This window comes from Dendrobates tinctorius, unplaced genomic scaffold (genome assembly GCF_039654945.1).
Source record: "Dendrobates tinctorius isolate UK_male_01 unplaced genomic scaffold, ASM3965494v1 ptg000120l, whole genome shotgun sequence".
Classification (NCBI taxonomy): domain Eukaryota; kingdom Metazoa; phylum Chordata; class Amphibia; order Anura; family Dendrobatidae; genus Dendrobates; species Dendrobates tinctorius.
This window is the reverse complement of record NW_027361788.1, coordinates 15,951,095-16,095,273: the sequence shown is the minus strand read 5'-3', so window position 1 is coordinate 16,095,273 and position 144,179 is coordinate 15,951,095. Positions and strand designations below refer to the sequence as shown.

General features: G+C 42.7%; 1 protein-coding gene across 2 annotated transcripts; it reads right to left on the bottom strand.

The window, feature by feature from the left end:
- Positions 1-29,364: 29,364 nt before the first annotated feature.
- Positions 29,365-137,260, bottom strand: AVPR2 (arginine vasopressin receptor 2). 2 transcript variants are annotated; one of them, XM_073590778.1, is made up of 3 exons: positions 137,037-137,260; positions 37,168-38,050; positions 29,365-35,127 (listed from the first exon to the last, which is right to left on the bottom strand). In XM_073590778.1, the coding sequence occupies exons 2-3, from the start codon at positions 38,048-38,050 to the stop codon at positions 34,922-34,924; spliced, it is 1,089 nt and encodes a 362-aa protein (XP_073446879.1). In that variant the 5' UTR covers positions 137,037-137,260; the 3' UTR covers positions 29,365-34,921. The 2 variants fall into 2 exon arrangements, with proteins under 2 accessions (XP_073446879.1, XP_073446878.1); XM_073590777.1 differs by lacking the exon at positions 137,037-137,260 and adding an exon at positions 49,207-49,323.
- Positions 137,261-144,179: the final 6,919 nt, after the last annotated feature.

Sequence of the window (144,179 nt, the reverse complement as noted above, 5' to 3'; positions counted from 1 at the left end):
GGAAAATAAGCAACAAAAGAATATGAAAAATGTTGCAAAAAATAAATGTATTTTATGTAGAGTTCTTCCTTCCAACACATTAAGACACACAGCAGATTTTTCTCCTGCAAATCCTGAATGTGTGCACATATCCTCAGTCCCTGTCCTGTACCCCCCTTCATTATAAGTCCTCGATAGCAACATAATGAATTTGGGGGTGGGAGAAGACGCTATTGGGTACTAAGCATCCTCCACCACCTCCCAATTCATTACAAGTCCCTGACAGCGTCTTTTCCCACCTTTCAGTTCATTATAAAGGGTCCTATACACCTTATCCCCTCCTCTCCCACTCAACAATAAATTTTAAGTCCCTGATAGCATCACAATGAATTGTGAGATGGAGGAGAACACTATCAGGGGTTTAGCACCTTCCTCCACCACCTAATTCATTTTACATCCATATCTAACGTCCTCCTCCCCTTCCCCTAAGTCCATTATAAGTCTCCCTTCCTCCCATCCCAATGCCACACATCCCTCTTTGCCTTCGCCTCCACCTCCATCTTTGCCTTCTCCTCCACCTCCATCATTGTCTTGTCCGCCTCCATCATTGCCCTCTCCACTACCTCCAACATTGCCCTCTCCACCACCTTAATCATTGTTCTCCCCACTTCCATCATTTCTTTCTCCACCTCCATCATTGTCAGCTCCACCATCCCATCATTGCCCTCTCCATCATCTCCATAATTGCCCTCCACCACCAGCTCTATCATTGCCCCCTCCACCACCTCCATTATTGCCCTCTCTACCACCACCTCCATCAATACCCTCTCCCCCACCACCTCTATCATTGCCCTCTCCAATACCACCTCCTTCATTGCCCTCTCCAATACCACCTCCATCATTGCCCTCTCCACCACCACCTCCATCATGGCTCTCTCCCACCACCTCCATAATGGCTCTCTCCACAACCACCTCCATCATTGCCCTCTCCCACCACCTCCATCATTGCTTACTTGCCCACCACCTCCATTTTTGCCCTCTCCACCACCACCTCCATCATTGCCCTCTACCACCACCTCTATCATTGCTTACTCCCCCACCACCTCCATCATTGCCCTCTCCACCACCACCTCCATCATTGTCCTCTCCTACAACCTCCATCATTGCCCTCTCCACCACCACCTCCATCATTGCCCTCTCCACCACCACCTCCATCATTGCCCTCTCCACCACCACCTCCATCATTGCCCTGTCCAACACCACCGCCATCATTCTCCTGTCCCACCACCTCCATCATGGCCCTCTCCACCACCACCTCCATCATTGCCCTCTACCACCACCTCTATCATTGCTTACTCCCCCACCACCTCCATCATTGCCCTCTCCACCACCACCTCCATCATTGTCCTCTCCTACAACCTCCATCATTGCTCTCTCCACCACCACCTCCATCATTGCCCTGTCTACCACCACCATCATTGCCCTCTCCACTACCACCTCCATCTTTGTCCTCTCCACTCACTCAATGTATTATAAAAAAATTAACAAACTAACACACCACTCCCCTCTCTGGACGTTCCCCCACAGCAGCAGCAGCAGCATCATGACAGCTTTCTGTCTGACAGTGCTGGGCAGGAAGCAGAGGGAGGATCCCTGCAGCTCCGCTCTGCTGCCATTCTCTCCTGTAGGCAGCAGAGCTGCAGAGATTGCTCCCTGCACTGAACATGAGGGCAATCTGGCCAGGGCCCCCCAGAGCTGGAAAAAGACCAGATTGCCCTCATTATTAGCCACCCTGCAGGGGGCCCCCTCCACCCTTGGGGCCCCAGTGCAGTTGCACAGGTGGTATGTCCACCCCTGGTGGAGGCAGTGTGATGGTGTGGGCATGCATGGCTTCCAATGGTGCTGGGTCACTGGTGTTTATTGATGATCTGATGAAGACAAAGTCAGCCGGATGAAGTGTACAAGGCAATACTTTCTGCTCAGATTCAACCAAATGCAACAAGGTTGATGTGACGGCGTGTCACAGTACAGATGGACAATGACCCAAAACATACTGTGAAAGCAATCCAGGAGTTTAAGGCAAAGAAGTGGAATATTCTGCAATGGCTGTCATCATCAAATCTTGGCCCCAATGAGCAGTATTTCACAGACTGAACAAAAAGCAGAAAGACCCACAAACAAGCAACAACTTAAGTCACTGCAGTAAAGGCAGCAAAGCATCATAGAGCAGGAAACCCAGAATTGGGTGATGTCCATGGCTTCCAGACTTCAGGCTGTCATTGTCTGCAAAGGAGTCTCTGCAAAGTATTAAAAATGAAAATTTTATTTATGGTAAAGGTAGTTTATCCAATTACTTTTGAGCCCCTGATATAAGGAGGCTTTGTAGAAAAATGGTTGCAATTCCTAAACGTTTTACAGGATAATTTTGTTCCACCCCTTCAATTAAACCTGAAAGTCTACTCTTCAGTTGCATCTCAGTTTAAATAAAAAATAGCGGCATACAGAGCCAAAATCACAGAGATTCGGTCACTGTCCAAAAATTTCTTGACCTAGATATATATATGTACATATATACACAGCCATGGCTGAAAGTGTTGGCACCATTGAAAGTCTTCCAGATAATGAAGTATTCCTCCCAGAAAATTTTTGCAATAACTACACATGTTTATTTCCTTTGTGTGTTTTGGAACAACGCAAAAAAAACCCAGAGAATTAATTACAAATTGAACTTAATTTCACACAAAACCCCCAAAATGGTATTGACAAAATTGTTGGCATGCTTCTAACATTGTGGGTAAACAACTTTAATTCAAGCATGTGATGCTCGTTCAAACTCACGTGTGGCAAGTAACAGGTGTGGACAATATGAAAATCACACCTGAAGCCAAATAAAAAGGAGAGAAGTTGCATTGTGTATCACACTAAGCATGGCGAACAGAAAGAAGAGAACTGTCTGAGGACTTAAGAACCAAAATTGTTGAAAAATATAAACAATCTCAAGGTTACAGGTCCATCTCCAGACATCTTGATGTTCATTTGTCCACAATGTACAACATGATCAAGACATTTACAACCCACGGCACTATAGCTAATCTCCCTGAATGTGGACAGCAGAGAAAAATTGATGAAAGGTTGCAATGCAGGATAGTCAGGATGCTGGACAAGCAGCCCAATCAAGTTCCAAAGAAATTCAAGCTGTCCTGCAGGCTCAGGGTGCATTACTGTCAGCGCGAACTATCAGTCTGTATTTGAATGAAATGAAACGCTATGGCAGGAGACCCAGGAGGAACCCAATGCAGACACAGAGCCATAATAAAGTAGCATCCAGTTTGCCAAAATGTATGTGAGTAAACCAAATTCTTTCTGCGAAAGCGTCTTGTGGACAGATGAAACCAAGATAGAGCTTTATGGTAAAATACATCATTATACTGTTTACTGAAAATGAAATGAGGTCTACAAAGAAAAGGACACCGTAGGTACAGTCAAATACGGTGGAGGTTCGAAGATGTTTTGGGGTTGGTTTGCTGCCTCTGGTACTGGGTGCCTTGACTGTGTGCAAAGCATCTTGAAATCTATGCTGAGTTTGTGTCCTAGATCATGGGTCTTCCACCAAGGCAATGACCCCAAACATACTTCAAGAAACTCTCAGAAATGGATGGAAACAAAGCGCTGGAGAGTTCTGAAGTGGCCAGCAATGAGTCTGGATCTTAATGCCTTTGAATACCTGTGGAGAGATCTTAAAATTGCTGTTGGGAGAAGGTGCCTTCAAATATGAGAGACCTGGAGCAGTTTGCAAAAGAAGAATGGTTCAAAAGTTCAGGTGAGAGGTGTAAAAAGATAGTTAATGATTATAGGAAGCGATTTATTCCAAAGGATGTGCAACCAAATATTAAGTTGAGGATGCCAACAATTTTGTCCAGCCCATTTTGGGGTTTTGTGTGAAATTATGTCCAATTCACCATTTTTTCTGTTTTTTGTGTTGTTGTAATACACACAAATCAAATAAACATGTGTTTAAGAAAACATGTGCAACTGCAATCATTTTCTGGGAGAAACACTTCATTTTCTGGAACAATTTTTACTATATATATAAAATATTTTTATAACATTTTTTATTCATGCTATGAGGTGAGCTGGGACCACAGTCTCAAACATTTCCATTAGTAACACACTACGCAGTCATAGAGTAAAATCCTACAGGGCATGCAAGGTCCACCTGCTCACACCAGCACATGCAGAGGCCCGTTTGAAGTTCGCCAATGACCATCTGCATGATCCAGAGAAGGCATGGGAGAAGTTCATGTGGTCAGATGAGACAAAATAGAACTTTTTGGTATCAACTCCACTTATCGTTTTAGGAGGAAGGAGAAGGATGAGTACAACCCCAAGAACACCGTCCCAACCGCGAAGCATGGTGGGGGAAGCATCATACTTTGGGGGTGGTTTTCTGGAAAGGGGACAGGATGACTGCAACGTAATGAAGGAAGGATGGATGGGGTCATTTATTGTGAGATTTTGGCCAACAGCCTTTTCCGTCAATAAGAGAATTGAAGATGGGTCGTGGCTGGGTCTTCCAGCATGACAATGACCCAAACAGTGTTGAAGTACCTAAAAGAGAAAAATGTGGCACTATGTAAGCATAGTGAGACATAATCAATTGAGCGGGTGAGTATCTATAGGAATTTGCTCACGTGATATGGTTGTGCAAACTCAGGCCAAACTCCCACTTGGACCCAAAGCACACAGCTAGGGCAAAGAAGGAAATGGACAGCCTTTTTCTACAAAACCTCAGAATTGTAACCTTTTATTTAATACCTAAGATCCACAAAAATCCTGAAAATCCTCCCGGAAGACCCATCGTCTTAGATAATCAAAATCTGTGTGAATCTATTTGCAAGTTTGTAGATTACATTCTGAGACCCCTGGTGGAAGTTTTACCATCTTATGTCAAAGATACATCAAATTTTTTTACGGAAGATAGATAATGTTCTGGTGGATGAGGACACTCTCATGGTAATATGTGATGTGGAATCGTTGTACACATCCATATGTCATGTAGATGGGATGCGTTATACTAAATTCTTTTTGAGCATGTCCAACCATAGTAAGGAAATGGTGCACTTCATTTTGGAACTTCTTTCTTTTGCTCTCCAACATAATTTTTTTTTCTTCAGAGACTCCTTCTTCCTACAGCTCCAGGGAACACCAATGGGGCAGCCTGTGCACCCTCCTGTGCCAATCTGTTCCTGGGGCTGTGGGAGAGGGAGTTCTTTCTTACAAACTATAATCCAGCAAGCAACCACATACCAATGTGGTGTCGTTATATTGATGATATATTTTTCTTTGTCAAGGTGATAGTGTCTCTCATTCAACATCTCAACAATAACACCTATAACATAGGACTGTTGTACAAATCTGGTAGACTTAATATGCAGTTTTTTGATGTACTGCTCAATATTGATCATTTTGGTTTTATTCAAACAGATGTTTTTTCGGAAACTCACATCTGAAAATACGCTATTACATGCGGAATCTTCCAACCAAATTGATCAACAGCATACCTACTGGTTAGTTCCTACGTATGCGCAGGATCTGCTCATCTACTAATAACTTTGAGAAACAATCATTGGACCTAAGAGACAAGTTTTTGAGCCGCGGATATGACGAAAAAGCTGTATAGTGTGGGGGTACAGGAGAGCCAAATTTTCAAATAGAACTGATCTTCTCTACAAACAAAAGCAAACTAAACCTAATGACGAAGTAAGATTTATTTCTAATTTCAATACAAGAAATAAAGAAATGTGGACATTTCTCAAGAAACATTGGAATATTTTGAGTATGGACCCTATTTTGGCAGCTCATGTCACTACCAATCCTTCAATCACGTATAGAAGGTCCAAAAACTTAAAGGACATCTGGCAGATGGCATTACGAGATACCAAATACACTTTTTGATTCTAGAGGTCCTACATGGGGATGTAAACCATGCGGAAAAAATTATAAAAAGTATAAAATTACCCACAGCATTCCATGTACTACAGTGGGTGTTTTATACAGTGCAAGATGTCCTTGCTATAAAATACATGTAGGCTTAACCTCCAGAGAGATGAAAAGAAGAACAAGAGAACATATTATTGACATCAAAGCGGCAAAGGAAGTACAAAACATCAGTAAACTTAAAATGTTACCTCACCACGTCAAGCTTTTTCATGATTGTGATGCTTCCAAACTTCAGGTAAGTGGCATTGACAGAATACAAACTAATATCAGGGGAGGAGACTGGTAAAAAACTCCTAGCCCAAAAAGAGTTTAGGTGGATCACAGTTTTGGGTACTATGGTACTAAAAGGACTAAATGAATCCATCAGTTTTGTGTCATTTTTATAACTTTACTAGATTTGAGGTACCCTTTCTTTTATCTAAATATTTTTGTTAATTATTCATTCCTTTATTTAATGGTGTTCAATTTGGTATGTTGTCTTTGCATGTTTTCTCATTTTCTCCTTGCGTTTTTTTAGTTATTTTGCCTTAAGGGATTTTGAGTGGCTTCCCTTTGTATTTATAAAACATCTCTGAAGAGCCCTGTTCTACATGGTCTATCCACCGATTGTCGTGTATTATTCTTTTTGAGCTGTGCAATATTACATTTAATTTAGTCCATGAGCCAAGAGCCAATTTTGACGATATCGGTACCACCCGGAGTGACTCTCTTTGGTGTTTTTAGGTAGATGCATGTCTGTAGTTTATGTTTTGATATGATAGCCCTTGCACATCAGTAGCTTAACCCCTTCAGGCCTATTTGTACCCAAATGCCTAGGCCATTTTTTGTAAATCTGACCTGTCACTTCATGCGGTAATAACTTTGGGACGCTATCACCTACCCACGCCATTCTGAGATTGTTTTCTCGTGACATATTGTACTTCATGGTAGTGCTAATTGTGAGTCAATAGATTTTACCTTTCTGCATAAAAAATTACAAAATACACGAAAATTTGGGAAAAATTCGCTATTTTTGAACTTTGAAATTCTCTACTTTTTACAAAAATGCTGATACCCCCCATAACAGTTATTAGTTTACATTCTCCACATGTCTACTTCACATTGGCATCATTTTGGAAATGAAATTTTATATTTTTCGGATGTGATAAGGCTCATAGTTTTATACACAATTTTTAAAGTTTACGACTAAATTTCCAAAACCCATTTTTCCAAGGACCAAGTCAGTTCGGACGTCACTTTATGGGTCTTGTATGACAGAACCCACCCATACATTACCCCATTTTGCAAACTACACCCCTCAAGGTGTCCAAAACGGATTTTCAAAACTTTGTTAACCCCTTAGGTGTTGCACAGGAATTCAAGCAAAATGACAGTGAAATATCAAAATTTCAATTTTTTGGCAGATATTCCATTGTAATCCAATTTTACCTGCAACCCAGCAAGGGTTAACAGCAAACCCAAACCCAAAATTGGTTACCCCAATTCCGCAGTTTATAGAAACACCCCACATGTACACGTAAACTAAATTATGGGCGCGCAAGAGGGCTCAGCACAGAAGGAGAGCTAGGCGGTTTTTGGGATAATAGATTACACTGGAAGAAATCCAGTGGGCCATGTCGTATTTGAGAGACCCTGCGGTACCCCCAGAGTGGAAACCCCCAAAAGGTTACCGCATTTTGGAAACTACACCCCCTAAGGAATGTTTTAGGGGGTATAGTAACCACTTTGACCCAACAAGCGCTCCATTGGAGTTTCATGCACTTGGTTGAGGAAATTGAAAAGTACGTTTTTTTACCGGAAAAAGTCGCTTTAGTCCCACATTTTTCATTTTGAAAAGGGGGACCAGGAAAAAGTACACCCCACTTTTTATTCCCCATTGTCTCCCGAACACGGCAATACCACAAGTGTTGTCTAAAACCACAGTATTGGCGCATATGGGAGGGGGAGGGGGGGGTGTAGTGTAGTGTTTTTGTTTTTTTTAACTTTCTTTTACACTTTTTGCCTGCCTGCCCAGACTTGCTGGGACTTGTGGTACCACAAGTTCCAGCGAGTGCAGGCAGGTCCGGCCAGCCTGCACAGTGCAGCGATCGTCCCTGCATGAGACCCTGTGCTGACAGGATCTCATACAGGTAGAGGCGACACTGTGTCGGCCCTGCTACATCGCTGCTATGGCTAGAACGATGTTCTAGCCAATCGCAGCACAGGGGGAGGAGATCAGACACTGACATCCTCCCCCTGGCCTGTGGAGTGACTGGTAAATGCACCAATCGCTCCACAGGCACGAACCCCTGCAGCGAATCACGCCATGTTTTACAAGGCATGCTGCGATTCGCTGGGCTATATAATCACAGTGATTCTAGCTGCAGGGGGTCGGCGCGATGGCCACACACGGCGAGGGGACAAGCCCTGCTGCCGGTAAGTGCGGCCATCTACCCCCGATCCCCGCGCGATTAGCGGCGGGAACGCTAAAGGGGTTGTGCCGTACTGCTCTTGTCCTTTGGTCCAGGACGAGAGAGCAGTACTCGTACGGCGCTCGGTGCCAAGGGTTTTAATGTTTTTCTTTGTGTTTGCAGGTGTTTACTGACATATCTAATGGCATGATGGAAGTACCAGCGAGGAAGAAATCACGGATCGACTGTATCATACACTGCTCTAATGATGACAGTGATGATCTGGCGTCCCTACAGGATTTGGACTCCTGGAAAACATTGCTTAGGGCTGCAGAAATCAGACAGCATGAATCCGTCCTGGAAGCAGCTAAGGGCCTTGAAGAACGAGAAATACCACACATACAATATCACCGTAAATGTCGTAGTCTCTTTACATTGAAGAAGTCACTGGATTCTATACTTGCCAAGGGTGTCAATGTCGAAATAGCAAGCGAAATCCCCAGGAGGAGGCTACCGAGGGGTACCCCCAGTGATAGCAGGGTGTATGCCAAAGTATGTATGTTCTGCGAGAAGTCAAGCAAGTATCTCAAAGGAGAAAAAACAAGGGAGCCAATCGTCCAGTGTGTTGAGCTACGAGCAGATGAGACGATCCGCAGAGCAGCGATAAGGAAAGGCACACAGAATCCTTGGTTTACTTAGCAGAGACCTTGTTGCTTCAGAGGGGCACTACCACAAGTCGTGCTACAAACTATTCACAAAAGATGATTCCCAAGTGGCCTGTAGGTCTGGTGCAGCAGAAAATCAGGAAGAAAGCAAGGAAATACGCTACAGAGAGGCAGAGAGAGAAGCCCTTGAGGAACTCTTCTTGTATATAAGGACTGAATTGTTCCCAAACCCAGAAGTACTGCCTATGATAAACCTCACATCTAGGCTTCAGAGATGCATGATGTCCCGTGGTATCATCAAACTGAAACCATCGACAAAGAAACATGTTCGCCGAAAACTTGAAACAGAGTTTGGTGAATCACTCCGCTTTCTCTCCGATGAGAAAGGTAAGCTTCTAGTCTATCCATATAGCCTATCAATGGATGACCTTGCCCGGCAAGCACACAGCATGACAAAAGATCTGCAAGAAGCAAGAGCCACTAAGGAGATGTCGTAACCAAAGCAGCAATGCAGCTGAGGAATGAGATCAAGAAGCAAGATGTGAGTCAGCCATGGCCTCCCGATACAGATCAGAATGTTGTTCCTGCATTAGTCACTCAATTCCTGCAAACCCTGCTTACAGGAGATTGTGAGTGCCAAACTCCCTCTGAAAGAGCTCAACGTCTTGCCACATCCTTCGGCAGTGACTTGGTTTTTGCTGTTACCAATGGAAAGACAAAGCCACTCAAGCACGTACTGCTGTCCTTTGCAATTAAGTCTTTGACCGGCAATACAGAACTGGTTCGAACTCTGAATCGTCTTGGCCACTGTGTGTCATATTCAACGGCTGAGGAGATCGATACAGCCCTTTGTATCCAGAAGTTGGAATGTTCAACGGATGACATCCCAGTGCCAGCAAATATCTACCCTGGTGTGTTCACAACCTTGGCCTGGGATAACATTGACAGACTTGAGGAGACACTAAGTGGAGCAGGTACATCTCATAGAGTCAATGGCATCGCTGTTCAGTCCAATGTTGCATGCTCTGTGACAAAAGTCCTGCCAGATGTAACCAAGTCGAAGAAAAGAAGCATAATTCCGACAGAATTAATGCTACCAATATACAATGTTGGGCGGCGGCGAGGGCCACCCAGGATTGAGACTGCGAATGTTAACACTACCGAGGAGGTCCAGGATTCAAAAACCAAGAACCATATCTGGCTTCTGGCTAGAATGTCAGACCATGAGGATCAGACCATTAGCAGTTGGACTGGGTTCAACATCCAAATCCGCAGCGACATTGTAGTGGCCCAGGACACTGTAAGCTACCTGCCCACTATCAATGCTCCTGCAACAGCCATGTCCACTGTGAATGAAGTCTTGGAGCAAACACAAGCCATCATGCAGACCCTGAAGCTTAACAGAATTGTGTGCGTGTTTGATCAAGCACTCTATGCCAAAGCTGCCGAGGTTATCTGGAAACAGGAGAAGTTCAAGAACATTATAATTAGAATGGGTGTCTTCCACACAATCTGTAATCTCCTCTCCATCATAGGTAAGAGATTTCAGGATGCAGGCCTTAGAGATCTGTTTGTTGAATCCGGTGTCATCGCTGAAGGATCAGTGTCTGGAGTGATGGACGGCCGGAGGTACAACAGAGCAGTGAGACTACACAAGCTGGTCTATGAAGCACTTATGAGGCTTGCATGGAAAAACTTCCTTCCATGGCTAGAAGAAAACCATGCAAGGGACCTTCACAATCTGGATGAAACACTGAAGAACTTCATAAACTTTCGCATCAGTGTGTCGCAGGGATCCTTCGAAAAGTTCTTGGATAATGAATCTTGCACACTTACCCTGAAGCTCTTTCAAGTTTATATTGAGACCTTCAGAAATGAACAACTCTCAGCATTCTGGATGTCATACTTGGACATGGTCGAGACCATGCTGGCCCTGGTTCGAGCTTCAAGAGAAGGCAACTGGATGCTTCACCTAGGTGCAATCCGACAGATGATACCGTGGTGTTTTGCCTATGACAAGGTCAACTATGCCCGATACCTAACCTATTACTATGCTACGATGTCTCGGCTGCCCATAGACCACCCAGAGGTCCATGAATACTTCATGAAAGGTGGCTTTTCGGTCCAGATCGGTAGCAAGAATCCTTTTGGATGGATTCCTGTGGACCAGACCATCGAAGAAGCAATCAACAAAGACACCCAGACACCAGGGGGCACAAAAGGCTTCAGCCTCAAAGTTGGAGCTGTCGCCAGATTCTACCTGACATCGGAATACCGCAGCATGTACTTGAGGCAGCTGAGGGCCCTAGTAGGCCAACAATATACTGACTTCAGTCATTCAGACCTACAGGTGTCCAGGATTAGAAGAGATGAAGCCGATGTCCGATCTTTTGTTGAACTGCTGGAGACTGGTTGGTTGAACCCCTTAAACAAAGAGCATAATGGTGAACTTATCAGTTTATCACCAGCGACTGCAGCACCACCAGATGTAGCCAAAGACCTTCTAGGGGCATACAGTATAGGAGAGGATGCATATCACACATTCAAGGATGAGCGTTTGGGTACCGATACGCCAACTACACTGTTTCATGACAAGATGACGAAGAACAATCTTAAAACGTTCTCTAACATCAGAATGAAGACACACAGACAAGGCCTTGGCAAGGAGGTAATTTTGAAGGCTGACAGGAACCTATTTGGCCAGATGATACTTGTAGCTGAGAACAGAAAGCTACAAATGAGTGATGTCTTGACTCATCCCCTGGGGCTATTGCCATGGGCACTTGCCAACGGTGATGGGTCTATCCGCAAGACCAACAAGGCTGCCCTAGCAAGGGAGTTGGAGAGGAATGCTCCTCCTGCAGAGGTGATCCTTGAGCCCTCTGCAACCATCATTGATGGGATGAGCCTGGTTCAGAAACTGAAGGGAAACGATGCAACATTTGCCCAGCTAGCAGGCACAGCAATGAGTCGCGCTATCCATGAGGGTGCTAAGAGCAAGCGCATTGATATTGTCTTTGACGTCTACAAGAAGACATCCATCAAAGATACAGAAAGATTCAACAGATATGAAGGCACAGGGATCCATTTCAAGAACATTCAACATGGGCACAACATCCAGCAGTGGAGAAAGCTACTAAGTAATTCCTCCAACAAGGCAAGTCTCATAAAGTTTCTGGTAGAAGAATGGAAGGCGAAACACCACAGGGAGAAGCTTGAGGAGAAGGAGATGTATGTCACATGTGAGCAGCTCTGCTTTAAGATCACCAAAGAACAGTGGGAAGAGGCTGCTGACCTTAAGTCAAGTCAAGAAGAAGCAGACACATGCCTCCTTCTCCATGCTCTTCATGCAGCAGAATCTGGTTACAAATCTGTCATCATCACTTCAGAGGATACTGATGTCATGGTCCTGTGTCTGGGCATGTGCCACAAAATCCCATCCCACCTGTTCCAGAAATGCGGTACACAGAACCAGACAAGCTTCCTGGATATCACCACTCTGAGCAGAACATTGGGAGGCAGCGTGTGGGATTCATTGATTGGTATGCATGCATTTACAGGCTGTGACACAGTCAGTGTATTCGCTGGCCGTGGGAAGATGACGACACTCAAGCAGTTGAAGATGAACAAGACATACCAGGATGCCTTTCAGGAAGTTGGTCGTTCATGGGAAGTGTCTCCCGAACTCTTTGAGAAGTTACAGGAAATCACTTGCCACATGTACCTGCCAACTACCCAAACAACTGAGGTAAACAGGCTCCGGTATCAGCTGTTCTGTGCCAGACGTGGAGTGGTAGAGTCAAGTCAACTCCCTCCTTGCCAAGACTGCCTTTTCATGCATGCACTGCGTGCAAACTACCAGGCTGCGATCTGGAGGAGAAATCTGCAGAGCCAGCCATTTGTTGCAAACCCAACAGACTGTGGTTGGATGATAGATAATGACGGAAAGCTTGTTGTCAAGTGGATGCAAGGGGCACCAGCACCAGAAGCTATTATCCAGCTACTGTCCTGCAAGTGTGTGCGGTCATGCGAACTTCCTCAGTGTACTTGCCTCAGCAATGGCCTGAAGTGCATGGACATGTGCAGGTTACAGACATGCCAGAACAAGGGTATTGAAGAAGAGCCAGTAGAACAACAGTCAGATTCAGAGTCTGATGTTGAAGATATTATGGAGTAACGTTGTATAATTATACATACACACACTATATATATATATATATATATATATATATATATACACACACACGCACACCTACACACACACACACACACATTAGTATGGACAAGCCCATGACATGTTCAGTGTGTATTTACATAACTTGGATTAAATTTTGTTACAAATACTACATGCATTGTATTGACATTTTGGCATTTCCCCTAAATCGACCTTTAATCATTATTTTTGGAAATATAGGTAGGATCTATTCAAAACGTGAAAAATACCATTAACCCCTTCGCGCCGGCCGCCGTAGCGGTACAGCGAATCGTACCCGGATCATATGCCGGGCAATCGCCGCGGGTCGGGAGCCGGTTCCCGGTGCAAAGTGGTTACTGTACCTCCTAAAACATTCCTTAGGGGGTGTAGTTTCAAAAATGGGGTCACATTTTTGGGGTTTCCACTGTGCGGGACCTCAGGGTGTCTCCAAATGTGACATGGCCCCATAGATTTCTTACAGTGAATTTTGCCGCAGCTTCGCTTATGAAGCCTGCCGTGCGCCAATACTGTGGTTTTAGACACCACTTGTAGTATTGCCGTGTTCGGGAGACAATGGGGAATAAAAAGTGGGGTGTACTTTTTCCTGGTCCCCCTTTTCAAAATGAAAAATGTGAGCCTAAAGCGACATTTTTCAGTAAAAAACGTACTTTTCAATTTCCTCAACCAAGTGCATGAAACTCCAATGGAGCGCTTGTTGGGTCAAAGTGGTTACTATACCCCCTAAAACATTCCTTAGGGGGTGTAGTTTCCAAAATGCGGTAACCTTTTGGGGGTTTCCACTCTGGGGGTACCGCAGGGTCTCTCCAATACGACATGGCCCACTGGATTTCTATTATCTATTTGGAATCTATTATCCCAAAAACCGCCTAGCTCTCCTTCTGTGCTGAGCCCTCTTGCGCGCCCATAATTTAGTTTACGTGTACATGTGGGGTGTTTCTATAAACTGCGGAATTGGGGTAACCAATTTTGGATTTGGGTTTGCTGTTAACCCTTGCTGGGTTGCAGGTAAAATTGGATTACAATGGAATATCTGCCAAAAAATTGAAATTTTGATATTTCACTGTCATTTTGCTTGAATTCCTGTGCAACACTTAAGGGGTTAACAAAGTTTTGAAAATCCGTTTTGGACACCTTGAGGGGTGTAGTTTGCAAAATGGGGTAATGTATGGGTGGGTTCTGTTATACAAGACCCATAAAGTGACGTCCGAACTGACTTGGTCCTTGTAAAAATGGGTTTCGGAAATTTAGTCGTAAACTTTAAAAATTGCGTATAAAACTATGAGCCTTATCACATCCAAAAAATATAAAATTTAATTTCCAAAATGATGCCAATGTGAAGTAGACATGTGGAGAATGTAAACTAATAACTGTTATGGGGGGTATCAGCATTTTTGTAAAAAGTAGAGAATTTCAAAGTTCAAAAATAGCGAATTTTTCCCAAATTTTCGTGTATTTTGTAATTTTTTATGCAGAAAGGTAAAATCTATTGACTCACAATTAGCACTACCATGAAGTACAATATGTCACGAGAAAACAATCTCAGAATGGCGTGGGTAGGTGATAGCGTCCCAAAGTTATTACCGCATGAAGTGACAGGTCAGATTTACAAAAAATGGCCTAGGCATTTGGGTACAAATAGGCCTGAAGGGGTTAAGCTACTGATGTGCAAGGGCTATCATATCAAAACATAAACTACAGACATGCATCTACCTAAAAACACCAAAGAGAATTAGTCACTCCGGGTAGTACCGATATCTGGCCCGGCTCATGGACTAATTACAATTGTACTAATTTATTTGTATATTATTCCACATTTTTCACTTTTTCTATGGTACACGTTGATGCACATTGCACTTTATTTAAAACGGCAAACTTTACATAAAGGACTCTATTGTTCCCCATTTTCCCATGTGTCACTTTTTGTTATTATATGTTTCCCCTTCCTTCACTTTGTGTTCCATTCTGATATTCACATTGCCTCTTGGTAGATTCGCTACCTCTTTCATTGTTTTCTGAGGATTTATATGATCCTCATACCACAACATACATCTCTACCTTATAGCAACTACACTTTAGCGCACTTGCGCACCAGGATCGAACACACATGTACCAGACTTCTGGTTTCTACAATACGCTTCCACCATCCACTACATTTTAGCACTGATGCGTTCCACCCTGGAGCGCACGCTCTCCAGCTTCCGTTATAGGGGATGTGCTCCACCAGATATGCTTTGCCCGCTACCGGTAGTAGGGGGTGTTAGTAACCATGCATGGTTACACGGACACCTGATCAGCACAGGACAACTGCACACTATGTATCTCATTGGCTCTTTTTATTTTTCCTCATCTCAATGTCCCTTGTAAAAGCTGCGATGAACCGCTCGTTGGGCACGGTGGTCTGAGCAGGTAAGTAGCCGTCATCACATCTGGTCTTTTTTTTTTTTTCTTCATTTTTTTCACTCTTTACATCATGCATTGGTCACTTTTTATACTTTACCTGTTTGCTAATTTGCAGTGCCAGTGTGGTGTATGTGTTTTTCTTTGCCACTAGGCTTTACACCTTTTGTAGCTTTTACACATTTTACCTACTGCTGGGGCATAGGTGCAATTGTTATCAAGCAATGTTCAGTTTATTTAGCACAGCTATGTATTTACGTGTTCCCTATTATGAAATGTAGTGCATTTGTGAATTCTGTCCCTGTACCCATCCTCTTTGTGCAATATTTTTGTGCACTTTTTTGTGCATTATTGATTTTCTAATCATCAGGCTGCTAGTATAATTTTGCACTATATTTATGCATTTTACCTTGCCCTGCCCACCGTCTATTTTTTTCTGTTGAGAGATCTATTTTGTTATTGTCTAATTCTAATTATGTTAATAAATATTTAAATTCATTTCAGTTGTGTCTCCACTTTGTATGTATACTAATCTTTTATAAGTCACACAACAAATTATCATTGGTAGTTCTATTTATTAATCTCTGGAGCTCAGCCACAATGATCTTGGGGTTCTTCTTTACTTCTCTCTCCAAGGCTCTTCTCCCACGATTGCTCAGTTTGGCTGGATGGACAGGTCTAGGAAGACTTCTAGTGGTCCCAAACTTCTTCCATTTAAGGATTATGGAGGCCACTGTCCTCTTAGGAACCTTCAGTACTGCTGAAATTCTTTTTTTTAACCTTGGCCAGATCTGTGCCTTAGTCAAAAAAGAAGAAACCACCTAACACGGAATGAAAAATGGCAAAATGCAGGGAAAAACAAAACCGAGAATAAGAAGTTAAATATTAAAAAGTGTCTTTATTAAAATGAATGGCAAATTGGCATAAAAGTACAAGAGTGTCCGCACAAAGATCGCAGGAATGAATAAAAGTAGCAAAAAAAGAAATACACAATAAAAAAAATAGTAAAAAATAAAAATTAAAAAACAAAAGACTGCCAGAACATCAGAAAAGCATTGCTGATTATAAAAATACAAGTACATTGCACAAAATGAATAATATTACGTATCAGCAACTGCCAGTGTGTAATTAAATAAGGCAATAACAATAATACAATGTTATAGCTAATGCCACACTAAAGTAATCACAAATTGGATCTAAACAAACCAGGTAATAACATACATATAGGAAATCAGATCCATGATCTAATGCACAAAATATATGAATGGATGAATTAATAATCATAAAATAACACTGAGTGCTTGAAAAATATATACTGGATCAAGTGAAAACAATAATGGCGCACAATATCCAAAACTGATGATGTAATGGCGGTCAAATACAGTGTGGAGCACAACCCGACGCGCAAAGGACATCAAGAAGGTGTGCAGAGTGTACATTAATGAGGAAAAATTGAACTTTTTCAAATGTACCAAATGACTGCAATGAAACAAAGAGTGAAAAATTTGAAGGGGTGTGAATACTTTCCGCACCCACCGTAAAAATGACAATAAATGTTGAAGATATTCTGGAGGTTCTTATCATGTACATATACATAGTAACTTATTCTGAAAAGTCATCTGATACAACAGGTACGTTTTAAGGTGCCAGCCTGTTGATCTAGTCTGCACACTGAGTATCCTTTTATCCCGGTGAGACTATTAGTGAGTGCAAATATTACACCTTATTACTCATAATAGGGCTCCACTTTGCAGTCAGATAATTATTTTCTTCACCCCTGTCCTTTTCTGGCACAGTGACAGATGTCTTGTGTTTGCTCAAAGTTGCTGAGAGATGCGAAGGGTCAAAGCAGGTTAATTAGTCACGGTTAACCCTTCTAGGAAGCCAATGTACATATACTGCTCTAATGTCTGTACCCAGCGAGCAAACATGAATTTACAATGACAACTTCATTTTAAAATGAGTCTTAATGGAATTTTTTTTTTTGTCTCATCATAATTGATGGTTTGTCACCCTGTCCTTTTTTAAGACGCCATTCATGCAGTAAGAAATCTTATGGACCCAGCTCCATCAAGCAAAAGTCCAGAAACTGTGCATGTATAAGCATTAGTAAACTGATCTTACATCAGAGCTGGGAATGAGTAAAGAAAAATTTGTAGAAGGGGTGGCAAACCTTATTATCACAACAACAATACAATGACAATACAATACTGTATGATTCCCAAGTCGTGGGACATGAAACTCCCTGTCTGAAATCTTTAGATTTCACAATGACCCAATCTTGACACGATGTCCTTCAATCTTTCTGCCGCTGTTCTTGGAACCTGAAAAGCGAAAAAGAAACATGCAACAATCAAATTATAAACAACTGTAAAGTCAAAATATATGTTTTCTGGCCTGTAGTCCTCAACAATATAATAAGTTCAAGTTCCAGTTAGAAACCCACCTTCGGATTGGGGAAGTCACAACTTGCAAACAATTCCTCCACCCCAGTAATCCAAATGGTGAATGTTTGAAGTTCTAACATAGCTGGGAGCATGGAGGTGTACTCCCTGCCCTGCCATAACCTATGTCCAGCAGTAGTGTCCTACTTCATGTGATGCCTCTCTCATGAAGCACTTGGTGATGTACAGCAAATGATCAACAGCTTGCATGACCTCAGCTTCAAACTTGGTACCACTGATGTGAACCTGTAGTGATAGCTGGAGTGATCTCCACGTCGGACTCTGGTTCCACAAACTCATAGGCACTGCTGGCATCAATAGAGCCAGGATCCTGCTATAGGAAATTTGGAGGCAAGAGCTATATGTCATTGCTAAAGCTAGATGTCGTTGTGAGACCTGTTCCTTGAATAGACGGGCCCAGGCCACTGGAAATGTGTAACTTCCGTGATTTCCAATACCAGTACAACAGCACAAAGTCCAATTCATGGTACAAAGTGTGCAGATTTTGGGGTTAATTTGGCGTATCCCTGGACAAAACCACAATGTACCTTGTTGCCTTCTGAGATCTTCAGATAGACTACTGCAGCTATGACTTCTGACTTCTGGTTTCTCCGTAGGAAAAGCTTGGATCACTATTATCCCCTGTAATATATTTGATAAACTCATAGAAGTTGGAAAACGCAGGAAAAGAGACTTGATTTTCTATTTTCTATCTTGACCCAAGTGTGGTCCCCCTTTTAAGTATATTGTACAACAACTTAGAGACTATTAGTTTTACCCCACGAGCAGTGTCAAAGTAGCTGGGGCCAGGTAGATGAGTGCCTGAATTGGCCAGCTGGAACTCTAACAGCAAGTCACTGAGTTCTTGGAATTTTAGTAACATAGTAACATAGCAAGGCCGAAAAAAGACATTTGTCCATCCAGTTCAGCCTATATTCCATCAGTATAAATCCCAAGATCTACGTCCTTCTAAAGAGTCTAATAACTGTAAGATACAATATTGTTACGCTCCAGAAAGACATCAAGGCCTCTCTTGAACCCCTCGACTGAGTTCACCATTATCACCTCCTCAGGCAAGGAATTCCAGATTCGCACTGTCCAAACAGTAAAAAATCCTCTTCTATGGTGGTGGAAAAACCTTCTCTCCTCCAGATGCAGAGAATGTCCCCTTCCTTGGTATAAACAGATCCTCGGAGAGATATTTGTATTGTCCCCTTATATACTTATACATGGTTATTAGATCATCCCTCAGACGTCTTTTATCTAGACTAAATAATCCTAATTTTGCTAATCTCTCTGGGTATTGTAGTTCCCCATCCCCTTTAATAATTTTGTTGCACTCCTTTGTACTCACTCTAGTACCATTATATCCTTCCTGAGCAACGGTGCTCAAAACTGTGCATAGTACTCCATGTGCGATCTAACCAGGGATTTGTACAGAGGCAGTATAATGCTCTCATCAGGTGTATTCAGACCTCTTTTTGAACTGTCCTTTCTGGATATTTTTTGGAAAATTCTGTAGTCACTAAAACAGTATGTTCTCCATGGCTTCAGGATTGCCAATGCTTCATTCTCATCTCTACCAGGCAGCCATGAGACCAGCCATTGGTTTATTGATGTGGACTGTTGGCAGTGGATTATTCAGGATAATCTCCAAGAGTGTGACAACAGAGCTTTTTTATTCAGAAACAATATGCTTAATAGATCAGGAATAAATCAGTTCTGTGTCTCTATCTGTGCAACATCTGCAGCAGGCTGCTTCTTCTCTCATACATAGACACAGGAAAACAGGAAATACAGTCACATGCTCTCCCTATGTGAGCCTCTGGGAGATTTTTCTTTTACTTTATAAACAGCATACAAATCTAGCAACTACCACTCATAGACAGGAATGGAGTTGTTGCACCAAAGATAATCCAATACTCCCACTCAACAACTACTTATCCTGTTAAGGCCCTTTTACATTTAGCGATGCACCAGCGATCCGACCAGCGATCCGACCCGGTCAGGATCGCTGGTGCATCGCTAAATGATCGCTAGTGAGCTTTCACACAGAAAGATCTCACAGCGATGCAGCAGCGACGCAGCGCACGATACTCACATTTCACACACTGCAATCCTGGCGTCCTCCGCCCGCCTCCACACGTCGCTCGTCGTCACAGCAGGAAGCCCCAGCAGGAAGCTGACGACGAGAAATGGAGCCGGACATTCTTGCGCGATCAGTGATAACCAGCGAGGGAGCCGGTCGAAGGTAAGTATCACACATAGCGATATTGCTAGCGATATCGCTAGAACGTCACAAAATCGGTGACGTTATAGTGATATCGCTAGCGATATCGCTATGTGTAAAACCCCCTTTAGTCCCATTGCAGTTCTGAAGTCCACAAACTTGGCTTTTGATAATGGCTTTGTCATACCATCTGCTATCATCTTGTCAAACTTGCAATAAACAAATTCGAGTACACCACGTTCCACTAAGACATGTAAGTGGTGATGTTTTACATCAATGTGCTTAGTCCCTGCACTAATCTTCTCACTGCTGGCAAGTTTAATGCATCCTTGGTTGTCCTCATAGATAACTAGTAGTTGAGCTAATGGCTTGCCAAAATCTTCCAAAAGTTGTTTCAACCAAATTACTTCTTGACTTGCATAAGCAGCAGACATATATTCTGCTTCTGTAGAAGATGATGCGACTGACACTTGTTTTCTGTTGGACCAAGAAATTAAATTTTCTCCTAACTTGAAAAAGCAACCACTTGTTGATTTCCAATCACTTGAATCTCCAGCCCAATCTGCATCTACATAACCTCTAAGAGTGAGATCTCCTGATGCAGATATCGTAAGATTTAGGCTTTGATTTTCTTTAAGATATTGAAGAATTCTCTTAATTGCATATTCAAGTCTCTTTGGTGTGGCTTGCTTACATGTCGGCAGAGAATTCCGACTGTGGCTGTGATATCCGGACAAGTTGTGGTTGCTATATTCAGAAGCGCCCCCACTGCATGTCTGTAACTGTCATTGCTGGGTGGCATCATAATCTTCACTATACTTTTGCGAGTACCCTTTTGCGACCAATCTTGCCTTAAACCGATGAACGTTACCTTCTGAGTCATATTTGTTTTTGAAGACCCACTTACATCCGATATCTGGAGTTGGTGAAGGCACTCCATCTCTTCATTAGCGGCATTTATCCACTTCTGCGTCTCATGGACAGTTAGTTTTTGCATCTCTTGTCATGACTGTGGCTCTGGTTCAGAAAGTGTTCTGACTATATAAGAAAGGCATCTAGCTGGGATACCTTTGTTTGTCCTTTCTGATCTCGTGATGGAGGTTGACTTGGTTCATCTGTGTCTTCCTTGGTGGCTTCAGAACTTATCACTTATCCAGACTTCAGTGTTTTCCTTTTCGGCATCTGGGTTTGGTGATTGAGATTCTTGTTCTTGCTTCTTAGGTTGAATAACTGGAGTAACTTCATGGAATTTTGATTGATCCAGAGTTTTCATCAATCACTACATCTGTGCTGATTGTTACTGTGTTAGTCTCTTGGCGCACGATTCATTTTGAGTTTCACTATAGCCCACCAGGACTCCTTGCTTTGCGTGTGATTCCCACTTGGAACGTTTTTCTTTGGGAACATATATAAAAGTTTTGCTTCCAAATATCCTGAGGTGCTTCAGGTTAGGCTTCTTGCAGTTCCATAGCTCATATGGAGTTTATTTGTGGCTTTACCTGGCAGTCTACATTGAAGATAGCAAGGTGTCATGATGGCTTCTCCCCAATACGTTGTAGGTAGATTCGCATCAAACAACATACTTCTTCCACTTTCACAGAGAGTACGGTTCTTTCTTTATGCAATGTCGTTTTGTTCTGGGTTGTATGGAATGGTAGTCTGGAACACGATTCCATCCTTTTTCAAAATGGTTTGCACCTTACCACTTGTATATTCGGTTCCATTATCTGCACGCAGAGCTTTTGGCATTCTTCCAAATCTGTTAAACTCTACAGCAAGATATTCTTCAAGTTTCTGTGGAACTTCATCCTTACTGTGAAGCAGGTAGGTGACTGTATATCTGGAGTAGTCATCAATAAACATGAGAAAATATCTCTTCTTACTAGGAGTTTGGACCACGTACATCTGTATGTATCAGATCCAGAGGCTGTGCAGGTCTAGTGGTGCTTATTTTAGGAAAGGATTTTCTGGACATTTTCCCTTTAAGACCTCTAGTGCACTTCATCATTTGACTACACTGGTTGATTTCAATACCATTTGCAAGTTAAGCTAGCTTCCTTACTGTTTCTGGGTCCCTGTGCCCAAGACTTCTGTGCCATACATGGATACAGTTCTTATGTAGATTTTGTCTAGCACTGTACACTCTTTCTTTGAATTTTAGCTGATAAAGTTCATCTTGGATTTTTCCTTCTGCAAGAATGTGACCCTTCTTTGAGATTATGCACCTTTTACACTAGGGATGGTCCAAACAATAAAAACAATAAAAGCAATTGTTACCATCCACCTTTCGTGTCTCCCCTTTTTCCTTATAGATTGTAAGCTTGCGAGCAGGGCCCTCATTCCTATTGGTATCTGTTTTGATCTGTGTTTATTGTTGTGCTGTAATGTCTATTGTCTGTAGAAGTCCCCTCTATAATGTAAAGTGCTGCAGAATATGTTGGCGCTATAGAAATAAAATTAATATTATTATTATCTTTAAAAGTGACTACATTCCCTTTTGCGTGAGCTTCTTTACTGACAGAAGATTGCTTTCAAGGCTGGGAACAAAGAGAACATCCTTTTTTGGGATCTTTCTGCTTTGTGCTGAGGAAACTGGACAGTGAAGGTAGCAATCTCCTACTCCTCCTGAAGTCATATAGTGACCAATAGCTAAGATGACCTTTTCTGACTTGCTTTCATTAAGGTCCGTGAAGAAATCTTTGTTATTTGTCATATGACTGCTTGAACCAGAATCTATACACCATATATGCTTTGCAGATGGGCCTGTACTGGCATTAAATGCAGCTTCAACGCATGCAGAATCTTCCTTTACAGCTGTTTTAACCCTTTGATGACTATTCTTAGTAACTTAGACTGATACAACTTTCTCATAGGATAAAGCTTATTGCTGGGATTTGCTTTGTGCTTTCTGATCCTTCTCTAGCCAATTATCTGGTAATGGATGAGGCACTTGTTCCTGAGTATATTTACCTTCTCTTATGAGCAGCATCTTCATCTTGAATTTCTAGGACTGGTAGTTCTGGTTAGTGAGGCTTGGCACTGAGAACTAGAAAGGATTGCTGCTGGTGGACATCTTCTCTTTGGCTCTGTGCTACTTTTGCTTTGGGCTTCTGTTGCTGTGTTACTCTGGGGTTCTGTGTCACTCTGGGCCCATAACCTGTTGGCAGCAGATTATTCAGGATACTCTCTGTTATGAATGAGTCACCGGAGGAGGAGAAAACACAAATACAAGCTAAGTCCAGAAAACCGGAGAGGTTGGTAGCTATCGGATTACAGACCCCTGATCCTATACACCACAACTAACAATAGCTGTGGGGGGTTCCTACGGTGCCCTGGACCCCTCGTCACAGCCGGAGAACTACATAAGCCTAAAGAAGGAAAGGGGAAATCTAAACTGCCCCAGAGCAGACCCCAAAGCAATAGACAGCCCCCAACATGTATTGTCGGTGAAAAACAGATGAAAACACAAACACAGACAGAAAAACAGGCTGAGAAAACGATGGGGCCCAACTAACTAGATAGGACAGGACAGAAAAGATGCTGGCTGCAATCCGCAAAAAACCCTACCAAAAATGTCCCAACCGTCTGATAGGGAAAAAGGCCCTGAAGTCGCTAGACTTCAAAATCACTATATCAGCACTCAAGTATATTCTGAAAACAGAGCAAAGAGATCAACTTATCAGAGACAAAAATGGAATTCAGCCAGTCCCAACCAGGATTGGCTGAATACAAACACTAAGGAAACCAGACAAAATCTCATGGAATAATAGCAGGGCAAAATCTTAGCTTTTAGTAGACAGGAACTAAGCTGGATGCAAGAGCTCAGAGCAGAAAGGATCACCAGCAGCCCTACAGGGCATCGGCTGCCTTATATCCACTCAGAAATTCCAGATGTCCAATCACACTCCGCCTGTTCAGATGACAGGTTCTTCCCAATCAATTTCACTACCTCTCTTCACCAGCAGAGGGAGTTCATCAGACATCAAAGGTGAAGGGGAGAATGAACTCACAACAGTACCTCCCCCTTGAGGAGGGGTCACCGAACCCTCATCCACGCCACCAGGGCGATCAGGATGGGCCCGATGAAAAGCACGAACCAATCTTTCAGCATGAATATAGGATGCAGGGACCCAAGAATTATCCTCCTGGCCATAACCCTTCCATTTAACCAAATACTGGAGACTCCGTCTAGCCAGACGAGAATCCAGTATCTTCTCAACCTCATATTCCACATTACCTTCAACCAATACAGGGTCAGGAGGTGCCACCACAGGAACTACTGGCTCAACAAACCTCTTTAACAGAGACTTATGAAACACGTTATGGATCTTGAATGTAACAGGAAGAGCCAATCGAAAAGAGACCGGATTAAGAATCTCCAAAATCTTGTAAGGTCCAATAAATCTAGGTTTAAACTTTGGAGAAGCCACCTTCATAGAGATATTCTTTGATGACAACCAAACCATATCACCCACCTTAAACCGGGGACCAATGGTCCTATGCCGGTTGGAAAACCGCTGGGCCTTTTCCTGGGAGAGAGACAACTTATCCACCACTTGGTCCCAAATCTGGTGCATTCTCTCCACCACAGTGTCAACACCTGGGCAGGCAGAAGACTCCACCTGCCCTGAAGAGAATCGAGGATGAAACCCAAAGTTACAAAAAAAGTGACATCAAAGTGGCACAACTAGCTCTATTATTTAAAGCAAATTCGGCCAAGGGCAAAAATGAAACTCAATCATCCTGATCAGCAGAAATAAAACATCTCAAATACGACTCCAAAGTCTGGTTTGTTCTCTCCATCTGCCCATTGGTCTGAGGGTGAAACGCAGAGGAGAAGGACAACTGAATTCCCAGCTTGGAACAGAAAGTCCTCCAAAATCTAGAAACAAACTGAACTCCTCTGTCAGATACAATGTTCTCAGGAATCCCGTGCAAGCGAACCACCTGTTGCAAAAACAAGGGCACCAACTCTGAGGAAGATGGCAACTTAGGGAGTGGGACAAGATGGACCATCTTAGAGAATCTATCACAAATCACCCAAATAACAGTCATTCTCTGAGAGACAGGCATATCAGAGATAAAATGCATTGAAATATGGCTCCATGGCCTCCTGGGCACCGGCAAAGGTATCAACAACCCACTAGAGCTAGAACAAGATTTAGACCGGGAGCAAGTCCCACAGGACTGCACAAAATTCCTGACATCACAAGACAAGGCGGGCCACCAAAAAGACCGACTCACCAAATCTCTAGTACCAAAAATACCTGGACGACCAGCCAATGCGGAGCAATGAACCTCAGACATCACTCTCTTCCTCCACTGGTCAGGAACATACAATTTTCCAATGGGACAACGCTCAGGTTTGTCCTCCTGAAACTCTTCCAGAGCACGTCTCAAATCGGGCGAGATGGCAGAAAGAACTACCCCCTCACCTAAGATGGTAGCAGGCTTGGTCACAATAGGAGAATCAGCAAAGAAACTCCTAGAGAGGGCATCTGCCTTGACATTCTTAGTGCCCGGAAGAAAAGAGACCACAAAATCAAAATGTGTGAAAAACAAGCCCCACCTAGCCTGTCTAGGATTCAAGCGTTTGGCCGACTCCAGGTAAATCAAATTCTTGTGGTCATTAAAGACCATGACTTGGTGTTTAGCTCCCTCCAACCAATGTCTCCACTCCTCAAATGCCCATTTCATGGCTAACAGTTCCCGATTCCCCACATCATAGTTACGTTCAGATGGGGAGAACTTTCGGGAAAGGAAAGCACAGGGATTAATTTTAGATGTTACAGGATCTTTTTGGGACAAAACAGCTCCTGCACCAATCTCAGAAGCGTCCACCTCTACCTGAAACGGGAGTGAGACATAAGGTTGCCGCAAAACCGGAGCAGAAGTGAACCTTCGCTTCAGCTCCTGAAAAGAAGAAACAACCTCCGGAGACCAATTCAGCACATCAGCCCCCTTCTTAGTCAAATCAGTCAATGGTTTGGCAATACCAGAAAAATTAGCTATAAATTTACGATAAAAATTAGCAAAACCCAAAACTTCTGGAGGGCCTTCAAAGAAGTGGGCTGAACCCAATCATAAATGGCCTGTACCTTGGCCGGGTCCATTTCAATAGTTGACGGAGACAAAATAAATCCCAAAAATGAAATCCTCTGTACACCAAAAAGGCATTTCGATCCCTGCACATACAGGGAATTCTCCCTCAAAATCCGGAACACAGTCCGAACATGTTCCACATGAGAGTCCCAATCCTTGGAAAAGATCAAAATATCATCCAGATAGATGATCAAAAATGTATCCACAAAGTCTCGGAAAATATCATTCATGAAGCACTGGAAGACAGAAGGGGCATTAGTGAGCCCAAAAGGCATCACCAGGTACTCAAAATGTCCCTCCGGAGTATTAAACGCCGTCTTCCATTCATCCCCCTGCTTAATGCGAATAAGCTTATACGCCCCCCTGAGGTCAAGCTTGGTAAACCAGCAAGCACCTTTAACTCTGGAGAATAGATCAGAAATCAGGGGTAACGGATACTGATATTTAACAGTAATTTTGTTGAGGGAACGATAGTCAATACAAGGCCTTAATGAACCATCTTTCTTGGCCACAAAAAAAAACCCAGCACCTAAGGGTGAAGAGGATGGTCTAATATTACCCTTCTCCAATGACTCCTTAATATAGGATCGCATAGCCTCGTGCTCGGGTACAGATAAATTGAAAAGTTGACCCTTGGAAAATTTACACCCAGGGCTCAGCTCAATTGCACAGTCATAACTAAAATGAGGAGGCAAAGACGCAGACTCATTCTCACTAAATACATCATAAAAATCAGCCAAATAGTCAGGAACATCATGTGACTGGGGAGAGGTGGAGAAAATAGGAGCGTCACTAAGGGTACACCGACAACCCCAACTCACCACAGACACAGATTTCCAATCCAAAACTGGATTTTGGATTTGCAACCAGGGAAACCCCAGAACAATGGTATCATGCAAATTATGCAACACTAAAAATCTGCAATTTTCTTGATGGTCTGGGGCTACCCGCATTACCACCTGGGTCCAAAACTGAGGTTTATTCTTCGCCAAAGGAGTAGCATCAATACCCCTCAAAGGGATAGGCGTCCGCAGAGGTGTCATTGGAAGCCCACAACGTTTAGCAAAATCCAAGTCCATCAGGTTCAGAGCTGCTCCCGAATCCACAAAAGCCTTAGCGGAAAATGTGGACAGGGAGCAGATCAGAGTAATTGCCAGAAGAAACTTAGGTTGAACACCACCCACAGCAAATGTGTGTGCAAAATGTTTCTCTCGTTTAGGGCAGACAGAAATAATATGAGAGGCATCTCCACAGAAAAAACACAGCTTATTACACCTTCTGAACTCCTGACGTTGCGCCCTAGACAAAACTATCACATTGCATAGGTTCAGACATTTGTTCAACAGATGGCAACACCTCTCGTGCAGTTTTGCGTTCATGCAAACACCGATCAACCTGAATGGCTAATGACATAGAATCGTCAAGACCAGAGGGAACAGGAAATCCCAACATAGTATCTTTTACGGTTTCTGACAAACCCTTCCGAAAGAGAGCTGCCAAGGCACCATCATTCCAGGTAGTAAGGACCGCCCACTTTTGGAATTTTTGACAGTACAACTCTGCAGAATCCTGACCCTGGCTAAATGCCAACAGGGCCTTTTCAGCCTGATCAATAGCATTAGGTTCATCATACAACAACCCCAAGGCCTGAAAAATGCGTTCACATCAGTCAGAATAGGATCATCAGGTTTCAAAGAAAACGCCCAATCCTGGGGATCGCCGCGCAGCAAAGAGATGACAATTTTTACCTGCTGCGCGGAGCTCCCCGATGAGTTAGGCTTCAAGGCAAAAAATAATTTACAATTATTCTTAAAATTCAGAAATTTAGACCGATCCCCAAAAAACACATCAGGAGTAGGGATCTTTGGTTCAGCAGCATGTGAATGAGCAAGATAGGTGGAAATTCCCCGCACTTCAGCAGTAAGCTGCTCTACACGATCAGACAATTGCTTAATCTCCATTGAGAAAAGATTCCCCCTACGGCCTCAGAGAAATAGAGGAAAAAATATACACCAAAAAAAAAAAAATTCTGACACTTTTTTTTTTTTCTTTTACAATTCTTTCCTGCTATTGAGCACCCTAGAATCTGCGGTATGGCTGGTGATTCTGTTATGAATGAGTCACCGGAGGAGGAGAAAACAAAAATACAAGCTAAGTCCAGAAAACCGGAGAGGTTGGTAGCTATCGGTTTGCAGACCCCTGATCCTATACACCACAACTAACAGTAGCCGTGGGGGTTCCTACGGTGCCCTAGACCCCTCGTGACAGCAGCAGAACTACATAAGCCTAAAGAAGGAAAGGGGAAATCTAAACTGCCCCAGAGCAGACCCCAAAGCAATAGACAGCCCCCAACATGTATTGTCGGTGAAAAACAGATGAAAACACAAACACAGACAGAAAGACAGGCTGAGCAAACAATGGGTCCCAACTAACTAGATATGACAGGACAGAAAAGATGCTGGCTGCAATCCACAAAAAACCCTACCAAAAATGTCCCAACCGTCTGATAGGGAAAAAGGCCCTGAAGTCGCTAGACTTCAAAATCACTATATCAGCACTCAGGTATATTCTGAAAACAGAGTAAAGAGATCAACTGATCAGAGACAAAAATGGAATTCAGCCAGTCCCAAGCAGGACTGGCTGAATACAAAACACTTGGAAACCAGACAAAATCTCATGGAATAATAGCAGAGCAAAAACTTAGCTTTTAGTAGACAGGAACTAAGCTGGATGCAAGAGCTCAGAGCAGAAAGGATCACCAGCAGCCCTGCAGGGCGTCGGCTGCCTTATATCCACTCAGAAATTCCAGATGTCCAATCACACTCCGCCTGTTCAGATGACAGGTTCTTCCCATCCCAATTTCACTACCTCTCTTCACCAGCAGAGGGAGTTCATCAGACATCAAAGGTGAAGGGGAGAATGAACTCAAACAACTCTCAGAGCGTGTGACAACAGAGCTTCTTTATTCAGGAACAAACACGAACAATAAATGATCAGCTTAATAGATCAGGAATAAATCATTTGTGTGTCTCTATCTGTGCAGCATCTGCAGCAGGCTGCTTCTTCTCTCATACACAGACACAGGAAAACAGGAAATACAGTCACATGCTCTCCCTGTGTGAGCCTCTGGGAGTTTTTTTTTTGTACTTTATAAATAGCATACAAATCTAGCAACTAAACACTCATAGACAGGAATGGAGGTGTTGCGCCAAACATATTTCAACATGGACAGATCTGAGTCTCTTGACCCACTTTTTGGATTGTGGCCCAAACCATCTGATCAGCAAATCTAGCTCTTCAGCAGTATTAATGCCAATGTCACTAATTACGGTTCTAAAGGCACATTTCCAGCCCCTGTATTTCTCAGGTTGATCATCAAATCTTGTGAACTTACAACATGGTTTGCCATAATTTGTAAGTTCATGGCGAACCATGTACCTTGAAAAGTTGGACATGCTGGTTTTCTCTAATTTTGAGAAGACACTTGCTGGCTTAGTACTGTTATTTAGATTGGTCAGTAGCGTCTTGACCTATCAACGCAGGAATTGGTTTGAAGAACATAGTTTCTGCCACATGTAGAACTATGTGTTTGTCAGGAAGTATGGTGACTTTCCAGCATATTGGCTTGCATGTAGGCATCTATGTTTGGAGTTTGCTAAGGCACAGGGTCATGGTATGTTCTGGTGCATGTAGATGGTTCAAGATAGTGATTTGGCAGCATATTGCACCAACCTTGAATGAAAGATGCTGTAGAAGGTTCTGCATCATAGTGATTTGGAGGAATATCTGCACTGTCAGGAACAATTGTTGCAATCATGGATTCACTATTTTGGCTTAATATGTAGTCTCTTGTGTGCATAATACGGTCTTCTGTATCCATTTAGCTTAAACTGATGATGTCTCTTTGACTCCCATTGATAGCTTGCTCCAGGACCTTTAACCATGCCATGGCTGTGGCATGCTCACCCTTTTTTGCGCTGCTTCTGCTGCACTCACTTCATTTTTACGCCTGCTGCAATTGCTTCCCGTATGTCCATTTCAGTCTGTCTGGCTGCGTGCCGCTTCTGCTACTGTACTTGCTTACAGTGTGTCCATTTCTTCCTTCTTGTGCGCCATTACTGCTTCTGCCTTCCATTGCATAAAGACGACTTGCATCTTACTAGCCTCAGATTATACTTGTGCCCTTATAAGCTGCTCACTGAGTTTTCAACATTTCAAAGAGCATAACTTAAATGATCATTTTAATTGCTTGGTGGACCCAGAAATGTGAGATGACACCTTTTTGTTTTTGTGCGATTCTTGCCTCTTAGAGTTAATATCATGTTCTATGCGGTCTCTCTCAGAATTAAGTTGGTCGAAACCTTGCAGTTCTTCTACAGAATCCTGTTTCTTAGGATTCTTCAGAGTTCTAACATATTCCTGGCCTTTTCTTGTATAAACCTCAAATATTGCAGACAGTTGTGCTAAAGCTCCCTCTACTGGTAGCCAGTGAGCAGCAGGCTGAGAGATGGTGGTGATGTGACTCAGCATTTTTTTCAGTAAATCTGATACATTACAAGAAAGTTAATGTTTCACACTTTCAGGCTGTGTGCCCACGTTGCGTTTTTTAAGCGTTTCCAGTGGCAAGGCCGCCGTGGAAGCGCTTATAAAATGCTAGATAAAACGCATCCCATGCAATCCTATGGAATTCCACAGTTGCTGTGCCCATGCTGCGGATCTTTCCGCTGCTGAATCGCATTGCGAAAAATACACAGCATGTCCATTAATTTGATGGAATCGCGGCAATTCCGCCGCCATAGGATTGCATTGAAACGCTCACTTTACGCATGCGGCCATGCCCACCATGCGTAAAGTGACCGTTTCATGTGCGGATGGTACCCAGGGTATGGAGGAGAGGAGACTGTCCATGCCCTGGGTACCGTATTCCTGTTAAAAATAGAATTTAAATAAAAAATAGGGATATACTCACCCTCTGTCGGCCCCCGGAGTTCTCCGGGTCCTCAGCGGTGCACACGGCGGCTTTGTTCCCAGGTGTGCTACGCGCCAAAATGACCTTTGTGACATCGTGGTTGCATGGGAATGGAACTTGCCGGGATCGCCGCTGAGGAGATCAGGGACCGACAGAAGGTGAGTATATCCAAATTTTTTTTTTTAAATTATTTTTAACATTCTATCTTTTACTAGGCAGCATCAATAGTAAAAAGTTGATCACACTTGTCAAGCACTATGCTTTACAAGTGTGAACAACCTGTCAATCACTTTTCCAAGCGATGCTTCAAATCGCTTGAATTCCGCAAGCTAAAAACGCTTGCATAACGCTTGTGTTTTGCGGCAAAACGAATGTGAATTCCGCATGCGTTTTACCCGCGGCAGGGAGTTGCGGAAATGCTGCGGACAATTCCGCAGCATTTCTGCAACGTAGGCACACAGTCTCAAGGTTTTTTCTAAGCTTCCGTGTGAGCTTGGTAGAGCGTTTAGCTTTCTCACTGGACTGTGGATTAAGATTAAGATCTTTACTTTCTTCATCTGACTATGGCTCTTGCAAAAGCCTATCAGTCTTCCTCTCAGACATGGCAGTTCACAGGTAGAATGGATCTGTATAATGAAGTGGGCTGCTATATTGTAGCAGGATCTATGCTGAGGGAGACTGAGCTCAAATTGTGCTTTACGCACATTGATAATTTCTTATGTGCTGTGACCAGACGTTCTTATGTCTACAGTATTTTTGTATCTCTATAGAAGTTGTAATCTGGCTTTAAAGATGTATCTGGCAGAATTGTCTTTTTACTACTCTGACTCCATAACTAGGCTAGAGTGTGGGGCTCTAGAATCACTGTTTCTATACACGTCTGTATTGACCAGTACTCACACAAAGTGATTTAATCAAATAGCTTGACTTAACTTCAGAGGCACAAATGAAGATTCCAGAAGAAGCCTTATATTCAAACTGAATTCTTGTTATTATGCTCAAATGAGGTAGGTAAAAAGACAATTGTGAACCAGAGCTGTGTACATATTAACTAGCAACATGGCTGACATACATCATCTCAGGAAGAAGGGAGAGGTTACTTACATCAGAGCTAACTTCAGAGCTGGGCTAAAGGTAGAAAGGTAGGACAAACTTCTAAAAGGGGCAAACCTTATTGCATAGCAGAGTAACAGCAACAATATAATGATAATACAATGATTCCTAAGTAATGGGACCTGACAGACTCTGGAATACTAAGCCTAGGTATGCTCATTTTGTTGTCTAGGTATGATGGCATAAACCTATAGTGCCATATAATAAGTATTTATAATCCCTGCTTCCCTATATTTTTGCAATACCAAGGTTTTGTAAGTTCTTCCATTTTTTTTTCTCCAGTCCATGACCCCCTTATCTATCAGTAGGATCAACCCTCCTAAGCCATCTACATGGGCATATAAAGTTGAAAAAAGTGATACCTTGATATCGTTACACAATATTTTATTCCAGAGAAATTCACTTTTGCCTTGATATGTAAATGAGCTGTTAAAATCTATGTGGTGGATATAGATCTCTAAGCATCTTTCTCCAGAGCTTATTTTAAATTAAAGGAGGTATAACCAGTTTGACATGTAATGGCTGACAGTCTGCTCTCCTGACCTGTGTGTGATTACAACTAACACAGTAGAGCAGAACTGAATTTTGGATAATTATAAACACATTTGCAGCAGCAGTTGTCCTCTCTTAGTGCTGTCAGCTCTGCTCCAGAGCTATGCCTGATTATAACCAACACAGTACAGCAGAGTCGAACCTTGTCTCAATACAAACACATTTACAGTTGTCATCTCACTGAGCTTTTAGCTCTTCTGAACTGCTCTTCTCCACACGCTGTGTGCCTGTGAGATGGAAGCTGACCACACTATTAAAGGACAACTGCAGCTCCAAATGTGTTTGTAATAAGACCAATTCACATTTACTATACTGTGTTAGATCTGATCTCACTGCAGAGCTGTGTTTCACATGTCTCACACTGGTAACGCCACCTTTCATTTAGAAGCAGATTGTCAGGGAGATCTATGTCCAGCCCACGGATCTAAACAACTCATTTACATATTAAGAGAAACATGGATTTCTCTGGAATCAGCCATCGGATCGCAGATATCAAGGTATCATTTTATTAAACTTTCTATGACCTACATGCCCATTTAAACAACTTAGGAGGGTTGATCCCACTAACAGATTCCCTTTAATGTCAATATGTGACTTTCCTTAACTGTCTTCTTCTTTCCAGATATCCAGAGATGAGTGGTGCGAGATGACCAGTAACCAGGCTGGTCACCTTACATTATTCATTTCAAGATATCGATCCAAGATAAAATGCATAGATTGCAGTCATAAACCATCCTGTAAGACTTCCTCTACTAGATCCTTCAATATCTATTCACACAGAAGTCTAGTAGAACCAAATCACCACCGCATTAATGAGCCCATGATCTCAATGAACCAGACCAGAGGAACATCTGTGATGTCTTCATTTCTAGACTACTAAGTAAGAATTTGTTTGTGTAAGGTTTAGAGCGTCTGCGAAGAAGATATTGCATATTTATTTAATCAATCGGAGACTATGTAATGCCTTATTAGTTATTTCCCGTACAAGGGTGCTGCTGGTATCCTCCATCGATTACTGCTGACTATTGGGAAGTCCAGTTTCAAGAGGCATTGTGATAATTTTATTTTTTAAAGAAGGCTTAAAAAAAAGTGTAGAACCCTTGACATTCAAAGATTTTCAGCTTTTGGTACAGGTCTTTCTGGCAACCAACAGTGATTAAAGACCTTTAAATTAATTTATTCTGTACATGTTAACCACTGACTGTACACTGCACATACTTAGCAGATTTAATTGTGTAGACCATTCGTGATAAAAATATGAAAATCTCTCACCAAATCCACTTAATGTTCACAGCATCACAGAGAGCTGTAATCCAGCTCTAAATACACAGACACCAACAATATTGTCATCTCTTTTCAGTGCAGAATTATAACAAAAGTTTGTGTGTTTTCTTTTCTTTTGTTGACGGAAGAAGTTCATAGTGATTTTGGTAGGACCCTTCTAGAGACCCAAAAAGTCCCCAAAAATGTCTTTATTGTTCTTAAAAAAAAGTTCCATTCCCTTGGACAGAAGGGTGCGATATCGGGGCCATTATCATATTTACGACAGATAGCTCTGTACAATATATATTTTTTTAACACATGATGTGCATGTACTAACAATATATAGATTTTGTTGTAGATTGAGTATGTTAGGAACCTAACCCATGTTCATAAACAACGGTTCTGATTAGATGCCGGCATATAAGGTGCAGTGCTTAAGATTGTTTCACAGAAAAATGAAGTTCTGATGATGCCTTCAACAAGACTAAACTCTTGTGTAGACGTAATGCCGCTATCATTCTTTCTTGTTGGCACAAAATCCATGTCTGTCCTATCAGCCTATGACTGTTCATGTTTGGTACACACCATGGCCAAGCTCTATTTAGTACAGAGACTCCTTAGGTATGGTGGTGGAGCCAGTAAAACAGGAGTCTTCAGGCAGAGAGTTCTTCCGTTGCCTCTTCTTGCAGCCACAACACAAGATGGCTTGTACATCCTTCGAGACACTGCTACTGAAGATGGTGTAGATCCAAGGGTTTGTGCAGCTGTTGAGACTTGCTAGTATCATCAGGATTTGTATGGCAAAATCTAAGGAATGGGAAGACAAAAACAAAATAACTTTATAACTTATAAATTAAAAGAAAATTTATGGGTATCTTTATTGGTTAAAAAACAGTGCCAGCTGACTGAGGGGCCAAATTACAACTGAATATTGAAGTCTATGCATAGGGAAGGGAATAGGAATAAAGTGAGTGAACAAGCAGAGGGAGACACAGACAGATAGTGCTGCAGTTATCCATTGAGTTTTTATCTCATCGCAGTGCTGGATACACAGCTACACATCCTTGTGCTGCTGATTTGGTACATGTGCTACATAGAGACAAGAAAGCAGGAATCTACACACAGACATATGGGATTCCTACTTTCTTGTTTCTATGTAAGAAATATACAAAATCATCACCAGCAAGGATGACACTGTACAGCAGGACTGAGCAGTGTAGCTGTGAATCCTGCATAATCCAGTGTATGGTAGACATTATAGCAACAGGTCTCCTCCACCCACTAGCTCAGAGTTGATTCAAAATTAGAGATAGGAAAATGGTGAAAAACACAGGTTAGAAGTCATCTAATGGCCAGTAATAGTGCTATTTCTCATACATCTAGATTAAAAATCCAGAAGTCTAAATTTTCAGACTAGGACTGGTAATCATGACAGAAGCTCCTAAAAGATTGAAGGGAACATGTCCTTCATACATTAATTATCAGACTCTGAGAACTCGGTTCTAAAGTTTCCAGGAATTTATTTCCATATTAATAGTATATTGTAGATTATACCAAATATGTTTATCAAAGTGGGTCTTAACCCCCCGGTCAGTCTCCTTGCTGGAAGGATGCCCTGTCCTAGAATGTCTTATCACATTCCTGCTTTCTGTCTTGTCACATCTCATAAACTGGACGGCATCCTCTGGTGACGCCCTGCCAGGAAAAACCTTCCCACAATCCCACACAATAATAGATATAATCAGCCCCATGAGCATGCATCCCAGAGCCAGTGTTTCTGAGGAGCACAAAGACCTCAGAGAATCTGGAACTCCGCAATGTAGTCCCTTTCAGGAGCAATTCAATGCAGACAGTGGTGCTTATCATTCCAGGGTCGGAGTCTTATAGAAGGAGATTTATACCTCTGGTCTATTCACACCAAAAGCCAAATCCAACAGAAGCACCTGCAGAGTGTTTGGAGAAGGCCGTGTTTGTTTATTGGGGATTTTAAAGTTCACACCACAGTAAAAACATTTGTGGGTGTGGAATTATTTTTCTCTCTATGAGAATAGTTACGAAAAACTGAGATTTATAAAGGGCACACTTTCATTGCAGGATGGAAATTTATAGTTGAAAGTGCTTGTCACCTTTAAATTGTTATCTCAGAGAAGATATAGGTGATATATCGTACTTGTTTACTAGCCCAACTACAAGGGTTGGAGCATTATACAACGTGTGGGGACATGTTACTGTGTGTGGAGGCATGTTACTGTGAGTGGGGGCATGTTACTGTGTGTGGAGGCATGTTACTGTGTGTGGGGGCATGTTACGGTGTGTGGGGGCATGTTACGGTGTGTGGGGGCATGTTACTGTGTGTGGGGGGCATGTTACTGTGTGTGGGGGCATGTTACTGCGAGTGGGGGCATGTTACTGTGAGTGGGGGCATGTTACTGTGTGTGGGGACATGTTACGGTGTGTGGGAGTATGTTACTGTGAGTGGTGGCTTTGTGGGACCATCATAATGTGTATGAGGCACTGAGGGGGTATCATACTGTATAGTATAGATTGATTTGGGGGTCGTATTTTACCGCTGGTCAGTCCATGTTAACTTTTTTTACTACGTTTTTAGAGCAGAAACCCTCCAAAATTTTCCTCAAAAACGCAAAACTACTTAAAAATTTGGAGTTTTCGCTTCAAAAACTCAAAAAAACTAAGTGTGAACACTTCTTTAGTAAATTAACATATATTGGCTTGCATATTAAGTCCTAATAACTGTTTTATGATACTGCTCTTTGAACCCATCATTACATACAGCTTTATGGCAGTGGATCATATATTGTAGCCAAAATAGTCTAAAAAGCAACTTACGACTCGTTCCTGACTTTTCATTCCAGACATTCCACAACTGTGCGATAAAAAACGGTGTCCAACAAACCACATAGATCAGCACGATAGCAAGAGTCATCCGCACAGTCTTGGACATGGCTTTGGTCACCCCTGTGTCTGAAACTGGTGACACTCCATTTGTTCCATTCACTAGTTTTTCTTTTCTTCTTGACCCAGGTGATCTTTCTGTACCTAAATATAAACTATTGTGGATCTCTCTGAAGATCATCACTTGGCACGTTGTAATAAAAAATGCGGGAAGGATGAGGACCGCCATGGTTATCCAAGTCACATAAGCTTTAAGGCCCCATGGCTGCACAAAATTTGCCCAACAGTCATGCACACCTGGATGGACCTCTGTTCTTGAGAATATAAAAATCTGTGGAAGACTGAGGATGCCAGATGCCACCCACGCCAAGCAGACAGGGATGTTCCACCGGGCAGATCCCTTTTTAAAAGTCATCATGGGCCGGCAAATTGCTTGATGCCTATCGAAAGTCATGGCCACGATCATATATGAAGATGCAAACATTCCAACAACCTGGAAGTACCTGACAGACCTGCAAAGGAAATCTGGACCTTGAAAACGGTCAGTGATGTCCCAAATGAGTTGAGGTAAAACTTGGAAAAAAGCCACCACTAAGTCCGCCAAGCATAAGTGAATCATGAAGGTGTGCATAAGAGCATTGTGCTTCCGTCTTCTCAAAAGAGTGAACAGGACCAAACAGTTTCCAAAGGTGGCAAGACCAAAAACAATGGTGAGAAGAGTAATGTTCCATTTTGCCACATATGGGTTTTTTTTGTCCACATCGCCACTGGTAAAATTGGCACTAATACTTGAAAAAGGGCTGTGTGTCACAGACATCTACCAAGAAAAAGACAAGAAATATGGTCAATTTACAGCAATTTATGAATGGCAACATTCATACTTCAAAAACATGTAAAGGATAAGACTGTTTGTAAAAGGGTAAGGACTTATATACAAAAAAAAGAAAAAAGTAACACACTTCAGTTTCCTCTAGTCTCTACCGCATAAACTAGAAATGGTCTCTGGCTGTGGTGGGTTATCGCTGTGGCCAGTGATTGTGTCATGATACGTATTGCAACCAAACGGGGGGGTCAGTCGGCAGACGGCACAACACACAAAGGGAAGGTAAAGGGGTGAGGAAGGCCCTACCGATAGGGAAATGAGGAATGGTCACCTCCTGGTCAAACTTGTGTCTGGCCCTGCACTCCCCTAATGCCCTAAGTGAGTCCTTCCCCCCACCGCTGACCGAGCCCCCCCGATGGGTTGCAATACGTATTGTGATATTATCACCAACAACAGATTGCCAGCGAGGGAAACTGATATTAACCCCCGCTGGTCCTGAAAGGAAAAAATGCTTCATTTAAATCATAGTGGAACCAGAGCTGCCACGAATCCAAAAATGGATCGTGATAGATTGCCTTGGTGAGCATTTCTGGCATGTCGAAATACACGGACCAGCACAGACCTGGTAAACACAGGAACGTAGCTGCGGAAGATCAATAAGGGCTAAAGTAAGTATTATTTTTTTTTTATAGCAGTCTGAGCCCTTTTACAAATATTTTTAACCCTCTGGACAACTTCTTTAATATGTCTTGAAATATTTTCTCCTATGACAAGTAAAAACGCGGGATATTGTCAGCATTTTTGCATTACACAAGGACAAATTCCCAGGAGCCGATGAGATAATAATGTTCCAATTAGTAACAGTAATGGAGACAAGAACAGACCACCTTGGTGGACTGTGGTAATAATAATTACTACTTCAGTATTTTGGGTCTTTGGGATCCACTTGACTGTGAAGATCTTCAGGTTCAAACTCGTAGATTGAAGTGTCCTCATTGTTGAAGTAAGGTACTACTCAGATCTACTCAGAACATGCTAGGCATCACTGGTTTCCTACCTTGGGTTTATACTGATATATATTGATGCCTGAGGATAAAAAATAGGGGAAAAGTTCTGGCTATAACACTTTTTTGATGGAGAAACAGAGTTCTTGACCAAAAGGTACCAAGCCATCCTCCAATTTTTACATGGGCAAGTAATAACAATAACGTTTGTCCCAATATCTGACCGATGTTAGCAAATATCAAAATAGAGCTCCTTGTGCAATTCCTGTTTCCACCACCATATTTTTTTTAGTTCTAGGAGGATATGGATCATTTTTATTCTCATTATTTGTAGAGAAAGACCTCATGAACTTTGGGTCAGTCCTCTACTACGTTGTTTGGTACCACTACATTGTTTCTAGGCTTGGTCAGGGGAACACTGGGCTTGTTTCTTCAATGTGCCGCTCATTATTTGTACAGAAAGGCCACATGATCTTTCAGCCTGTTCTCATCACCCTTGTTTGGTACTACTTCTCAATTTTGAGCCCAGGTTGGGAGAGCAAAGAAGTTCAGAATGACTTAATAAATTATGGGTTAGCAATTTCTGTCCGGGCCTATTTCATGAGTTTTATTTTGTAAAAAATTCTGTGGAAGCATGGTTGAAAAGCAATGTCTGACTTTCATTTGTTCATTTTCATAGCTTTTTTAGTTATTATTACTTTTGTCAGATTCAAGTTATTTCTGTGACCATTGTTGGTTTTTCTGTCATTTAACGAGGGGTACCAACAATTTTGACCACGTGTCTATACTTGGCTCATACTCCATCTATACCTCCATCATAGCCAGGGTTGGACTGGCCCACCAGAGAACTGGAGAATCCTCCGGTGGGCCCTCACTTCTCCTTCAGGAGATTACATAGTGCAAACCTTACTGCTGCAATTGGGCTCTTGAGTGGGGAGAAAGGTGGGCCTTCAGAATCAAATCCTCTGGTGGGCCCAATGTTCTTTAGTCTGACACTGATCATAGCAACTCACTGGTATCCACTTTGAAGGATTCAGCATATTTGGACATGTATTTTTAAGTCAATGTTTTTTTTCCTGTTTTGAGATTGTTACGAAACAAAATATTTCAGTGACGCTCTATGATCCACCTACGAGGGTGAGGTTGCATCTACAGCTGTGTAATTATCCTGGAATCAGGCATCTCCCCTGGGTTCTTCATGAATCCTCTGCAGGTGCCTATTACATACAGTATATCTATTTATAAGCTGCATTTGCATTTTTACCTTCCCTATAAACACTGACAGGAGCAGTACATGCCATCATCTCAACCAAGTGTCTGCTGCATTCCCGGAGTGAATTTCTATTTCTGTATAATAATTATTACCGTACCTAATCTGACCAGATAAAGGCTCACATTTGGGATGGATCTGTATACTGATTATATACTATTGACTAGATTTCATATACTTCCCTCACTGTGACCTGAATCTATCCACTGACGCCAAACCTCTCTACATTGTATGATATATAGAATCATCCTATCCCAGGAGGCCACAGATGATGCATTTCTCACATATGATAAATCATGCAGTGCGTTACTTAGTTCTGGATCCATAGCAATATATCATTGCGGATTTATGCACATGCAGGGTCCATGGGTTACTAATTTAAGGCAACATTTTGGATGTTTCAGGTTTTTCATATAAAGGGGTTATTGATTTGATCTTCATTTCAACAAGTGGGATTGAGTAGATGATTTTATGACACTTATGATGTGATAAGTATTACAAGTTCTCTTTCTGCACTTACAGTCATGGCCAAAAGTTTTGAGAATGACACAAATATTAATTTTTACAAAGTCTACTGCTTCATTGCTTCATTTTTTCTAATGGCAATTTGCATATACTCCAGAATGTTATAAAGAGTGATCAGCTTAACAGCAATTACTTGCAAAGTCAATATTTGCCTAGAAAATGAACTTTATCCCCCAAAACACATTTCAACATCATTGCAGCCCTGCCTTAAAAGGACCAGCTAACATCGTTTCAGTGATTGCTCCATTAACACAGGTGTGGGTGTTGATGAGGACAGGGCTGGAGATCAATCTGTCATGATTAAGTAAGAATGACACCACTGGACACTTTAAAAGGAGGCTGGTGCTTGGCATCATTGTTTCTCTTCTGTTAACCATGGTTATCTCTAAAGAAACATGTGCAGTCATCATTGCACTGCACAAAAATGGCCTAACAGGGAAGAGTATCGCAGCTAGAAAGATTGCACCTCAGTCAACAATCTATCGCATCATCAAGAACTTCAAGGAGAGTGGTTCCCTTGTTGCCAAAAAGGCTCCAGGGCGCCCAAGAAAGACCAGCAAGCGCCAGGACCGTCTCTTAAAAGTGTTTCAGCTGCGGGATCGGGCTACCAGCAGTGCAGAGCTTGCTCAGGAATGGCAGCAGGCAGGTGTGAGTGCATCTGCACACGCTGTGAGGCGGAGACTCTTGGAGCAAGGCCTGGTCTCAAGGAGGGCAGCAAAGAAGCCACTTCTCTCCAGGAAAAACATCATGGACAGACTGATATTCTGCAAGTGGTACAGGGAGTGGACTGCTGAGGACTGGGGTAAAGTCATATTCTCTGATGAATCCCCTTTTCGATTGTTTGGGACATCTGGAAAACGGCTTATTCGGAGAAGACCAGGTGAGCGCTACCACCAGTCTTGTCTCATGCCAACTGTCAAGCATCCTGAAACCATTCATGTGTTGGGTTGCTTCTCAGCCAAGGGAATGGGCTCTCTCTCAGTCTTGGCTAAAAACACAGCCATGAATAAAGAATAGTACCAGAATGTCCTCCAAGAGCAACTTCTCCCAACCGTCCAAGAGCAGTTTGGCGATCAACAATGCCTTTTTCAACATGATGGAGCACCTTGCCATAAAGCAAAGGTGATAACTAAATGGCTCAGGGAACAAAACATAGAGATTTTGGGACCATGGCCTGGAAACTCCCCAGATCTTAATCCCATTAAGAACTTGTGGTCAATCATCAAGAGACGGGTGGACAAACAAAAACCTTCAAATTCAGACAAAATAAAAGCATTGATTTTGCAAGAATGGATTGCTATCAGTCAGGATTTGATCCAGAAGTTGATTGAGAGCATGCCAGGGAGAATTGCTGAGGTCCTGAAGAAGAAGGGTCAACACTGCAAATATTGACTTGCTGCATTAACTCATTCTAACTGTCAATATAACCTTTTGTTACTCATAATATGATTGCAATTATATTTCTGTATGTGATAAAAACATCTGACAAACACACATAAAAACCAGAGGCCAGCAGATCATGTGAAAATATAATATTTGTGTCATTCTCAAAACTTTTGGCCTTGACTGTACTCCTCCACCAGCAGATATTTGGAGACTTGTATGTGCCCAGACATGTCCATCAGTCGCTTCCAGTTGAGAAACACAGTATATGAGAAAGCTGTTTTTCAGTTGGAAGAAGATGAAGGTCGCATCTATGCTCCTCCATCAGCAGTCATTTTGTGGGGAGGAGAACGGCGCAGCCTGGAAGGAAGGAGTAGGAGAATCTGTAATGCTTACATAATATAAAGTTTGACCAAGTCATGCCCCCAACAGATTGCATTCTATAATTTTGACTTTTCTTAGTGACTTATAAAAGAAGGTTATACGTCAGATGTAAACTCAGAAGTGACGTAGGTTCTGACCAGCATCATCCTTTAATACAAAAAGCTATTCTTCATGCACTTTGAGAGAACAGGATACGGATAACTTCAGCATAAGAAGTTACGTGTGGTAGTCTTGAAATATGAAGAGGATATGTGAGTGACAAATATATGTTTCAGAAGGTTTGGGAATTGAGGATTGGTAAGGGTTCTAAGTAAGTTTAAAGGGAATCTGTCACCTCATTTTTCGCATATAAGCTGTGGCCACCACCATTAGGGGCTTATCTACAGCATTCTATAATGTTGTAGATAAGCCTCCAATGCAACCTGAAAGAGAAGAAAAACAAGTTAGATTATACTCACCCAGGGGCAGTCTGGTGCGGTCCGGGTCCGATGGGTGTCACAGGTCCGGCACCTCCCATCTTCATGCGATGACATCCTCTTCCTTGCTTCTGTCGCGGTTCCTGCGCAGGCGTAATTCTCTGCCCTGTTTAGGGCAGAGCAAAGTACTGCAGTGCGCAGGCGCCGGGAAAGGTTAGAGAGGCCGGGAGCCTGCGCACTGCAGTACTTTACTCTGCTCTCAATAAGGGCAAATCAGTGCGCCTGCGCAGCAGCCGCGACAGTAGCAAGGAAGAGGACGTCATCGCATGAAGATGGGACCCGGACCTGCAACACCCATCGGACCGCACCGCCCCCCAGGTGAGTATAATCTAACTTGTTATTCTTATCTTTCAGGTTACTGAATGCTGTAGATAAGCCCCTAATGGCGGTGGCTGCAGCTTATATGCGAAAAATGAGGTGACAAGTTCCCTTTAAGGGTGTGAATAAGTTTAGGGGTCTTAAAAATTTTGGGGTCTGATCTTAATTCATGGCTCTGGTTTGGTTTTATTACTAGTAAAGGAAAACAAATGTTTGAAATAGTTTAAAAAAGATTAAGAAAGGTTTCATAGTTTTAAGGTTGAAAGAAGACACAAGTTCATAGAGTTCAACCTATAACCTAACAAGTTGACAAGGCAACATCTTTAAGTTGGTGTCCAGCTCAGACATTCACGTGAATGGCTTCCAGGTAAGCTATATTTGCTGTCTCTCCCAGGAGGAGATACTTCACAGTCTCCTGGAAGAGTTGGTGAATCTCTTATGGGCACACCATAGCCTTCTGAAACCTCCTGGAAAGCTGAGATTCTGGGTATTTATTGTGTGTGATGCTGGGATGCTGCTTCATTGAACAGAGCCCGTCATCCAATTGCACATTCAGGGGGAAGGAAATGGGGTGTGGAGGGAAAAGAGCTCCAGTTATGGGAAAAAAAACCCCTTTCACACTGTACTAGAAATCATTACAGAAAAACATCAAATTACGCACTATTGGCCTACGAGTCCTGTAATGTCACTAAGAGTGGTTGTTACCAATAGAAACCCAATACCCAAAATAAATATGATGAATGATGATATATAATGAACACAATCACAATATGGAACAAACCTAGTCCCAAAGATGTTTGCAGGCACCAAGGATGTACTAGATATAAACAAACATGGTCACGTCAGTAGCCATCGTAAATTCTGTAATAACAACTCCATTAAGTATTTTAAGTATAGAGGTCTAAAATTACAGCAGAAAAAGCAAAAGAACACAAGAAATATGACCATATATCACAGAAGAATCTAAAAGAGCCAATAAAGATTGTGGTCCCAATTCTGGTAGCCCCATATTTCATTTCAATAGATGATACCATCATAAGCCTGCACAAGGCCCCTTATTTAGAGAGAACCCCACATTAGAAATCACAACAAGAGGGTTACAAGTCTCTCTGGTGGAAGGAGGATCAACAACAACTAGACACAAGAAAGAACCAAAGAATGTGAGGAGCAGGTGGTTATTTATTCATTTTTGACACATGTCCCATAATACTTACATTCTTCTTCACAGTTTTTGGATTTCTATGTTTTCTAGAATGACTTCATTATGTGTCAGATGTAGTTTGTAGGAGAAAACAAGGCCTCTCCAGTCACCAGATACTAAATTATCTATTGGCCCCTATCCCTCAACAATCATATAATTTATAGCAAATTTATTATTTCACGTGGCCAGGGGCTGTTGGGCCCCATCAGATATCTGCGCTGTTTGCTCCCCAATAGTTCCTTTATTAGTAATTCCATTTACACTAGCACTCTTATATGTTATTCTTTGTGTAGACAGCCCCATATTGAATTCTGCTTGTCTTTGCTTGTATTGGTCCATAAAAGAATGATGGAAAATCTTTCATTTTTTTTCCAATTTTGTGGAACCAGTCCAGACATTAGATGGTTGGTCTGGGATATCTTGAGGAAACCCATGGAGAACTTGGAGAATAACTGCAATGTGCAGTGGCATAACTACAAAGTTATGGGCCCCGGTGCGAACTTTCAAATGGGACCCCCCACATGCCAAAATACAAGCACATCTCCGCTCCGTACACTTTGTACACATGCGGCTCCGCTCCGTACACCTCGCACACGCATGGCTCCTTGCCATACACCTCGTACACACACGGCTCTGCTCCGTACACCTCATACACACACGGCTCCGCTCCGTACACACACGGCTCCGCTCCATACACTTCGTACACGTGTGGTTCTGCTCTGTACACCTCGTACACGCGCGGTTCAGCTCCATACACCTCGTACACGCGCAGCTATGCTCCGTACACCTTGTACACGCGCTGCTCCGCTCCGTCCACCTCGTACACCCGCGGCTCTGCTCCACACACCTCGTACACACATGGCTCCGCTCTGTAAACCTTGTACACACACGGCTCTGCTGCATCCACCCTGCAAACCCCTCCTGACCCCACACATAAACTTCCCTCATCCAGCACTATAGCAATCAGCACAGCAGAGTCCTGCATACACGGAGGCTCCTGATCATGTGACTCCTGACTCCTCCCCCTTGTGACCTCATCACAGGTCCTGTGTGCATAGAACAGCTATCGCGTCAGGCCAATTGCAGCCTGGCAGCCAATCAAAGCATGGAGCTGCACAGCCAATGAGTGGCTGCAGCTCCGCGATCAGGCCCTATGTGGTCAGTTTAGATCTGTAATTAACAGACACACATGGCTACTCTGTAAACCTTTTTAAGCACTTTGCAGATTTTTATAGACAGGCAAATTCTTACATTTTTTATAAGCATAAGGAAATACTTGGTATACATTTATAGACATGAGAAGACTGGGAAAATTAAACAGATACGACATGGGGACCTTTAATGTTGCAGATTTAGAAACCTTTGTTTGTTCTGGTGGCCACATTGTAGGGGAGTCTTGAGATGTTCCTTCTGAGACACCAGATTTTACACAACTTCTATTGGACCACATTGTAAAACATTCCCTTAAGTGCAGTTTGACAACCCTTAAGGTACTGTCACACTTAGCGATGTACCAGCGATCCCGACCAGCGATATGACGCGGTCAGTATCGCTGGTGCATCGCTAAGTGGTCGCTAGTGAGCTGCCACACAGGCAGATCTCACCAGCGACATCGCTGGGGACGGGGGTCGCTACTTACCTGTCACACCAGGCGATCCTGCGTCCTCCCGCCCGGCTCCACGCTCGTCTTCACAGCAGGAAGCGCCGCAGGAAGCTGACGACGAGAAACGGTCCTGAACGTTCTCGCGCGATCAGCGATAACCAGCGGGGGAGCCGGTCGTAGGTAAGTATCACACACAGAGATATCGCTAGCAATATCGCTATAACGTCGCTAGTTATAGCGATATTGCTAGCGATATCTCTTAGTGTGACATGCCCTTTACTTCAAATCATTGGAGAGGAGTATAAAACAAAAGTTTACTAGAACCCTGAGCTCATAAAACCAGTTTCAGTGTTAGCTTATGAGGAAGATTCTTAAGGTTTAGTTTCAAGAACACGATTATGGGTTGCAAGTCATTCCAAAAAAGATGTTTAATTACTTAAGCCACTTAACCCCTTAATGACCATCAATACGTCTTTTAACTGACCTGAGATATAAGAGAATCCAGCATATGTCGGCTGTACACTATAGCTGACAACTTGCTGCGTCAGCCACGATCAGTGTTGGCACCATCCATATCTGTTTAACCACTTAGATGCTGCTGTCAACAGTGACTATATCATATAAATGTTTAAAAGAGCATGGGGGCTTCCTCTAAATCCCCATCGGCACCCTGACATTATGATTCTGTGGTCCTGATGTTTGCCATGGCAATTCATGAGCAAATAGTGGCCTAAAGCCCCCGTTACACACTGGGATATCGCTAGCAATATCGCTGTAAAGTCACCGATTTTGTGACGTTGCAGCGATATTGCTAGCGATATCGCTGCATGTGATACTTACCTCTGACCGGCTCCCCCGCTGGTTATCGCTGATCGCGCGAGAAGCTCCTGGATCATTTCTCGTTGTCAGCTTCCTGCGGCGCTTCCTGCTGTGACGACGAGCGACGCGTGGACGCAGGCGGGAGGACGCAGGATCGCCACGTCTGGCAGGTAAGTAGCGATCCCCGTCCCCAGCGATGTCGCTGGTGAGATCTGCCTGTGTGGCAGCTCACTAGCGACCACCCAGCGATGCACCAGCGATCCTGACCGTGTCATATCGCTGGTCGGGATCTCTGGTGCATCGCTAGGTGTAACGGTACCCTTAGATTCTGCTGGCTACACTGACCTGTTCAAAAGTCAGTGACATTTAGGTGGTAAAAATCAACTTTTTCATTCCTATCATGCCACTTTGTATTCATTCCTGAAAAGCACCTGAAGGGTTAATAACCTACCTGACAACAGTTTTCAGTATGTCAGTTGTTTTTTGTATCACTTTTGGGGGGTTTCCAATATATAGGACCCCTAAAGCCACTTCAAACCTGGATAGATCCCTAAAAATAATTTTGTAAATTTCCATGAAAAAATGAAAAAGTACTGCTACATTTTTAAACCTCCTAAAATGCTAACAAGATAAAATAACATTTTAAAAATGGTGCTGATGTAAAAGAGGCATGTGGAAATATTATTTATTAGTGTTTTGCTATGGTATGACTATCTGAATTAAAGGGATAATCGTTCAAAGTTTGAAAATTGCTAATTTTTTTTATATTTTTGTCAAATTTCTGATTTTTTTTATAAGTAAACACAAAACATATCAACCTAAATGTATTATTATCATAAAGTATAATATGTCACAAAAAAACTATCTCAAAACTACTGGAATTTATCAAAGCGTTCCAGAGTTATTACCACATAAAGTGACACTGGTCAGATTTTTAAAATTTGGCTCTGTCACTAAGGGGTGAAAGAGTAAACGCTAAAATCCAGTATCAACAAACCACTGTACATCTCTATGCCAGAGCAGAATTTTTTTCCTTCACTCTCACCAGCAGGATCTTATTCCACCTATCTCAAGAGGGTGAATACATATTCTAGGGTCAGGACATCTATAGAAAGTCATGAGAACCAATATATTGCTTATAGAGTAACCCTAGGCTACATGATAGTGACCATTAATGACCACAAGTTAACACAGATGAAAATGTCCTGACTCATCAAGACAAGGACGCCAAAGAAAAATTACAGAGTAGCACTAAGTAGTCGAAAGAAGGGACTCAATAGGAGCCCTCAAAAGGCAAAAGAATGCTTGTAAGGTCTGCCCGGTCTTAACTCTCGACTCCCTTGAGGTGATGTAGTCTCTCAAAGGTAATTTAAAGGTGATCATCTTTGGAGGAAACATAGGAGGAAATAAGAAATGAGAAGAAACTTGATATAATGAGATGACTGTTCAAGTTGCTGCCAGATGTCATGGTAAGGAACCAGATTTTTAAAATGTGACAAAACCAAATAACCTAAGAATATGGAAGAAAGTTGGATAACTAAGAGAAAAGTACTTTGAAATTCCATGACGATATTGCCCCAATCAGAACTGAATACAGAAAAACCTCTTTGAGATGACCACACAAATTTCTAGTTGGGTTGTCTTCTCAGAGAAGTTGCCCAGTATGCATAATACTAATTAAAAATATGTCACGATAAAAAGTGGAAAAAAAACAAAACATCATCCCAAAAAGTGGTCTTTTGAAGAAGTTTCATTGTATTGTACATGGTCCAGATGCTACAACAGTGATAAGCATTTTAACCAAAAACAAAGAACATCGTCGGAAATGGATGCTAATGGACGATCCCCATATTTCTAGGTATTCTATTACTTCTATATAGAACGCCATACTATAGAATCCATACAAGCTGTACATTTTTCAGGTTACCTATGAGGTAGACTGTCTGTTGTATTATAAACTACAGAGTATAAGACATCCTCAGCTTAGGATGCACTCTTAAATTCATACATTTAGTGCAGTAACGGAGAACACATCTGGAACATTGCAATTCCAAATCATGTCCTACAAATGTTATACGTACAGTAAGGAATGTAACATGATGACTTCATTAGAATATCCCACTAATGATGAGAACATTGTTGAGATGAGTTCTATCTACGGTCTTACCTTCACTCTTTCTTCCTTATCTTCTCCTTCTACCTCTACAGTCGATTTTGCATTTGTCCCCAGGAGTCATTACATAAAATGCAAATCCTGCTCTTCCAACTGATGTAACCCTGCTTCATGTAGCAATACTTCCACACCAAGACTTAACCCTGTCCCCACCCATCTCTGTCACCACCACTGACCTCATTTCTTCTCCCACTGTTTCTAGGTACTGTTTTCCTTCTGTTCTTTATTTCTCTTGACATATTAATTTACATATTCATTCTCCTTTAGAAATAAAGCTCCTGTTTCATATCAGAAGAGAAGATTAGTGGGAATTGTGAGCTGGGACCATCATCAATCACCAGAATGAGGAGGTCTATGGTGCTTCACCATGTATTGTGCTACTTGCGTTGTGGATTTTCTGCACATTGGGTATTTTTTCATGATTCATTGTCAATTCATGGTAATAAATTTGCATATTAAAGAGAACCTTATACTGGAATTTTTTAATTTAGACAGACAACCTCCTCCAATTCAATTGTTGCTGCTCCCCTGATTCTGAAACAGCTTTTGTTTTTCTTCTGTGCCCCTCCATTTCAAGTTGTAATAAAACCTCAAATTCTCCCTTTAACCAACAGGAAATATACTAAACATCAATGGATATTTGTTTTTTTCTCCTCTAATCAAAACACAGTTGCAACTACAGAGACGTTTTAAAGTAGACGCCCAGTTGGCTGAAACAATTTGCCATTTTATTTCTGGTGCCAGGGTATAACTTTAGAATGAAGGGGCACAAAAAAATTAAAAATAAAAACTATTCCAGAATCATAAGAGCAGCACTAATTGGAGGAGGTACTCTTTTTAACTTAAAAATTCCATCATCAAGACAAATTCATCCCATCAATTAATTAAAAAACTTCTGGAGAACAGTAGCTGAGTTAAGGTGGCCAAACGCATTAAAGTTGGACAGGCCAGCCGATCTGTTAACAAGGTCGGCTGATAAACTAATGTGTATGTATGGGGTCCTTCTGACTTTCCCCAACAAATGATTTTGGGGAAGAGAAAGATCCGGCCTGGTGAATGTCAGTGGTCGATTTTTTTTTCTCTCTCTGTCGATAAGTGACCAGAGAACATAGGAGCTCGAGAACTTCTTGGTACAGGGGAGTCGGTGGGAATTGGGGGAGGCATAGATAATAAATATACATAGGAGGCCTTTACCGTAAAGTGGTCCGAACCTACTGATTTTGGTGGAATTACTGACTTTGTAAAGCATCTGTGGGCCTTTCGAATCTGCCATGATCTTATTAGGGTAAAAAAAGGACCAATCTTTTTATTCTCAACGTAGATAAGCTGCCATTACATGCACCTAGCTGAGTCTCACTTGCCTTTATTCATTAGAAACAAACCATGCATGGCAATGGCAAGACCAAGCATGCATGTATATGAAGGGGTGGGGGTAAAAAAAATGGCTGTTCATTTGTTCATTTAGTTGACAGCTATAAAAGCCACATGGGGTTTTCTTGCAACTAACTCATTCCTTGTAGAGGAGAGTAGCAACGTTATCCCTTGGCTGGTGGTCTTCTCTTTTGACGGATGTCATTGAATGCCCCTTTAAGGTCACACTGGCCCACAAATAATTTTATCAAAAAGATAAGTGCTCATGGATCAATAATACTTAGGCTTTTGGAATTGACCGACCCTCCCGCGGATCGTAGCGTCTACCAGAGGCTCAAATTCTGCTACAACGTCAGGATGCAGCAGGAAAAGGGTCATTTTATGCCCCATTTGCGGTCAGCTTAGGCTGGTTTCACACTTGCGTTTTGTCGAGCAGAGCATCGTGTGCTATTGGTCGCACGCGCAATTGTCCCCTATCTTTAAAATGGCTGACACAGTGTCTAGCGATTGCACGCATGCCTTAGCGTTTTCGTGTGCTGCGCATTTTCCAGGTGTGTGACCAGACGCGCCGGACGCTACATGTTGCATTTTTTGTTCTGCCCAACATCGTTAAAAAATCGCATGCACGCGTGTGTGCACGCAATGCGCAAAAAAATAGCATTATAGTCTATGGGGTCGCTGATGTGCGCTGTGAAGTGCGCACGTCAGCGCTTTGTGAGCGCGCACCATTTCAGAGTAAAAAATGTCTAGACATTTGTTTAATCCACCCCATAAAAAAGCAACATTGTTTTGGAGGAGGGTACATAAAAGAAGGTGTCTGTAGTGCCAGACCACTTACTCTACAGACAGTCTGCAAGAGATAAAGCCCTGAGAGAATACACCCACCCAGAAAAAGACAAGACACAACTTTGGATTACAGCTTCAGCAGCTAAAATCTATATATGTACTAATGGTTTTTTTTTATTCCAGCATGTCTTCTGGATCAGAATATTCACCATCCCAGGCAGAGCATGAGGTGAGGATTTTGCTGCCTTTGTGTAAGTATAGCTGCCTCTACAAATGAGTAATAATTTGTGTTCTTTTACAGACATCAGCATCAGACCCGGCAAGTGAGGCGGAACAGCGGGAGCAGCCTAGTCAAGTCACGGCGAGGAGACGCAATGTAAGTATCCAGTCTTTGAAGGTCCCTTTATTTATTTATTTTTTTTTAAATTTCTATTCCTTTTTTTCTGTCCTGTTTTTCATCTTCTATATCTTTCTTCTTTTCTGTTTCCTTTTTTTTCTATTTGATTCTCATCAATTTCCAAGATTATAATTTTTTTTTCTAGGTTCCACAACGGGATGAAGACATCTATCTGGACAACGAGCACCAGATCCGCCTTGTCCAGGACTGTGTCCCGTTGTGGGACAGCCGTGACCAGCAGTACAAGGACATTGTGGTGAGCCGGCAGCTCTGGAATGAGGTGGCCGCAGCGTTGATGGAGGGCTGGGACAGCGCCCCTGCAGCTTCCAAAAAGGCGTTTAGTAAGTATTTCTCTGCCGTGTGATGCCGCATTGACTCTTGTTCCTGAGGATGCTGTTGTGTTTCCTGATAGATATATTCTATCAGGGAACATAATGATCAATGTCCTCATGATCAACAGTGACTGCTTTGTGTTTTTTACTGCTGTATTGATCATAGCAAGAATCTTGTTCATGAGGATACTGTTGTGTTTCTTGATAGATATATTCTATCAGGAAACATATCAGTGTCCTCAGGATCAACAGTGACTGCATTGTGTATTGTAATGCTTTATTGATCATGCTTTACCTCTTGCTGCTGATGATACTGGTGTGTTTCTTGCAAGATATATTCTTGCAGTAAACACACCAGTGTCCTCAGGATCAACAGTGACTGCATTGTGTATTGTAATGCTGTATTGATCATGCTTTAACTCTTGATGCTGATGATACTGGTGTGTTTCTTGCAAGATATATTCTTGCAGTAAACACCCCAGTGTGCTCAGGTCAACAGTGACTGCATTGTGTATTGTAATGCTTTATTGATCATGCTTTAACTCTTGCTGCTGATGATACTGGTGTGTTTCTTGCAAGATATATTCTTGCAGTAAACACACCAGTGTCCTCAGGATCAACTGTTTTGAACTCATTTTCTGGTCTGCCTCTGGTTTCTGGTGAGGGAGCTGGTTGTGCTGACAGAGGAGTTGTGAGTTCTCTTTCCGGGCTCCCTCTGGTGGTGGCAGGAGGTAGTGAAGCTGATCTAATTAACAGAGACCTGCCACTTGATAATGAGTAAGAGGAGTGGACATCTGGAGTCTCAGACTGGATTTAAGACAGCCGACTCCCTATTCCCATGCTGATGATTTTTTCCTGCCTCCTGAGGTCTTAGTTTCCAGCTCAATTCCTGCCATCTCAAGCTAAGCTGTCTTTGCTAATGTTCACATTTGTTTTGGTTTGGTCTATTCAGTTTTTTGGGTGGTCAGCCAGCCCCGGCTGGGGCTGTGTTGAATTTCCACTCTTATGTCACTGTATGTGCCAGTTTGCTTTTTGTCCCTTATTAGATTGGCCTCTTTTTGCTGTTCTCAGAGTATGCCAGAGTGCTGATATAGTGGGAGAAGTCTAGTGACTTCAGGGTATTTTTTGCTATCAGAAGTGTCGGACATTTTTGCAGGGTTTTTTGGCTTGATTTCAGACAGTATCTTTCCTTTCCTGTCCTTTCTAGCTAGTGTGGGCCCCATCGTTTGCTCAGCCTACTTTCCTACCTGTGTTCGTTTTTTCATCTTGTCTCACCATCAATACATGTGTGGGGGCTGTCTATTCCTTTGGGGTCTGCTCTGAGGCAGTTTTAGATTTCCCCTTTTCTTGCTTTAGGCTTATTTAGTCCTCCGGCTGTGACGAGGCGTCTAGAATCATCGTAGGCACGCTCCACAGCTGCTGTTAGTTGTGTGGTTAGGATCAGGGGTCTGCATTCTGCATATTTACCAACCTCTCTGGTTTTCTGTGACTTGGCTTGGTCTTGTTTTCCTCCTCGGTGACCCATTCATAACAATCAACAGTGACTGCATTGTGTATTGTAATGCTGTATTGATCATGCTTTAACTCTTGCTGCTGATGAAACTGTTGTGTTTCTTGCAAGATATATTCTTGCAGTAATCAAACCTGTGACCTCAGGATCAACAGTGACTGCATTGTGTCTTGAATTGTTTTGTGATGCCGCATTGAATGTTTGCCACGTTCACTCAGGTGTGTGTGATACAGATGTTGCCATCAGTGCATTGTATAACGTTTTTTCTTTGTTTTTTCAACAGTGAACAAAGTCCGCACACGCTGGCGCTCGATGAAGGAGCGCTTCAACACTGATGTTCGTGCAGAGGGACAGGTTCGCAGTAGTTCAGCGCCAAGGAACAGAACAAAGTACCGCTCTCATTGCGAGTTGGCACTCCTAAGACCGGTCCTTGCCACCAGAGCGTAAGTATTATATATATATTTTTTTAACAACCTGTGCTTTTATATTCCACAGCTGATGCATCTTGTAAATGCATGATAGTAATGTTTTACTTTTCTTTCCACAGCACCTGGAGCAGCACCCTGCAACCTGTCCCTGGAGCGGTACTTCATCGATCGACCTTGGACCCGTCCCAGCCATCCGACAGCCAGGAAGCAACTTGCAGGTCAGCAAGACGGACAGCTGGTGACCAGGAAGTTGGTCAATCAGGTGTTCCCCTGTCCCGCTGGTTATGCGGGCACTTCCCGCCAGTGGCAGAGGGCCTCAGACAGGCCTGTCTTGCCAGAGTTCATGCACTTGAGCGACGCCTTTCATGCCAGCCTCAAGTCGCTGTCAGACAGAGTGGAAAGCGGTTTTACCCACATGGAACACCGCTTCCACTCTGTCGACCAGCGCCTTGACCGGCTGGAGGCTGACCTCAACAGACCAGCGCACCATTTCTTTAGTAAAATTGAACGGGGCATGGTGGAACACCTTAGTCCTGAGCAACAGCTGAATGTGTTACAGGCCTGCAACACTGCTTACTTACAGGCTATGCAGCAGAATCAGTACGTGCAGCAGTCAGCGGTGTCATTCGCATCTGTGCCACCACTGACTCGCTTCACCACAGTACAGACTTCTGCTGCATACCACTGCACGGCCACCTCCATTCCTAGCCAAGCCGGACACCAACACACCACATCAATGCCGAGTGCTGCTTGACACTCCACCCCCTCCAACACCATGGCAACCGCTGCTCCTGTCTGGAGCACCACTTCCGCCAGCGTTCCACCATCTTGGTGCACCACCACCACACAACCAGCTTGGGCCACCGCCACCTATTCTCCTGGTCTGAGCACCGACATAACATCTCCATCTAGGAGCACCACCACCACTCAGCATCATTCCAGGAGCACCGCCACCACTCCTCATTATAGGAGTATATCCTTAAAGACAAAAATGTCCAGGAAGGATGGGAAATCTTGAAAAATGAAATTCTCAAAGCACAGTTGTTAACAATTCCGAAAAGAGGGAAGAATAGGAAGCATTTAAGGAAACCAGGATGGATGAACACAGAACTTAAGCACATGCTAAAAAGGAAGAAAAAAATGTTTATAAAATGGAAAGAGGGAGGCATATCTAAAGAAGAATATAATGCTGTCTGCAGAACCTGCAGGGCACAAATCAGATTATCTAAAGCTGAAAATGAATTGAGGCTTGCAAGAGATGTCAAAAGCAATAATAAAGGATTTTGGGGATATGTCAAAAGTAAAAGAAAAGTCAAAGATGCTATAGGATTTTTACAGGATGAAAATGATGAAATGGTAAGACAGGATGTTGAGAAGGCTGAACTTTTAAATTCCTATTTTGCATCTCTTTTCTCTCAGAAAGGAAATGCAACATCAACTGTTATTCACTGTCCTATTAAGGGAATAGAAGAATCCAGGATATCTATAAACAGAAAGATAGTGAGGAAACACTTAGCTAACCTAAATGAATTCAAGTCTCCAGGTCCAGATGAATTACACCCCAGAGTACTGAAGGAGATAGCAGAAGAAATTTTTGAACCCCTCTCCATAATCTTTGAAAATTCTTGGAGAACAGGAGAAGTGCCAGAAGACTGGAGAAGAGCAAATGTTGTTCCTATCTTCAAAAAGGGGAAGAAGGTGGACCCAGGCAACTATAGGCCGGTGAGTCTGACTTCTATACCAGGAAAGATCTTTGAACAAATTATTAAACAACATGTATGTCAATACCTGGATAAGAATGAAGTGATTAAACAGAGTCAGCATGGGTTTCTAACTAATAAGTCATGTCAGACTAACTTAATTTCCTTCTATGACGGTATCACTGATTGGGTGGATCAAGGAAATGCTGTAGATATAGTATATCTTGACTTCAGCAAAGCATTTGACAAAGTCTCTCATACAATCCTTATTGAAAAAATGACTAAGTATGGAATGGACAAGGCAACTGTTAGGTGGATTCATAACTGGCTTAGTGATTGGACCCAAAGAGTGGTCGTAAATGGCTGCACATCCAGTTGGAAGAATGTCTCAAGTGGGGTACCACAGGGCTCTGTCCTGGGCCCTGTATTGTTCAACATCTTTATCAACGATTTAGATGAAGGAATTGAGGGTAAACTGATTAAATTTGCTGATGACACAAAGCTAGGAGGGATAGCTAATACTAGAGAAGAGAGAGAGAGGATTCAAAAAGATTTAAATAAACTGGAGAAGTGGGCAGCAACTAACAGAATGGTTTTTAACAGGGAGAAATGCAAAGTACTACATCTGGGCAATAAAAATGAAAAAAGCATATATAGAATGGGAGGAATAGGGCTAAGTGACAGCACATGTGAAAAAGACTTGGGTATACTAATAGATCACAGACTGAATATGAGTCAACAGTGTGATGCAGCAGCAAAAAAGGCAAATGCAGTTCTAGGATGTATTAACAGAAGCATACAGTCTAGATCACGTAAAGTCATTATTTCCCTCTACTCCTCTTTGGTCAGACCTCATCTGGAATATTGTGTCCAGTTTTGGGCACCACATTTTAAAAAAGACATCAACAAACTGGAGCAAGTTCAGAAAAGAGCGACCAGAATGGTGACCGGTCTGTAAACCCTGTCTTATGAGGAAAGGTTGCAGGATTTGGGAATGTTTAGTTTGCAAAAGAGAAGACTGAGAGGAGACTTAATAGCTGTCTACAAATATCTAAAGGGCTGTCACATTGTAGAAGGATCAACTTTATTCTCATTTGCACAAGGAAAGACTAGAAGCAATGGGATGAAACTGAATGGGAAGAGACACAGATTAGATATTAGAAAAAACTTTTTGACAGTTAGAGTGATCAATGAGTGGAACAGGCTGCCACGAGAAGTGGTGAGTTCTCCTTCAATGGAAGTCTTCAAACAGAGGCTGGACAGACATCTGACTGGGATGATTTAGCGAATCCTGCTTTGAGCAGGGGGTTGGACCAGATGGCACAGGAGGTCCCTTCCAACTCTACGATTCTATGATTCTAGGAGCACCGCCACCACTTCGCCCCCTAGGAGCACCGCCACCACTCCTCATCATAGGAGCACCGCCACCACTTCACCTCCTAGGAGCACTGCCACCACTCCTCATCATAGGAGCTCCGCCAACACTTCACCTCCTAGGAGCACCACCACCACTCCTCATCATAGGAGCACCGCCAAAACTTCGCCTCCTAGGAGCACCGCCACCACTTCTCCCACAAGAAGCACCGACAACCCTTCTCCTTCTAGGAGCACCGACACCACATATTCTCCTTCAAGGAGCACCGCCACCGCCGAGCAGCAGAGGGGTGACCCACATTCCCTCTTTTTCTCATCACCGACATGGTCCACCATCTCCAGGCAGTCAAGCCATGTAAGGCGGTCACACGGTGGAAGTCGGTACAGGTAGGTGATCCGGCCCCAAAGAAGCAGAAGAAACAAAAGATTTTGTTTGTCACTCCCCTCTCTCCTTCTAATGTTTCTGAACCTGCCTCCATTTCCATCCCTGAGCTCCCTTCCCCCACTACTACTGCCCTCTGGGATAAGTGAAGAGTCTCCGCGAGCTCAACGATCACTGGGTTTTGGCCGTTGCAGCTGAAAAGAGGAAATCGGAAAACCAGGGGAAGAGTCTTGAGGAGATCATTTGCATATTCCCAGTGCCTTCTGGGATAAGTGAAGAGTCTCCGCGAGCTCAACGATCACTGGGTTTTGGCCGTTGCAGCTGAAAAGAGGAAATCGGAAAAACCGCGCGCCTATCGGCGCGCAAATTTTGGCTCATCTTTCATCGTTTTTAAGAAATCTCAAGATGGAAGAGGCCAGGAGCCATTTGGTGAGCTGCATTTCTTGCTACATGTTCACAGACTTACCAGTGGAAAAGCCAAACTTCACATGCCACAAATGCAAGCTTGTGTCCCTGTTGGAGGAAAAGTTGCAAAATCTCGAAGAGAGGTTGGCTACGTTGAAGATCATTAAGGAAGGTGAAGAGTTCTTGGACAGAGCAGAATTATCTCTTCATGTTACAGAAAGAGAAGAAATTCGAAGTGCACCTGAAGAAACAGAGGAATGGAGACATGTGACCCAGAGAAGCAGGAGGATCAGGAGGCAGTCAGCACCCATACTGCTCAGAAACCAGTACCAGGCTCTCACGCAGGAAAATGATGAAGAAATACATCAGGATAAGACTTTGCCAACAAACAGCAACCTTGTACGCCTTCAGAGTCCTCCTGGATGGAGAAAGAAAAATGTTGTGAAGAAGAAACGGAGAGTGGTGGTCATGGGGGATTCCCTGTTGAGAGGAACAGAGGCCGCTATCTGCAGACCGGATATAACTTCAAGAGAAATGTGCTGTCTTCCAGGTGCAAAAATTAAAGATGTGTCTGACAGGATATCAGGACTCTTCAGACCTACAGATGACTACCCATTCCTGCTACTACATGTGGGGACAAATGACACCGCAAGAAACGACCTGGAAACCATCTGCAGAGACTTTGAAGACTTAGGCAAGAAAGTGAAAGAACTGGGAGCGCAGGTGGTCTTCTCTTCCATCCTCCCAGTGGATGGCCATGGAACAAGGAGGTGGAATAAGATTCTGCAGGTGAACAACTGGCTACGTCGATGGTGCCGTCAGCAACGATTTGGATTTCTGGATCACGGAGTGAACTACTTATACGATGGACTACTTGCTAGAGATGGGGTGCACCTTACGAAGACTGGAAAGCATGTATTTGGAAGTCGCCTTGCTACACTTGTAAGGAGAGCTTTAAACTAGAACAACATGGGAAGGGAAGCAAAAGACCAGAAAAAGCCATACACCTGACAAATGCTATTGAGAACTCTGCTAATAGAAGTGGAAAGGAAGAACAAAGACGAAAGAATCTAATTAATAACAATATTGGAGAAAGAGAAACCAATCACAAACTAAAATGTTTCTATACTAATGCACAAAGCATGGGCAACAAACAAGGAGAATTGGAACTACTAACACAGGAAAAGAAATATGATGTCATTGGAATCACTGAAACTTGGTGGGACGATACACATGATTGGAATACAAGACTAGAAGGATACAACTTATTTGCAAGAAACAGACTTGATAAACGAGGAGGGGGTGTTGCATTGTATGTTAGAAACGCATATATCTGCACAGAGATTGAAGCTTCAGAGACTGGGAGTTCTGTGGAAACTGTTTGGGTAAGAATACAAGGACAGAACAATGGAAAGGACACCATTGTAGGCATTTACTACAGGCCGCCTGTGCAAGCTGAAGATATGGATGAACTCTTTATGCATCAAATGGCCAAGTTCTCCAAAAAATATGACATAGTTGTCATGGGAGATTTCAACTATCCAGACATTTGTTGGGAATCTCTCTCAGGCAAAACTAACAGGTCAAGGAAAAATTCTTATCCTCTCTTGCTGACAACTTTATCTTCCAAAAGGTAGGGGAGAAAACAAGGGGAACTGCTACCTTGGATCTAATCCTTATAAACAGGGAGGAAATGGTTGAGGAGGTAAAAGTGGCTGGAACCCTAGGAGGTAGCGACCATGCTATTTTAGAATTTTGGATAACTAGAGGCGGAAGACCTGTGAAGACTCAGACGTCAAGGTTAGATTTCAGAAAGGCAGATTTTAAGGGATTCAGAAAGATAATTGGAGGGATCCAATGGCTGGATATCCTTAAAGACAAAAATGTCCAGGAAGGATGGGAAATCTTGAAAAATGAAATTCTCAAAGCACAGTTGTTAACAATTCCGAAAAGAGGGAAGAATAGGAAGCATTTAAGGAAACCAGGATGGGTGAACACAGAACTTAAGCACATGCTAAAAAGGAAGAAAAAAATGTTTATAAAATGGAAAGAGGGAGGCATATCTAAAGAAGAATATAATGCTGTCTGCAGAATCTGCAGGGCACAAATCAGATTAGCTAAAGCTGAAAATGAATTGAGGCTTGCAAGAGATGTCAAAAGCAATAATAAATGATTTTGGGGATATGTCAAAAGTAAAAGAAAAGTCAAAGATGCTATAGGATTTTTACAGGATGAAAATGATGAAATGGTAAGACAGGATGTTGAGAAGGCTGAACTTTTAAATTCCTATTTTGCATCTGTTTTCTCTCAGAAAGGAAATGTAACACCAACTGTTATTCACTGTCCTATTAAGGGAATAGAAGAATCCAGGATATCTATAAACAGAAAGATAGTGAGGAAACACTTAGCTAACCTAAATGAATTCAAGTCTCCAGGTCCAGATGAATTACACCCCAGAGTACTGAAGGAGATAGCAGAAGAAATTTCTGAACCACTCTCCATAATCTTTGAAAATTCTTGGAGAACAGGAGAAGTGCCAGAAGACTGGAGAAGAGCAAATGTTGTTCCTATCTTCAAAAAGGGGAAGAAGGTGGACCCAGGCAACTATAGGCCGGTGAGTCTGACTTCTATACCAGGAAAGATCTTTGAACAAATTATTAAACAACATGTAAGTCAATACCTGGATAAGAATGAAGTGATCAAACAGAGTCAGCATGGGTTTGTAACTAATAAGTCATGTCAGACTAACTTAATTTCCTTCTATGACGGTATCACTGATTGGGTGGATCAAGGAAATGCTGTAGATATAGTATATCTTGACTTCAGCAAAGCATTTGACAAAGTCTCTCATACAATCCTTATTGAAAAAATGACTAAGTATGGAATGGACAAGGCAACTGTTAGGTGGATTCATAGCTGGCTTAGTGATCGGACCCAAAGAGTGGTCGTAAATGGCTGCACATCCAGTTGGAAGAATGTCTCAAGTGGGGTACCACAGGGCTCTGTCCTGGGCCCTGTATTGTTCAACATCTTTATCAACGATTTAGATGAAGGAATTGAGGGTAAACTGATTAAATTTGCTGATGACACAAAGCTAGGAGGGATAGCTAATACTAGAGAAGAGAGAGAGAGGATTCAAAAAGATTTAAATAAACTGGAGAAGTGGGCAGCAACTAACAGAATGGTTTTTAACAGGGAGAAATGCAAAGTACTACATCTGGGCAATAAAAATGAAAAAAGCATATATAGAATGGGAGGAATAGGGCTAAGTGACAGCACATGTGAAAAAGACTTGGGTATACTAATAGATCACAGACTGAATATGAGTCAACAGTGTGATGCAGCAGCAAAAAAGGCAAATGCAGTTCTAGGATGTATTAACAGAAGCATACAGTCTAGATCACGTAAAGTCATTATTTCCCTCTACTCCTCTTTGGTCAGACCTCATCTGGAATATTGTGTCCAGTTTTGGGCACCACATTTTAAAAAAGACATCAACAAACTGGAGCAAGTTCAGAAAAGAGCGACCAGAATGGTGACCGGTCTGCAAACCCTGTCTTATGAGGAAAGGTTGCAGGATTTGGGAATGTTTAGTTTGCAAAAGAGAAGACTGAGAGGAGACTTAATTGCTGTCTACAAATATCTAAAGGGCTGTCACATTGTAGAAGGATCAACTTTATTCTCATTTGCACAAGGAAAGACTAGAAGCAATGGGATGAAACTGAATGGGAGGAGACACAGATTAGATATTAGAAAAAACTTTTTGACAGTTAGAGTGATCAATGAGTGGAACAGGCTGCCACGAGAAGTGGTGAGTTCTCCTTCAATGGAAGTCTTCAAACAGAGGCTGGACAGACATCTGACTGGGATGATTTAGCGAATCCTGCTTTGAGCAGGGGGTTGGACCAGATGGCCCAGGAGGTCCCTTCCAACTCTACGATTCTATGATTCTATGATTCTACTTTAGTCGCCCCTTCACCTAGAACCACTTCCTCAACTTCCAGCCGTTCCTCTTCTCTCCACACCCCCAAAGTATCCCACTCTTCCCCCAAACTTCCTTCAAATTAAAATTTATTTATTTATTTTTTTACAAAATAAATGTGCAATTCTGCTTTCAAAAAATACGGTTTGATTAATGTGTCTTTCGCCGCCTACACACACTACGCCATACACTTTGCGTTTTGCCACCACATAGCTCCATTACTGACACCTGTTTCTTGTGTCAGTCTTGGAGATATGTGTTGTCAAAAACACAAATCTATATGACTTGTATTTTCCTCACCAGTCTCTTCAGTCAGCTAATATTACACAGACTGAACAGAGGATGGTGTTGAGTGCAAGGCGTATCTATTGCTACCTTGCCAGGTATCATAAAAAGTTAATTGAATATGGTGGTTTTTTTACCATCATCATTTAACTTTTTGCAATAGAAGGCAAGGTGATTCTAAATATACCTTGTAATTAACCACATCCTCTATTCAGTGTGTGTCGATAAACTGACGAGATGATGGGGAAAATACACGCCATATGTACAATACCCTGCCCTTGTATCATAACTATTGCACCTGGGCAGGTGAATACACGAGTTTTAACCTGCAGCGTCGCTTCAGTCTGCATATATTTCTATTAGACTGTAGCGATGCTGCAGTTTACCTCTTATGTGTATTCTCCTGCCCATATCTGATAACCTTCTGAAGTCAGGATGCATTACTTTTGGCATCCTCACTTCAGCATGACACCAGGCCTGGGTATTGTAGAAGTTGTATAAACTTTATTATGTCTACAGTCTGCTTCAAACTGAAGCCACAGTGATGATACTACAAATAATATTTATAGTCACAGCATTAGGTGTCATAAATAGTGAGGGATGTTACTGCATTCCCAAATCACTATTTTTAACATCAGGCCAGGTGACACAAAAATTAGGTGTATTATCTCCACCGTCGCAGCAAATTTAACTCAAAGTGTAGAGATGATAAAGATCATACAACTTTGTGTATGTATAGTCATCGGGTCAGGAGTACTAGTAAATTCATGATGCACAAAACACAGCATCATGATTTCACTGGTACACCTGGCCAGTTGATTATTGTATTGAAGTGTAAGAAGACAGAGTGCACTCAGTACAGGTATCAACACAGGTTTTTTATTAACATTCACACAAAAGAAATTTTTTTACACCATTTGCTCTTGTCATTCCACTCGTCCCACATCTGAGTTGAAGTAGGCCGCAAATTGGTCCCTCATTTGGCCAACTTCAACGGATGAACTGAGAGGGTGCTGAGTAAATTCAGGCAATGGGTTAGGAGATGCATCATCGAGTTCAAAGTTCAGGTGCTCTCTAACCATAACAAATTTATGTATAACCACACTGGCCTTCACTACCTCATCCATTGTTTCCCGTTTTATATTAATGGCTGTGCCGAGAATGCGCCATCTGGAGACAAGTATACCAAAGGCACACTCAACAGTTCTTCTGGCCCTGGTCAGCCTGTAATTAAAAATTCTTTTGGTGTGGTCCAAGTCCCGGCTGGAGTAGGGTTTGAGCAGATCTGGAATGCCTCACCCCCAACCATTACAAAGGGCTGTGGCGGACCTTTGGTTTTGGGAAGAGGTCGTGGCATGGGGAAATTGAACTGGTTGCCATACAACCTCCGGCCCATGTCAGAGTTCTTAAAAGCCTGGGAGTCATTCCCATGGCCAATGCACCAATGTCAACTGCAACAAACATACAGTCTGCATCCGAAATGGCCATGAGTACTGTAGAAAAGTACTTTTTATAGTTATAGTACTCAGAGCCTGTTCTTTTTGGTTTTATAATACGGATGTGTTTCCCATCAACGGCACGCAGTTTGGGAAATTGCAGACTGTCCAGAATCTTTCAGCAATTTCAATCCACTTTTCCACGGTGGGCAGGGGCATAAATTCGGGACATAGAACGTCCCACAAATCCCGGCAGGTGTCCGCAACGATTACAGACAAGGTTGATATTCCAAAGTGGAAGTGCAGTGAAGAGAGGCTCTCTCCAGTAGCCAGGAATCTGGGAAACCGAGAAACAGCAAAAATTAATATTTGTGTATATGGATTTTTACAACACCAAAAAATAAAATTTAAAACAAGAAAAAAAAATGGCATACAAATAAATATGCAGCCTTTTCTTTACTACATGACATAAAATAATACGGCAGACTTTTGTTAACTACATGGCAGAACAATAATTCTGCCAGCTTTGGAATCGTACATGTGAGAACCAAGAAAATTATGCAGGCATTGGTTTTGCAATACTACGTACCGTAATGTGACCAGGAGCCGATCCTCAGGAGGAATCGCACGACGGAACTGTGTGTCCTGTCTCCGGATGGCATCTTGGACACGACCAAGCAAATCCCTGAAGCTTTGTTGGGACATCCATGTGTAATCAGTAAATTTATCCGGGTTTGCCTGGAGCTCGCTGTAGAGGGTGTGGTACGCTCCACGGCTCTCCCGGGGTTCAATAATCGGATGTATCGACAAACGCCCACGCTGCCGTCTTCGCTGTCTCTCTCTCTCCCTTTGTTGATGGCAAGCAACTGCATAAGCCTGAGCCATCCTGATGTCCAGATCCAAGTTGAAGTGAAAACTCTTCCAGGGCAGATCCATGTTATCAAGAGAAAATGAAAGCAAATGTGAAGAATTCAGCTGTAAACTGGGTCTATATAGAGAATTTTCATAATACAAGCCCACTGCTGTCCTATTGGTGGAGTCTGTTGCAAGAATTTTTCAGGGATTTTCCTCCTGTGATTGTGACACCATGCGCATAAAAAATGCAAATGCATGGAAAAACGTGTGAAAACGCATACAAACGCACAGTTTTTTGTCGTAATGCGCACGATGATGCGACGAAAAATCGCAGCGTTTACAAGTGTTTGTAAGTGTTTTTTGCATGCGTGCCATGTGTGCTCGAAACGCTGCACAAAAAGGCGCAAGTGTGAAACTAGCCTTACACCCACAATTATAGATTTGTTTTTTTCCTTATATCTATATTCTGATTTGATGCATTTCTATGTAAGATTAACCCTTTGCACAGCAACAAATGTCACTAATAACTCTAACAATGGGGAAATCTGCAGATCTATGTGCTAAAAGCGCCTAGTCTTCCCCCACAGGTCACAAACGGGTCAGTGTGAGGGTCTGAATTTATATTGGCGTCTGCTGCTGACATAACCTTTAACCATTAATACTGTATAGAACTTGAGACATTTATTAGTGGAACGTGCTGACAATGAATAAAACCCGCACATTGCTCACATAAATGTTACACATCTAAGGACACGTGGTGTCATTAACTTCTGTTGTACCCAAAGCCCACATGGGAAATGGGCCTCAGTTATCAAAACTATAAAAAAAACCCTGCCCTAGTGTCCATAGCAACCAAATTGAGTTCATCTTTAATTGATTTCTTGTTATTGGTTGCTACGGACAACATCCCATACTGAGTGAGTTCAAGTTGCATAGCAACCAAGTGTCTTCCTATTTAGGTGACCAAAATGTGAGCACAAAAGAATGTGCGTACCCCCCAAATATGAAAGCTAGTAAAAGCGTCAAGTATTGTATATTTATGTATAGCCCTGCCCAGTTCTTTTTGGGTTCCCAGTAAAGGTTTTTACTGTAACCATACAGTTAGATACCCTTTTCAGGGACCCTAGACAGTATTGTGCCTCTCCATGCAAAATGATGCACCCACACTACGCCTTCCCCCACATACAGCATATAGCGCCCCAACTGTTCCCTCTACACACAGTATGGCGCCCCCATATTTCCTTCCACAGTTCCATATGGTGCCCCCACATACAGCATATGTGGTGTTGACACACTTCCCCCACATACAGCATAATCCTCTCACAGTTTATCACAACCACAGTATGATGTCCCCACAGTTCCGCTCACAGACAGTTTAGTGCCCCCCACAGTTCTCTTCACATACAGTATGATGCCCACCACAGTTCCACCCACATACAGCATAGTGCCCTCACATTTCCCTTCACAATGATCTCTTTATTTATATAGTGCCAACATATTCCGCAGCGCTTTACAGTTTTTGCACACATTATCATCACTGTCTCCGATGGGGCTCACAATCTAAATTTGCTATCAGTATGTCTTTGGAATGTGGGAGGAAACTGGATAACCCAGAGGAAACCCACGCAAACAGGGGAGAACATACAAACTCCTTGCAGATGTTGTCCTTGGTGGGATTTGAACCCAGGACTCCAGCACTGCAAGGTTGCAGTGGTAACCACAGAGCTACCATGCTGTCCGTGCTGCCCACATACAGTATGGCCCCTACACACAGTATGATGCCCCCACAGTTCCCTCCACATACAGTATCGAGCCCCCACAGTTCCCTCTACATGTATGATGCCCCCACAGTTCCACCCACATGCAGTATAGTGCCTCCACAGTTCCCTCCACACACTGTGTGATGCCCCCACAGTTCCCTCCACATACAGTATAGTGCCCCCACAGCTCCGTCCACACACTGTATGATGCCCCCACAGTTCCCTCCACATACAGTATAGTGCCCCCACAGCTCCGTCCACACACTGTATGATGCCCCCACAGTTCCACCCACATACAGTATAGTGCCCCCACAGTTCCCTCCATATACAGTATGATGCCTGCCCCCACAGTTCCACCCACACACAGTATAGTGCCCCCACAGTTCTCTTCACATACAGTATGATGCTCACACAGTTCCACCCACATACAGTATAGTGCCCCTACAGTTCCCTCCACACACTGTATGATGCCCCCACAGTTCCCTCCACATACAGTATAGTGCCCCCACAGCTCCGTCCACACACTGTATGATGCCCCCACAGTTCCACCCACATACAGTATAGTGCCCCCACAGTTCCCTCCATATACAGTATGATGCCTGCCCCCACAGTTCCACCCACACACAGTATAGTGCCTCCACAGTTCTCTCCAGATACAGTATGATGCCTGCCCCCACAGTTCCACCCACACACAGTATAGTGCCCCCACAGTTCTCTTCACATACAGTATGATGCTCCCACAGTTCCACCCACATACAGTATAGTGCCCCTACAGTTCCCTCCACACACTGTATGATGCCCCACAGTTCCCTCCACATACAGTATAGTGCCCCCACAGCTCCGTCCACACACTGTATGATGCCCCCACAGTTCCACCCACATACAGTATAGTGCCCCCACAGTTCCCTCCATATACAGTATGATGCCTGCCCCCACAGTTCCACCCACACACAGTATAGTGCCTCCACAGTTCTCTCCAGATACAGTATGATGCTCCCACAGTTCCACCCACATACAGTATAGTGCAACCACAGTGCCCTCCACACACTGTATGATGCCCCCACAGTTCCCTCCACATACAGTATAGTGCCCCCACAGCTCCGTCCACACACTATATGATGCTCCCACAGTTCCACCCACATACAGTATAGTGCCTCCACAGTTACCTTCACATACACTATGATGCTCCCACAGTTCCACCCACACACAGTATAGCGCCCCCACAGTTCCCTCCATACACTGTTTGATGCCCCCACAGTTCCACCCACATACAGTATAGTGCAACCACAGTGCCCTCCACACACTGTATGATGCCCCCACAGTTCCCTCCACATACAGTATAGTGCCCCCACAGCTCCGTCCACACACTATATGATGCTCCCACAGTTCCACCCACATACAGTATAGTGCCCCCACAGTTAACTTCACATACACTATGATGCTCCCACAGTTCCGCTCACATACAGTATAGCGCCCCCACAGTTCCCTCCATACACTGTTTGATGCCCCCACAGTTCCACCCACATAAAGTATAGTGCAATGTGGTTGGCATTAAGGAGGCACTTTTCTTAGCACTTGTATATTTGCTCTGGGGTTGGGACTAATATAGTGGCCACTGCGGCTGTAACTATTATATGAACACATATCAAAGGTAGTAGTAATATAGAGGGCACTGATGTAGGGGCCCCAATCGGTGGCACTATGGCTATGACTCGTATAGGGCTAATATAACTTTTTTGGCACTCTTCTGGAGGCATTGCGGCTGGCACTGTTATGCGTTCTCTGGTGATTAGCAGACATTAGGTTGGGGAGCATTTGACGGCATGGTCACATGAGGCATAATAATAAATAATCTTTATATAGCGCTAACATATTCCGCAGCGCTTTACAGTTTGCACACATTATCATCACCGTCCCCGATGGGGCTCACAATCTAAATTCCCTATCAGTATGTCTTTGGAATGTGGGAGGAAACCGGAGTACCCAGAGAAAACCCACGCAAACACCATACAAACTCCTTGCAGATGTTGTCCTTGGTGGGATTTGAACCTAGGACCCCAGCGCTGCAAAGCTGCAGTGCTATCCACTGAGCCATATTTATTAGTCACCAAGACCACTCAATCTGCAGGAGAGCTGTGTACCCTTACTATCTTTTTGGAATGGTGTCCTTCTCCTTGTCACTGAAGATCTTAAATCTCTTACATAACATCCAGTTATGTAATTTTTCTGTCTTGATACATGATTCCAGCTCTTATCTGCGGTGACACCCTTATTGCCCGCAGCAGCTAGAGGATGTGGCACGTTTCCAAAATTCTGCGAGAAGTCACATTCAGGATATGGCGGAGCTGTGACAGACGAACTTGAAGCACTCAGGAGACAGTGAAACCATTAGACTGGGTAGCACAGTGAATGCACAGTAGTGGCAGCTGCGGAACTTCTTGGGTGACCGTTTATAAATGACATCTCATTTGTAACAATCTATAAAATACAGGAGTTCATATAGAGGACTGTGTTCCCTCAACGACTATATTTATGCACTTATATTTTTTTTTAACTTTAAAGCATGTATTTGCAGTTAATAATCATTGTTGCAATTGGGTTTCATTAAAAAATTTACACCATTTGACTTCTGTGTGGCACTGCTTATTGCTGGCTGCAGTATGAATTAACTTAGAATCCATCAGCGAGCTCATTCTAATGGTTTGACACAGGGGTCGACATACCATTGGACACACAGGGGCCCAAGAGGAAGGGAGTCTACTTCCACCTCCAATGTGTCAGGAACACCGCACTGCACTTGCTCACTGAGCCAGTGCGCATGTCCTGAGTACAGTACCAAAACAGTGCTCAAAGATACCTGTGGAGCGGGGCAGCAGCGGTGACGATGCGTGCTTCAGACTATCAGAACCTGAAGCACGTGACTGCTGGGGGTGTGACCTAAGCTCCACAGAGTTAGGAGCTGCAGGGAAACTCCTAGAAAGATAACTACGGGACAAGTTACCAAGGGGCATAGACAGGGACGTAAACCAGATCAAGCCGGGTCAAACCACGAGATAGCAGGACAGTACCAAAGGGTTAGACAGAGCGAATAGTCAGGATGTAGCAATAGATCAGAAAACCAGAACGGGCAATGGACGGTACAATAGGGACAAACGGTAGCGGAGTAACAATAGCCAAGCCAGGAGTTCAGAACCAGAGAAGACAATAGTACCTAAAACGTGAGACGGAATTCAGAGTGAGGGGACAGACCGGGTCATACACAGGAATCAAACAAGCAATGCAGTACACGCACACCAGGGGGGTCGGTCAGACACACAGCCAGAATAACAGTATAGCTGACAGAGAATGCTAGTCTGGAGTGAGTATAAATACCCCTCCCAGATCCAAAGAGAGGCTGGCAAAAGTTAACCCTGTGAGAAAAGGACATTAACCATGTCATAACCATGAGAGTACCCCCTCTTAATGGGGGACCACTGGACCCCCAGGTTTCTCAGGGTATCTGGCATGAAAAGCCTGCACCAGTCGATCAGCGTGCACCAAACTGGCTGGAACCCACGACCGATCCTCAACGGAATATCCCTTCCAATGGATAAGGTACTGAAGTCTCCGGCACACCCACCGAGAATCAATGATGCGCCCTACCTTGTACTCCAGTTGACCCTCTACCAACACTGGTGGAGCCACAGATGAGGGATCGTCTCTAACTGTCCCCACAGGTTTTAATAGGGACCTGTGGAAGACATTAGAGATTTTGAAGGAGGTGGGCAACTGTAATCTGTATGCCACTGGGTTGATCACCTCTACATTCTTGTATGGGCCAATAAATTTGAGGCCCAACTTCATAGAGGGTATTTTAAGTTTGATGTTACGGGTGGACAACCAGACATTTTCCCCCACTGTCAATGCAGGAACCACCCCCCTCCTCCTGTCTGCAAAATGCTTGAACTTCTTCTGGGCTTTGGAGATGTTCCCCTGCACCTCCTTCCAGAGGGTTTTTAATTGTTGTACCATCCCCTCGGCACCATGGCAATCCGAATCCATACGGGAAAATTCCCCAAGCTGCGGAACAAACCCATAATTGACCTGAAAGGGAGATTTTCCGGTAGACTGATTAATCCGACAGTTGAATGCAAATTCTTCCATGGGTAATACCTCACACCAGTCTTCCTGTCTGGAGGAGGCCAGGCATCTCAGAATCTGCTCCAATGACTGGTTGGTGAGTTCAGTTTGTCCATTTGAATTCCGGGTGATAGGCAGAGGAGAATGACAACGTGACCCCCAACTTCATACAAAACGCTCTCCAAAACCTGGCCACAAATTGCACACCCCTGTCCGACACCACGTTCACAGGCACTCCATGCAGTCGAACAATGTGCTGTATAAACAAGCGGGCCAAGGTTTCAGCGATGGTAATGCAGGTAATGGCACAAAGTGGGCTTACTTAGAAAATCTATCAACCACTACCCATACCACTGAGTTGCCCTTGGAAGGTGGAAGATTAGTGATAAAGTCCATGGACAGGTGTGTCCATGGTTTATCCGGAATTGGCAAAGGCACCAATTCCCCGGCCGGCCGGATCTGAGAGCTTTTAGAGCGCGCGCACACCCCACAAGTATTCACAAACCTTTTTATATCAGTACCCATAGAGGGCCACCAAAAACCCCTAGCTACTACCCCCCGGGTAGCTGCAATACCAGGGTCTGCACTTAACACAGAATCATGAAATTCTTGAAGGAGTGTGGGATGGAATTGGAATCATGAAATTCTTGAAGGAGTGTGGGATAGAATTGTTCGGGTACAAACAATTTACCTGGGGGTTTATTCCTGGGAGCTTGGGCTTGTGCTTCCAGAATCTCTCTCTGTAACTCAGAGGAGATTTTGGCTACAACCACTCCCAGTTGAAGAATGTGCGAAGGAGATTCTGGAGGGGACACAGAATCAAAACTTCGGGATAAGGCATCCACCTTTACATTTTTAGACCCTGGTCGGAACGTGATGGTAAAATGAAATCGAGAAAAAAAAGTGCCCACCGAGCCTGTCTGGGGGTTAATCTCTTAGCAGACTTGATATAGGCCAGGTTTTTATGATCAGTGATGACCATAATGGGATGAGCTGCTCCCTCAAAAAAATGCCTCGTTTCTTCGAAGGTCAATTTAACTGCTAACAATTCCCTGTTACCGACATCATAGTTTCTCTCGGCCGAAGAGAACTTCTTAGAGAAAAAGGCACAGGGTTTGAGGTTAGTCAGGGTAGAGGGGCCCTGTGACAATACTGCCTCCACCCCCACCTCCGAAGCGTCGACCTCGACGATAAAAGGTCTCTACGAATCGGGTTGTACCAACACAAGGGCTGTAGTAAAACACTTCTTTAATGCCAGGAAGGAATTTTTTGCGGCCACGGACCAATTTTTTACATCTGCCCCTTTAAGAGTGAGGTCCGTCAAGGGTTTCACCCCCTGCAAGAACCCTTTAATAAACTTCCTATAATAATTAGCGAAGCCCAGAAATCACTGCAACCCCTTCAGGTCATGAGGCTGCACCCAATCTGTAATGGCCTGAACCTTCCCTGGATCCATGCGGAATCCCTCCCCGGATACAATTACACCCAGAAGAGATAGTTCTTGCATAAAAAATGAGCACTTCTCCAGCTTAGCATACAAATGGTTCTCCCGGGGTCTCATAAGAACCGTACGCAGATGGTGCAAGTATGACTGACTGTCCTCAGAGTAAATCAAGATGTCGTCCAGGTAAATTACTACGTAACGTCCAATCAAGTCAGAAAAAACAACATTAATAAAGTTCTGAAAAACCACAGGAGCGTTGGTGAGGCCGAAGGGCATAACCAGGTTTTCAAACAGCCCCTCAGTTGTCAGGAACGCTGTTTTCCATTCGTCCCCCTCCCGGATCCTTATAAGGTTAAAAGTCCCATGTAGATCGAGCTTAGAAAACCATTTGGCCCCCGTGAGTTGATTGCATAGATCAGGAATCAACGGGAGAGGGTACGTGTTCTTAACAATAATTTTGTTCAGTTCTCGAAAGTCGAGGCATGGTTGCAACCCACCATCTTTTTTCTTTACAAAGAAAAACCCCGCTGCCACGGGCGAGACCGAGGGACGGATATGCCCCTTCTTTAATGTACTCTTTCATAGCTTTGCGCTCAGGCCCGGACAAATTAAACAAACGAGCCTTGGGTAATGTGGCTCCAGGTACTAAATCGATAGCACAATCATATGGTCTATGTGGTGGGAGCTCCTCAGCCTCGTTTTCGGAAAACACATCTTTAAAGTCTATCAGGTACTCCGGAATACCCTCCAGACCGACAGATGACACAGATACAGATTTTATCCGAATGACAAAAGGAACCGGGTTACAACACAGACCAATATCATTACATCCCCATTGGGTGATCGCCCCCTTCACCCAATCACTAAGAGGATTGTGGCGTTGCAACCAGGGCATTCCCAACACCAGTCCTGCAGGCAGATTATTCATAATGAAACAACTTAAATTTTTCACATGAGTGGAACCCACTTTCATAGAAAAAACTTCAGACATAAAACAAATTCCATCCCGGGTAAGAGGGGATGAATCCACAGCCACAATTTTAACAGGGTCTTTTAACCTGACTGTCCCTATCTTATTAAGAGTCACAACTTGGGCATCAATCAGATTAATGGAGGAACCACAGTCGACAAAGGCGCTGGTCATAACAGGACCGCCAGCAAGTTCCAATTCAACCTGGAGCACCATCTTTATACGTGAGAAAAAATGTACCTGGGAGTCTGGACAACCTCCTCGATTGTTGCCCAGACTCAGTCGTTTCTCTGATGGTTTCTCTGAAGGGCAGGAGGGGCAATTCCTTTTCCAATGTCCAGAGACTCCACAGTAAAAGCATAGTAGGTTGTCTCTACGGTGCCTTCTCTCTTTCTCCTTAACTGAGACTGACCCAACCTCCATGAGCTTAGATACAGGTGCAGTGTCACACAATTTGGGGTACTAGGGAGACTCTTGTTGCATCATTCCTCTAGCACGGAGTCTCCGGTCCATACGGACCGCCTGCATCAAGGCGTCCTCCAGGGTATCAGGAGGCGGATGTAATGCCAGAGCGTCCTGCAGACGGTCAGACAGGCCCCTGCGAAACAACCATCTCAGGGCGGCATCGTTCCAGGATACTTCGGACGTCCAACATCTAAACTCTGAGCAGAACCATTCAGCAGAGTGCCTTCCCTGTGTCACACTCATCACCATATCCTCTGCCAGACGCACTCTATCAGGCTCATCATAAATGTGCTCCAGAGCCTCAAAGAACAAATTCACAGACATACGTTCAGGAGCAGAGGAAGAGAGAGAGAAAGCCCATGCCGGTGAATGACCCCCACCCTCTGGAACTCATCTCCGGAGGAGCGGGGTCTTAGAGAAAAAAAAGCTTGCATCCTTCTCTGAAAGACCTGAACTCCTTTTTATCCCCTGAGAAAGGGTCTGGCAATTTGATTGGAGATTCGGGGGATGCTAATGACACATCTCTACCCCCAGAACTAGAAGCCCCTGCATCGACTGCCCCCTGCACAGTAACCACCAACTGTTGCAGGGTATGGGCGTTCGTGCGCTGTTCCACATTGGGTTTATGGAACATTTGGGTCAGGTGCTTGACCTGATCAGCCAAAGCTTGTATGGGATCCATGAGGATAACACACTTTTTTTTTTTCCCTTCAGAGAAAAAAAAAAAGAACTGAAACGGTCAGCTATAATGTCAAGAACACCTCACTACACTTGCTCACTGAGCCAGTGCGCATGTCCTGAGTACAAAAAAACCGTGCTCAAAGATACCTGTGAAGCAGGGCAGCAGCGGTGACAATGCGTGCTTCAAAATATCAGGACCTGAAGCATGTGACTGCTGGAGGCGTGGCCTAAGCTCCACAGAGCTAGGAGCTGCAGGGAAAATCCTAGAAAGGTAACTACGGGACAAGTTACCAAGGGGCATAGACAGGGGCGGAAACCAGATCAAGCCGGGGTCTATGCACAAGATAGCAGGACAGTACCAAAGGGTTAGACCAGGGGTGGGGAACCTTTTTTCTGCTGAGGGCCATTTGGAATTTTATAATAGCGTTCGGGGGCCGCATAAAATTATTAATAATGATGAGCGAGTATACTCATTGCTCGGGTTTTTCCGATCATGCTCGGGTGTCCTCTGAGTATTTTGGCGTGCTCGGAGATTTAGTTTCTGTCGACGCATTTGCATGATTTGCAGCTGCTGGTCAGCCTGAAAACGTGGGGATTCCTTAACAAACAGGCATTCCTCACATGTATTCAGGCTGTCCAGTAGCCATAAATCATGCAACTGAGGCGACGAAAACTAAATCTCTGAGGTCCCCAATAGGCAGGTAAATGTTCCCAATAGGCAGGCAAATGTCACTATTAGGCAGCACAGGTCCCCATTAGGCAGCACAGGTCCCCCAATAGGCAGGTAACTGTCCCCAATAGGCTGGAAAATGTCCCCAATAGGCAGGTAAATGGCCCCATTAGGCAGCACAGGTCCCCAATTGGCAGTCAAATGTCACCATTAGGCAGCACAGGTCCCCATTAGGCAGCACAGGTCCCCAATAGGCAGTACAGGTCCCCAATAGGCAGGTAACTGTCCCCAATAGGCAGGAAAATGTCCCCATTAGGCAGCACAGGTCCCCATTAGGCAGCACAGGTCCCCAATAGGCAGGTAAATGTCCCCATTAGGCAGCACAGGTCCCCATTAGGCAGCACAGGTCCCCATTAGGCAGGAAAATGTCCCCAATAGGCAGCACAGGTCCCCATTAGGCAGCATAGGTCTCCAATAGGCAGGCAAATGTCACCATTAGGCAGCACAGGTCCCCATTAGACAGCACAGGTGCCCAATAGGCAGTATAGGTCCCAAATAGGCGGTATAGGTCCCCAATAGGCAGCACAGGTCCACAGGTCCCCAATAGGCAGGTAACTGTCCCCAATAGGCAGGAAAATGTCCCCATTAGGCAGAACAGGTCCCCATTAGGCAGCACAGGCTCCCAATAGGCAGGAAAACGTCCCCAATAGGCAGGTAAATATCCCCATTAGGCAGCACAGGTCCCCATTAGGCAGCATAGGTCCCCAAAAGGCAGGCATGTCACCATTAGGCAGCACAGGTCCCCATTAGACAGCACAGGTGCCCAATAGGCAGTATAGGTCCCCAATAGGCAGTATAGGTCCCCAATAGGCAGCACAGGTCCACAGGCCCCCAATAGGCAGGTAACTGTCCCCAATAGGCAGAAAAATGTCCCCATTAGGCAGCACAGGTCCCCATTAGGCAGCACAGGCTCCCAATAGGCAGGAAAATGTCCCCAATAGGCAGGTAAATGTCCACATTAAGCTGCACAGGTCCCCATTAGGCAGCACAGGTCCCCAATAGGCAGGAAAATGTCCCCAATAGGCAGCACATGTCCCCAATAGGCAGCACATGTCCCCATTAGGCAGCATAGGTCCCCAATAGGCAGGCAAATGTCCCCATTAGGCAGCACATGTCCCCATTAGGCAGCATAGGTCCCCATTAGGCAGCACAGGTCCCCAATATGCAGGCAAATGTCCCCATTAGGCAGCACAGGTCCCCAATAGGCAGCACAGGTCCCCAATAGGCAACATAGGTCCCCAATAGGCAGGCAAATGTCCCCATTAGGCAGCACAGGTCCCTAATAGGCAGCACATGTCCCCATTAGGCAGCACAGGTCCCCAATAGGCAGGCAAATGTCCCCATTAGGCAGGCAAATGTCCCAATTAGGCAGCACAGGTCCCCATTAGGCAGCACATACTGACCTGGTGTTGAACACAGTGACTCCTGGATGGCCCCCAGGCCCTGCACCGCACACACAGCAGCACACGGTCACCACCGCACCGGTGACCGGGGTGATGAAGAAGGCAGGCCGGGGAGGCAGGCCGCAGACCAGTCCAGCGCAGCTCACACTCTGGCGCGCGGTTACTCACCCTCTTCATCAGTATCAGTGCGCGGGGGCCGCTGGGGTCCAGCGGGGTGTGCTCAGTCCCCATCAGTGCGTGCACATATCAGTGCGCGGTATCCAGCGGGCGGGGCTAGGAAGCAGACCAAGAGTGCTCCTCTGGCTCCTGCAACAAGGTACCCGATCGCAGCTCTGGAGCGGCTGCAGACCTGATCAAGTGACATGGCGGGCCGTATATGGCCCGCGGGCCGGACGTTCCCCACCCCTGGGTTAGACAGAGCAGATAGTCAGGACGTAGCAATAGATCAGAAAGTCAGAACGGGCAATAGACGGTGCAATAGGGCAAACGGTAGCGGAGTAACAATAGCCAAGCCAGGAGGTGAGAACCAGAGAAGACAATAATACCTAAAACGTGAGACGGAGTTCAGAGTGAGGGGACAGGCCGGGTCATACACGGGAATCAAACAAGCAATGCAGTTTACCAGTACACCAGGGGGGTCAGTCACACATCCAGAATAACAGTATAGCTGTCAGAGAATGCTAGTCTGGAGTGAGTATAAATACCCCTCCCAGATCCAAAGCGAGGCCGGCAAAAGTTAACCCTGAGAGAACAGGACATTAACCATGTCCTAACCATGACACCTGGTCCCTGGACACCCGACAACAGTCGTGACAACTTCCCTTTAAGATGGCCACACACCTTGGAAAGTCGTTGGCCCAACTAGTTTTCCTTCTGAACCTGCCACACGCCTGAGCAAAGCATGTATTTCAATGAGGAGAGTAAAATTAGACCCTTCTTATTTCCTTTTAGCACAAAGAATCAGACATATTGAAATCAAAAGCCTTCTTATCCCTAGCATCTGTTGATAAATGGGACAGTCGCCATCACATTAGGAAATTGGTTTTGCCAAAGTAGGCAAGTTTGGATCACACTTAGCGACCTTTGATTGCTAGGGCTTGGTCACCAGAGTACAGGACCGATAGGCCACCAGATATTGGTTACACCAAGTGAAGAAGCAAACCAAACTCGTAAAATGTTCGCTCTTTCATGCCGCCAATAAAAGGAACCAGTTTGTGTCTTCATATCTCAGAAATAAAGAAGATAAGGTTATTCCAGACAACGATGAACTTTTTTTTTCTGTGGGAATGCACAAAATGGAAAATTAATCTGTTATCAGATTTCGTGGAATTATACAGAGAATGCCTGAGCCGAAGAAGGAAATTTCCACTTTGAAGTACTAGAGATGTCCAACAGATAGCAGCAACGTCCGATGAGAGAAAGTCGCAAACTGTTCTTCCTTGCTTACAGGCTAGGGACATCACCGGAGTGTGCTACACCTGAGCACTTCTCTCTGTAGCAATGTATCGACCTCAGGCAAATTCATAGATGTGACCTTTTACATGATGGTGGAACCAGACAAACTTGTAGAGAAAAGCTCAGGAATCCTATCAAATAAATGATAGCATGGGGGTGGGAAGAATGAATGTGCTCTGGAGAAATGCCATCTCGTACACGTCAAGTCAATAATATCACATTTGGCAAGATTGGTTGAAAAGATATTTAACGGACGGACAATAAAAAAAATGCTATGGAGACATTTAGTGCACGGAGCTCGAGAATATCTGGTATATATATGTAGCTGTGCTGAGTTTGGCAGTACTCAGAATCATCTCAATTATAATCTGTGGTTTTACATAGAACTGCAGATTAATACTCTACTATATTATCTGAAAAGGGATATTCTGGAGTCATTACGAATGGTCTCTTATTTGTAATTGGTGGGGAGGACTGGGACTCCTATGGCCAAGCAAAAAAAAAAAAAGAGGTTTCGTGGGTAATACAGTAGATGCTGTGAAGCTTATATGTATGTGTATATATATATATATATATATATATATGTGTGTGTGTATAAATGTATGTATATATATATATTTATGAAACAGGACCACTCCTGCCATGTCTGCATCTGGTACTGAAACTCACCCTCATTCACTTGAATAGAAAGTCAAATATATAAAATATTACAAAAGTAGAAAAATACATTTTCACTAGAGTTAAAGGGAACCTGACACTTGATATAAATATGTAATATTATTTACCTGGTGTAAAAGCCGCTGTTCTCCTAAATCCGGCGTTGTTTTCCTTTTCTTCCTGTGCCTCTCCTTTCATGAGATAGGGGCCTTTCTTTTTTTGTATATTAATCTAGTCTGTTTGATTAAGTGGGTGTGGTTCTCAAATCTTCTTTGTGGGTGTATTCTTGAGAGCCACGCCCAGTTGGTAGCAAGGCTAGATTTATATACAAGGAGCCATATCTCAGGAATGGAGAGGCGCAGGAAGAAAAGAAAAATAACGTTGGAATCAGGAGAACAGCGGCATTTACACCATGTTAAAGAAAAAAAACAGAAAATTAATCTTAGCTGCCCCTGTGTCCATGACTAAATGACTAGTAACCCTAAAATGGTCTATAGCTAACAGTCTGGTTGTTGGCATGCAGAAATCTCAGCCATACATCAAAGATCTAAATTGTACAATTCTCATCTATTAAGACGCAAAGATGATCACCTTCACCCACCAAGCAGAATATTTACCATGTTTAGCAGACAGACTCCCTTCATTATCTCCCCTTCGTGGTGAATGAGATGATTGATGTGAGAGGTATGTGTCCAAGGTATCGGTTACTGCTCTGTAGATGGATAATCCCAGCAAGTATGCTTGTTATGCTAAATGGTCAGGCAATACCAGGGTAGAGGAGCATCATTGCCTCCTGTAACCTCCAGACCTTGACATAAGGCATATTTAACATGAATTCTAATAGCTTTGGTCTGTGGGTAGTCTGTAGACTTTTACTGTTCCTTCAAGGGATTTACCAGTTTCAGAAATCCCCTGTTCTCCGGCTGCAGACTGTTTTAATATAAAAAATTTTGCCTTACTCACCCTCCCTGGGTCCAACCCTTAGGCTACTTTCAGACTTCAGCTTTTAAGCATCAGGCGCGATGCGGCGAAAAATGTAAAAGCCGTATCCGGTGCCGGTTGCCACCGGATCCGGCTTTTCCCCCATAGACTAGCATTATCACCGCATTGCGCCTAATGGCCATGCGGCGTGTCCGGCTTTTGCCGGATACGTCAAAAAATGCCTGTCCGGCGTCTGCAAAACACGTTCCCTGCAACATTTTTTGACAGCGCCGACCGCTTTTTTCCACTGCGCATGCCTGAAGACTCTCTCGCCCTCTCCCTCTCCTGCACCGTCTCCGGCCTCAACAGATGATCCGGCGGGCTGCGGCTTCAACCGGATCAGGTTTGACAACTTTTCGCCGCAGCCCGCCGGATTTAAAAATCTGAAGTCTGAAAGTAGCCTTAGTCTCCACCACTGCTCTGATCCTCTGTTATTTTCTGCTCACATAACGTCTACCGCACTGCAGCCAATCAGTGAATTCGGCGGCTCGTACCGTCTACTAGGGCAGAACCGTTAAGCTCAGAGATTCAGTACTGAACCTATGGGAGGTTGAGAAAAGTAAGCTTTATTTTAGCAAACTGGGTCAAGGGTTTTTATGAAAGAGGAAAATCCCCTTCAAAGTTCTATTCAACATTTCATATAATTGACACATTTTTGGTATAAATGTTCGGCAGCTGATTGCATCTTTTATGCTGTCTGAAAATTGTAGTTTTTGTCTGATATTGCAGCTTAGGGCTCATACTCACTTGCGAGAGAATCGCACGATTCTTGTGCGAGTCTCTCGCATGAAAACCTGGGACTGCCGCCGGCACTGGGACCGGAGCGTGCGGCTACATAGAAATACATGTAGCCGTATGCTCTGGTCTCAGTGCCGGCGGCAGTGCCAGGTTTTCATGCGAGAGACTCGCACAAGATTTGTGCGAGTCTCTCACAAGAAAGTATGAGCCCTTAGTGCTATTAAAGTGTGCAGTGGATATCAGGGGCTTCAACACCGTCTATTGAAAGTTGTTATCCTATAAGTCAATATCGACCCTTTCATGGGCCTGACCACATGGCTTAGGACAGGACGCTGAAAGAAGAATTTCAGTTTGCATTTAGCAGTTTTTTTGTTTTTTTTTTCCCTTCATTAGTGCAAAGTATTGGTTGGCTTTGATGGGGTGCTAAAATGTCTCCTGCTATAGTTGTGTGTAGAGAGACTTATAGGCCATGCAAAGCTCCTTAGGTAACTGATACTGAAATGACTTGCTAGGGTATAAAGACAGGGTTTGTCCAATTGAGATCCCTTTTAATATTTTTTTTTTAACAATGGTAACAAACATTTTTTGATCAAAAATACTATAACCCGCCCGACCCCTCCTATGGTTACTGGGACACGTCTCCACTTTACGATTGTATCATTGCACTGAAGTCTTGAAGTCGTAAAGATAAGAAAAAAATGAATTTGGGCATATAGGGACAAGGTGAGGACCCTCAGCTCCTTTTCCCAAAAAATGGTGTCTCCACTTTGTTTTACGGAATTTAGGGTGAGTTTATTAGAACAGAATCCAATGTAAACGTTAAGGTCGCTGTAGTTCTAGCCCGATGCAATAATTATCTAATCTGTTTTGTATTGTAAATTACAATAGGAAAATGTCAATTACTTGCATCATTCTTCTAAATAAATGAATAATGATGAATACATTTTACAATCTGCCATTATCATGTCTCAGATAATGGTAATCTGATGTCTGGAAACAAACATGAGCTGATCATTAACGCTCATTGTTTTACATCTGCCTTACAAATTAGGGATCCTACAAATCCCATGGACTTTCCCTTGGTTAAGCAGAACAAACAATTCCCTGAGTCATTCATGTGTCATGTGAATATCAGTTATTATCTATCCACAGGATATGTGATCACTGGGTCCCCCCCCTTCCAATTACAAGAACGGGGGTCCCACAGTTCCTGGCGCGAATGGAGAGGTAGTGAGCAATGTGACTATTGCACAAAAACCGCTCTATTCACACAAGGGGGACTCTCGGACGCCCTGTTCTTGGGATGGATCTCAGCAGTCATAAATTTATTATCAATTCTGTGGATAGGTAACATATGTTGCCAATAGGATGACCCCTTTAAAGAAGATTTCGTTTTGGAAAATCCCTGTCCTCAGCTTCCCTGCGCATTACCTATCCTCCCCAGGTCCATTACTAACACTGCCCTGCTCCCGGTGTCTGATATTGCCCGCAGCACACAAGCATCTCGGATTGGCTGCAGCACTGTTGATGGTACTTCAGTCCTGTAGACAATAACAGACACCGGAATCGGCAGCGGAGATCCAGGGTACAGTGCAAAAGGCGCAGTACATGTCAGTAACGCCAATCACGTTCTTATGAGTGCTAACTGAAGCTTAGGACCCCCATAATCACTAATAGTTTGAGAGAGATGTCCCTATGCCAGTAGTTCTTCTGCATAACAGGAGGACATGGCATGTAGGAGAACTGCCTTAGTTTTAGAGAGTGGTGAACGTGGTGGAAATTAGGAGGACATTTGGTTGGAAAATTAGTGAAGGAATTAGGCAATAAAGCCCCTTCATTCCAATACTTGGGGGATTGTTTGTAGAAACAATGCCACTCTGGTTCATAGAAATAGGAATGAAGTGCAATACCAGACATAGACTACTGAAAAAAAGCCTTTACAGCCTGAGAATGACTAATACAGTAAATGGTACAATTATATGCAAGGTTTTTCTTCCCAGGCTTCTTTGACTTTTTGGACCTTTGGAAGCCTGATCACCACCGAGAAGATTCATGATCATCATCGTTATCATCATTCTTCGAAACATCTCTCATTGTATTTCCATAGTTAAGATGTATTTCAGGATCATTTTTGGTCTACCCTTTTCCCCTTGCAGAAAAAATGTGCAAAAATTCCCAATGTTCTAAGGAAGCATTAGAAGAGTTAACCAAGCAGTATTCTGTAAAAAGGAGTGACGTGTCCCTCTGATTCCAGTGCCAAGGCTTACCCTGATAGCCCATCTCTCCCAGCCAGCACCGTTGCACAATTTTCTTTATCTGATAGAGCGAGCCTCGCACCGGCCACCCTTCCTCGCACCGGCCACTCTTCCTCACACCGGCCACCCTCCCTCGCACCAGGCCACCCTCCCTCGCACCAGGCCACCCTCCTTCACACCAGGCCGCCCTCCGTCACACCCGGCCACCCTCCCTCGTACTGCCAGCTGTCCCCTTAGTGATTTTATGGTGTTTTGTCTCTGGCTCGGAGATTACACCTGCTGGCTTCTAGCTTGTCTCCAAACCTGAATTTGGGGAAATGTCATGAAATGTGAATGTGAGACCCCCTGTAGTGACAGTTCGCATTTTGCATGCCGTCAGCCTACCAAGCTCTCTGCCGACCGAACTCTCATAAAACCTATCATTTGATTCTCACTTTTCACATTTGCCAACATTTGAAATCAATTTTCAAGGCCACTTTGAAGTCGTGGAGTTTAATCTGTTCTCGATGTTGAGTACAGGAAAGTCCAGGAAGATGTATGACACGGTATAATACCTAAAAGGACATGCAGGATGTGACTTTGGATTTCTTGTTTGTTCAATTCTTAGATAAAGTGATTGTGTTCAGAATATAAGAAAACATATCTGATTTGTGCAGAAACAAGCTATTCATCCCCCCCGTCACACTAATGATTCGCCGGCGGCAATAGCCATACATGTGTTAAATAGGTTGAAGAGAAGTTTTAAATAACCTTTTCTATAAATTTGCAGGGGCACTTACCCACTGAGCCAGGGTAGGCTGCAGGGTATTGGCTATGTTGGGAGAATGCGTGGTAGTTTCCTAAGAACTGGTTATATACAAAAAGTTAATGGTGACTTAAAGGGAATCTGTCACCAGGATTTTGCTACCTAATCTGAGAGCTGTATAATGTAGGGGCAGAGACTCTGATTCCAGCGATGTGTCACTTACTGGGCTGCTTGCTGTAGTTTTGATAAAATCAGATTGTCACTAGAAAACTAGTACACCTGCTCCTCCATACTCATAGGCTATGTATAACCACGCCACCATCAATGATTGGCAGCTTTCTGCCTATGCACAGTGTCCATAGAAAGCTGCCAATCAGAGGTGTGGGTGGGGTTATAAACAGCTCAGCAGTAGAGAACTGCTACATCTGCAGACGAGAAAACTGATTTTATCAAAACCGCAGCAAGCAGCTTAGTAAGTAATATATCGTTGGCATCAGGGTCTCTGCCCTTACATCATGCTGCTTAGAGGGAGTAGCAAAAACCTGTCAAATGATCATGCTACTAGAAGCTGTGATTCCAGTAATTAAAATAGTTCATTATATAGTAGAAAACTATATAATCAATGTTTTATTCTGCAAATACCATGACATTTACCTCTCAATCTTTTGCATTGATCCATACATTATAAAGGGCTCAGGACATCACTAACTACAGGGATTGTATATGCTATTTGTATGTTAGCCATGACCAAAATTAGTTTTAATGTCAATAATTCACATTGAAGATTCCCCAATGAGATGAGAAAAGAAAGGATCCTCCCAGTAACAGCTGTAAAAAGAAGAGAAGATCTTTGTCACCATATAGTATAGTCACAGCTGAGAAAGCAGCGCTTCTAACCTGCCCCAGTATCCTACCACCATGTGTTTCCATTACAGGGACATAAATGCGCCTCGTTGTGTGGAGAGAAGTAGGAAACAACCAACATGTTATGTAACATATGTACTACAGCCGATAATTCTGGTAAAATGCACTGACTTGTGATATCTTACAAACATGAGGTCTAAGGAGTTACGTCTCTCCTTGTGTACAAAAAATGAGGATGAATGAACTCATGGAGATCAACATCCAACACTGCGGAGACACCATCACATGTTTCTCAACGCAGTGATTCTAGAGCAATGCCCCCACCCTTATGGGAAATATGCAAAATATGCAAAACAGAAGCCGCGGAGACACCATCATGTGTTTCTCAACGCAAGAAATGACTAGCCAGGTCTTTCCCCGGGAAGGAACAACCACGGGACAGCTGTTTCGGGGTATTGCCCCCAGTTTCCTACTCCACACTGATGAGGGGCAATACCCCGAAACAGCTGTCTGTGGATGGATACCATGTTTTGGCATAGGTGGTTACCTTCATTGGACTTCCCGTGGTTGTTCCTTCCCGGGGAAAGACCTGGCTAGTCATTGCTTGTGTTGAGAAACACGTGATGGTGTCTCCGCGGCTTGTGTTTTGCATCTCCTTGTGTACAGTGACAAGCCTGACATGCCACTGTAAGGAGACCTATAGGCCATGCAATGCTCCTCTGGGAAATTAAATATGCAAAATTGCTTCTTCAGAAAGGAAGAGAATTTGAATTCTAGTGCTGCCTATACGAAGCAGCAATCCTAAAATTCAATATCGACCCTTTAACGAGCCTTGTCACACGACTTAGGATAAAAGCCAATCAGAATTTCAATTTGCAGACATATATTTCAAGATGCTGCCCCCTCCTCAGTTCAGGAGAACTCATTTGGACCATATTGACTTTTAGGATTGCTACCAGGTGGCTCTAGAGTTCAAATCCTCTTCCTATCTATATAGACAATTTGCATAAATGTGAGGTCTAAAACTAGCCAAAGAAACTTCTCATAATCACTTTCCAGAACTGTACAATTAGCTTTGTCTTCTTATGATGTTCCATACATTATACTTTGGGTGTAGCTCTCTCAATCTGTGCCTAAACAACTAAAACCCCAAACTTTTGATGACAATGTGGTGTAAACGAAACTACCAATTACCCTTACTTCCAATCAAACATCTTTTAATGATAGTCCCAAACTAGATTTATTTCCTACCAAACATTTCATGATATCATTTTGAGTTTAGTTCCATTAATCTAGACATCCAAAAGTAATATTATACACCCTTGAACTCTTGACAGATGTGTATTGGCTTCAGTTCTACAAACTCAACCAAGGTTTACCTAAATGGAAGACATTAATGTATCATAGCTTCTAATACTTTAACTTTGTTAAATAGGACCCCTTCCAAATGTTGATCTTTATTCATATTCACTTGCCAAGAGTCCGCACTCTAAACCCAACCTCCCAACTACCTTTACTTCCGATCAAATATCTTTTCATGGTGGTCCAAAAACTAGATTTAGTTCCTCCCAAACATTTCACGATATGTTATCCACTGACATTTCGAGTTCAGCTCCTTCAAGACTCTGAGCTCCTGCTTAGATGTCATAGAATCATAGAATCATAGAGTTGGAAGGGACCTCCTGGGCCATCTGGTCCAACCCCCTGCTCAAAGCAGGATTCGCTAAATCATCCCAGTCAGATGTCTGTCCAGCCTCTGTTTGAAGACTTCCATTGAAGGAGAACTCACCACTTCTCGTGGCAGCCTGTTCCACTCATTGATCACTCTAACTGTCAAAAAGTTTTTTCTAATATCTAATCTGTGTCTCTTCCCATTCAGTTTCATCCCATTGCTTCTAGTCTTTCCTTGTGCAAATGAGAATAAAGTTGATCCTTCTACAATGTGACAGCCCATTAGATATTTGTAGACAGCTATTAAGTCTCCTCTCAGTCTTCTCTTTTGCAAACTAAACATTCCCAAATCCTGCAACCTTTCCTCATAAGAAAGGGTTTGCAGACCGATCACCATTCTGGTCGCTCTTTTCTGAACTTGCTCCAGTTTGTTGATGTCTTTTTTAAAATGTGGTGCCCAAAACTGGACACAATATTCCAGATGAGGTCTGACCAAAGAGGAGTAGAGGGAAATAATGACTTCACGTGATCTAGACTGTATGCTTCTGTTAATACATCCTAGAATTGCATTTGCCTTTTTTGCTGCTGCATCACACTGTTGACTCATATTCAGTCTGTGATCTATTAGTATACCCAAGTCTTTTTCACATGTGCTGTCACTTAGCCATATTCCTCCCATTCTATATATGCTTTTTTCATTTTTATTGCCCAGATGTAGTACTTTGCATTTCTCCCTGTTAAAAACCATTCTGTTAGTTGCTGCCCACTTCTCCAGTTTATTTAAATCTTTTTGAATCCTCTCTCTCTCCTCTCTAGTATTAGCTATCCCTCCTAGCTTTGTGTCATCAGCAAATTTAATCAGTTTACCCTCAATTCCTTCATCTAAATCGTTGATTTAAGTTCTACAAACACAGATAAGGTCTATCTAAATGAAAGATTTTGATGCGTTACATCTTCTAATACTGCAACTTTGTGAAAAAGTGGTCAACTTCCAAAGGTCTAACACTATCCAAAGTTGATCTTTATTCATGTTCACTGGAAGGTGGCCTCCACTTTAAACTCAAAACTACCAACTACCCTTATTTCTACCCCAAACATTTTTTCATGATAGTCTTAAATTAAATTTAGTTCCTCCCAAACATTTCAGGATTTGCCATCCATCATAATTTTGAGTTCAGTTTCATCATCCCTAGATCTCCAAAGCTAGTGTTATACTGCATTTAGCTCCTGCTAGATGTGAATTGTAGCTCCAGTTCTACACACTCATCTAAAGTCTTCCTAAATGAAAGATGTTGATGTATCCTACCTACTGCAATTTTGTTAAGTTGTGGTCCCCTACCAAACTCAAGGTTTCTTACTATCTAAAGCGGCTGTTTATTCATGTTCACTCACCAGAAGCATCCCCTCTAAAACCCAAATTACCTTAAATGTCTTAAATTACCTCAAATGTCTTCTCAGAAAGGTCCATTCATTATTATTTTAAGTTCAGTTTTGTCAAATAGCTGTGTGGTTTCCAAGTACTACAAACTTAACTATGATCTACCGGAATCAACCCACCTCTGATGTGTCATGCCTTCAAGAGCTAAAGTTTTGTTGGCAAGGATGGGAAACTGGCAGAGGTGCTGAAAACTGTTAAGAATGAAGTTTATTGTATCTTCTCAGGTACCAAGACTTCTAGTCTGTCTCTTGACAGGTTGTGGAACATCTTTGAACTTAGTTTCTACAATCTACTTCTAGCATAATTGACAAGAAAAAATAAACAAGCACAGGGACCCTCTAACAAAAAAATCCACAATATTTTTACATTTTGGTGAGAAACATCTAAGTCTTATCAGCTTTATGTGTGTTCAATACACAACGTTCCAGGACATGTCTCACAATCTGCATTAGCGGAAAACAAAAATCCTTTGATTATTTTGCTTGTTATGTCACAATGATCGATCAGACCCTCAGCCACGTTGACCTCATTGCATCCAATTAAAGCATTTTTGACTGCCACATATATTGTGTGTTCAATGCCATTTTCCATGAAAGGTTTATGTTTGTCATTAGAGTTCAATATCTTCTGGTGTCTCAAACTGTTCCTCACGGTAATTGTTTCCAAGTCATTCTCTACCCATATCCAGTTGTTTGCCATCTTTGATGTGTTTAGCAGAGCTCCATATTATAATCTTTATTTTTATATAGCACTAACATATTCCGCAGCGCTTTACAGTTTGCACACATTATCATCACTGTCCCCGATGGGGATCACAATCTAAATTCCCATTCAGTATGTCTTTGGAATGTGGGAGGAAACCGGAGTACCAGGAGGAAACCCACACAAACTCCTTGCAGATGTTGTCCGTGGTGGGATTCAAACTCAGGACTTCAGCGCTGCAAGGCTGCAGTGCTATCCACTGAGCCACCGTATTTATGGGAAACATTTAGATAATTTGGGTAAAATCCTAAATCTTCATTGGTATTATTGATTGAAAAGGAACATTATGGATTGGTTTAGCTGGTGCATTAATAAGATATAGATACTTTCAGGTACATGTAAGCAGGTTGCGGGATGCAGTGACGGACAGGAGACAGAGCAAGGGTTAACAAATTTAACAATTTAATTTGACAGAGTATAAGCTCCTTGCAGTGAGATTAATAATGGATAAAGAGTTAATGCAAGAAACAAAACAGAGGGCAAAAAATGCAGAATAGCAGCAGTCCAATCGTCAAAACTTATCGTGTTCTTTAGGTTCCTCCACAGCGGAGGATCCCGCAGGGGTTTTAGCATTGGCAACGACCGGGAAGTTGACCACAGATGGGGTCCTTTAAACGACAGTCCATCTTCTGGCGGCAGCGGTCAGTCTCCGATACTTTTTGCTGAGCACCTCTCTCTCCTACAGTCACTGGGGGCATGGCACCTCTCTCTTCTCCGGTCCCTCTGAAGACGGAGGGAGCCGACAAGTGCAACTGGTCGCAGCACCGGTGCTCAGGGGATGGCGCACACTGCTCACCCTGCTGCACGCTGCTGATTCACGCCAAACTGCCCGCCACCACGTGCAATTTTTGTTTTATCTAGCCCCTCCTACCCGGGTCATGAGGTCGGTCCAGTCCCTCATTTCTTCCCCCAGGCAACATGGGAGGAAGCCTCAACAGTTCCAGACCTGGCTCGGTACAGGTGCCCGCAACCCAGTCCACCTCCTTACATACATATTGATTGCAAATCTTGGAGATCCAGTCCGTAAGTCCATGCAAGAATGGCTAAAGAAAATATCAGGCTCCCCACCACCCTAGTCCCTAAAGTTGTCAGATGAACAATAATCCAGTTTATGGTCCCTGTTCCAAATATTTTACCCTCACATTGCCTCGACAAATATTCAGTTTCATTTATTGTGCCCATGAGGTCCTTCAGCTTCAGCTATGGCCTCAATCGCATCCCACAACTCCCTATTATCAACTGCTACCTGGCTCTCACTATTTTCGGTCAGGTTTCTTTTCTAAAGCAAAGTCCTTATTACATGGGTCTCCTTTATCACAACAAAACTATTCATGCATCTACAATCAGTTGTACAAGGAGTTGTACAAGACTACCATTGCTTTTTGATTCACAAGCTGATTGCTTCTCCAGTGGTGCCCTATGCAACAGCCCACTTTACCTAGTCATTCTGGCTGTCAATATAACGTATTTAGTTGCCATCTTTTCTAAACTAAACCAAAGTAATACAAGACTCTTGTAACATTCCAAAGAGGTTCTAAGCTTAACTCAAGACTTCTACTTTACTAGATGTAGCAGAAAACCCCTTAATTGCCACATTTGTACATGTTAACTTACATGCACAGCCATGTTCCATTTTTGTTTGACGTGCATGTTTTTCCCCCTAAATCCCTTTCCCTCACAGAAACAGATGACTGCAGTAAATTATACTGCAAATGTATGAAATGTAAGGGATCAATACTTCACTGACCTTTATATTTTTTTATATGTATGTGAACATGAAGTTGCAATGTTCCCAGAGTCTGGAGATTCACTTAGCAATGAGTGATTGGCGTTGGGAATTTACAATGTCTTCAGAAACTTGACACAATTTCTCAAGATATGAAATATATCCATCATGTCCATGAGATAGATATGAGTGTCGAGGGATTAGGTTCATGTCTACCTCAGTTATTAGAAGCTTGTCCTCTCCCATATGAAGGTATAGTACCTCGATAAATATAAGACAGGCATTCTCCCAATGACACTTAAATATCCTTGATTAAGACTCTTTTGAGTTGAAACGCGTTGGGTTTTTTACCATCCTCTGGGGTATCCACTACCTGTAACATGTTCTTTTAACGAAAAGAAATAAAGGAATACTTTTTATAACTACCTTCCTGCCTGAGATCGCTGGAGATTACTGTGTGCTTGGACTTGTATCCGCCAGGCCAGGGCGGCTCCGTGCGAAGGTGTGGTTCCTGCTATCCAGAGGACGCTAAGGGGTGAGCTGAAACATTTTTTTCAAATCAGAGGAATGAGGACATTTACATCTACTATCCTACCTCTTCTTAGGATCACTTTTTCTTTTTCAACCTCTGTCTCTTACATCCTTGAGGGAAGAATAGAAACACGAGAGATCTTTAGTGCTTCATCTGAGTATAGGGCATGATCAGTCCTGAAACGGATGGTTACACCAAAATAATCAAACCCAAAGAAGTTTTTTTGTTGCTTTGGTTGAGCAGACTAGGCTACAGATCTCAATGTTTTTTTCTCTTGTTTTCTCAATTGGATGACAAGTTGACTTAGGCATTGCCCTACGCCTGTTTCATTGAGCTTTTACCATGTTTCTAGTTCTTCTAACAACCACGAACATAACATTGTTATCTTCAAAAGTAGGATTTAATATACGGTATCTAAAAACTATAGGAGAGATACTTTTGGGGCATAGGTGACAACTTTGGAGCTGTGTCGTGATGATCTTATCGATCGTGTTCCAAATGGAAATCCATTGCTATATACTAAAGCAAAAACTTTCTTGAGGTTTTTGTAAGTTTTTGATAATGTTTTGTGCTATGCACCAGTCTTGGCTCCAGGTCTGGGCTCTGCTCCCTTCCCCTATGGCTGGTGCCCTTTGCTGTGCTCTGCGTTGGATTTAAAAGGTTGCCCGGCAAACTTCAGTGACACTATTTTCCAAGGCCATTTAAGGCCGACTGAGACACTCATATGTATGTCTAAGTATTATGTAAGTTTCAGATACATTGCGTTTTGGAGTTTGCCACCATCCAGTTCTTTCAGTCGCAATAATCTCTGCAAACCTCGGTGGTTTCTACAACCTTCATCTATTTCCTGTCTCAGACCTGCTGATTAAGCCTTCCTCTGCTGTAAGCAAAACAAATTGTTATAGACTTGTTCACACTTCATCAGAGTGTATCTTCTCTATAAACTAATTTGCTTCTGCTCCATTGGTTTGCTAATTAACCTTTCATCTGCAGTAAGAATAACAAACTCTTCTTCACTTCCTCTGCTTGTCTATACCCCCTGGCTCTACATCTTCTGGTTTCTCCTGCTCTTCTTGCCTGCCTGCTAAACTCTTGTCCTGGTCCACGCTGCTCCACGTGACCATCGTTAAGTTCTGCCCACTGTGCCATCACACATGGTCTGTGTGTTCAACTTGACCTGTAGCTTCATGCATCCACTTCACCAGGAGAGCCCTAAAATGTTGTTTAGAGTGGAAATGATATGGTGGAATAAATGAAAATTAATATATTTCCAACATTTTTAGCAATTTTGTTTGTCTTTTGTATTGGATGGGATGCATCCAGAGAAAACCATCAATTCGCATCATCAAGCAATGAAAGTGCAACACACTGGTCGTATGCTGCTGCTATGTCTGCCCTCTAGGCTTTCAGCGTTAACTACATTGCTTTCCAGAGAACACATCTGCTTCCATCAACATCTATGTGCTCAGAATCACACATCGTTTCCCACTTGACAAAAAAAACTATATGTTCCACAGCCAGGAGCTAAAAATTTAGCCTGTTTTTCCACTAAACAAGATATATGACCTGTACAACATAGCAAAAGTGTAGAAGTCAACCATTTACTATATCCAAAATATAAATGAATGCCTGCATAAATAAAGGTATAAAAACTTCTTCTTTCAGTTTATCCTTTAACTGTAATGTGTAACCATGGGTGGCCTGAAGTGAGAGCTATTGAGATATATATATGTCCACTGAGCTTTTGGGCTACATCTATTGCAGATTTCCTAGAACCATGTAATTCTTTCTCTGTTCAAATCAAATTGTCGTGCTCCCAATGCGCTTCACTTGTCAAGAAAGTGTAAATAATCTTCTAATTTTTTGCCGCCCTTGGCTCTGGAAGCTAGACATATGGTCTTCATATAGACTCAGCTACCATCATGTCAACAAGACACCAACAGAGAGTTTTAATCAAGTCTTAAACTTTTCGTTGGCAACTGATATTATGTTAGAAGGCGCTAGATTGGAGTACCCTTGATGTTACTATATTTCATACAGTGATCTATAATGAAGAGCTGCTTTGGAAAGACTTAAATAAGAAATCTTTCATAATAAAATAGGAGGATAAGAGGAAGCCCAGGATGTTGGACAAATGCATGTCTTTTTAGCTACCTTTCCAATTATATCAATGACACCTAAGAGTGGATAAGCTATCTTCAAGAAGAATGTAATGGGTACCATTTCAAGTTTGGTCAAAGGTTATGGTGGTGAAACCTTTAAATGTTTTCAGTATGGACTAAGCCAAACCATGGCATTCAGAATTCTTCTTGAAGAAGAAAACTAAAACCAGTCTATACAGTGGGTAAAGAAAGTATTCAGACCCCTTTTAAATTTTTCACTCTTTGTTTCATTGCAGCCATTTGGTAAATTTAAAAAAGTTAATTTTTTATCATTAATGAACACTCTGCACCCCATCTTGACTGGAAAAAAACAGAAATTAAATTTTTTTTTGCAAATTTATTAAAAAAGAAAACCTGAAATATCACATGGTCTTAAGTATTCAGACCCTTGACACTCATATTTAAGTCACATGCTGTCCATTTCCTTGTGATCCTCCTTGTGATGTTTCTACTTCATTGGAGTCCAGCTGTGTTAAATTGAACTGATATGGGTTGATTTCTAAAGGCAAACTCCTGTCATTATAACACCTCACAGCTCACAGTGCATATCAGACTAAATGAGAATCATGAGGTCCAAGAAACTGGCCAAGGATCTCAGAGACAAAATTTTGGCAAGGCACACATCTGGCCAAGGTTACAAAAGAATTTCTGTAATACTCAAGGTTCCTAAGAGCACAGTGGCCTCCATAATCCTTAAATGGAAGAAGTTTGGGACCACCAGAAGTGTTCCTAGACCTGGCCATCCAGCCAAACTGAGCAATCGTGGGAGAAGAGCCTTGGTGAAGGAGGTAAAGAAGAACCCCAAGATCACTGTGACTGAGCTCCACAGATGCAGTAGGGAGATGGGAGAAAGTTCCACAAAGTCAACTCTCACTGCAGCCCTCCACCAGTCGGGCCTTTATGGAAGAGTGGCCCGACAGAAGCCTCTCCTCAGTGAAAGACATATGAAAACCCGCATAGAGTTTGCTAAAAAACACTCCCAGACTATGAGAAATAAGATTCTCTGGTATGATGAGGTGAAGATAGAACTTCTTGGTGATAATTCTAAGCGGTATGTGTGGAGAAACCAGGAACTGCTCATCACCTGACCAATACAATCCCAACAGTGAAACATGGTGGTGGCAGCATCATGCTATGGGGGTGTTTTTCAGCTGCAGGGACAGGACGACTGGTTGCAATTGAAGGAAACATGAAGGTGTCCAAGTACAGAGATATCCTGAGTGAAAACCTCTTCCAGAGTGCTCTGGACCTCAGACTTGGCCAAAGGTTCACCTTCCAACAAGACAATGACCTTAAGAACACTGCTAAAATAGCAAAGGAGTGGCTTCCAAACAACTCCGTGACCATTCTTGACTGACCCAGCCAGAGCCCTGACCTAAACTCAATTGAGCATCTCTGGAGAGACCTGAAAATGGCTGTCCACCAACGTTCACGATCCAACCTGACGGAACTGGAGAGGATCTGCAAGGAAGAATGGCAGAGGATCCCCAAATCCAGGTGTGAAAAACTTGTTGCATCATTCCCAAGAAGGCTCATGGCTGTACTAGCTCAAAATAGGTACTTCTACTCAATACTGAGCAAAGTGTCTGAATACTTATGACCATGTGATATTTCAGTTTTTCTATTTTAATACATTTGCAAACATTTCTACATTTCTGTTTTTTTCAGTTAAGATGGGGTGCAGAATGTACATTAATGAGAAAAAATTAACTTTTTTTGAATTTACCAAATGGCTGCAATGAAACAAAGAGTGAAAAATTTAACACACCAGTCTTGTTCCTTGATGCGAGCACCGACAAACTGGCAATTTTAACCTTAAGTTTGGATGTATTTTCCTGAAATAGTTTCATAAATGTACAACTTCTCAGAGCCGGTCTACACATGAGAGAGAGACCTGTCAGTCACCTGCACCAGCACTGAGAAGAGCCGGCCAAGGGCAGCACCAGACTAGTCTTGTCTACGGATCTTCAACTGATATTTTCTCTGAAACAAGAGAGCATTTTGAGGAAAAATATATCTGACTACCCGCTTTTTGGGCATGAATCTCCTGACAGGTTCCATTTAAATACATCATGAAAATGCAGAACAATAATTCACCAAGGTGGGACATATTAAAACTTCCTCAAGTCTCGAAGTCTTCAAACTGTGACCTCAGAGAGACAGTTATATGACAAAAGGGTGTTTCAGCAATATTCCGATAAATGTGTTAAGGTGGGTCATCATGTCAAGTCTAGATGTCAGTGTTATCGGGTGCAATGAAATCTGGTTAGCTTGATCTCTTCTTCAGTTTCAGAATTTGAAGTACAAGCTCTAGTCTAAGTGGTAACATTTCTCCTTATGGAGAGTGACAAGCCATGCATGCTCCTCTGGGAAATTAAATATGCGAATTGTATCTTCATAGAGAAAGAGTAAAGGAACTCTGGAGCCACCTATTGGAAGCACCGATCCTAATAGTCAATATCAACCCTTTAACGAGCCTTGCTGATATGACTTAAGATAAAAGACAAACAATTTTCAGACACATGTTGCCCCTCATGAGTGTGATTTGGCTAGGTGAGAGGCTCTGAGTTCTAAGAGGTAACGATTCTCCTTGTGGAGAGTGAAAAGCCAAGCCTGTCATGTCATAGTGAGGAGACTTAAAAGCCATGGAATGCCCTACTGGGAAAATGAATATGCAAATTGTCTCTTCAGAGAGGAAATTGACTAGAACTCTAGTGCCAAAAACTTTTAAATGTTTTGTACTGCAGAAATGACAGATGGTAAAAGAAGCCATGGGAATTATAATATTTGGAAACTAAGATGACTTTGCACTTAAAATATTTTTACAATTTCCTTTGTAACCTGTACTGTAGTTGTCCTGAGGCCTACTTAGTGTATGTTGTTAGGTACCTCCAATATACTCTGCTAAATATAAATAAAGGACCCCTTGCACATCACAGCAATATATTTCAGAGATATCAATTTGTCCAATTAGGAAACAGAAGTGATTGTGATCAATGTCACCAGCTTTAGAACAAATGATAGTGACCATAGGATCTCTGGAGAGGAACAGCAAGATGACCCTCAAAAAGGGAATGGTTTTGTAGGTGGTGGCCGGATCATTTTTCTTACCTTATCTTTCCTGATTCTGCTCTCACTTTGCATTTTGCTGGTGTCTTTGTCACTACTTGTATGATGAAGTAGTACCTGCTGCCAATTTATAGGCCATCCATTCCTCAAGTATGGTACATTCATATGTGCCATCACAAGAAGATTTGCTACATCTCCCAGCATAGTCTCAAGAGCAAGGCGCAGATACCAGGAAAGGTTGATACATGAGTAGAGCCGGACATGTCTATCGTTGGGCATCAATCCAGTAGAAGGTTCCGATATCTGCTTCAGAGTGCCACAAAATGATCTCAAGAAGGCTACTATGGTACATGTTTATGAGCAAACTGTTAGAGACTCAATCAGGATGGCATAGGATGTCTTGTAGTGCGACCTGTGTCCACAGCTCAGCACTGTAGAAGTTGACTGACATTTGAAAAAAAAGAAAAAGAGAGAAAAAAAGAAAATGTCCCCTGTACTATGCATCCCATGTTGCTAAATAGTGTTGAAGACAGTGCAGCAGGCTATGATGCTCTGATCCAGGTCTATGAGGAAAGTCCCCCAGGACACTATCCTCCAACTTACCAGGATCAAGCTGTTGAGAGTGCGCATGGGGGCCATACACACTATTGAGCTGTCATGATGAAATTCACACAAATTGGATCAATTTTTTATTTTAAAATTTTACTTCATTTTTTAAGGTGATTTGGACTCTAGCTCTCAGTTGGTTGATAATTTTGGCTTCCAATATTTGTCTATTGACTTGTTCTCAACAGATTACAGAATTGATATCAGAAAAGATTTTAAACTTGAATCTTTCATTCATCCAAACCTGACGTGTGATTTAAGGGTTCCATTTATTTTTTTGAGAACTGTAGTTTTAAGGTTTGAGCTTACAAATCAAGAGAACTAGGCTGATTGCTGTACATGAAGTCGGGAAGGAATTGTTCCCCTAATATGGAGCAAATAGCATCTACCTCATGGGGATTTTACCTTCTTCTGGATCAACATGTTAGGCTATAGGTGGAACTCGTTAGACCTATGTCTACCTTCAACCTTAAAAAGTATGAAACTAAGACTCTCCAACATCAGATATATGAAGATAATGCTTTCACTGCTTTGCAGGAACCAGGAAGATCTTCAGATACGATTTAGGACCAATAATTGCATTTCTTAATTGACCTCAAATTGACTTACTATTGTTCTTCTCCTGAGTCCAATATCTACTTAATGGTAAGACTTTTCCGCAAGTATCCTCTTTCATTACATAATTCTCTTTGATAAATTACTATCGACCAAATCTCAAAATGGGTTTCATTTGAGAAAATAAAGCTCAATACCTCACCATCCCATGGGATCTCCATTGGTGAATTTCGAGCTTTTCAAAGTGTGTCCTCTAGATGCCCTTTTTGATTCTTAACACTGAATTGATGTTTTGTCATGTCTCCGCCTGGTCACATTGAAAGTGAGATTGTCCATATCAATGTACACACTACTATTAAAAAATGAGTCTGTTTTGTGCAATACTCCATAGATCTGTTGCATAAATTATAGCTCTACATGGAAGATACTGTTTCATGAAGATCTTTAGCCTTGTAAATGCTGGATTCATAATAAGCCTAATAATAGTTAAAGGTATATTTAAAATGCTGCAAAATAATATCATGAGGAGGCACTGTGAATACCCACCCATGGCATATAGCGTTCCTACAAATTAATATTTGGCCGCTAAACTAAATGGTTGAAGCCTTTTAATATCAATCAAGATGTTTTTCTTCAAAACCTAATCACCACCATTTTTTTCTTTTAATGATTAATTAATAACCTAATATGCCCCACACACGAGATCAGTAGCTTCAGATTTTGGTTCATGGCCTACCTCCTAAGATTTGATAGTCTAATTATGTGGCATAGTCTGTGGCAGGAATATCCTCCCTCTATATCACTCTTGAGTTATAAACCAACTCACATCTACTCAACTCAACTCACTCAAGTCTAGAATACTTCACCACCAATAGCGCATATATTCATTTTATCAATGTATTGATCTCTTCAAGATCTGAGATTCCTTTCAAGTATCCAGAAGGCACATTATAGTAGGCACATCTCTAAACATGGAGCTCACTTTACGTGTGACCAAGAGCTGTAAAGTCTCCTGCCATTGGTTTACCCATTTTTCCTCTTAATTTCATCTACTTATCAGGGTAAAGAACATTAGTTGTCGATAAAGACCCATAAACTATAAAAGATCCATTAACACCAAGAATAAAGCAGTTGACTTGATATGTTCTGCATCAATCTCAGTGACCAAAGAGTCTACTCCTCTAACCTACTGAGCTGCTGTGGTTACTGACAAAACTTCACATCGGGAACAGAAAAAGAAGTTGGCTACAAATAAAACCAGAATTTGGTCAAGAGTATAGCTTAGATGAGGGATTCCCAGCCTGTGACTTGGGAGACACATGTGGCTCATTGGACCATGATATGTGGCTCGCGTCTCTCTGCCAGCTTGATGCATTAGCACTAGATCTAGCAAACAGCTATAAACAGCTATAAAGAGCAGGTTTCCATATGGTGACTTTTGTGAGTAGCCCCATACAGAAGAGCAGACCTGGATGTGTACATACTGGCTTTGGGATTGGAGAGATTAATTAAAAAAAAAATTCTAAGCTGGACAAAGAAAGATAGAGGGGGTGCTTGAAGCTGGACGCGATAGCTTGATGGGAGGGCATGACGCAAGAAAACGCAAGAGTAAGGTGGTAACACTTAGGCTAGTTTCACATTAGCGTTTTTTTGCGCAGCGCATCGGGCGCATAAAAAATGCAAAGAAAAACGCAAAACAAACGCGCGTTTTTTTAACGTCATGCGCACGCTGATGTGTAAAAAAAACGCAGCGTTGTTTGCGTTTTACATGCGTTTTTTGCATGCGTTGGCGTTTTTTATGCGCATGCGTTTTTAAGTGTGACGTTTTTTCCATTGTCTAGAGAACATTCTAGACTTGTTTAACTCAAAAACGCATGCGCAAAAAAACGCAAGCGTGCGCAAGACCATGCGCACGCATGCGTTCCCATAGGCTCCAATGTGGTGTTTTTGCGCATTCCGTGCGCAAGCGTGCGCATGCGTTTTTTTGACGAGACAGGGCGGAACCAAAAATGCAACATGTTGCGTCTGGCGCGCCTGGCGCAAAAGACAAAAAAACGCATGCGCACGAAAACGCAAGTATGCGCAAGACCATGCGCACGTCATGTTAAGTATAGGTGCGCAGTGCGTATGCGCACGGGTGCGCACGATGCGCTGCGCACAAAAGCGCTAATGTGAAACCAGCCTTAGATGTAAGTATACTGCCTTGGTGTGAATTCTATGTGGAATCTTTGGCTTCATTATACCAATAATGAGGGTTCTGGGTGTCACTACTGTGTGGGAGGCAGGAGCTGGATGTCACTATTTGGTGGGGTTTTGGATGTGACTCGCGACCCTCTCTCAGAGCCAAGTGTGACTCTCGAGGTAAGAAAGGTTTGGGATCACTGGCTTAGGTGTTGATGTGTCCTGGGTAGTTGGTACAAATCGATTCGTATTACCAAGTCCAGCAGCCAGGTCAGTATTCTCTGGACAGGAGAACCCACTGCTACCTTCCATCATCCACAACTCTTCTTGTGATTAGACAGCCTGGCAAAAATGTATTGTTATGGTGTGATGCACCTTTGATGCCGTACTAGGCCGGCTAATCAGAAGAAAAACGATGGATGCCAGCAACTAGGAAGTGGTCAAGGTTCCCATCCGGCAACTAGATATTACTGACTTGGCTGCTGGACTGGGTTCTACGATTCTACCCCTGGGGGGTAGTTTGATAAAGTAATGACTACAAGGTTGTCTAAGACATTTATACAGAATTATTGCCCTAGTGGAAGGAAAGCCTTTCCATGTATTTTGCGATAGAACATAAAAATACTGGTGCTGCCATCACGTCCCCTGTACGTGTTTTATTACTTCCCCGCCTTTGAAGTCCACATGCCCTCATGGAAAGTGTTATTTTCATGGGACAACTACTTGATTTTTCATTCTGAAAGCTCATCTACCTGGCAATGATGAGATCTATAAGCAGTTAAAACAAATGTGAAGTTGACCAAACCTGCAGCGCACATGTAGGCACACTGTATAGCGATTGTGTCCTCCCTTACAATAATCATCAGTTCTTTTCCATTCATCCTCCCCATTGAAAATTTCCTAACCAATGCACAGTATTTCTACGGACACCCAAAATTTGCTTCCGACTATGTTAATAACAAAACCATCCTTTGTGTTGCAGTTATGTTTCGAACAGTTGCTCTGTCTTTTTTCTCCCTCTTAAATTCTTCAGCCTGAGAAAAACATTTGGTGGGAATTGCTCTAATATGTCATAAATCACAAATATGTTCTGCTTGTCAGGCTTAACCTAAGCAGCGAGCAAGGGAAGCTTTGCATTATCTAAAAAGTTTAACCTTCTCAAGGCTAGCTGTCATGGCTGAAATAAATTTGGTGTCATAGGAGCAATTTCAGAAGGGACGATTCCAAATTCTCCAAGGTGAAAATCTGGTATGTCTGCCATTATGAGGGCACTATTACGGTATGTTGAAATTATTCATAACCAAGAATCCTACAACCACCAACTTGTTGACCTCTGTGCTCTTCTCAGGTCTTGAATACCAAGAAAATAAATACTTTCCTACTGGAAAAAGGGAGCCACCTTTATCCACCGAGCGTTAGCAGCATTTATGCTTTATTATTATTTTTATTATTATTATTTCACCATTTATTCCATGGCGCTTTACATGTGAGGAGGGGTATACATAATAAAAACAAGTACAGTAATCTTAAACAATACAAGTCACGACTGGTACAGGAGGAGAGAGGACCATGCACGCGAGGGCTCACAATCTACAATTTATGCCGTATATTTAATAATGTTGCAAGGTGTAGGTATATGGTGAGGCAATACGTTCTTGCAGTTTTCACACTGGCCACTGGGGCTTTTTTAATCTCTAACTTTCTATTGTTTCAGGAAACAACATATGTACATAGCCACAATGCTTAGACCTTGATTCTGTCTTTGGTACTGAAGCAGTTTATGAACATGTGCACAAGTCATTTGTGAGGGAGCTGTGACATTACCTATTGTGATTGGTGGATTCTTTGTTATCAGCTGTGTATAGAGGTGTTCCCTGTCTCTGATGATAAGGAGCATGCAATGTGTTCTTTTATAACTCTATTTCACAATCATTATTAAAAATAAAAAATAGAAATATTGCCATTTTCACGTTATAGACTCTTACATTTTTGTTGTTTTAGGAAATGTACATATACATTATCAGCCACAGACCGACTCTCATCCTATCTTGTATTGAATCATTCAATGAGCGTGTGCAAAGATCATTATGAAGGGAGAAAGAGCAGGGTCGTCTGTAACATTGTCAACTGTGATTGGTGGATCCTGTGTTATCAGTTGTGTTTACAGGTGTTGTCAGTTATTGCAATCCTGCCTTTGATGCTAATGAGTAAGCTGAAAACTATTCCTAAATATAGATATAAAAAAGCCCCAGAGTCCAATGTTAAACTTGGAAAATTTCTAATTTTATTTTCTTATTAAAGAACATAATATGAAAAATGAAAAAAAAGTCAACATTTTTAAAAAATATATTTATCATAAAAACCTGATTTAAACAAAAGGTCATTTTTTGATGAATGCTTCTCTTTAAAGAACATTATCCGTTACTTTAACCCCTTTATGCCATATGATGTACTATCCCGTCCATGTGCCCTGGGACTTAATTCCCAGGGACAGGACAGTACGTCATAGCGATCAGCGGCGCTCACGTGGTGAGCGCCGGTGATCGCGGCCGGGTGTCAGCTGATTATCACAGCTGACACACGGCACTATGTGTCAGGGGCGGTCACGGACCACTCCCGACACGTTAACCCCTGGCACACTGTGATCAAACATGATCGCAGTGTACTGGGGGTTTAGGGAAGCATCGGCAGGGAGGGAGTTCCCTCCGTGCTTCCCTGAGACCCCTGCAGCAGCGCAATGTGCAGCGCTGCTGCGGGGGTCTCCTTCCCTGCAGGTCCCCGGATCCAAAATGGTGGTAGTGACCTTCAGGGGCCTGCAGGGAGCCGGCTCCTCAGTGCCTGCAAAGCGCAGGCACGAGGAAGCCTTCTGCACTGCCTGTGACAAATCGCTGATATGTCACAGCGATCTGTGATGTGACAGATCATCGATTTGTCACATGACAGTTATGTCCCCTCTGGGACATTGTAATAAAGTAAAAAAAAAAAAAAAAGTGTAAAAATAATTTATAAAAAATCACTAAATAAATAAAAAAAAAAAATATTACCTAATAAATTCATTTTTTGGAAATAAAAAACAACAAAAAAATAAAAGTACACATATTTTGTATCGCCATGTCCGTAACGACCCGCCCTATAACACTGTCCCACTAGTTAACCCCTTTATTGAACCCCTGAAAACATAAAAAACAAAGCAAAAAATAAAGCTTTATCATCATAGCGCCTAACATAAAGTGCAATAACGCGCCATCAAAAAGACGGATATAAATAACCATGGTACCGCTGAAAACGTCATCTTGTCCCACAAAAAATGAGCCACGATACAGCATCATCAGCGAAAAAATAAAAAAGTTATAGCTCACAGAATAAAGCGATGCAAAAATAATTTTTTTTTTACATAAAATTGTTTTCATTGCATAAAAGCGGGAAAACATAAAAAAAGACATAAATGAGGTATCGCTGTAAGGCCTCTTTCACACTTCCATTTTTTACAATCAGTCACAATCCGCCAGGTTTTGAAAAAAACGGATCCGCAATTTTCTTTTGAGGATCCGCTTTTTTCCCCATTGACTTCCATTATTTGCGGATTGTGACGGATTGCCATCCGTTGCATCCGTTTTTTTTGCGGATCCGCCAAAAGTTCCTGTCCGTCACCATCCTCAAAGATTTCAAAACGGAGCTTGCAACGTTTTTTTCTGTGGCGGATCCTCCAGACACTCATTTAACCCGAAATTCTTTCTGGGTGCCGGACAAAAAAAAAATTCTCTCTCTCTCCCTCTCTCTCTCTCTCTCTCTCTCTCTCCCTTTCCCAGCTGCGAATTCTTCATTTGTCGGATTCGTAAAAAAACCGGACGGGTGCCATCCTTTGTCATCAGTACTAAAACGGATCCGCCATCCGTCCTTTTGGCGGATCTTCACTGATGCAAAAAACTGAAGTGTGAAAGAGGCCTAACCGTACTGACCCGAAGAATAAAACCGCCTTATCAATTTTACCGCACGCGGAACGGTGTAAGCGCACCCCCATAAGAAATTCTTGAAATGCTAGTTTTTGCTCATTCTGTGTCCAAAAAAATCGGAATAAAAAGCGATCAAAAAATGTCACGTGCCCGAAAATGATACCAATAAAAACGTCAACTCGTCCCGCAAAAAATAAGACCTCACATGACTCGGTGGGTCAAAATACGGAAAAATTATAGCTCAAAATGTGGTGATGCAAAAACTGTTTTTACAATAAAAAAACGTCTTTTAGCATGTGACAGCTGCCAAATATAAAAACCGCCATAAATAGTACATCAAACCCCCCGTTATCACCCACTTAGTTAGGGAAAAATACTAAAATTAAAAAAATGTATGTATTTCCATTTTCCCATTAGGGTTAGGGCTAGGGTTAGGGCTAGGGCTGAGATTAGGGTTAGGGGTGTGTTGGGGTTAGGGTTGGAATTAGAATTGGGGGTTTCCACTGTTTGGGCACATTAGGTGCTCTCCAAACGCAACATGGCGTCAGATCTCAATTCCAGCCAAAAGTCAAATGGTGCTCCTTCCCTTCCAAGCTCTGCCATGCGCCCAAACAGTGTTTTACCCCCACACATGGGGTATCAGCCTACTCAGGACAAATTGCAAAACAACTTTTGGGGTCCAATGTCTCTTGTTACCCTTAGGAAAATAAAAAATTGGGGGCAAAAATATCATTTTTGTGGAAAAAAATATGATTTTATTTTCTCGCCCGGGCGTTATAAACTTTTGAGAAGCACTTGGGGGTTCAAAGTGCTCACCAAACATCTAGATAAGTTCCTTAGGGGGTCTAGTTTCCAAAATGGTGTCATTTGTGGGGAGTTTCAACAGTTTAGGCACATCAGAGGCTCTCCAAACGTGACATGACACCCGCAGGCCATTCCATCAAAGTCTGTATTCCAAAATGTCACTACTTCCCTTCCGAGCCCCGACGTGTCCACATACAGTAGTTTTCTCCCACATATGGGGTATCAGCGTACTCAAGACAAATTGGACAACAACTTTTGGGGTCCAATTTCTCCTGTTACCCTTGGGAAAATAAAAAAATTGGAGACTAAAAGATCATGTTTGTGGAAAAAATATGATTTTTTTTATTTTCATGCCCGGGCGTTATAAACTTCTGTGAAGCACTGGGGGGGTTCAAAGTGCTCACCACACATCTAGATAAGTTCCTTAGGGGGTCTAGTTTCCAAAATGGTGTCATTTGTGGGGGGTTTCCACTGTTTAGGCACATCAGGGGCTTTCTAAACGCGGCATGGCGTCCAATCCCAATTCCAGCCAAAAAAGTCAAATGGCGCTGCTTCCCTTCCGAGCTCTGCCATGCACCCAAATAGTGGTTTACCCCCACATATGGGGTATCACCGTACTCAGGACAAATTGCACAATAACTTTTGCAGTCCAATTTCTCCTGTTACCCTTGGAAAAATAAAAATTGAGGGTGAAAAGATCATTTTTGTGAAAAAAATATGATTTTTTAATTGTACGGCTGTATGTTATAAACTTCTGTGAAGCCCTTGTGGGTTCAAAGTTCTCACCACATATCTAGACAAGTTCCTTGGGGGGTCTAGTTTCCAAAACGGGGTTACTTGTGGGGGGTTTCCACTGTTTAGGTACATCAGGGGCTCTCCAAACGTGACATGGCGTCCGATCTGAATTCCAGCCAATTTTGCATTGAAAAAGTCAAACGGCACTCCTTCCCTTCTGAGCTCAGCCATGCGCCGAAACAGTGGTTACCCCCAAATATCAGGTATCAGCGTACTCAGGACAAATTGCACAATAACTTTTGCAGTCCAATTTCTCCTGTTACCCTTGGTAAAATAAAAAAAATTGGACCTGAAGTAATTTTTTTGTGAAAAAGTTAAATGTTCATTTTTTTTTTTAAACATTCAAAAAATTTCTGTGAAGCACCTGAAGTGTTAATAAACTTCTTGAATATGGTTTTGAGCACCTTGAGGGGTGCACTTTTTAGAATGGTGTCACTTTTTGGTATTTTCTATCATAATCATATAGACCCCTCAAAGTGACTTCAAATGTGATGTGGTCCGTAAAAATAAAATGGTGTTGCAAAAATAAGAAATCGCTGGTCAACTTTTAACCCTTATAACTTCCTAACAAAAAAAAATTTTAGTTCCAAAATTGTGCTGATGTAAAGTAAACATATGTGAAATGGTATTTATTAAGTTTTTTGTGTGCCATATCTCTGTGATTTAAGGGTATAAAAATTCAAAGTTGGAAAATTGCGAAATTTTCAAAATTTTCGCCAAATTTCCATTTTTTTCACAAATAAACACAAGTTATATGAATGAAATTTTACCACTAACATGAAGTACAATATGTCATGAAAAAACAATGTCAGAATCACTTGGATCCATGGAAGCGTTTCAGAGTTATTACTTCATAAAGGGACAGTGGTCAGAATTGTAAAAATTGGCCTGGTGATGAGCGTGCAAACCACCCTTGGAGGTTAAGGGGTTAATGTATTAAAAACTTTGAATCTTCAGATAGCTTAAAGTGGTCAGTGGTAGCATCACCTAGAAATTTCCCTGATCACAGCTGTGTGTTCATCCATCAAGCTTTCAGCACTGATTGCATAATATCACAACTGGTAACGTCCACTGTCAATTTATTCATACATTTCTAGTTCAAAGGAACAGTACAACACAACTTTTTTTCATGGAATACAATTATCTACTAGAAGAGACATTTCAGGAGAACCCTCTGATCTTTAAAAAAAAAAAAAAAAAAAAAAAAGTTCTTCGAGGAACTAGATTTTTGAAGCACAACAGATGTTCAAGAAGTTGTCAGATGTCAATGGTCTGGGTGATAAACAGGTTCATAAACTAATAATTTAATCTGGCAATGTAATAAAGTTTCCAGAAATAAAAAAATATTAATGTGCCCACACATCCAGTACTACTAAGAACAGTAATAATACGTATTGTCATTTTTATGCACTATCACATTCAACAGCACCTTAAAATTCCAGGGATTCATATACTGATTGTTTGTACGTGAATTCTCGGAATTGTAAAGTGCTGCAGAATATGTTAGTGCTGTAGAAATAAAAATGATGACATTACAGAATAAAACAATCTGATACAGCAGAATTCATACAGTAGGCTCCCAAGAGGTTATAATCTGTGAGGATATGAGGGTGACACAAAGAGTAAAATATAATAAGGGTACACAAGTAAAGAAGTATGAGCCTGTCACACATCATTATTCATGACAATGTTTTGAGGATTATTTTAGAATGGAGAAGGATACAAAGAAAAGAGTTTGATTAGAGAATGTGTTTAGCACACCTAAAAAGATGTGCTTTTAGGACAAAAAAATCAGAAATATTAGTACTGAAAAAAATCTAGATTGTCTGGGGTAATGCATCCTAGAAAACAGGTGCAGCTTGAGGAAAGTCTAGAGGGAGGGTGTGAGAGGTTTGCATGATGAGGGTGTTGCTCTAAAGGCTTCTGTATCACTTCTGTGTCCCTGCATGGTGTGCCCTTTTCCCTCCATACAGGGATGGTGGCTTACTCTTCACCATGGCCCTCGGCGTTGTCTTTCCTTCTCTCTGATTCCTGTATGCACAGTCACCCCGGATGCGCGCCTAGCACACGTTGCGCGCACTTTCCTGTTCTTGAAGGGGTAGCAGGCGCATTTTGCTTAATGCCCTCACCTTGTGGCCGAGAGGCATTTAGCATAAGTAGTACACCTGCAAGATGGCTCCCAGCCAATAGCTTGGAGGTATCTTGTATAAAAGCCCCTCTCCCCTAGGGAGTCGCCAAGGAATGTAGTGAATCATTAATTAGTAAGGTGTACTGCTAGTGAGTTGTGAGGTCCTGATTTGGCCAGAGCCTGAACGTTATCCTCTGATCCCGGTGTGGCCAGTCCTGTATCCGTATTCCTCTAATTCCGGCATGGCCAATGCCTGAACCTCATCACCTGGTCTTCAAACAGCCAGTCCCTGAACATTGTCTCCTGGTCCTGGTGTGGCCAGTCCTGTACCCCAAATCCCCTAGTCCTGGTGCGGCTAGTCCTGTTCCCGAAGTACCCTGGTACAAGTGTGGCCAATGCATAAACATTATCCCGCGGTCACTGATCCAGTATCCTAAGCCCTAAATCAGTGTCAGCATACCTGACCCCGGAGGTCAACAGCTGCTTCTGCCCAGGAGTGGTAGATGGCGGCTACCTGCTGCCCAAGTCTGACCTGTACACTAGAGGCTCCAGTGAACACCAAGGTAGCTACATAGTTACACCCCTTCCTGGGTAGGCCCTGTGGCACAGTTGGTTCACAATCCACATGCGCCACAGTTGGGCGTAACAGCCTCCATATGATGAAAATTGGGCAAACCTGATGATTTCAGGGATCTTATGTAATAAGGTGCTTCCCACATTTTCTCTGACAAATGTATTTGGGGAAAGAAGGCCCAAGTAATTGACATGCCTGATCCTCTCTCTCTTCATTGAAAACACATGATCACTTGGCTGATAACGAGTGTTAATGTTTATCGGGGCCGAGGGAGAAACAGCTATGAGCCGAATAAATGTTTGGCCAACAGCTGTCAAATGTGTATGGTGAATTTTAAATCATTAGAAGAACTGGGGGAATGGGTGAGGTGGTACATAGGGATGAAGGAGGGAATTTAGGGTGGCGTACCACTGTGGAGAGCACAGGCAGGGTAATAAGAGAGATGAGGAGAAGCTGTGGGATGGTGCAGCACTGTGGAGAGCACAGGCAGGGTAATAAGACAGATGGAGGAGATGTAGGGCAGTACAGCACTGTGGATAGCATGGGTAGGGTGATATACAGAGATGAGAAAGGAGAGATAGGGTGGTGCAGCATTGTGGAGAGCAAAGGTAGGGTGATAGACAGAGATGAGATACAGTCCTAGTCATAGTATTTGCTATGGCGGAATAAAACTTTAGCTTTTTTTAAATTTCACACTGGAATGGACACTGTCTACACTTTTCGTTTGCTGAATATATTTCCGAGTGGGTTCCTTGGTCAATATGAACGTGTGTCCTACATAGTGAGTGCTGCCAGCCACCTTGTCTGAAGAGATTACATATAGGGCGGTACTTCAATGTGAAGAGCACAGGTAGGGTTATAGACAAAGATGAGGGAGGAGATGAAAGGCAGTGCAGCAATGTGAAGAGCATTGGTAGAGTTTTAGACAGATGAGGTAGCAGATGTAGTGCGGGGTATCAATGTAGAAAGTATTGGGAGGGTTATAGATAGAGATGTGGCAGGAAATATAGGATGGTGCAGCGCTCTGGAGAGCACAGGCACGATGATTGAAGTGATGTAGGGCGGTACATGAATGTTTAGAGAACATTTAAAGTGGTAGACAGAGGTGAGGGAGGAGATGTAGGACAGTGCAGCACTAAGGAAAGCACAGGTAGGGTGGTAAACAGAGATAAAGAGGAGATGTACGACAGTACATCAATATGGAGAGCATGGATAGGGTTATACATAGAGATAAGGGAGGAGAAGTAGGGCGGTGCAGCACAGTGGAGAGCATGGGCATGGTGAGGGTGGAGATGTAGTGTGGTGCAGCACTCAAAAGAGCTTTGTGGATGAAATTTATTAGCTCATATTTTATTGCATAGTGGAGGGGCACCAGTGCCATGATTTACTATGTCCAGGACTGAAGGAAGGTTGTAAGGAACTTGAAGGAGACCTTTAGTGCGTAGAAGCCCAGGGGTAATTTCTCCAATATCCCTCCCTATTATCCGAACCTCAATAGGAGATGCAAACCTTAGAGAGAGAAAACACTGCTCTAACACATTAGGCACCAGATGCTACATGCTTTATTTGTTAACATGTCCTTTTTGGGATTACATTTTTCACATGTTACCCACTCACACATTCAGAGGAAAGCTCTGCAGTGTCTTACATTAGATTATGCCCGCTGATCTTATGTGCTTAGAGTTGAAATGAACTTAAAAGTTACGGATATTGGAAAAGCTTATCGGATGCAGCTGATGCTACACGAGAAGAGATTTTCTTGTGGTGTTATAAAGATAGCAACTTAATTTCAGCTAATAAGCTTTTAACCCCCCACTGAAAAATGTCTTTACAAGCTGCAATCTATAAATGCAAAGTAATTAGACGCTGTGATGTATGTGATTAACTATAAGTGTGAGGAATGTAGATGAGGCTTGAACGGTCTACAGTCTTCCTCCCCGGTAATGAGCCACAAGCCAAAAACTTAACTGATCAACTAGTATACAGTATTACGTACATTGCAGGTATTAATGATTGCTAGAGTCTGTCACCCCCAAAATCAACACTGAGCAATCCATACAGTAATATAGGGGTCTTAGGCTACTTTCACACATCAGGTTTTCGGCGTCAGGCGCGATCCGGCGTCGTGCCGGAATGCCGGATCCGGCAAATGTTTTGTAAAACCTGATGTGCCGGATCCGGTTTTCTGCCGGATCCGTCTTGTTCTTGACAGACAAAACCGGATCCGTCTCATCCGGTTCATCCGTTTTTCTATCCGTTTTTCGAAGTTCTGTGACGGTTTCAGTAAAGAGGGACAATTTTGCACTATACTTTATGTCACCTCAAGGCAGAGTACACTGGCAGGATGACAGAGTGTGAAAGATTTGTGCCCTAACCAAACTTGTGTACCTTCTGGACCAACAGTATATACCTTTGCCAACCAAAGTTGGCTATCTTGTCATGGTCTTACTATTTTTAGCTTTAGGCCACAGGTGTGTACCTGGTTGTGTTTTATGCAAAGTATTTCACCTTTTAACAAAAGTTGTGTACATTGTTAGGAAATCACCAACAATAAACACAACTTTTCAGGTGAAATACTTTGCTTCAAACACAACCAGGAACACAACTGTGGCAAAAAGCTAAAATTTACCCACAGTTATATACCTGGTTTTGAATACCTTTTTACCTTTTAAATACCCTGTATTTAACCTTTTTTTTAAACATATTTTGCCGCAGAAAGAAATGACAGACAACCATTGTAAACAATAATTTAACTTTTATTTAAAATATTTTTTTTTGTGTAAACTGTTTTTAAAGTTAAAAAAACTTTTTTAATAAAGGTTTGAAACCAACCAAATGGGCATTTTTATTACAAAAAAAACATTATAACTCGGTGTAGTGTGGGGTGGAAATACTGCTGGAGGGGCTGCGGGACACTTCGACAATGGGAGTGTGGAGAGAGGACTGGGATCGTGGTGGGGAAGGAACAGTTAGAGGTGATGGTGTGGAAAAAGCTACATAATGGGTGGACATGTGGGAGGCAGAAGAGGTGGTGGGCGGTGGAGTGGAGGGTTGGGCAGGGACTGTAGGAGCAGATGATGTTGATGGAAAGTTGTATGGGGAAGGAGTTTGGTACGGGGAAGGAGTTTGGTACAGGGAAGTAGTTTGGTACGGGGCAGGTTGCTGGAAGTGGGGAGATGTCTGCTACTGGGGAGGTTGCTGGTACTGGGAAGGTTGCTGGTACTGGTGAGGTTGCTGGTATGTAATAGGAGGGGGAGGATGGAAAGTGGCTGGAGGGGGTGCAGATGTAATAGGAGGGGGAGGATGGAAAGTGGCTGGAGGGGGTGCAGATGTAATAGGAGGGGGAGGATGGAAAGTGGCTGGAGGGGGTGCAGGTGGAGGAACTACAGTGGTGGGAGGTGGAGGTTGGGAGGTAACCTGCTGTAGAGCACCGTGGCACGAATGCATTACATGCATCTGCTGGGTAGGAGATAGTGTTGCCATGCGCTCCACAACAGACCTGAAAAAGGTGTGGTTTGGCGAAGATCTTGCTTCTGAATGCATGGTTTGCAGAAGTGTCTTCACCTCCAGAATGCTGGAGTTGATCTGCTGAAAGCCTGCGGAGATTTGCTCTGACAAGACTTTTAGACAGTTCTGGAAAGATGCATTCAGATGCAAGAACTGTGGCGCATAACTCTTTTCCTGACCCCTCTGCCGCTGCCGCCCAGTACCCGCAGGTGTACTAGAGGTGGCAGGGGCAGAAGGGTGGGGTAAAGGGAAAGCGATCTCCTCACCAGCAGCTTCATGTAATGTAGGCGGCCACGATGCTCCTGTGCTGGTGGATGGGACAGATGGGTCGAATGTGTGGGAAGGCTGGGAAGGTGCAGATGTACCGGGGCGGTCGAAGTGTCCCTCGGTGCCGGTCTCCTCAGGGATCGCCTCAGAAGGGTCCAATCGTGCAGGCTCCCGAGTGCTGCTCACCGTGCTGTGGAATAAAGAGAAAAAAAAATTAAAATACTGACATGGTATGGCCCTGGCTGAAAAAAAAAAGTTACATCTAACATTTTTTTTCACATGTGGTGTGTAATATTTACCTTCTAGTGACCATTGTTTCCCGGAGGAACGACAGGGCTTCTGCGTACTTGTACTTGCTCCTGCGTCCTCCAGATCCACTCGGGGCCCGCATCTCTTTATTGAACTCCTTCTTGAAACGATCCCTCACAGACCGCCACCGATTCACAATTCTGTTCCGTGAAACGAAAAAGGACAAAATGGTTAGTATACAACATCAGTGTTTCCCAAACTCCAGTCCTCATGGTCCCCAGGGGTCATGTTTTCAGGATTTCCATAGTAAATAGAAATCCTGAACACATGATCCGTGGGGACCACGAGGACTGGAGTTCGGGAAACACTGGTTTACATCAAGCAACCGGTACTGTATATACTTACGCTCTTTAATCTGGGCCCGAACATCGAGGTCCTCCCAGCGGCCCACAAGGAGCGAACAGATTTCCTCCCAGAGTCGTCGGGTAACGATAAGGTCAGCGTGGCGGCGGTCAGCCATATTCCAGAGCGGCTCCCTTTCTCTGACGAGATCGATGAGGTGGTCCACATCGAGTCCTCCATCCTCACCGTCAGAGTCGGGAGCACGCTGTGAAGACTGTTAAAGAAAAAGACAAAAATAACATAATTAGCCTCCACAAAAGAAATGAAATAAAAAGTGCAAAAAAACAAAGCAAAAATATTTATACTTACACGCTGGTGACCGCCGCGTTGCTGTCGCCGACGACCCTGGGAGGCACTGCGAGGACCTCTTGGCCGAGCACCAGATTGGGAAGACTAGAGAAGAAAACAAAAAATGTTATGTCTTTGGATGTAGGCATTTGTTTGCTGTGTGTGGTCTGCAGAACATTGTTTTCTATGTGTTGTGTGTAGTGTGATGTTGTGTTTCTGCGTTTGATGCAAAAAACTTACCAATTGTGAGCCCACTCCAAGTGTCTGTCCACCCCTTCCTTCTTCTTCTGGGAGCTCCTCTTCATCTTGTGAATCCTGTTTTGAAATAAAAGGCAATGAATAGACATATATTACAGAGATGATGGATTTTGGAAATAAAAACTTACCGTCAAACGCTGACGATGCGAGGGAGGGCTCCCAGAAGATGATGTGCTGTCTTCCTGGTGGCCACACTCCATGCCTGTGGGTGGTGTTCCACCTGCTGCCATTGCTGCTGCTGCTGCATCTATTGGGCGGCTGTTGAATAAAGAGAAACAAAGGGCCAATGAATATCTTGATATTCAATAGCCCTAGTTTGGAGGAATGGGGGATTTGATAATTACCGTCTCTCATCTGCTGCTGGCCTCCCCTCCTCAGCATGTTCCATTTGCTGCTCCATTTGGGGTGGTGGTGGTGCTGATGGTGCTGCAGTGGTCTCCTGCCTTCTCCTGCTGCGCTTGGTTGCTTTCTTGGGTGGCATGTTGGGTGTGGCTGTGGGTCCCACTGTCTTGCTTTTATATATGTCTTGTGGGCAGAGCTACTGAGCATGCTCAGACCCAAAAAACCGGATCCGGCCACCGGATCCGGCTTTCGCCGGATCCGGCGCATTGCGGCGCTCATAGGCTTTCATTGTGTGAAAAAGCCGGACGCGCCGGATCCGGCGTGTCCGGCTTTTTCGCCGGAGACAAAAAACGTTACAGTCTCCGTTTTTTCCAGACGCCGGATCGCGACACATTGCCGGATCCGGCGAAAACCGGATGAAACGCATGGCCATCCGGCGCGATCCGGCGCAAATGCAAGTCAATGGGGGGGAAACCGGATCCGGCATTCCATTTCGCCGGATCCGGTTTCTGTCAAAAGCGCCGGATCGCGCCTGACGGCGAAAACCTGATGTGTGAAAGAGGCCTTAGCAACCTATAAAAATCATGCCAGTATTGTATGTGTTACTGGCACGGTGCCTGGGAAAAATACTTTAATTTGCATGCAAATGACTTTTTTTAGTGCACTGTTGGCATGGCCAACAGCTTGGTGCATCGTTACGCCCCTCATTTGGCATGTTGGATACTTCCCCCCCGCAGTGGTTTCCTTTCACAGTGAGCATTGCCAAAACTCTGAGGATGCACACTGACACTGCCTATGCTCAGGCATGCACATGGTGTGGGTGGGCACATTCTCCTCACTGACTTCTCCCCACAGATGGTCCTCGCTATACCAAAAAAATGCGGATGTGTAGAAAGCGGCATCTCCAAAGAGGAACCAGGGAGGGGAATGTGCCATTCAACATCGTTTATGCGCCAGCACTAACACTGTGTGCACGGTGGAATTCAGGCAGTGTCAGTGTGCCTTTGCACACACTCTGGGAAGTGACTGCTGTCAATCTGAAGCAAGGTGATGTCACCAACGTGCAAAATGAGAGGGCATAAAGGTGCACCAAGCTTTTGGCCACACCAAGGATGCACTGGAGCCCCCTCATTTGCATGAAAATTAAAAGTAATATTATCAGGCATTGTACGACTTAAAGGTACAATGCTAGTATGATTCCCATAGGATATAAATCGGCTATATAATTTCATATCGATTTTTGGGGCTGACGACTCCCTTTAAGTCATGGTTTGTCTCGCTATAAAATAAGGGAACGCATCCCGAGCGTCTATCACAAGACCATTAGGAAACGAGGAGTTGAAAAATGCAAAATATTAATGTAGAAGTCACGACTTTTGGTCTGAGCACAGCAGGTGACCAAAAAACTTGAGCACAACTATAAACAGCTCAATGGGGAAGCAACTGTGAGAACTGTCAGCGTCTACAGAGGAAGGCCGACCACCAGTGCTCCAACAGCAGCAGAAGACAATTTGTCATCTGACACCATGAATGAGCAGCCATGACACTTGCTTCATTTGACTCTTACGTGACCTGACTGGACGTGTTGAAGTTTACTTTCTACCAATTAATTAGGAAAAAATTAAAAATAATGAAATGGATACACAGCTTATTACAGAGTCATAAAATAATATATTAGAAAGATTTTTAAATATTAAAGGGCTTGTGCAGGAAAAGGAAAAAGACATGGCTGCTGTCCTTCTTAGCCAAAAATTATTCTGATGTTTTTTTCATACACAAAGTCCTTTTTTAAAAGAGTAATTAAAGGGATGTTTCCATCTCAAGAGATCCAATATGTGGTAGGTATAATAATATTAGCAAATGACTTCAATTAGAAATGTATAGTTTTTCTGATTCGCTAAGTCTCTTTCCTCATGTGCAGCCATTGTAGGACCTTGGTTACGACTACTAGCAAATAGCTGTCCTTATATCAGTGATCGTAACCATGGATACCAGAGGTCTTGCAATGCCTGCACATGAGGAAAGAGACATAGAGAATCAGAAAAACTATACTACATTTCTAATTGAATGTATTTGCTAAATTATTATTATTACACCTACTACATATTGGGATAGGATCTTGGAAACTAGAATACCTCTTTAAACTTTTAGGGGTGAACATTTTATATTTTTGTGTGCTTTTAATCATCTGTAGAGGTGCTGTGGTCTTGGGCCTGAGACCCCCACCGATTTCTCAAAAGACCCGAGAAGTGCCCAGTTCCAGAAACAGAAGCTACCATCGACTTTGTGACCGAACAGAGTGGATTCAATAGAAAGTATTTGTTACGAGACCATCACAGTGGAGTATGGGCTCAATATAAAGCACAGACTTTCTAGTGAATTAGTAGTCTGCAATGTGGGTGCGCTAAAGTAGGAGCTGTGTTCTCCTGTTTCCAGAGATGCACACTTCTCCGGGGTCTTTTGATCGATCAGTGGGGGAGCTGTGCTCTACTGTCTCCAGAACTGCGCACTTCTCGAGGGTCTTTTAAGCGAAGAGTGGCAAAGCTGTGCTCCTGTCTCCAGAGCTGCGCACTTGTTGGGGGTGTTTTGAGCGATCAGTAGCGGAGCTGTGTGCTCTTGTCTCTTGTCCATTGGAGGTATATAGCCTATAAGTCAATGCTTACCCCTTTATCTAGCCTTGTAACATGCAAATCTTGTTCAAAAATGAGACCCCAGATAGACAGCTTCCTTCCATGCTTTCCTTATTTTCCTCCTTCTTTCCTTCCTTTCTTACCTGGCCTATAAGGCTATGTGCACATGCTGCAGATTCACCTGCGGGTTTTTCCGCGCGGATCCGCAGGTAAAACCGCAGGTAAAGTGACCTGCGGTTTTCCTGCGGTTTTGCCCTGCGGTTTCACACCTCTACTATGTTAAAGGTGTAAAACCACTGCGGAATCCGCACAAACAATTGACATGCTGCGGTTTGTAAACCGCAGCAAAATCGCGCGTGAAAAAAACGCAGCATGAGCACAGCGGTTTTGAAATGCCATTGGATAACATGGTACTGTACCATGTCTGCAGAACTGTTGTGTTTCCACAGGGCCAAAACTGCTGCGGAAACGCAGCAGAATCCGCAACGTGTGCACATAGCCTAAGACTTCCTATTCCAGCTGACACTCCCCAGGTATATGCTACTGAATTAGTAGGGACCCAACATAGAATATACCACTAGATCACCAAAGACAAGACACTCATTTACCAGGGACTACAGAGCCTCCATGAGTCCGGCACTGCATGTACTACCTCTCATATTTGGGTAAAATAGCATTAAGATGACCTTTTGTTTTATTATTTTTTTCTTAAATCAATAGTACACATGAAAATAAGACACTTTGTAATATATCTTATCAGAGAAATCTGCTTCTTTCTCCTTGTGGACTGATCTGTCAGTCTCAAATTAAGGGTAAAATCTGTATAATCTGTATTCAGTAAATACAGACTTTCCCATTAATGATATTGATTGAACTGAAACTAATTATTTTGGATTTTTGGGGAACGCATCCTGTCAAAATGGCCAATACTGTAGCAATTACACTGATGAGCATAGGGTAACAATGTTTTGACCTTCTGACTTTCTGGCTCCATATCTCACCATCCACTACTGCCATGAACGTGGGACTACCATCATTTTATAGACAATCCTCTTCGCTATCTTGTACATAAATTTGACTTCCACCTATTTAATGTCACGGTTCCACCCCTCAGTGTGTCTGGGATGCAGTTACTGACAGCTCAGCCGTCCAATCTGGTAGAGGGGTGTGCTGAAGCTGTCAGTATTTTAATTGACACTTTGGACATCCAGTCTGGTACAGGGGTGTGCTGAGCTGTCAGTGTGTTGATTGACAGCTCGATTATCCAACCTGAGACTGGGAGACGTTGGCTGTCTCCAAGTGTTCATTATCCCAGGTGATTGTCAAGCTACTTAGCTGAGCTGTTTCTCCCAGACCTGGGCCAGATGTAATGTGAAGCTAGTCACTTCTCAAGGCCAAGCTGTAAGAATGGTCAAGGAGTCCAAGGTCAGAATCCAGGAATGTAGGTCATAAACAGAAGGGACAAAAGCGTAGTCAGGTAATGTTCTGACGTAAAAATACCAAGAGGATAATGGATTAGAGCAGAAGGCGTTAAACAGACAGATGGTCAGCACAAAGTCCAAGGTCAGGCAACAAAAGATCAAGCATACCGAACTCAATGCACAGGAAGCACAAACCTCACTAGCTGAATGTACGCCTGGCAGAGGTCTGGGAGAAACAGCCTGTCCGTGCCACATATGAATGAGGTGGATGCCATTGGAGAGTGGCCAGGTAAGAAGAAACTTTTTTTTTCTTAAAAGCCGCAATATGGGGCCAGGATCAAGACACATATTATGTGGTCAAGATAGGGAGACATATTGTGGGACCAGGATAAGGGACATTATAATTGTAGGGGCTAATTAAAGGATATTATTACTGTTGTGATGTATACTGTTTTCAATGGGTGGATCCTGTTACTGTGCTGGGTTACACAATGCCGCTTTTATTCTTCATCTGGTGAAGTGTAGAAGTCGGGGAAAAAGTGAGCAATGTGCTCTAGAAGTGTTCAGCTATAGATGACTGTTATTTTATGTAAAGACGAGTCCTGGCTGGAAGAAGTGATGGTGGTGTGGCAGGATGAAGAAGAAAAGTGAAGATGAAGGACATCAACTACAGACATCACTGGTGAGTCAGTGTGTTACTTGTACCCTTACACTATACACTGTATAGTAGATGTAGAGCTCCTGTGTATAAGATCACTTTTGAGGTGATCACTGTATTATCTGTACACTGACACTATATGCAGAGCTCTTGTGTATTATGTCACTGGTGATCACTGTATTACCTGTACATTATATACTATGTACAGAGCTCCTGTGTATAATGTCACTGGCGATCACTGTATTACCTGTACTATATATATATATATACACACACACGAGGATAAATAAAAAAAATTTATTAACTCGGCTGTTTGGACACAGCTGAATAGGTTTTGCACCAATTGTATAATTTTGGTAGTGCTGCCATTTTTTGAGAATATATATATATATATAGCTCTTGTGTGTAGTGTCACTGCTGATCACCGCATTACCTGTACAATGACATTATATACAGAGCTCCTGTGTATAGTGTCACTAGTGATCTCTGTATTACCTGTACACTATACACTATAAACAGAACTCCTGTGTATAATGTAACTGGTGATCCCTGTAGTAGCTATACACAGTATATTATATACAGAGCTCCTGTAAATAATGTCACCGGCGATCACTGTATTACCTGTACACTATACACTATATACAGAGCTCCTGTGTATAATGGCACTGGTAAGTCACTGTATTACTTGTCCACTGACACTATATACAGAACTCATGTATAAAATGTCACTGATGATCACTGTATTACCTGTACATTATATACAGAGCTCTTGTTTATAGTGTCACTGGTGATCCTTATAGTAGCCGTACACCATACACTATATACAGAGCTCCTGAGTATAATGTCACTGGTGATCACTGTATTACCTGTACACTATACACTATATACAGAGCTCCTGTGTATAATGTCACTGGTGATCCCTGTATTATCTATATACTCTATACAGAGCTCCTGTGTATAATGTCACTGGTGATCCCTGTATTACCTGTGTATTAACAGTTGAGGTGACAGATGGACAGGTGGTCATTCTTTCCAATTTGAGCAGAGCCCTTTAAAACTATCCACCATACTAAGAAGTGACTGGGACAATGTGTGTTGGACAGGAGGCAATGAGGTGGGGTAAGGTAGCGTAAGAAGGATACAGCACCTTTACTTTTTAGTTACCTTTACTTCTATTTTTTGGTTAAGGAAAATGTGCATGAAAATAGGTGTGGTTTTTTAAGATTGGCATGGCATTCTAGCACAAACAGGAAACCTGTAATTAAAAAATTCCCATCCCTGCACACAAGTGTTCAATTGGGGTGAGGTCTGGGGACTGAGTGCCAATTCAGCACATCTACTTCATTGTCATGGAACCATTTCTTTGCCACTCTTGACTTATGCTTTGGGTAACTGTTCCTGTGGAACACTATGTTGTCCTTTTCATACCTATAGTACTCAACTGTACAAAGTAACATGTCTTGTAGTATACTAACATATAGCTCAGCATTGAGACCATCAAGTATCCAATGCCTTTGGCTGTGAAACAACCCAATATCATCAGACTTCATTCACTGAACTTAACAGTTCCTTCAATTTCTCGATCCGATTGTCCATTTTCCCTTGTTTTTCCAGACTCAAATGAGCCTAGTATTTTGACTTTCATCTCATCGCTCCAAATCACTCTTTTTCTATCTTCTACTGTCAAATTTTCATACTTCTTGGCAAAATCAAGCCATGACATTATTCAAGTCGAGGCTTCTTCCCCTTTTTTTCAGATCACCATCCTTATCTTGCGTAACATGCATTGTACGGTTCTTGCAAGGACATCTGTGATCTCACTATTATGAGGCATACGAGCCGCCTCCACTGCCGTGTTTTTCACTCTGGAACTGATAGACCTTGGGATAAGCTGACTTGTTGTCTCCGATATTTGTCTGGAAGTCAACCTCTTGGTTTTTGGATGGATGGACGGACTTCATTTTGTATTCTTCAAGCTGTCATGGCGCTCACATAATGCAGTTTGGCAATTTTCTTGGCTGAGAGACCTCTATCGATGAGCTGGATGATGCTGTTTCTCTTTTCTTGGGAAATCTTCTTCATGGCTCCTCGATTCGAACCAATAACCTTTCACTGGGGAATAAATCTAATAATACACTGAACTATTAGAGAATGTGAGAACAGGTAGCAATTTGTAGTATTCAGGAAGAAAAAGATTTTTCTACCACCAGGAGCAAAACATTAACAATGCAGTGACATGACAGGACTGCATAATTACGGTAATCATATGCTAAATAGCTGCCAGTCACATTTATGTATCAGATAGGCAAGATGATTGCCTATAAAATGATGGTAGTCTCACAATCAATGCAGTAGTGGATGATGAGATATGGAGCCTGAAAGTCAAAAGTTCAAAATATTGTTACCCTTTTGCTTATCACATGAGTGTGTTCAGCTAGCACTCGCCCTCGGCACAGTATCATCCAGAAAAATTGAAAAAACAGCCCAAATGAATCTGAACATAGTTAACGCAGTGTCAACCATACCATAATTCTGGTATTGACCTTGACATATGTAAGTAGAATATTTGTTCCTTAGGCCTCTTTCACACTTCCGTTTTTTACAATCAGTCACAATCCGCCAGGTTTTGAAAAAAATGGATCCTCAAATTTTTTTTGAGGATCCGTTTTTTTCCCCATTGACTTGCATTAATGGCGGATTGTGACGGATTGCTGTCTGTTGCATCCGTTTTTTTGAGGATCCGCCAAAAGTTGCTGTCCGTCACCATCCTCAAAAATTTCAAAACGGAGCTTGTAACGTTTTTTTCTCTGGCGGATCCTGCAAACACTGATTTAACCCGAATTTCTTTCTGGGTACCGGACAAAACAAGAAAAAAAAATTCTCTCTCTCTCTCTCTCTCTCTCTCTCTCTCTCTCTCTCCCCCCCGGCCAGCGATTCCTTTAAATTTCTTCATTTTCAGGATCCGTCTGAAAACGGATCCTGTGCCATCCGTTAACATCACTTGAGAACGGATCCGCTTGTCCGCCTTTTTGGCGGATTATAACTGATGCAAAAAACTGAAGTGTGAAAGAGGCCTTATGTGACGTCCTTAGTACCACTGAACCCCTCATAAATAAATGTCAGGATATTCTGTCTCCTATTATCCGCTAACATGATTTTGCTGCATTGTCCTATAAGCCGAGTACTTCCGATCGTGACTTTAATTGCAATGTTAGAGGGTGTCCTTGGTTTGTTCATAAGCTGCATTAGTGTTTTTAAGACAGAGCGACTTTGCGGCCTCTGAGCCGAGAGGCTTTGTGTCTCTGTCCAAAAAAAATTAATGGTAGGAATAACGCACAGCATCGCACTTTTACTGCCATTTGTATTCATATGTGAAGCACTCTGCAGAATTCTGCCGTCCAATTTATTAACCTGGACAGAATCAGACTTTGTTATTCCAAAATTGGGTTGCCGGAATTTTCTTATTAAAGTAGAAGATATGTTTTGTATGTTTTACCCAGATAAGATGTACAGATAATGGTATAAACACCAGTCTCATAAAACATATTACAATAACTCTGGGACTGTATTAAGCAATACACATAAAGATGACTTGTCACCAGGTCAAAAGTGGGCAGTTTGTGCTCTTATTGTATTCTTGCTTCTTCTCTAAGTATTAGAGCCTGGAGTGGGCAGTTTGTGCTCTTATTGTATTCTTGCTTCTTCTCTAAGTATTTCTTTTTCTTTTACATCCTCTATATGGTTCCTTTTTATTTACAACTAATTATTATGATCTTTTGCAAGGGGGTGTGACTCACAGGATCCTCTGGGGCGTGTCGTTAGGCTGCTCTGTATTACTACTCTGTGAGTACCAACTTCTTTGTTAAGAACATAAAAAAGAGCACTAAATTAAAAGGAGAATATCTCAGGAAGGGTATGGTGGATTTCAAAAAGAGAAAAGGGAATAAAGTAAGAGCAAAATCCTGATACTTTTTTTTAACAGGTCCTCTTTAAGAAGGCTGTTCACACCATAAACATGGTGCCTGGTTTATTGAAACATGCATGTTTTTTTCAATGGGGGACGGAGAGTAGGTTGCTACTGGCTGCAGGTACAAAGGGTGGGGCATGCTAAAATCAAAGATGACTTTCCACTTTCCCCTAACATACCCTGCATATTCGTCTCAGTGCTGGAATTGAGCGAGTCGAGTGATGGAAGAAAAGAAGACTGGGGAGGTGCTTTGGAGGAGGAGTAAGAATAGGTGAAGAAAGGCGATATTTTTTTTTTCATATTTTTTTTCCCCTTTCCCGGACCTCAAAATAATTCAGGCAAAGGTTAGCTGGTTGTCATTTTGCTGGATTGGTGTGAATGCATGTGATTCATAATGAATTAATTTGCTCATCTATAAGCAGAACTAGTTATGCCTTACTCTGGAGCTTATGCAAAAATCTTCTCTTCTGGGCCTTTTTTTAATAATACCTTGTGACAAATGGGACTTTATATAGCAAGGACAACATTCAGGGGTAAATAATCTGAAGGGTTGAAATTGACTTATTTGAAAAAGAATTGCTCTAATTTTATTTTAAACAACAAAGTGCATCGTTGAGTTGTACAGAGAGCCATTTTGAAAAAAAAAACTAAAACTGAGGCCTCCATATATTTTGTTTCATGCCACAGTGGTCACCACCCTTCTGAAAGGAAAATCTGATGATTGCTTTGAGTATGCCCCCTCCAAACTCTGGCCGGTCCTGTACAGGAGACATGTAGTTAATGGCTGTGGATCAACCCATGAAGTTAGTAAGTCCTAAATTGTATGTATGGCTTTGGTTCTAGCTATTGAGCACCTTCAAATGCATCATGATCCCAAGCTGTTGTAGAATGGATAGACAATGCTTTTTCCCAAAGATATTATGGGTCTTGACAGAGTTCTGCTGTGCAGATGGAGGGAAGTACTCTGGCATATGTGCCACGAGGCGCAATTCTGGGGTTTTGAGTCAGTTGAGTATAACACAACCATAGCCATAACTTGTTGATATCCTTTGGACTTAAGCCCCCCATTAACATTAGATGGCTGATGTGAAAACAACGGTTTGGCGGATAGTTCATCCGGCAGCTATTTCGGCCAGCTCACCTATACACAAGCGTGCATGCTCTGCTGAGTACTCCTGTGTTCTCTATGAGAGAGGTGCTGCAAAACATGACTGATGTCGGCTTATCTCTCAGATAACAAAAGGATTGGAAGCCCGAAATCGGACATGCCAGATCCTTATCTGAGTTTTTCTCATGGTGCTAGCGGGGATCTCACCGCAGTTCAACCTGGCTGGGAATGGAGCCTCAGTGATGTAACCTCAATGACATCACCACTGGTCACTGAAGCCACGCTCGCAGCCGCTCAGTCACCAGTGGTTCTCAGCCTGGATGGTCACATCTTGGCACCATCCAGGTTGAAAACTGTTTATCCCCCAGACATAGATTACATCGTGGGACAGAACGACAGACAGGTATGTTATATTGTTGTTTTTTTATTTTAGTTTTATTACAGGAGATCGAGGGCTTTGGTGGAATTAGGCGAGGTCATAAGTATGGTTGAATTATTATTATTACAGGAGTCTGTGTCATTCAACCTATTAAAGGACTTTATTCTGGTTGTCTGTGTTTTCTTATGTGACTATGGGGTTAGTAATGGGGGGTGTCTTATTGATGCCTCTCCATTATTAACATCCGGGCTTGATGTCACCTGACAATACAAAAGGTGACATCAACCCCCCAACTATCACCCCACTTGCCACTACTACAGGGCAAGTGAGATGATCTGGGCAAAGTGCCAGAATTGGCACATCTAATAGATGTGCCTTTTCTGGGCATTTGTGGGCTGCTGTTTTTAGGCTGGGGGGCTATATCAATGACCCCTTACCAACCTGAGAATACCAGCACCCAGCTGTCTGCTTTAGCAATGCTGGTTGTCAAAAATGGGGGGAACCCCATGCTGTTTTTTAAAATTATTTATTTAAATAACTAAAAAAGCAGCGTGGCGACCCCTCTATTCTTGATAACCAGCCTTGCTGAAGCTGACAGCTGAGGGTTGCAGCCCCCAGCTGTGAGTTTTGCCTGGCTGGTTAGCAAAAATACAGGGGAACCCACGCCATTTTTTAAAAATTATTTATTTACAGAGCAGGATCAGCTGATGAATACTCCCATCTGCCGCTCCTGCTTTCACTGTAATTAGCGGCAGCAGGTGTCGGATGATGGGATCAGTAGTCCCATCAGCTGACACCAGTGACCGGAGGTAAACTTTATACCTCTGATCACAACTGAGCGCTCATGCTGTCTTTTGACAGTGTGAGAACCGCTGCTCTCTGACCGGCGGGGATGATTTCACCACCAATCAGAAGCGCACATGACATCGTGGCAAATACTTAATGTTCGGACCCCCATTGGGGTCTGGGTTCAGGTTCGGGTAAGGTTCTGTTACTCGAACCTGAACTTTTTGAAACTTTTTGGCCAGACTAGAACATCCAGGGGTCCGCCCATCTCTAATGATGCTGTATTTGATTTTTGACCACAGTTCCTTTTGTTTTCGGTGAGAAAAACCACTTGTAAATAAGTCTGGCCGTGGCACATAGGAGGGCTTGGCAAAGTGAGCGTTCCTGTGTATAGAGGAGTTGGGAGAGAAAACTGTAGCCTGAATGACTGGCCAAACTATTGCCTGACCAACAGCTCTGATCTCTAAAGACTCTTCTATCAAATTAGAAGAGACCGATCCTATCATTATGGTTTTTGAAGACCCAAGAGCTGCCACAATAAATACTTTTGTAATTATTGTAGTGGAACAACAAATTGATTTTCACAGCATCAGTTTAAGAGGATGTGGAACATAATGGGCCTTTAAGTTAAATCCCCCATTAATGTAATTACATATAATGAGAGTTTAGAAGATGCTGTAGGCCTCGGTTATTTTAGTCCAATGTTTTTACATAGGCTCACAGCTAATGTAAATTCCATATTAAAATTAAAGCATTACATAACAGGTTTAGCCCTAACACTTGTTGAAAATCCAGATATTTATGGTTGTTCATAGACAGAGCAGTCCAGCCTGTCTGACCATATATAAATATTCTTCTTGAAAATTTTGACTTCAGGCCAAGCTTAAAAATATTTTTGTGAAGTTAGTCGACTGGGTTTTTTTTTATTTGGTAAAGAAATAAGGAAGTTTCAGAATAAATATTACAAAGGTGCCCATAGACTTTAGATAGCTGTCCCCAGAATGAACATTTGGCTGCCATCTTCTCCTTCCGACCCAATCACATGTATGAAGGTTTGGCATGAAGTAGTGTGTATGTGTGTGATAAGGAAAATGGAGTAAGATGCTGCTATCTACCAGAAGAAGAAAAGGATCAGACTTTGAAATTAAATATGCCCAATCACACTCTTCTTCTACATCATCTATAAGAGGAAAGTTGGAGTCCTTTGTACAAATTCTATGGTCCCAATGAATCGGTAGGCTTGGCCAACTATATTTTAATGTGTGTGGGAACCTTAAAACTTTGAACAATTTAAAACTTTTATATTTAAAACTTTACAATTTAGTTTTAAACTTTAAAAAAAATTTCAAACTTTTGGAGTAGTCTCATAGCAAGTTGGAATAGGTTTCAATTAGGGTAAAACGAGAAGGGTGTCCTCTACTCCAGGGTTCCCCAACTCCAGTCCTCAAGGCCCACCAACAGGTCATGTTTTCAGGATTTCCCTTGTATTGTACAGGTGATGCAATTATCACCTGGGCAATAATAAGGAAATCCTGAAAACTTGACCTGTTGATGGGCCTTGAGGACTGGAGTTGGGGAACCCTGCTCTACTCCACTGAAAAAACTAATGGTTACTTTATTTGCTAGCTTTGGTCATTATGATGGATTTCCATCATCTTCTGGATACCACTAATGACTTTACCAGCACTCCTTTTCACCCTACATTTTGAGAGATGGTTGTCATACTAAAAAGAAAGCTATTGTCAGAAAATAACCTATTGATTAAATCAAGTTTTGTGTTATATTGTTAAAAAATGGCTTTTTTCATATGATTTAAAGAAACAAAAAAAATTTGCAATTTTTCAATTTTCACTCTGGCCGCTAAGGTTGTTAAGGCTCATACTTCCTGTCATTTGGGAAAGTTTTCAGCAGGCTCATTATCATGAGAGGCAGGATTACAATGACAGGTAACACATGATCCACCAATCGCAATAGGTGACGTTACAGCTCCCCCTCTCTTCACAATGACATCTGCAAATGCTCATTAGATACTTCAATACAAGAGAAAGTTTGGGTCTAACCATTGTGGCTATGTACATGCATTGTTTCCTGAAACAATTGACAGTGTAAAAAAGCCTCAGTGGCCGTTGGGAAAGTTGCAAGATTTCTGTTTTTATTTTTACTTTGAACTCAGATTGAAATATGTAAAAATAAAAAAAATGCCAATTACACTCGCTCATTAGATACTTCAATACACAACATAAGGTAAAGGTCTGACCATTGTGGCTATGTACATGTGTTGTTTCTGGAAAAAAAGATCGTTATAGACTAAAAAAAACAGTGGCAGGCAGGAAAGTTGCAACATTTACATTTTTTTGATTTTTGATACAGATTGTGATATATGAAAACAGAAAAAAATTGGCAAAAAAAAACAATTAACACAAAAACCTAATTTAAACAACAGGTCATTTTCGGAATATAGCTTCTCTTTAAGTACTTGGGCATTTTACTTTGTAGGTGAGTGCAGAATATGAGAGACAGGAGAGCCGCGATTTGTAGAGTGCCCAATATCTGTTCTTGCTCTTCATACGAAGGACGTAAAACTCTAAACTGAATCTTATGTCATTAGTTAATAAATGCTCATTTTTATGGGCAATGACAGTAATATGTTATTCCAACCCCATATCTTTTCATTTTATTCGCTCTGTATGTCACTCAGTCCTAAATTAACCTGTGGTTTGCTGGAACGCTCCATTCCAGAAATGGTCACATAGCTACAGTAATATGAGCTAATCTTCCATCAAGAATAAACACATTTTTACGCAAGTTAACAGTGTGGAATGACATAGTCCTGAGGTCGGGGATCATGTTTCTTTTATAGCTTGGATAACTGCATCCTTGTAATGGAGATAAAGTGATTTTGTGTATGACAGTGAACGTGTAGCTTGAGTTTGCTCTATAAGGAGAAGTAGCTGATTTCTACAATGTAATTCTCATGACCTGGGAATGAATTGGAAACTCTTTCTGGTTGTATGATTAATTGTTACTATTGTTTTTTAAGGGGTCAAGTCAGAAAACATCATCAATATAGCGTTCCTGATGCTTTTTATTAAGGAAATACAGACAAAGAAAATATAATTTCACCAGTAGAGGTTTCAGTTGGATCAGGTTTGTTTTTGGTTGCGTTTTATTCTTGTTAAAGGACCTAATGGAAACTCGTTTGAGACTTAAAGTGAAGAAGTGCAAGCCACGATTTTCTCCTGTGAGTTGGCCCTTTGCCTTTCTTAAATCCAGTATTATGTCATTGCTCAGGCCGATGCTGTCTGATTTACACACGTAAGTGTCTATCTAATTCTCCTTAATGTTTGTTGTTCAGAGATTATACGGCCACCAGGGACGTAACTATAATATGTGCAGTGGTTGCAATTGCATCAGCGCCCCTGAGCCTAAGGGAGTCCTAAAAAGTACTTTTGGTCCATATGAAGACTATTAAATTAAAGACCTGCAATAAATGGGGCCCTGTTGGAGATTTTGCACTGGGCTCTACGAGATGCACGCTACGCCACCGCTGGCCACCTTCCTTCTGGTTCTGTGCTCGACACCGGACAGTGTTTCCCGTACAGGTAAGTGATTGGAGATGTAAAGAAGGCTATCTGGCTCTCTATTTGAACAGGTAGGGAAGCCCCCTTTTCCTATGTGTAGGGGGGTTCTCATGTACTTAAAAAAGCAGCCAGCCAGAACCCTTTACAAGCTGCAATCTTAGTACTAAAAGTAATGTTTGTTCGGCAAGAGTTGTGTGTGAAGGGGGGTTCTGGACTCCTTTTCTTATTACGGTAGTTAGACAGATAGGCAGAGAAGGGGGCTGGTTGAACCTTTTTCATTAGTTAGGCAGATAAACAGAGAAGGTTGGCTGACTCCTTTTTTCATTAGATAAGCAGGACTCCTTCTCCAAAAGACAGAGAAGGGGGCTGGCTTGGCTGCAGCTGTCAGCTAGCTATCTTCACACACTGCAAGCACATGACGAAACATAAGGCAGTCTGGCCTAAAATTAAGCAACTGGACCTGTGCATAAAGGGGGCTGGCTGACTGCCTAATTCAGTACAAAAGCTGGTCCCCTTCTCCAATTTAGAAAAAGAGAATAGGGCTAAAATTGTGTGTGAAGGGGGCTGGCTGACTCCTTTTTTCATTAGATAAGCAGGCCTTATTCTCCAGAAGTTAGACAGAGAAGGGGGTGGCTGACTCCTTTTTTTCCATAGATAGAGCAGGACTATTTCTGTAATAGGTAGAGAAGGGTGCTGGCTTGGCTGCAGCAGTAAGCTGGCTTTCTTCACGCATTGCAAGCACAAAATCAGAAGTAAGGCAGTCAGGGCAGAAAATGGAGCGACCCGAGCCTTTCATACACTGAAAGCTCAAGGCTAAAAGTGAGACTGTTGGGGGTCTAAAATGGAGAGGCTAATGGAAGAAAGGGGCACCTGGGTAAATAGGATGATGTGAGTGAGATGTCTAACTTACTCTTAGAAGATAATTTACGTCATCACTTTGATTTACTTTACTGGAAAAACCTCTTTACGCATATAACAATGGAGTGAGCCAATAAATCTGGAAGGCTGTTTTAAGCTTCTTCATCGACATGGTATCTAAGCGCCTTGCAGAGATGATGTAGGCTTGCCGCCGACTGACATTGACTCAATAAGTGCTGGAATAATGGATCGTTACAATAGGAGGATTATGTTACCTTTGTGTCAATCTGTTTCCAGTTGGCACAATAAAATCATTATTTGGTCTTGTTTGACCGCAGTGATAGAATTTGCCAAATGGGATTAGTCAGCTTAATAAAACGCCTTATAATGGAGTCGGAAATGAAAGGTTAAACCCACAAGAGACGCAATTAATCATCCACATGGCACGTTGTACCCCAGGGCTCTATCGCACGTGAAGATAAATTATTAGAAATAAGCGCAGATCAAGGATAAGACTTTCTTATTCGAGGGTGAAATTGCACACAGACCTAATATTTCTCACAATCGAGAGATTGATTCTATTGTATGCAGTCTACGCAAAATGCTAAACACATTGGGAAAAAATCAAAACACTTTGGGCAAAATAAATCTGCAACAGTTCTCTCTTTCCTACCCTGCTGTATCAGCCCCAGCTCGCCAAAGGACAGCAGAGACGGATACAAAGTAGCAAACACAGAGCTAGATAAATACTATTAGGTATGTTCTGGATGGAAACAATATATCAGGGGTTGTCTAGGTCAAGTGTTAAGTTTTGTTTTGGCACTTGAATAGGAGAAAAAGTGCTGCAGATGGCAGCAGGCACAAAGCATGGTAAGGGGCTGCAGTGTCCCGCTAAAGCAGTTTTCAGCTAAATGGTGGAGGGTATCTAGCCTAAAACCCCCAATGATCTCATATAGATAACCTATCCCACTGATACGTCATCAATTGTTAAGCCCTGCACAATCCCTTTAAATTCATTAAAAGCAGACTCCTATTAAATTGTGAGAAACGGAAGCTCAAAGAATATTAGAAAGTTGCAGAATTCTATATGATGATTAAACAGGGTGTCCCATTGCATTTAGCTCAAGAATTGGGCTCCATTGTGCACCACTGTAAACTAATTTGTATAGGAGTTCTGAAAATTGACAAACCCACTTACTTTACTCACATTATCATACATAGCTCTATTAATTCCACAGACATTATCGGCACTGTCCCCATTGGGGGTTACATTCGAGATTCCCTACCAGTATGTCTTTGGAGTGTGGGAAGAAACAGGAGAATCAAGAAGAAACACGGGGAAAACACACAAACTCCAGTCCGACCTCATCCCAATCCTCACGAGTCTTCCATCTCAATCCTAACACATCCCTTCAACCTATCACTAACAACTGGTGTTTTCCCCTCATGCTTTAAACATGCCCCAAGCCCTCTCTTGACACCTCTCTTCCCGCTCCCTCTATGACCGCTTGCAATTAGGCTTCCACTGAAATTGCCTTATTAAAGTCACTAAAGTCACCAATGAACTACTAACCACCAAATCCAAGAGACACTACTCTGTCCTCCTTCTCCTGGACCTGTCCTCTGCCTTCGACACAGTAGACCATTCCCTTTTAGGCTAGTTTCACACTAGTGTTTTTTTAGCGCTGCGCTTCGTGCGCAATAGAATCACATGCAAAAAACGCATCATGTGTTTTCTATGCGCTTATTTTAGCCATGTTAACTCTTAAAATACATGCGTTCCCATAGAAAGAAATGTGCGTGCGCATGTGTTTTTTTGAGACAGGTCGGACGGACCAAAAATGTAACAGTTTGCGTCTGGCGCACCTAGGTGCACACTACAAAAAGACGCATGCACACGAAAACACATACGAACGCGTAAAAGATAGGGGCGCAGGACGCATGCGCATGGACTCGCACGAAGCGCAGCGCTAAAAAACGCTAGTGTGAAACCAGCCTTACTACAGATTCTCTTATCTCTTGGTATCACAGACTTGGCCCTATCTTGGATCTCTTTATACCCAATATACCGGACATTCAGCGCCTCCCACTCATAGACCACCTCTTTATCTAGCCCCCTATCTGTCGGTGTCCCCCAAGATTCGTTTCTAAGATTCCTGCTCTTCTCCATCTACACCTTCTGCCTGGGATAGCTCATAGAGTCCCACGGCATTCAGTATCATCTCTATGCTGATGACACACAGATCTACCTCTCTGTAGCCAATATCTCCTATCTCCTCCCTACTAACTAGAATCCCACAATGTCTGTCCGCTATTTCTTCCTTCTTCTCTGCTAGATTTCCAAAACTTAACATGGATTAACATCTCACTCAACCCCCCCCCGAACAGACCTATCTATTAAAGTAAATGGCTGCTCATTCTTCCCAGTCCCACAAGCTTGCTGCCTCGGGGTAACCCTTGGACTATGATCTCTCCTTCAAACCACATATTCAACACTTTCCACTTCCTTCCGATTACAACTAAAAAATATTTCTCGGATCTGCACATTTCTCAACCAAGACTCTGCAAAAACCCTAGTCTATGCACTTATTATCTCCTGCTTTGACTATGGCAACCTCCTGCGCTGTGGCCTCCCCGCTAACACCCTCACACCTCTCCAATTTATCCTAAACTCTGCTGCCTGACTAAACCACCTGTCCCCCCGCTATTCTCTGGCCTCTCCTCTCTGTCAATCCTTTCACTGGTTCCCCATTTCCCAGAGACTCCAGTTCAAAACCCTAACCATGGCATACAAAGCCATCCACAACCTGTGTCCTCCATACATCTGTGACCTCGTCTCCTGGTACCTACTTGCACGCAACCTCCGATCCTCACAAGAGCTCCTCCTCTACTCCCCTCTTCCCACAATTGCATACAAGATTTCACCTGCGCATCCCCCCAGCTCTGGAACTCTCTACCCCAACATATCAGACTATCACCTACCGTGGAAACATTCAAAAGCAACCTGAAGACCTACCTCTTCCGACAAGCCTACAATCTGCAGTAACCCCCGGTCCACCATACTACTGCACAACCAGCTCTACCCTCATCTACTCTATCCTCACCCATCTCTTGTATACTGTGAGTCCTCGCAGGCAGGGTCCTCTCTCCTCCTGGACCAATCACTGACTTGTTTTGTTCAAGATTAGTGTACTTGTGTTTCTATTATTTATACCCCTTTTAAATGAAAAAGTGCCATGGAATAAATGACGCTATAATAATAAAAACTCCCTGCAGATGTTGTCCTTGATGGGATTTGAACCCAGAACACCAGCTTTGGAAAGCAACAGTGCTAACCACTGAGCCACACAGTGGTGGAACCTGCATCTATCACATATATGGTATTTCCTAGGGATGTGCCATAAATATACAAGATTAGAATATCCCTTTAAACATTTTTTTTTATATAAAAGAGGAGAATTCCTTTAATGCCATAAAAGAGATTACATTGCTGAAAGTTGAATCGGCATCTGCAACACCTTCTCGTCCTGATGTCTTGTCTTTGCAAACCCCCTAACGGTCATTGGGATCGGCCTCGTCATGAATGAGAACTGAGGGACAAGTGCAAGAATCTGAGTGTGACAGCAGCCATGCAATTATTCAAAAGCATTGACTTAGCTCAGATAGGCAGGGGTGCAGTTATAAAAGTCATACCCGGACCCTTTTGCCCCAAATACCAGAATTAGAAATGACACATAGCAAGTGGGACACCGGATTTTGAACTGGGGTCCATAAACCTAAAGTTAGTTCCGTGCTGATCAGAACATATTTGGGAAGTGTTATTTATGCAATTCTTCCACAATCATCTTAAATGATCTCTCCTTGTCTGTTCATAAATAATGGTGGCTACTGGACATTGGGAAAGACTTTCCCTTTATTCTGGTAATTTTAGACTGCAAGTATTTCTAGGATGAACGGCTACAAATGCAGATGGAGTAGACTGCATCGTCACAAGGGTGTTGTACGCCATTGATTTAAGTGGAGAACTAATGCAATAACTTGGCAGGTGGCTAGAAAAAGTATATCGGTACCAGCCCTGTGCAATACTGTGAGCACTGACTGGTTTGACCCATTGAGGCCCTGATATGGGCCAATTCATATATTAGGGAATTGCACTATAAGCTATTCTATAATGCAGCAATATTATTATTAAATCTGTTGGCACATAGAATATTCCCCGTAATATCAGTCTATCCAGGCTGTCAATAATGGCTTCTGCAGAGCATTTGCTTGGTCACAGACCTGCAGGCTTCCTGTCCAGGAATAGCTCCGCTTAGAAGATTTGTGGCTAGGCTTTCATCACCTGGGGTAAAGCTTCAGTATCGAAACTAAACTGAAATACACTTACCATGGTAGAGGGGCAGCCCAGGTACAGAATACACACAGATGCCATTCTCTGCAAATCAAGGAAAAGAAGCGACCCCTATAATACTATTATTTTAAAGAGGGCATGTCACTATCTAAATAAATACCGGTAAGGTAGATATTTCGTAAAAATCCCTGACCTCTCATGATTCTGCTGCTCTTTTCCATTTTCTTCTGTGTCGCTCCTTTGCAGAGATATTCACATTTTTTACTTTTGGAGAGCAGTATGTGAAATCTCTGCTTGCAACACAACTGGATGTTTCTTCAGAGTCTTCTCTGGAGTCGTTTGCTTTCATTCCTCCCTCCTAAAAGGTGCCAGTCACAGCTCAGCAACCTGTAAGACTGCTAGATCAGCTGGGAGGGAGGAGTGAAGGTGCATGACCCCACAGAAGACTGCAAGAAACACTCAGTTGGTCTGCAAGCAGAGATTTCACATAGAAGAAACTCACGTGAATATCTCATTAATGAAGTAACACAGAATAAAACAGAAAACAGTGGCAGAATCAGGGTTAGCTCAGGGATTTTGACAATGTATTTAACTCCATTATTTGAGAAAGTGACAGGCCATTTTTAAGTAATTGCTTAATACAATTTCCTAATTTAATAGATATAGAGAATATAAATATGCCAAAAGGTAGAATTGGTTGGATCCCTACTCATCCTGGATGGATAACTCTGGCTCTCCATCAAAGTCAATGATAGATATAAGAGATGGCTACCATGCCTGGACACATCTCCAACTTACAGCCATCAGACAAGCACATGGTGAGAGCGTTGTCCACATTGATTTTTTTGTTAAAGAAAATGGTGGAAAGGATACAGAAACATAACTGATATTAATATTCAGTCATCACTTCAAAAAAATAAATGAATTAAAATTAACACATTTTTAAAGAATATAATTACACAAGTGGTAAACCACTTTAAACTTATCTAGATGAAAACTAATCTGAAGAGGCTCCAAACAAGAGCTTCCCTTTATCTTTTGATACCTTATGCTTAACTTGTTGACAACTGAGCATAAATCTGAGCAATAAAAGGTGTTTATGTTCATACTCTCTTCTACCCCCTTCTTATCCTCATACCCTCTTCTACGTCTACCCCTTCACACCCTTTCTATTTCTACCTCCTTCATACTCCCTTCAACTTCTACCCACTTCGTACCCTCTTCTACTTCAACCCCTTCATACCCTCTTCTACCTCTTCATACCCTTTCTACTTCTACCCTTTCATATCCTCTTACTCTCTTCTAGTTCTACCCCTTCATACCCTTGTCTTCCCCTTCATGTCCTTGCTACTTCTACCCCCTTCTATTTCTACCTTTTTCATACCACCTTCATACCCCTTTCGATTTCTACCCCGTTTGTACTCTCTTCTACTTCTACCCTCTTCAAACCTTCTTCTACCCACTTCATACCCTTTCTACTTATACCTTCTTCTACCCCTTCATATCCTCTTCACATTCTACCCCCTTCATACAATTTCTATTTCTACCTCCTGCATACCCTCTTTTACTTCTACCCACCTTCATACCCTTTATATTTCTAACTCCTTAATACCCCCTTCATACCCTTTTCTACTTCTACCCCCTTCATACCCCCTTCTACTTCTTCCCCCTTCCTGCCCCCTTTCATACTTTCTTCTTCTTGGGTGTAGTGCTTTTTATTATACTTATCTGACCATAGTTATTCTGTGGTCATATTTTATGACTTTAGGAAAAGATTCAGCTTTCTGTCCGAGCCCTGTCTCTAAATGTCCTATATAAGGTAGAGTGGCACACCCCTAGGATTTAGAAGCATCTCCCCACTATGGAATGGTGCGCCCGGCCAATAGTCCTTTCTAATTTGGACAGACGGAGTCTAAATTATGGCACCCCACCTAGACACTCATCATCTCTATGAGGCCAAGGAACCGTTTTAATAGGGTTTTTAACATATATAAACTAAGCCGGTGTACCGCCAATAGTTTCAAGTTGCAAGACTTTTTAGTGAGCCAGCTGCAGGACCCAGAGGTTAGCTACAAAGCTAATAAAACTGATAATAATTGTCACATAGGCTTTAGAGACCAAGTCAAAATAGCCAAAACTGGAGATGATATTCAGATTTATGGGAAATACGTGCGTCAATCTACAAGTCACTTATCCAAATGTGACAGCCCTTATGACATGTGCAGACCAGACACCATCTGCCATAAGTCCAGCTCAAGATGGACCAGATTTTAAGCTTTATTTCTTAAAAAAGGAATATGCAAATAATTCCAACAAAAATCAACAAAAAAGACCCAGAATAATACACTGTATGTTGTGGCTGAATAACAAATACTAAACTTGTAAAAATAGTAATAATCATCATAAAAATAAGTAGAAAATGTCAGAGAAGAATACAAAAATGAGGAAGAAGTAGAGGAGGAATAAGAAGAAGAAAAGGAAAAAGAGGAAACAGAAGAAGAAGAATACAAAAAAGGTTGAAGATGAAAATGAAAAAGAAGAGGAAGAAAGAAAATAATAATGAGAAGTAGAAGAAGAATAGGAAGAATAAAAAGGAGGAAGAAGAGGGATAATAATAATATGAACAAGTAGAAAAGTAAGAAGGAGAAGATGAAGAAAATGAAGAAGATAAAGAAGGAGGGGAAGAAGGATAAGAAGGAAGAGGAGAAGGAAGGAATAATAAAAAGAGAAATAAGGAAGAAGCAGAACAAGAGGAGGAATAATAATTCAAAGAAATATAAAAGGGAAAAGATGAAAATGAAAAAAAGTAGGAAGAAGAAGGAGGATAACAAGAACAAGAAGAAGAAGAAAATATTGATAAGAAATAGAAGACAAAAAAGGCAGAACAAGAAGAGGAATAATAATACGAACAAGGAGAAAAGGACGAAGAAGGAGAAGGCGAAGAAAATGAAGAAGAGGAAGAAGGAGGGAAAGAAGGATAAGAAGGAAGAGGAGAAGGAAGAAGGAATAATAAGAGGAAAAAAGGAAGAAGCGAAAGAAGTAGAGAAACAATACAAAGAAGAAAAAGGAGAAGAATGAATGAAGAAGGAAAAGAAGAATAATGAGAAGAAAATAATAATAAGAAGGAAAAGGAGGAGAAAAGGAAAAGAAGAAGATCATGCTTCTATAACTATTATTATGCCGAAGAAAACAGCTGTTTTTCTGCACTGGTACAAGAAGGTGCAGTTAAATGCCAATTTGTGCCAAACTGAAGAACATTAACAACATTTTTTTAGCTTATTCTATAAAGCTGCCAAGTTTTAGGAAACAGGGCGCAGATGAAGTCAGGCACCTTATAGCCAATGCATACATCCATTAGTACTACAAACCCTGCAAGGATTCCTATTACTGCTCCTTGTGTGTCGCTATAAGGAGCAATGAGGCACCATACCTTCCCTAGAAGTATTGCTAAGCCTTGATGCTTCCATGTTATAGCACCATGACAAGAGCAACCGCAAGTTAACATCAGCCAAAGTTTTAAAAAAAGTTTAACACTTAGATTTTCGGATCTGTTCAGGAAAAATACAGCTGAGCACAACATGGGAGGATTGTATCTCTAAGTGCCCCAGCAAGATAAAAAAAAGTAAAAAAAGCAGATTATTTTCCCCCCATGGCAGCAGCCCGGGAAATTACCATATACAGTATAATATGTAACAGCAAATATTACTACATTATGCAATAAGCACACCAGGGGTCATCCATCTTTTCCTGCCTCCAGAGCAGTTATTCTAAGTGCACACGTACTTTTTAGCCCTGCAGATTTTTCCGCGCAGAATTGAAGAAATCCGCAGGTCAAATGACCTGCATTTTTCCTGCAGATTTCTTCCATTTTTCTTGCGGTTTTCCCCTGCGGATTTCCCCCTGCGGATTTGGAGAATGGAGTGGGTGGAAAACCGCGCAAAAGAAGTGACATGCTGCATATTTTGAAACACAAGAAAATTGTGCGGAAAAATCCGCAGCGTCTGCACAGCGTTTTTTTTTTCTATTGCCTAACATGCTACTGTACATCACAATGCGGATATGCAACGTTTCTGCTCGGTAAAAGCCGCTGCGGATCCGCTGGAAATCTGCATCATCTGCACATGGCCTTAGGTATTACTGTAATGTTACATTCACATATCCATGGGACACATCTGTGTGCTGTCCACTTTTTTCTCAGATGGCACATGGACCCATAGAGTTTCATTGATCCATACACACATCCGTTTTAAGAATGGCCCTATCCTCATCCATTTTGCAGATCAGGCTCGGCCATTAAACATGGATAAAAAATGGAAGACAGACCTTCTACATCCATGTTCCATCCATTTCTGACCCATTAAGGGGGGTTTCTAGGTATTCAATAGGCAATTGCTCATCGTGCAATTCCCTAAATATGCCAAATAGTTCCAAAATGAAGAATGCATATACATAAATATTTGTTTTCGATCATAAACTGTCTCAGTTGTCAATTGTATCATATTATTATGTTCACACTACGATGGGTGTTTATGCCAGCTCTGTTTTGTAACTGAATACTGGTGAATTCCTATGGACCCCAATGACTTTAATTGGGATCCATCTTGGTTCTGATACTGTAAATGTATAAACGAAAATGCTGCTGACAATAATATTCTTGCTGTCAAAAAACATTGAGTCTTGTGTCGTACCATGGAGAACGATGTATTACTATTAGTGCCATAATATTAGAGCTGATGAAATAATAATTACACCAACATTAGAGGTAGCAGAAAATAATAAAAACAATGCTAAATAATAATGACACTGCTATTGGAGCTAATAAAAAATACAATAATAATAATGCAAGAAACAAAATTAAAAAAATTATACTATTTCATATTATTGCATTATGTCAATAAACATATAATAACAGCGATAGTGATAATAGTAAAATAATAATAAATAGATGAATAATTAAAATAATTATGTGCAATAAAAAAGCTGCTATATTAACAATGATAATTAAAATAAGAATAATAAAGATAAAAACAATTAGGATAAAAAGCAATAGTAATAAATTAATAAAATAAATACATAAATACTACTGCTAATAAATAATATTAAATAATATTAAAATAACTAAATAACAATAAATAAACATTAAAATAATAATAATAATAATAATAAATAAAATAAATAATAATAATACTTGACATTACTTTAGGTGCAATGATTGATATGGATAGGGGATAAATTTCCCCAACACCACCGAAGATTTGGGGCTTTCTATATGCCATTTCTCAGTACACGATTAGGAGCCCCCTTACCTTGAGATGGGTGCTGGTAGGGTAGCCCCCCTTCTATCCTGGCATCTGTCAGCTGCTGTATTAGTCCAAGCACAGGACAGCTCTTGTTCAAACAGCTTAAAATCCTAAAGAGCTTATTTAAGGGGGTCTTCTAGCTCCAGAGCAGGGACATTTGAAGGGGCCAGTGTGGAGTGCAGGGCTGCATGTAGCTGGACTGCTGCACTTGTGTGGCTGACAGGAGCTGTTACTTGTGCACTGGGAGCTGCAGGGAGGAGGAGGAGGAGGAGGACAGGGTGTATCACACACAGGGGCTGGCACACACACATCACTAAATCTCAGCACACGCTTTCTCAGCTCCGAGCGTTTTTGGCAACAAAAAAATGTCTAATTGTTCTTTAAACCTGATTATTAGGCTCTGTGCACACAGGCAGGACCTGCACCGGAAAATTGTGCAGCGCAGCCTGATGTGATGGCCGGATACACCCTGCGTATAAAAGGCACGTTTTTCTTCCGTTTTTTTTTACAAACGTTTTTGGTGCAGATTTCTCCCAGCTCATTAGTTTGGGTGAAAACTGCAGCAAAATCGCTGAGGATATGTGCCCACGATCAGTAATTTCTACGGGTTTGATGCTGCTCATTTATGTAGCGTCAGACCCGCAGTGGCCAGCTGTTACAGCATAGAGGATAACCCCATGTCTACTGTGCATCCACAGACGCATGCGGATCACCCGCGGAGATTGACTTGTGGCTCACCTTTCCTGACCGCGAGTCTCCGCAAGAAAGATTTCACCCGTACAATGTATTGGACACGGTGAATCCGTACGGTTCAATAGACACACGGATGCACCTGCGTTCAATAGACGCGTTTTTGCAGCGATTTTTGCATGCTAGATTTGTCTCTTCTGCATGTTGATAAAGTTCAGTGATGAAAAAAAATGTGTGCGTGCGATTTCTGAAATCTCATAGACCTTGCTGGTACTATAAAACACAGCTGAAAATTAGCATAGAAAAGCATCAATAAAATGCTGCAAAAACTTCCCAGTGTGAACATTGCCTAAGTGGGGTTTTTAAAACTATTATATTCATGACCAATCCTTACAACAGGTCATAAATATTATATAGTGGGGTCTGTCTCCCGGCCCACCCACTGATAAGCTATTATTTATCAGCTCCGACAGCGGCTGGATGTAAACTTTATGCAAAGCAGGACGCTACCTCTCCGTCACTGCTGAGAACTGTAAATTAGCTCCTATGAGAATGATAGATCATCAATTTAGTAGTGGACAATCTTATCATATTCTGCCTTTAGAAGTGCACCGTGCCCCAGCCTCCAGGCTTCCTAAATGCTGGGGATGATGCTCTCCTGAGTAATTGACTTTTCAGACCAGTGGTATCATTGTACCCCTGGCTCATATTATGCCCCTGTCTCATATTGTGACCTCTCTGATGCTACAAGTAGAAGAGCACAGAAGCATTAAAGCTAGCCAGAACTAGTAATCTGGCCAGCATCAGAGCAGCACTTTCAAGATCTATAGAAAACAGCTTGTAAGCACTGCGCTTCTTGCCTGGGAGGTCTCCCTCCACTGAAAGAGGTGGTTGGTAACTTAGGCAGCAAGCAGTACATGATAAGATTAAAATTCTACCAGGTCTTGAGGCTGGACAGGATTTTTTAGTAACAAGTAAATGTAATAGTGTGTCAGGGACAATTATGCTCTTTTTCCTCTCTGTTTTAGGTATGCATGGAAATGTTTTCGTGTGTTACAAGTTCCGCATGGTTGGGGACGACCATGTTTTAGGAGGGAGAAATGTAAGAGTGTGTCAGGGACAATCATACTCTTTTTCCTCTCTGATAAAATGGGTGCAGTTTTGCATGTTAGAATATTTCATGTGCATAGAATATCACGAGCACTAATGTGAACAAATTTATGTTGATTATATTAGGGATGTAATATGAACAATTTTATAGAATATTTTATGTTATGAATGGGTCACCAAGGAGGAGAGCAGGTCCAGGCTAAGCCACAGAAAACCAGAGAGGTTGGTACCTAAGCGGATTGCAGACCCCTAATCCTATCCAAACAACTAGCAGTAGCCGTGGGGCGTACCTACGATGATTCTAGATGCCTCGGCAAAGCCGGAGAGCTAACTAAACCTAAAGCAAGAAAGTGGAAATCTAAACTGCCCCAGAGCAGACCCCAAAGGAATAGATAGCCCCCAAACATATATTGTCAGTGAGACAAGATGAAAACACAAGCACAGGCAGGAAAATAGACTGAGCAAGTGATGGGGCCCACACTGACTAGACAGGACAGGAAAGGAAAGACACTGTCTGCAATCGTGCAAAAAACCCTGCAAAAAGACCAACACGTCTGATGCAAAAAACACTGAAGTCACACGACTTCGCCCCCCACTATATCAGCACTCTGGTATATTCTGAAAGCAGAGCAAAAAGAGACCAATCTAATAGGAGATAAAACAAACTGGCACAAGCAGTAACATATGGGCAGTGATTCAGCACAGCCCCAGCCGGAGCTGGCTGACCGGCACCAAGAAGAGATAGACAAAACCAGATCAAATGCAAACAGAATAGCAAATAAACCACTTAGCTGAACATGCAGGGACAGAGCTGGAGACATCAGACCTCAGGAGGAACAGGAAGCAAATCTCCAGCAGGGATAGAGGGAGTCGGCTGTCTTAAATCCCAATCTGAAACCCCAATCGTCATCATCATTATCAGGTGGCAAGCTTCTGTCAATCAGATCAGCTCCATTACCTCCAGTAACCACCAGAGGGAGCCCAGAAAAAGAACTCGCAACCCCTCTGTCAATCTGACCAGCTCCACTACCTTCAGTAATAACCAGAGGGAGGCCAGAAAACAAATTCACAACAGTACCCCCCCTTGAGGAGGGGTCACCGAACCCTCATCCACGCCACCAGGCCGATCAAGATGGGCCAGGTGAAAAGCACAAACCAATCTTTCGGCATGAATGTCAGAAGCAGAAACCCAAGAATTATCCTCCTGGCCATAACCCTTCCATTTGACCAAGTACTGGAGTCTCCATCTAGCCAAACAAGAATCCAATATTTTCACTACCTCATATTCCACACTGCCTTTAACCAATACAGGGTCAGGAGGCGCCGTCATAGGAACTACTGGCTCCACAAACCTCTTCAACAAAGATTTATGAAACACGTTATGGATCTTAAACGTAACTGGAAGAGCCAATCGGAAAGAAACAGGATTAAGGATCTCCAAAATCTTATAAGGTCCAATGAATCTTGGCTTGAATTTTGGAGACGCAACCTTCATAGGAATATTCTTTGAAGACAACCAAACCATATCACCCACTTTAAACCGGGGACCAATGGTCCTATGCCGGTTGGAAAACCGTTGGGCTTTTTCCTGAGAGTGGGACAACTTATCCACCACTTGGTCCCAAATCTGCTGCATTCTCTCTACCACAGAGTCCACACTTGGGCAGGTCGAAGATTCCACTTGCCCTGAAGAAAATCGAGGATGAAACCCAAAGTTTCAGAAAAAGGGCGACATCAAAAATGCAGAACTAGCTCTATTGTTTAGCGTGATTTCGGCCAAGGGCAAAAAAGAGACCCAGTCATCCTGATCAGCAGATATGAAACATCTTAAATAGGACTCCAAAGTCTGGTTTGTTCTCTCAGTCTGCCCATTGGTCTGAGGATGAAATGCAGAGAAGATAGATAACTGAATTCCCAGTTTGGAACAAAAAGCTCTCCAAAATCTGGAAACAAACTGGACTCCTCTGTCTGACACAATGTTCTCAGGAATCCCGTGCAACCGAACCACCTGTTGTAAAAACAAGGGCACCAACTCAGAAGAAGATGGCAATTTTGGGAGTGGTACAAGATGGACCATCTTAGAAAATCTATCACAAATCACCCAGATAACAGTCATTCTCTGAGAGACAGGAAGGTCGGAAATAAAATCCATTGAGATATGGGTCCATGGCCTCCTGGGCAGTAGCAGGGGCATCAACAACCCACTAGAACGAAAACAGGGCTTGGACCAAGAACAAGTCCCACAGGACTGCACAAAATTCCTGACATCACGAGATAAGGCAGGCCACCAAAAAGACCGACTCACCAAATCTCTGGTACCAAAAATACCTGGATGACCAGCCAACGCGGAGCAATGAATTTCAGACATTACTCTTTTTCTCCACTGGTTAGGGACATACAATTTTCCCATAGGGCAACATTCAGGTTTGTCCTCCTGAAATTCCTCCAGGGCACGTGTCAAATAAGGTGAAATAGCGGAAAGAACTACACCCTCATTTAGAATGGTAGTAGGCTCGGTCACATCAAGAGAATCCGCAAAGAAACTCCTAGAAAGGGCGTCCGCCTTAACATTCTTAGTGCCCGGACGAAAAGAGACCACAAAATTAAAACGCGTGAAAAACAAGGCCCACCTAGCCAGTCTAGGATTCAAGCCTTTGGCTGACTCCAGATAAATCAAATTCTTGTGATCGGTGAGGACCACAACTTGATGTCTAGCTCCCTCCAACCAATGTCTCCACTGTTCAAATGCCCATTTCATGGCCAACAATTCCCGATTCCCCACGTCATAGTTGCGTTCAGATGGGGAGAATTTTCGAGAAAAGAAGGCGCAGGGATTCATCTTAGAAGTCACCAGATCTTTTTGGGATAAAACGGCTCCTGCACCAATCTCAGAAGCATCTACCTCCACCTGAAATGGGAGTAAGACATCAGGTTGCCGTAGAACCAGAGCAGAAGTGAATCTCCGCTTAATCTCCTGAAATGCCTAGACTGCCTCTGGAGACCAATTCACCACATCAGCACCCTTTTTGGTCAAATTAGTCAGTGGTTTAACAATGCCAGAAAAATTACTTATAAATTTAAGGTAGAAATTAGCAAAACCCAAAAACTTCTGGAGAGCCTTCAAAGTAGTGGGCTGAACCCAATCATAAATGGCCTGTATCTTGGCCGGGTCCATTTCAATAGCAGACGGGGACAAAGTGAATCCCAAAAATGAAATCCTCTCTACACCAAAAAGGCACTTCGATCCCTTAACATACAGGGAATTTTCCCTCAAAATCCGGAACACAGTCCGGAAATGTTCCACATGAGAATCTCAGTCACTGGAAAAGATCAAAATATCATCAAGATAAATGATCAAAAACTTATACACAAAGTCCCGGAAAATATCGTTCATAAAAGACTGGAAGACAGAAGGGGCATTAGTGAGCCCAAAAGGCATCACCAGGTAGTCAAAATGAGTATTAAGCGCCATCTTCCATTCATCCCCGTGCTTGATGCGAATAAGATTATACACCCCCCTGAGGTCAAGCTTGGTAAACCAATAGGCACTTTTAACTCTGGAAAATAAATCAGAAATCAGGGGTAACGGGTACTGATATTTAACTGTGATTTTGTTAAGGGAACGATAGTAAATACATGGTCTTAATGAACCATCTTTCTTGGCCACAAAAAAACCCCCAGCACCTAAAGGTGAAGAGGATGGTCTAATATGACCCTTCTCCAACGACTCCTTGATATAAGATCGCATAGCATCATGTTCGGGTACCGATAAGTTGAAAAGCAGACCCTTGGGAAATTTACACCCGGGCATTAACTCAATTGCACAATCATAACTCCTATGAGGAGGCAAAGACACAGACTTACTCTCACTAAATACATCAGAAAAATCAGTCAAATAGTCAAGAATATCTTGAGACTGAGGAGAGTTGGAGAAAACAGGAGTGTCACTAAGAACACACTGACAACCCCAACTCACCACAGACACAGATTTCCAATCCAAAACAGGATTATGAGTTTGCAACCAAGGAAAACCCAGAACAATAGTATCATGCGAATTTTGCAACACCAAAAATGTACAATTTTCTTGGAGGTCCGGGGCAACCCACAATATCACCCGGGTCCAAAACTGGGGTTTATTCTCCGCCAAAGGAGTATCATCAATACCCCTCAAAGGGATAGGAGTCTGCAGGGGTATCATGGGAAAACCACAATGTTTAGCAAAGTCCAAATCCATCAGATTCAAAGCTGCTCCTGAATCTACAAAAGCCTTAGCAGAAAATGTAGACAAGGAGCAGATTAGGGTAATAGCCAAAAGAAACTTCGGCTGTACACTGCCCACCGCAAATGTGTGAGCAAAACGCTTTTCTCGTTTAGGGCAGACAGAAATAGTATGAGAGGCGTCTCCACAGAAAAAACACAGGTTATTACGCCTTCTAAACTCCTGACGTTGCGCCCTAGACAAAACCCTATCACATTGCATGGGTTCAGACGTTCGTTTGAAAGGCGGCAACCCTTCTAGTGTAGTTTTACGTTCACGTAAACGCTAATCAATTTGAATGGCCAATGACATAGAATCGTCTAGACCAGAGGGAACAGGAAATCCCACCATAACATCTTTTACGGTTTCTGCCAAACCCTTCCGAAAGAGAGCTGTTAGGGCATCGTCATTCCATTTAGTAAGGACCGCCCACTTTTGGAATTTTTGACAATATAACTGCAGAATCCTGACCCTGGTTCATTGCCAATAAGGTTTTCTCAGCTTGATCAATAGCATTAGGTTCATTATACAACAACCCCAATGCTTGAAAAAACGCATCCACATTAGTCAGAATAGGATCTTCAGGTGTCAAAGAAAAGGCCCAATCCTGGGGATCACCGCGCAGCAGGGAGATGACAATTTTAACCTGCTGCACAGAGCTCCCCGATGAGTTAGGTTTCAAAGCAAAAAATAGTTTACAATTATTCTTAAAGGGAATCTGTCACCCCTTTTTTGAGATATCATATAATGATATCATTAAATTGTGTGTCACATTAGGATTCTCTTAGTACTTTTGCTTCCCCCTGACCCAGCACCTTTCATGCATAAATACCTTTTTTATATCTGTTCATATGTATGTAAACTGCCATGGTCCGGTCCGATGGGCAGGGCTTATTCAACTGCTCCCCCCCTCCCTGTCTTGCTCTACACAAGAAGAAATGCGTACAGCAAGACAGGGAGGGGGAGCAGGTGAATAAGCCCCGCCCAGCGGATCAGACAGCGGCAGTTAACATACATTTGAACCGATATAAAAAAGGTATTTATGCATGAAAGGTGCTGGGTCAGGGGGAAGCAAAAGTACTAAGAGAATC

Bases quoted from the DNA above. Each gene is read 5' to 3' on its own strand.
- AVPR2 (XM_073590778.1), bottom strand. From the start codon at position 38,050: ATGTCTGTGACACACAGCCCTTTTTCAAGTATTAGTGCCAATTTTACC. The intron at 35,128-37,167 runs GTAAGTTGCTTT...CCCATTCCTTAG, and splicing joins TGAAAAGTCAGGAACGAGTC to ATTTTGCCATACAAATCCTG.